General features: G+C 51.8%; 4 protein-coding genes across 10 annotated transcripts; 3 read left to right on the top strand and 1 right to left on the bottom strand.

Annotated features, from left to right (window-relative positions):
* Positions 1-5,748: 5,748 nt before the first annotated feature.
* On the bottom strand, positions 5,749-11,545 carry ZNF574 (zinc finger protein 574). 2 transcript variants are annotated; one of them, XM_066373635.1, is made up of 2 exons: positions 11,394-11,545; positions 5,749-8,715 (listed from the first exon to the last, which is right to left on the bottom strand). In XM_066373635.1, exon 2 carries the CDS (start codon positions 8,693-8,695, stop codon positions 5,996-5,998), a length of 2,700 nt encoding a protein of 899 aa, XP_066229732.1. In that variant the 5' UTR covers positions 8,696-8,715; positions 11,394-11,545; the 3' UTR covers positions 5,749-5,995. The 2 variants fall into 2 exon arrangements, with proteins under 2 accessions (XP_066229732.1, XP_066229731.1); XM_066373634.1 differs by having other exon boundaries at positions 11,276-11,545.
* Positions 11,546-11,834: 289 nt separating this feature from the next.
* GRIK5 (glutamate ionotropic receptor kainate type subunit 5) lies at positions 11,835-80,545 on the top strand. Of its 5 annotated transcripts, none has more exons than XM_066373628.1 (20): positions 11,838-12,203; positions 20,592-20,720; positions 21,010-21,174; positions 23,810-23,907; positions 23,990-24,155; positions 26,238-26,416; positions 27,885-27,938; positions 28,033-28,194; positions 29,795-29,947; positions 30,322-30,426; positions 30,561-30,668; positions 41,892-42,095; positions 61,316-61,507; positions 61,698-61,807; positions 62,288-62,461; positions 73,079-73,244; positions 74,461-74,686; positions 75,675-75,803; positions 75,893-76,014; positions 79,583-80,545. In XM_066373628.1, exons 1-20 carry the CDS (start codon positions 12,128-12,130, stop codon positions 80,009-80,011), a joined length of 3,147 nt encoding a protein of 1,048 aa, XP_066229725.1. In that variant the 5' UTR covers positions 11,838-12,127; the 3' UTR covers positions 80,012-80,545. The 5 variants fall into 5 exon arrangements, with proteins under 5 accessions (XP_066229729.1, XP_066229726.1, XP_066229725.1 ...); XM_066373630.1 differs by having other exon boundaries at positions 11,840-12,203; positions 61,394-61,507; XM_066373631.1 differs by lacking the exon at positions 11,838-12,203 and adding an exon at positions 17,149-17,232.
* A 3,971-nt stretch (positions 80,546-84,516) lies between these two features.
* On the top strand, positions 84,517-107,442 carry ATP1A3 (ATPase Na+/K+ transporting subunit alpha 3). Of its 2 annotated transcripts, none has more exons than XM_066373636.1 (23): positions 84,517-84,669; positions 88,431-88,559; positions 88,663-88,722; positions 88,838-89,041; positions 89,999-90,112; positions 90,211-90,345; positions 91,255-91,372; positions 91,867-92,135; positions 94,263-94,461; positions 94,539-94,648; positions 94,729-94,863; positions 97,498-97,690; positions 97,975-98,150; positions 98,234-98,370; positions 98,683-98,833; positions 98,946-99,114; positions 103,823-103,977; positions 104,055-104,178; positions 105,035-105,180; positions 105,727-105,857; positions 106,202-106,303; positions 106,661-106,752; positions 107,055-107,442. In XM_066373636.1, the coding sequence occupies exons 1-23, from the start codon at positions 84,664-84,666 to the stop codon at positions 107,081-107,083; spliced, it is 3,084 nt and encodes a 1,027-aa protein (XP_066229733.1). In that variant the 5' UTR covers positions 84,517-84,663; the 3' UTR covers positions 107,084-107,442. The 2 variants fall into 2 exon arrangements, with proteins under 2 accessions (XP_066229733.1, XP_066229734.1); XM_066373637.1 differs by having other exon boundaries at positions 88,470-88,559.
* Positions 107,443-111,971: 4,529 nt separating this feature from the next.
* On the top strand, positions 111,972-114,620 carry RABAC1 (Rab acceptor 1). The gene is made up of 5 exons (XM_066373638.1): positions 111,972-112,157; positions 112,442-112,654; positions 112,957-113,054; positions 114,207-114,308; positions 114,391-114,620. Exons 1-5 carry the CDS (start codon positions 112,102-112,104, stop codon positions 114,477-114,479), a joined length of 558 nt encoding a protein of 185 aa, XP_066229735.1. The 5' UTR covers positions 111,972-112,101; the 3' UTR covers positions 114,480-114,620.
* Positions 114,621-134,865: the final 20,245 nt, after the last annotated feature.

A 134,865-nucleotide genomic window follows, 5' to 3' on the forward strand; every position in this document is an offset into this window, starting at 1 on the left:
ATAAAAGAAAAAGTAATGTATATTTTTAAGTATTTGTCCTTGAGATGTTAGCTCCTTGTTAAACACGAAAAGGAGAGAAAAATCCAGAGAGAAGTGTTGCTGGGACGGAGACAACTATTTACTATGTCTGTGACCCCTCACCTCTGCCTCCCTCTTCCTCTCCCCTCCATTTTCCTCTATCCCTGCCACCCCTCCCCCAGCCTGTCCTCCAAGCCCAGGGGCTCAGTATTTATTTATTTATGTAATTGCAGGGTGACTGGGGGCCTCTCTCAACAACTTGTAGAGAAGGCCTTTAGATCATGGTGGGGAGGGGAGGAGGGAAGAGTCTTTGGGGAAAAGCAGGGGCCTGTTCTTTGATCAACTCCTTTCTGCTGGCTCCTTCCTGGCTTCTTATCCCACTGCTGCCACCATCACCTCCCAAATCCAAGGCTGCACTAGGGTAAGCTAGCTAACCCCACCCCCACCATACTATCTAAATATCTGATTGGCTTAGCCCTTGCTGGGTGGGTGTCTCTCACCTACTCATTTGAATGACCAGTTTGGAATGAGGATGGGAGAAGGTGGCAAGTAGTGGGCATGGAAGACCAGGAAGTGGCATCTGGAAACTGACTAGGCCCTGAAGACCTGCCTTTCTTCCATTCCCACCGTTAGCCCCTTTTCAGTTCTGTCTGACCTCTGTGTTGGTAGCCCCTCCCTTTCCACCCTGTACCCCCTTCCTGTCTCTTCTTGTGGTAGCGGGTTAGCGTTTCAGTGTTCTTAACTCCAATCTGCTTGTTCATTGTACAATGTGCTTCTTTTAAGGCCCCATTTTTGTAACTTGAGTGTGTCATTCATCTGAACAACATCAAAAAATAAAAAATTAAAAACTGTACAGAGAGAAATGCTGTCTGCTCCCCCTTGGTCTCTTTTTTTTTTTCCTTTGTCTCCTCTCTGTCCTGGGAAGGGTGGTGGGGGAAAATCAGGGTGTGGGGTGGGTACGTGTGTGCTGAGGAGAGAAGGCCTTTACTTGTTCTGTAAATGTTCACTCAGAAGTAAGGCCCGAGCAGTTTTTTTCACCAATCAGAAACCAAGCCTCAGAATTTAGGATGAATCCAAATTCCTGAATTCAAATCTCAGCTGTCACTTTATAGATATGTGTGACCTTTGATATGTGAGCTCAGTGACCTCATTTGTAACAGGGATAATACCTACTCTGGGGTTGTAAGAATGAAATGATTTAAGTGTTTAGGACAGATCTCCAGCACACTGTCTTCAGTAAAGGATGTCCCCACTTCCATTCCCAGAGGACTAACAAAAGCCTTTAAAAACTGAGTCTGGCCTGACCAGGCGGTGGCACAGTGGATAGAGTGTCAGACTGAGATGCAGAGGACCCAGGTTCGAGTCCCCAAGGTTGCCAGCTTGAGCGCAGGCTCATCTAGTTTGAGCAAAAGCTCACCAGCTTGGACCCAAGGTCACTGGCTTGAGCAAGGGGTTACTCGGTCTGCTGTAGCCCCATGGTCAAGGCACATATGAGAAAGCAATCAATGAACAACTAAGGTGTCACAACGAAAAACTAATGATTGATGCTTCTCATCTCTCTCCGTTCCTGTCTATCTGTCCCTATCTATCCCTCTCTCTGACTCTCTCTCTGTCTTTGTAAAAAAAACAAAAACAAAAAAACTGAGTTTGTCCTGACTGGGTAGCTCAGTTGGTTAGAGCATTGTTCCCCAGCTCAGAGATCGTCAGTTCAATCCCAGGTCAGGGTACATTCAGGAATAGGTTGATGTTCCTGTCTCTCTCTGTTCCTTCCTCTCTCTCTCTCTCAAATCAATAAATTAAAAAAATTTTAAGTTAAAATATAAAAACTGAGTTGATTTTGAAGTTGTCTGATGAAACAAGGTACACAACCTTTTTCAGTGTGACATTCATATTTTTGTGCCCATATTAATACATTTGAAACAAAAAACAACTTCACAGATGTTCACCTGGGCTGATCATCAAGACCTCACCAATCAAAACCAGAAATGGTATCACAACTGGGCTTTTTCACTGCCATCAAGTCTCCTTGTCCTTGTTCCATCCTCTGATGTAGGGCACTAAGATGTAAGATGTTGGGATTCTGCAAATCCAACAGAGGGATGGGGGGAGAGGAAAAAGAAAAAGTGGGAAGGTTTTGATCATTTAAAAAGATAAAAAATATCAGTACTGCATCATTTTGGCAAGATTGGAAGGCAAGTCAGAAGGAATAGAAGAATGGGGTGTTGGAATGCAGGGTCAGAATACCCTGAGGAAAGTCATTTGCCCAGCCCCTGCCTGCAGGGTGTTGTAGTCAGAACCAAAGCGACCCAAAAGTTCCTCATCACCCAGGCCATCCTGTGACAACCAGATGCCACACGAGAGCACTCTAGAGCTGAACTAGGCATCCACCTATATAGCCCTGTGAATGTGCCCCACCATTCCACACGCCCTTCCTGTAGTCATACTTGGGCCTTCTCTTAATATAGGGAGCCTGACCTGTGGTGGCACAGTGGATAAATCGTTGACCTGGAATGCTGAGGTCACTGGTTTCAAACTCCGGGCTTGCCCAGTCAAGGTATATACAAGAAGCAACTACTACAAGTTGATGCTTCCCGCTCCTCCCCACCCTTTCTCTAGCCTCTAAAATCAATTAAAAACAAACAAACAAAGCCCGACCACATTGGAAACCCTGGCTAGGTGGATTAGTGGATATAGTGTCATCCTGGTGTGCCAAGGTCATGGGTTTAATCCTTGGTCAGCGCACATACAAGAAGCAACCAATGAGCGCAAAACTAAATGGAACAACTAAGTGAAACAAGTTGATGCTTCTCTCTCTCCCCGTCCCCCCTCACCCTTACTTCTCTCTCAAATCAACGGGAGAAAAAAAGCACATTGGGCACTAGAGAACCACTGTTTTGTCTCCTTGACAGTTCTGCTCATGCAGCTTTTATAGCCACCTATAAACTGGCAATGCAAGGCTCTTAGGGGGTCACCTGCATCAGAATTGGTGTGCTCAAAGCATCAATTCCACGGTCTCATCCACATATACTTGCTGGATCTGAAATCTCTGGGAGAATCGCCTAACACAAATTAAAGTTTGAGAATCTTTGCCTGTCTAAACTCAAACCTCAGCATCCAATAGGGTTTGATGAGTGCCATTAAAAAAAATTTTTTTTAGAGGAAAGGGGGAGAAACTTCAATTTGTTCAACTTGGTTGTGCATTTGCTGGTTGCTTCTTGTATGTGCCCTGACCAGAAACTGAACCTGCAACCCTGGAGCATGGGATGATGTTTTAACCAACTGAGCTGGCCAGCCAGGACAGTGCCATTTTTTTACATTGGTTAAATTGAGGATGGTGGATATTTCAGTAGGGTGATGGTGAATAGTGAGTCTTGTTCATAAACTTGTTTGCACAAATAAATTTTTCTCAGGTGGGAGTCCAAAATTTCCTTTAGAAGCTCTAAAAAGGAACAACAGTAGAGGAAGGGTGGTCACCTGTCACAAAGCCTTTCTTTTCTCTCTCTTTTTTTTAAGCCTTTCTTTTCTGCTGAAAGCATCTTTATCTTGGGGTCAACCAGCACCCTGAGGTTTTGTACCCCATTCCCATCCCTTTTCTTCATTCAGCCTGATTGTTAGCTGGTTTTGCAAGTATAAACCCTCCAATTATTGTAAGTACTGATTTGATATGACTGACATGTTACACTTCCTCATGAGAGGAGGCAATTTGAGGACAAATCTATACCTGGGTTAAGGGGGGCAGGGTCTGGCATGATGGGCTCATTTGACTGGAGTCCTTTCTGCAGGGTATAAGGTTACTGAAAGATAGTGCCTGGGATCAACACAGCCTGATCAAAAACTGTTTTAACAAATAACTGCTCTTCATTAGGAACTATCAAGATACCAAATGAGTGCTTTTACTTTTTAAAAATTACTAAACTAAGCATACTGTAGCAAAATCTTTATTAAAAGTATTAGAAGACCTGGTTTTTAGCCTGTCTCCACCACTTGTGTATCCTTGCTGTCTTTTTCTTCTCTGAGCCCTCATTTTCTCACCTGAGCAACCGGCAAACCCAGTCTGTCTTAGAGCCCCACTGCTGAGGGTGACAGGACTGCTGAAGGGAGTCCAGAGTAACGTGGAGGCCTAAGTGCGCAGCAGAGGCTGAATGCGCAGATCTTGGGCCTCTCTTTCCTCTGGTTTTAGTACAAACAGCTTCCCTTTTACCCCTCATTTATTAGTGTTCCAAATAAGAATTCTAATAAAAAGACTAGAATCCTCTGGGGTGGGGGGCTTGTTTTCCTTAGGGTATACCTCTTAGGAACAAGACTGCCGTAACAACTGAGCATTCCTACTGGTCACACACTCACTACCCCCCCCCCCCAAGTATGCAGAAAGCAGTAAAGCATGAGGAAAGCAGGAATGATTAAACCAGATCAAATCAGGCTTCAATTCAAGCTCAGCTTTATTTGGGTTAAATGACCTTGGGCAAGTCACTTTACTGCTTTTGACTTCAGATTTCTTCCCTGCAAAATGTTCTTCCAGATCAGTCTGAAAATTATTCCAAAAACTGTAGCAAAGTATTTCAGACAAACTAGACATTTAAACATCAGTCAGCCATACCAACCATTCCTCTCCCACAACATCTGTTAGCTGAGCCAGAGTCCAACTCCAGGCTGGCATCAAGGCACCTCCTCTTTTGAAGCTTCCTCCCCCAGCCAACCCTTAGAATCTTGAACTCCACAGCTGGGTCTGGTCCCAGGAGCTACCTTCCTCCACTGCTGGAGAGATCATGCCTTTTCCAGACCTGTATGTGCCCTCAGGGATCCATAGCAAGAAAACCAGATGGCCTTGAAGGAGACAGCTTACATCAGGCCAGGAAGAGGCCAGGAAGTCGGGGAGAGTGACGGTGAGAAGACTGATTTCCCCAAATGTTCCCACCATCAGTAGAAACACCTTCAGGCTTTTCTACAAAACTGTGGGGACCTCTAGTGGCAAGAGAGCCATGCTGCTTCCATCTAGAACCAGAGTGAAGTCCCCGCTTCCCAGGAGCCCTAACTTTGGAATTTAGATCTTCAATTCAGCAAATACAGTGTAAAGTCATGGTGCACTTTTGACCAGTCACAGGAAAGCAACAAAAGATGATAGAAATGTAAAATCTGCACCAAATAAAAGGAAAACTCTCCCAGTTTCATACCTATTCAGTGCAGTAGCTATCCCGTATAGCCTCTACAGACTCGTCACTGACTGATGGCCTACCAGAACGGGGTTTCTCCACCAAACTGCCGGTTTCCTTCAACTGCTTATCCCTCCGAGTAATGTTATTCCTATGTGGTGGCGCTTTGTTATAAACGCGTCGATATTCACATAGCATTTTGGTCACGGATTCAAATTTAGTAAGCCACAGACCACACTGAACTTTCCTCTGTACCGTCCACATCTCGACTGACATGGCCGTGGGCTGCTCCGCCATGTACATGGTGTTATGTCATCGTCTGCGCACATACTGCCACATCATCCTACAGAAACTGGGAGGGTTTTCCTTTTATTTGGTGTAGATTTCACATTTCTATTGTCTTTTATTGCTTTCCTGTGACCGGTCAAAAGTGCACCATGACTTTATGGACACACTGTATTTACTGAGCTCCTACTACTTGCGAGGCCCTGTTCTAGACACTGAAAACACAGCCATAAAAAGTACCTGGACTCATGGCTCCCAAACTCCACCCCATACAGCCAGGCCAGTCAAAAGCACATAAATGTCCAACTTAGTCTTTATTGACGATTTTACCTTGGGGCCACCAGTGCTAACAGATGGAAGGGTGAGAGGCACCTTTATGCGTATCAGGATGCCAGAACACCCCTCAGAAATGAATAAATCCGGTTATACAACTTATATAGCGGTTGGGAGGAGTGGAGGAAGGGGTACTGTATATATAGAAATTTAACTGGAGTTTCTTCAGCAATAGGGCACGGTGCTGCTGAAGAGGACAATGTGCAGGGTCAGCCACTGATCTGGACCCCCTCCGCCTCAGTCAGAGGGTAGATCTCAATGGCCTCCACCAGGGGCAGCGTCTCCACTGCAGTCTCCATTACTGCCAGGCCAACAGCAGCCTCTGCCTCTGCCAGCTGCTGCCGCACAGCTGCCTGATGCTGCTGTTGGTGGGTCTTGCGGTGTTTCCACAGGTTGGAGAAGGAGCGGTAGCTCTTGCCACAGTCAGGGCAGGAGTAGGGCCGTTCGCCCGTGTGAATGCGGCGATGTTCTGCCAGGCGCATGGAGATGGCAAAGGCCTTGCCACACACTTCACAGGCAAAGGGCCGCTCACCCGTGTGTAGGCGCCGGTGGTCCTTCAGGTGGGTACTCTGACGGAAGGCCTTGCCACAGTCTGGACACGGGTAGGGCCGCTCGCCTGTGTGGATGCGCCGGTGCACCTGCAGTGACGTCTCTGTGCTGAAGAGCTTCTTGCACTCACTGCACTCCAGGCCCCGGCGTCGAGCAGGGGCTGCAGTGCCTGCAGGGGCTGTAGCAGCAGTGCCTGCAAGGGCCACAGGGGACGCCACTGGCGTGCGAGTGGCTCTTGGGGCCCGGGGCGCTGGGGGCTCCTTAGCTAGGACCTCTCCAGGCCCAGCAGCTGCATGGGCCGCCTCATGTGCTTGCAGCCGAGCAGCTGAGCCCACTTTTTTGCCACAGGTACCACACTCAAAGCGCCTTGGGCCCTGAGCAGCAGCAGCTGCACAGCGGTGTTCACGGAGGCGCAGTGAGGAAGGGAAGGCAGCCCCACAGGATGGGCAGCGGTGAGGCTGGCGCCCAGCATGGGCCACAAGCTGGTGCACTTCCAGCAGCCGGCGCAGCAAGAAGGAGCGGGGGCACTCGCGACACTTGTAGGGGTACTCGCCAGTGTGGTGGTAGCGGTGCATGAGCAGACGATAGGGGCGGTGAAAACGCACGCCGCACTCCTGGCAGCGGTAGGGGAAGTGCTGGGCATGCACCAGGCGATGCTGCCTCAGTGTGGAGCTTTGTGTGAAAGCCTTGCCGCAGTCCCCACACCGGTAGGGCCGTTCCCCCGTGTGTGTGAGCCGGTGGCGGGCCAGGTTGGCAGGCGAGTTGAAGGGCTTAGAGCAGTCTGGGCAGGGGAAGGGCCGTTCGCCTGTGTGTGTGCGCAAATGGTTTCGCACATGAGACTTCTTCTTGAACATCTTGCCACAAATGCCACACTTATGGCGCCGTTCTAGCCGGTGCACAAAACGCTGGTGCCGGGTGAGCTGTAATGCCTTGCCAAACTCACGGCTGCATAGTAGGCAGCGGTAGGTGCCTGGGGCAGCAGGCTCTGCTGAGCTCTCTTCAGACATGGGGGGCTCTGAAACCTCTGGCTCTCCAGTTTCTGCTGAAGCTGGCTCAGAGAAACCAGTAACAGGCTCCTCTGGTGGGACTGGTGTTGAGGGTAAAGGGACACCTCCCACCCCGTGGGTACGCCGATGATAAAGGAACTTGGTAAGGTTGACAAAGTTCTTTCCACATGGACACGAATGCAGAGGATTTGGGGTGTGGGCTCGCCGATGGGCCAGGAGGAGGGCCTCTGTCCCAAAGGCCAGACCACAGTCCACACAAAGGAAGTGAGACTCACTGCTGTGGTCTCCGAGGTGCTGGTCCAGACTGGAAGGACTAGGGAAGACACGACTGCACAGGGGGCACTTAAAGACACCCTCCCGGTGACTCCGCAGGTGCTGTTGTAGCTGGTGAGGTGAGAGAAAGAGCTGATCACAGGCTGAGCAAAAGAGCTCCTGGGTGGCTGCCCCACCTGGCTCTCCACTGTTGTTCTTCCGGGCCTTGCGTCCCCGGCGATCACGGCCAATGGCTTCACCATTGCGCAGCTCATAACTGTGGTCAGAGGATGGTAGGGGATCAGGCTGAGTCACAGGCACCTCTGCAGGTGAGGAGGTCAGGGTCTCCTGCTGCAAGGCAGGCTCCTCAGACTCTGGGGCAGGAGCAGGAAAATGAGTGGCCTGGTGCTCCAGAAAGTCAGCTGGCAGCTGGAAGAGCTGGGAGCACTCAGAGCACTTGTAGAGAAGCAGCTCCACCTCAGTCACCACCTCAGTGGTGGTGGCAGCAGCAGAAGAGACAGCTGCCCCTTCCCCTCCCTCTTCTGTTTTGCGGTATGAGTGCTCCACGGCCACACGGGCTGGACCCATGGGAGATCCTAGGACAACTGGGGGCCCCAGAATAACTGGGGCCTGAGACTTGGTGGGAGTGGCCCTGAGGTGCGTCTGGCGGTGGTTCAGCCAGAGCTCCTGGCTGGCGAAGAGAGCCTTGCAATCAACACATTCATAGTGGATGGTACTGGAGCTTAGGGCAGGCACCTTAGGTGGTGGCTCAGCTGGCACTGCCTCCTGGGGCGCCATCATTTTCAGGTGCAGTTCCTGGTGCTCCAGGAGCTGGCTGGGTGACAAGAGCAGCTGCCCACACTCTAGGCACTGGTACTGGCTCTCCTGCACTACAGTCTGATAGAGGCCTGTGCCAGAAGCTGCCTCTGTGGCCACAGTGACTCCAGGGTCGGCCACACCCACAAGCTCAAAGTGCTGCTGAGGCACGTGGGAGTTCTGGTGCATGAGCACCTCCTCCAGGGAGCCATAAAGCTGGTTGCACTCTGAGCAGACAAAGCGATGTTCAATGTACAGGACCGTCTCCTCTGATTCCTCAGTCATGGTGGCAGCAAGACCCTGGGCTGGGAAAAGGAACATTTGGAGACAAATCACAACTAAGCCACTGCTTTCTCAGTCCTTCCCAGGAACAATTCTTTCCATTTACCATCTGCCCCACCTAGACCTAGATCCCCCTCTAACTTCTTATGACCATTTTTCCACTCCTACTGCACCCCCCACCCAATTTTTCCTCTCCCAAACACACGAGAGCACCAAGCACAAAATCTTCCCAGCAGCCCCTTCCTGGTGAATCTACCCAAGTCTCACGTCCGAATCAACCGGAATCAAACTCCACCCACCAGATCCTTATAACCTCATTCTCCATTGCCCAATGCTCCACCAGTCACACAGGAACCCATGTCCTCTCCACTGAGACCTCCTTCCACTGATTCTTCTCGCTATTAACTTACTACCCCATTCTTGCTCACAGACATTCAGGGGAGTCCACAAAGCTCTAACAACCTGCTTCTTCCAGCCTCGCTCGTCCTCTGCTCCTTCCCCTTAGCCCCCAAACTTTTTACACCCAGACCACTCAAATTGTCCAATGTCCCACCCCTTTCAGCGCCCTCACATTGTGCAACTTCTCTCCTTTAATCACAACTCCTGCTACCCATCTCACTCTCTGCCTCTGGTGCCCAGGACCTTCACATCAGACTATCCCTTCTTCTATTCGACTTTTCTCACATTGGCCTCTTCAAAAAAAGGCCTAATCTCCTGTCTGAAATACCCAAACCCATCTTCACAAATACCTAACCCTTTCTTCATATCTAGACCCTTCCCCCTATTCTAACTTGTGTCCCCAGACACTCTTCACATCAATCACTTTTTCTTTACACTGAAACCTCATCTACAATTCTAATTCTCCTCTGGGATATCCAGATACACTATACATATTGGCTTAAAGCCCTTGTCTTCATTTACAATCACCCCAACCCATTCAGGAACTCCCAGATCCTCTTTTCACATTTTTTTCTTCTCTGAAAAAATGTCCCTTACCACCCTAACCCACTGTAGGGATACCCTTATCAACCCAAGCTCTTCTTTACAAAAAGACACACCCTAACCCATTCTGGGATATCCAGGACCCCGCCCCCCTTTCACATTATTAACCTAACCTTTCATTTCTTTTTTTTTTTAAAGAGCCCCTCTCGTCTGACCAGTAGGTGGCACAGTGGATAGAGCATAGGACTGGGAAGTGGAGGACCCAGGTTTGAAACCCTGAGGTGGCCAACTTGAGCGCGGGCTCATCCAGCTTGAGTGCGGTTTGCTGGCTTGAGCATGGGATCATAGACATGACCCCATGGTCGCTGGCTTGAGCCCAAAGGTCGCTGGCTTGAGCAAGGGGTCACTTGCTCCCCCCACCAAGGCACATATGAGAAAACAGTCAACGAACCAACTAAGGTGCTGCAACAAAGAACTGATGCTTCTCCTCTCCCTTCCAGTCTCTGTCCCTATCTGTCCTTCTCTCTGTCTGTCACACACACACACACACACACACACACACACACACAAAACCCCTTCTCACCCTAACCCATTCCAGGGACACTCAGCACCCTCTTGTAACTTAATTTCCCTTCTTTGCAAAAAGACCCCTCGCCCCCCCCCCCCTCCCACCTAATTCAGGGATATCCAAACTACCCTTCATAATAACTTGAATCCCTTTCACACAGAGACCGTCCCACTGCCCAAGTTCCTTTTAGGGATCCCCAGATCCTCTCTTCCTATGCAGAATCCCCCACCCACCCTAGCCCCTGACAGAGCTTAGCCAGGTCCCTCTTCCTCACATCCGGACCCTCTCACTAGCCAACCTATTACATACTCTGGGGATACCCAGGATTCCTAACTTCTTATCAAACTAACAGATCATTCTCATTTAAGTGATATTCAGACACTCTGCGCCCCTAGCACACAGATCTCTCTTACCACCCAACACCCATCCAGGAAGACCCAATTTCCACTCTTCACGACCTAATTCCCTGCACTTTTCAAAAGGACTTACCTCCACGCAACCTATTCTAGAAACACCTATGCACCCTTTTCACATAACTCTTCTTTGCACTGAGACCCCTCTCATCCCATTCCAAGGAAACCCAATCCCCCTTCAGTTTGGTTTAAGCCCTCTTCACAATAATGTGATCCCATTCTTCATACTTGGACCTTTCCCTCAGCTCTAAAACTACCCTCCGGGGAGGTCCGTTTCCCAGTATCTTTTCACATCAAGACCTCTCTCACCGGCCTAATTCTTCCCAGGTATACCTTGCTGTTCACGTCAACTCATCACCTCTTTTCTCACGCCCTAAACCTCCCGAGACAATCAAAGAACCTCGACCCGTCTACCCCCTTTCGGTCCTGGGCTGTCCGACTGCCAAGCCCTTTGCTCCAACACCCCCGGAGACGCTCTTGGGGACAGCTCTAACGCCTCCCTTCCCACCCAGGATCCTCCCAAACCTCCGCCCGAGCCCCGACCCTTCCCACTCAGCCCCATTACTCGACTCTAGCCCCCTTTCCCACACACTGCCCCAGCCCGGCCCCCGCCCTGCGGCCCGCGAGGCCCGCCGCCGGTTGGTGCTGCTTCTTACTCACCGCCGCCGCGCACCCCCTCCGGCCCTCAGTGCGCAGGCGGGGTGCCGACAGCAGGCCGCAGGGGAGGGTGAGCAGTTGGGCCGGCTCTACGCGCGCGCGCGTGCCCGTCCGCTCTCACCCGCCTCCGCTGTCTCGCACACCCCGGGCCCAGGCCCGGGGAGCCGCTCCCCTCGCGCGGCCACCCTAGCGCTGCGCCCTCTCTAGCTCCCGCCGTTGCCTCTCGCCTGCTCCAGAGCCTCGCTCTCGCCCGCAATCGCCCTCAGCAACGCCCCTCCCACCTTCTTCCTCGGCCGCCGCGCGGACGTCCAAACGTGACCAATCATCGTCCGTCTTGCCCCTGCCGTTCGGCCAATCGGCGCTAACGTCCCCGAGCCTTGGGCCAATAGTATGGAGCGTTTGGAACCCCTTCAGCGCCCAACCAATCCTCTAGCAACGTTTCCTCGCCGGCTGGTACCGTTGATAGTGCCCGCCCCCTTAAGTGCCCTGGAGGATGCTCCTCCTCGTCGACTCCGTTTGACGGCTCAGAAGGGGGAGGACAACGTGATGATGTCAGACAGCGGAGTGAGGCTGCGGGCACCATCTTGGGGACACAGAGGGAAGTTGCTGGGGGTCAAGGGGGAAAGTAGGGGTAATTGAGGCCTGCGACACCTAGAGGGCCAGGGCGGGGGCGGGGGCTTGAGGGCCCCCGATGAACGAAGGGAGGAAACTGCAGCATCAATCACAGTCAGGGCGGAAAAGGTGGAATCAAGGCTCCTGAATCATTTTGCCATGAAGAGAGGAATAAAGGCAGCGTGAAGGCAGAGGAGAAACTCTTGACACTTGGGAGGTGGGAGAAGTGTCCAGGGAAAAAGCATGAAGAGAGGGAATCTGAGGGAACGAGGAAAACCTGAAGGAGAAAATGGAAAATGGAGAAAAAGGAAAAGCGGAGGTAGGCAGTTTTCATTTGAAGAAACATAGTGTAGGGGATAAATAACCTAAAGGACAACCAGGGTGAGAACCTGAAGGAAGTGACCCTGTGGTGGATGGACACGACTCTGCTTCCTTCCAGGGTACCTTCCGGGTTGACTCCTCCAGTGTAGGGAAGATAGAATCCTCTTGTGTCTATGGGGCTTTGGCTGGCCCTACTCACCATCCCCTTATGGCCCTCAGGGCCTTGGAAATGAGTTGCCCCAATCAGAACTGTTATGTTTCTAGAGCTACTTCCTAAACCCAAGGACAAAGGAGCTGCAAGAGATTGACTTAGTGTACCTTCCCTACCCTCCATTTCTCAGATGAATAACTGAGTCTCCCAGGAATTGGTCATACACTTTCCTGAGGTAAAACTACTAGTGGAATTAAAACACAGCATAAGCCCTGGCCGGTTGGCTCAGCGGTAGAGCGTCGGCCTAGCGTGCGGAGGACCCGGGTTCGATTCCCGGCCAGGGCACACAGGAGAAGCGCCCATTTGCTTCTCCACCCCTCCGCCGCGCTTTCCTCTCTGTCTCTCTCTTCCCCTCCCACAGCCAAGGCTCCATTGGAGCAAAGATGACCTGGGCGCTGGGGATGGCTCTGTGGCCTCTGCCTCAGGCGCTAGAGTGGCTCTGGTCGCAACATGGCGACGCCCAGCATGGGCAGAGCGGTCGCCCCTGGTGGGCGTGCCGGGTGGATCCCGGTCGGGCCCATGCGGGAGTCTGTCTGACTGTCTCTCCCTGTTTCTAGCTTCAGAAAAATGAAAAAAAACAAAACAAAAACACAGCATAAGACCTAGGTGTGACATTTCAGTCACAATTTTACTGTCATTCAATTGGTTTCTACTTGGGGGGCCTAATTTTGCACTAGATTAAACTCCCTAATACCAGACCCACATAATTAAAACAGGCTGCTTGGATTGGATTGGAGTGTTGACCCTGCCTAGCTATTGCTTTGGTCTGGTCAACTCCCCTGTACCTGTTTCACTATCTGTGAAATGGAGATAATGTCCTCTGTCCCGTATGGTTGTGAGGCACAGAATAAAAGCTATATAAGACTTAGTTTTATTAGGATCTCAAGTGATTATCAGCTAGTAGGCCCTGAGTGTGTTCAGTGTTCAGTATTGTGCTCAGTGCTTTCAGTGTAGTGTTCAGGGTTTTTGTTTTGTTTTGTTTTTTTACAGAGACAGAGAGTCAGATAGAGGGATAGATAGGGACAGACAGACAGGAACGGAGAGAGATAAGAAGCATCAATCATCAGTTTTTCGTTGTGACACCTTAGTTGTTCATTGATTGCTTTCTCATATGTGCCTTGACCGCGGACCTTCAGCAGACTGAGTAACCCCTTGCTTGAGCCAGCGACCTTGGGTCCAAGCTGGTGAGCTTTTGCTCAAACCAGATGAGCCTGCGCTCAAGCTGGTGACCTCAGGTCTCGAATCTGGGTCTTCCGCATCCCAGTCCGACGCTCTATCCACTGCGCCACTGCCTGGTCAGGTGTATTGAGTTTAATCCTCTTAACAAAGGGAGGATATTCTCATTTTACAAAACAACAAAACTGAGGCCCAGATAAGTAACTTGTCCATATTAGGGGGAGACAGCCAGTATTCTGACCCAGGAGTTTTTCAAGGTTTACAGCCATGACCCCCAGGCTCTGCTTCCTGACAGATTGGACCCAGTGGCATGTTGAATGGATAAATGCTAGAAGTAGAGAAAAGAAATTAGAAGGAATCAGTGAGCTCTAAAACGGTAACCTGGGTTTTCCCTCAGGGCGAAAACACCTCGGGCCAGAGCTCGAGAACTTGGAAGTTCTCACTCCTTCTGCAGTCACCTCTCCCCACTTGAAAATGCCATCCAGCTTGGCTAGTCAGGCCCTTTTCTGCTCTGACCTGCTTTTATCTCCCAGTTTATCTGTGTTGGCTAGTTCCTTTCTCTTCAGATGATACAGGAGTAGGCTGAAGGCTGGGTCAGTCTTTCCAGAGGTGGTGACATGGGATTAGGACTTCTGGGACAGGTTCAATTTAGAGGACAGGCATTCTACGCTGGTGTCCCTGCATAAGCAAAGGCCTAGAGGCAGGCGTGAGTCTGGGCTTTCAGGCCTAGCTGAAGCTGAGGATGGGAGACCATACATGTTGCCCAGATAGGGTGAGAATGTATGTGCAACATTGGTGGTCCTTCAGGGTCAGATGTATGTTGGGGATGCTCCACATGCCAGCTGCAGAGGGCTTCCCATGCCAGGCCAGTGCGAGAATTGCCATGTGCCATATGTGTGCTTGAGGCATGCAGTCACATGTGCTGGGGTATTGCACGTGAGTTGTCAGTGTTCCTCCCCATTACAAGTGATGGGGGTGGTGGTGAGTCACAGGCTCAGCCTTCAGTACCAACTGTCATATCCTTCCCCCCAGATTTCAACCCCCCATCCAGCCGTGCACCACCTATCCCCACTCTGAGATCTGTCTGTCTCTGCTTCTCTTCCATCCCCCTGCCCTGCTCAGCTCCCTCCTGAGGGGGAGGATGTCTCCCACTTTGATTGGCTTTACCCTCTAGCTCCCTGCCCTTTCTCACTGCCTCTCTTCAGGTGACTGGAGGACCTAGGGCCTCTACTCCCCACTCACTCATCTCTATGGGTCTCAAGGATTTCTCTATGGAGAATTTCCATATTTACTATCCATCCATTTATCTCTGTGGGAGCCATTTCTATTTCTGGGGGCTTCTCTCTTATCTTTATGTCCTGGCCACTTCTGCCTCAGTGGGCCTCTTGTGTCTACATCCTTGTCTTTATGGGCTCCTTGATGTCTGTGGGCCTCCCCCTCATTTCTGTGACCTTGTTTCACTCTCCTTGCCTCCCCCATCTTTGTGATGTGCTTTTTTGTTCCAGTTTCTGTCAGCCTCTTCTACCCATGGCCTTCTCTCATTGTCATGGACCACTCTCTATCCCAGGGGTCCCCAAACTACGGCCCACGGGCCGCATGCGGCCCCCTGAGGCCATTTATCCGGCCCCCGCCACACACCCGGAAGGGGCACCTCTTTCATTGGTGGTCAGTGAGAGGAGCATAGTTCCCATTGAAATACTGGTCAGTTTGTTGATTTAAATTTACTTGTTCTCTCGCCTGACCTGTGGTGGCGCAGTGGGATGGAGCGTCGACCTGGAACACTGAGGTTGCCGGTTCGAAGCCTTGGGCTTGCCTGGTCAAGACACATATGGGAGTTGATGCTTCCTGCTCCTCCCCCTTCTCTCTCTCTCACTCCTCTCTCTCTAAAAAAAAAAAAATCAATAAATTTACTTGTTCTCTATTTTAAATATTGTATTCATTCCCATTTTGTTTTTTTACTTTAAAATAAGATATGTGTAGTGTGCATAGGGATTTGTTCATAGTTTTTTGATAGTCCGGCCCTCCAATGGTCTGAGGGACAGTGAACTGGCCCCCTGTGTAAAAAGTTTGGGGACCCCTGCTCTATCCCCAAGAAGGACTTTCTGTTCTCATAGGCCTTTCTCCAGCTTCACAGGTATTCTCTGGGTCCACAGCTGCCCTGTCTCTGAAGTCCTTTGCTTGCCACTGTGGTTTGCTTTCTTGTCTCCATGTGCATTTTTCTTTTTTCTCTGGGCTTTTCCCTGTCCTTGTCCTTGTGGGGTTTGTGGACCTTGGCCCAACTTTGTGGGTCTTGATGGCTGTCTTTCCGTGTCTTTGCATGTTTCTTCATCCCTGTAAACCCTCTCCTCTAGCGGCATGGCCTTCTCCTCAGGTATCCCTGCCTCTCATCTCCTCTGCTCCTGTGCCCAAGGTGGCATGGCATGGTGGAGAGGGTGGCCTTGGGGGTGGGCCTTCTGTCCAATGCAGGGCCTTTTCCTCATCAGCATTCTCCTCGCAGGCCCCCCAGCCTGGACCAATACGGCTGGCCTCCCCTCCCCCCACCTCAATCCCCTCCCTTTTCTCTTTCTGCCTGCCTCCCTCCCTTCCTCTAGCCCGCCTCTCTCCTGCCTCCCTCATCTCTCCGCCCCCCCCCCCCCCAGCTCCAGGACCCAGCGCGGGTGGCTGGCAGGCGGACAGGCAGGCAGCAGCCTCAGAGGGGAGAAGGAGAGGTGGCCGTGGCAGCAGCGGGCAGTGGTGACGGCCAGCAGCAGGGAGGCTGGCCCAGCTGGGGATCCGGAGCTGGAGGCTGATCCTCGAAGGGGACCAGGAATCAGTGTGGCCAGGCCTTCCCACCCAGGCCCTGCACTGGGCACCCTCAGGACACCCCACCCTGCTCTGCCATCCTCTTTTACGCTCTTCTCTTCATCTTCCCCTTCCTTGTCCCCTCCCTTCTCCCTATCTCTCCACCTTGCCTGCCCCCTTCGTGGTTCTCTGGGTCTCCCAGCATCCCAGCCTCCCCAGCCCCTCCACTCTCCAGCCTCTCCCTGCCCCCAGCATGCTTTTACCCTGGGGGCTGAGGGCTTGAGAACTCTGGGCACTTGCCTCATCCCTGGCAGGGCCAAAGCTGGGGGGAGGGGGGAAGGGGTGACCCCCTCCCCCCTATCAAGCCCTCCCTTCCCCCACTTCTCCTGATGGCTGGCTTCCTTGTCTCCACCCAGTCCTCACCCCCAGTGGCCCCCCCAGGACGGCCAGGCTAGGGGAGGGGGCGGGGGCCCTTTTCTGGGCCGGTTCCCCCTCCCCCGGCTTTGCCTGTGCCCCCTCCTTCCCGTTTTCACCTTCCTCTCCTCCCTCCTTCCCCTCCATTTGCTCCTTCGCCCTCTCCTCTCTCCCCTTCTCTCCTCCATTTTCTCCTTTCCCTTTCCTCCCCTCCCTGACCCACCCTCTCCTCTTCCACCTGTCCATCCTCCCTGCTCCTGGGGAGGCCCCCATTTTGGATTAGTTGGGGGCACTGCCAGAGGCAGGGGAGGGGGCCCTGTGGACAGCCCCCCCCCCCCCCCCCCCCCCCCCCCCCGCTAGCCACACCACCACCCAGTGCCAGAGCATCTCCCACTGTCGTTCCTCGGCCTCCAGGGAGCCCAGCCCCTCCGTCCTACCAGGATCCGTAAGTGTCTGCAGGGCAGGGGTTGGGCTGGGGCCCACCGGGTCCTGGAAGGCTGAACTCACTACTGCCTGCTGGGGGGAAGCAGGGCGGGCTCCCGCTCCCGGAACTGGCAAATACCCTCCCCCACCAGGGGCCTGCCATCTCCCCAACCTCCATTCCCCGTGGCCCTTTCTCACCCCATCTCGGTACACAGCTCACCCTTGCTCCTTAGTTTCTGTGGTCCCGAGGGGGCTGACTGGCCCTTACGGTCTCACTCTTTCTCCGGACTCTGGCACGTCTCCGCTCCTGCTGTCTCCTGCCTGAGTCCACGGAGACCAGCTCTGCTTGCTCTCACCGTTTCCATCTCCTTCTTCTTTCTTGTAAGCTTTATCCTCTCTGCCTGCCGTGGACCCGTCCCGTCCCCGTCCCCGTCCCAATCCCATCAGTCTCTATCTCCTGGAAATGTCTTTCCATTTTTGAATCTCCATTTCATGGGGTTCTTGGACCTCTCTCTGGTTCTAACTTCTCCCTTTTTTGCCATTAGTCTAATCATTTTTTGGTATGTCTCTGTTGATCTCTCTCTCCCAACTCCCCCGTCTCGTCTCTTGTCTCTTTTGGAGGCTGCCATACCAAGCTTAGCCCTCTTGCCACCTACCTCTGTCTACTCCATGCTCTGCCTGGGCCTCTGCTCACCTGGCCTCCACACTCTTTAACCCTGGCCTTGGAGGCTGTCTTCTTTCTCTCACTTTTCTGCTTTCTTCCCCAGATTCACTCTGGGTCCATCCCCTCCACTGCTCACTCCTTAGGTGCTTCCTCACTCCACGGGCCACTTTGTGACTTTGTCTTTTCTTTGCCTTGGTGGTCTTACCAACCACTCCCTCATCCTCTTTCCGCTTCTCCCCCCACACCCAAGTTCCCGCCGTGCCTGCATGCACCCTGAGTGGGTGCACCTCTGTGCAGACTTGCTCCCCTAATATGGGTGTTTGCCTTGCCCCTGCCTGTGTCCCTTCAGCTCACTCCCTCTCCCCTCTCCGTGACTCCCTGTCTGCCCTGACTCTCACTCCCTGTCTCTACTGTTTTGTGAGTTTGTCTCTGTCCCAATCTGTCTCTCTCAATCTTGTGTCTTCTTGCTTACCCCTTCTTCTGTAGATCTGCTGTGTGGCCCTGACATACTTTTTCTCTTTCTGAGGAGTCCTCTCATTCTTTTCAGAGTATTGCGATTTTTTACTTCCCACACTTCTCGTACCTGTCATCATTTTTTGGCCCTGTCTCTTACCATATTTGCCTTCTCTAAGTCAGTCTGTCCTCACATCTTTGATATGAATATCAGTATCTCCCTTGCCCACTTGTATGTCTCCCTTTCCCGGAAGGGCCCCTAACTCAGCCCCTTGTGCTTCGTTTTGGCTGCTGTGTTTCAGCCTAAGTCCTTGAGTCTTGAGGTTCAGGCCTGCTGATTTCCCTGCCTCCCCTCTCCCACCCTCTGGTCTCTGTCTCCTTTGGTGGCTTCTAGGCGATGTCTGTGTGTTCTTCTGTCTCGTTTAGTCCCAGTTACTTCCTTTTAGGTCTTGTATGTCTGTCTCTTTCTGCTCCTACCTGTGTCTGACACCTGTGGGCCCCCTCCCTTTCGGCCGCTGTCTCTTCCTCAGTCTTTCATCTGCTAGTCCCTGCTCCCTGATCTGCCCCAGAAGCCCTTGATGTCTCAGGATGACACCCTTGCTCCTGCCACTCCCCTAGCCCCAGTCTCCACTTCCCTCCCCTGTGGGTTCTCCTGGCTCTCTCAGTTTTCCTTGCTGCTCTACCCTGGACAAGCCTTCACCTTAGATCCAAATTGCAGTCTGCAGTCCCCAGTCTGTTCAGCATGTCCTTTCACATCCCAGCCTGTCTTCTCAGAAGCCCCCGAGAGAGAGACGGACAGACTGACTTGCTCAAGGTCACATGGGAGAGCAGGACTGATGGAGTCCCCTGCTGCCCTGCTTAGGTTTTCCTGGCCAGAAGAGACAGTCTGAAGTGTTGCATTATGTCTCTGCCTGCCCCTAGCAGTTTCTCTGCCATCTCACTAGCTTAAGCCCTCCTTGGGGATTAGATGGGATGCAGGGAGATCTCAAGGCTCATCTCCCAGCACTCTGGGCCTCACAGTAACCCTGTACCATGGAAACCCAGTATTCTCCCCTTGGGGCATGGCCTTTGTCCAGGGAGAGCTGCACACTTGGTCCAACTCATCCCTGCCGGTGGTTGCCTTGCAGAAGGCTGGTGTACTTGTAGGAATCTCTAACTTGCTGCAGGTGGGGGATAATTATGGGAAGCAAAGATGCACTGTCTCTTCCCAATCTTTAGCTCCCCAGAGCAGGTGGGGGCTATGGTTTGGCACCTTCTTTGGCAACAGTGCACTCCCTGTTATACTTTTACCTTCCTTCTCTCTTCAGTGGCATCTTAAGTGGGTTTGTGTCTCTCCTCAGTCTCTGCTTCCTTTTCTGTTCTGTCTCTCTGTCTTGATTTCCATCTCTTCTACCTGCCCAGCCCTGTCTCCATCTCCATGTCTCTGTGTTCCTGTCTCTTCCCTCCTTCTCTCTCCCAGTCCTCTCTTTATCTTCCTGTAACTCCTCTGTTTCTCCATTTCTAGCCTCATTTCCCTGTTTCTTATCATCTTTCTGGTCCCTTATATTTCTGCCTATTTTTCTTTTTATTTTTCTGATTATCTTCATATTTCCTCCTCTTAGCCTTTCTTTCTCTTTCTGTCTCTTCCCCCTCCCCTTTCTTTCTTTACTCTTTTTAGCCCCTAAGCTGCTTGAGTTCATCCATGTGTCTCCATATCCCCCCCACATGCTATGTTTCCTCATTCCCGGATACTCTACCCTCCAGACCCTGGATGTCTAGGCCTCTCTCCCTGTGGAATTGTGGGAACCAGGGACTTCAGGAAGGTGGCAAGTGAGGCCTGGGAGGGGTTGCCTAGCAACCACTGCATCCTCTCCAGCTGGTTTCTGTTGCCTAGTAACGGCTGCCTGCCCGGAGACAAGGGCAGGACTGGGTTGGGGGTGGCACTTCTTGATTTCCCATTGGGGTGGGGCTGGTCCCTGGAATTCTCTCTTACCTGAGATCCATATCATGTCTCCCTTCCAGTTTGGTAGCTGTGAATATTCTCCAGCAGTGGCTTTCCCACTCTGTACCTGAGTGCTGTGTGCTTTTCCCTGATAGTGTTTCTTGAGCCTGAGCTTCCTTCCTTGCGATGCTCTCAGTACTATCTTGTCGGCTTCTAATGAGAGCAGGGCCCTTCAGAACTCACTCACAATGTTCCAGGGTCTGTGGTTACCACCCTGCCCAGCAGTTGTCCAAAGGGGCTCTGAGGCCCCCATCAGCAGTCTCCCCATGGTCTGTCCCTGCAGGTGGCAAGTGGGGGCCGCGGCAGCTGCGTCCCCATGAGGAGGGGAGGAAGATGCCGGCTGAGCTGCTGCTGCTGCTGATTGTCGCCTTTGCCAGCCCCAGCTGCCAGGTGCTCTCATCACTGCGCATGGGTGAGGCCCTGCAGCCCTCCCCTGTCTCTGCAGAGACCCTCCTATCAGGCCTGTGGCTCTTGTTTAGGAACCCAGCCTGGCCATTTCCTTAGGACCCAGGGATCTGGGCTTCCGGTCTCAGCTTTCCTTGGGGACAAGGAGCAGCAGCCCCCAGCTCCTTCATTCCTGGACCCAGGAGTCCAGACCCCCAGTTCTCTTTAGCCTCAGATCCAGCAGCCTAGACCCTAGTCCCCATCCCCACTCACCTCATGATCTTGGAGTCTGGTCCCCAACCCCTGTGTCCCCTCAGCTGCAATCCTGGACGACCAGACAGTGTGTGGCCGTGGCGAGCGTCTGGCCCTAGCCCTGGCCCGGGAGCAGATCAACGGGATCATCGAGGTCCCAGCCAAGGCCCGAGTAGAAGTAGACATCTTTGAGCTGCAGCGGGACAGCCAGTACGAGACCACGGACACCAGTGAGCAGGGCCACGGGGGCGTGGGGTGAGGCTGGGCAGGCTAGTAGCCCTCAGTGCATCCCTCGGCCTCCACCTCCTCAGCTCGCCTTGTCCTCTTTTAGTTCCATCGGCCGCTTTCGTTATGTCAGCTTTGCTTTCCTCCCAGAGATGGTGCTGCTGGGTGGGCATGGGGAGGGGAGGAGCACCGGGCCCGGTCCCACCATGGAAGAGCTGAGGGCGTCATTTGAAAAATAAGCTTCATGGCCATCCAGGAGGGCACTTAGTCCTCAGAGCTGAGTAATGAGGGGCCCAGGCAGTAAGGCAGGGGCCTCGGGGGCAAGGTTAGTGAAGGCATTCTGGAAAAGGCTAAACTGAAGCTGAGTACAGAAGGGTGAGCAAGATATATAGAAACAGTGGTGTTGTTGCTCAAAGTAAGCCACATAGTAGGGGTTCGTAAGTATATGTTGAATATTGTGGACTGAGCGAATATTAACAGGTGTTTATTGAACAGATAGGGTTGTAGATCTTTGGGAGAAGTTGCCTTCAAAGGTATTTTAGACAGATTTCTTTATCTCAGGCCTTATCAGAGCCTTTATTGTGTTCATGTGTATTTTAAACCACTGAGAGGCAGAATGAGGTATAATATTTCCTGGGCTTTTTGAATGGTATAGCACAGAATACAAATTGGGAGAAGCCAGTATAGAGGGTGATGAGGCAAATGGTGTTCCAAGCATGTGCTTGTAGTCTGAAGCTGGCAAGGAGGGAAGGAGGAAGTATTCAAAACCAAGGAACAAGGTGTGGGGTTGCACCCATCCTGACCACTTGGACTAAGGACACATTTGGGGAGGATCATGAGAAATGTCTAAGCTGGAGTGTGACTGGGCAGTGGGATGAAATGTTGGGCAGATTGGCAGGCCAGCTCCAGGAGGCCTGCAGCAGTAGGCTGGAAGATGCGGCCTTCGCCTGTAGGCATTGGGGAGTCACTGATGGGTTTAGACCAGGGAGCTTGTGAAAGTGAATCTGGCTTGACCAGGCGATTGCACAGTGGATAGAGTGTTGGCTTGGGACACTGAGGACCCAGGTTCAAAACCCCAAGGTTGCTGGCTTAAGTATAGGCTCACCAGCTTGAGTGCAGGGTCACCGGCTTGAGCATGGGATTATAGACATGACCCTATGGTTGCTGACATGAGCCCAAAGGTTGCTGGCTTGAAGCCCAGTGGTCACTGGCTTGAGCAAGGAGTCACTGGCTCAGCTGGAGAACCCCTGGGCAAAGCACATATGAGAAATGAATCAATGAACAACTAAGGTGCCACAACTATGAGTTGATGCTTCTCATCTCTCTCCCTTTCTGTCTGAATGTCTCTCTTAAAAAAAAAGAAAGAAAGAGAATCTGGAAATTAGATTCAGATGATCAGTGAGTAGGCTGGTACACACCTGAGTTGAGAGCCCAGAAGTAGAGCAGGGGAGGAGGGGTTGAAGAGAATGGGACAGATATGAAAAAATTTGAGAACAAAGAGATAGGATTTGGTGTCCAATTGGCTATTGGGAGAAAAATTGAAGGCAAGGGTCATTTCCAGGTATTTGGTTTATGTAAATGGCAGGGCCCTCACCAATGTGGAAGGCGCTGAGGGAGCAAGCTTGGAGGAAGGTAAGGCATTTAATAATGATACTTTTTTTTTGAATGTGGTGGAAACCCAGCTCAGATTATCTTAAGGAAGAAAGAACTTACAGTGCACATCATCACTGAAAATATTAATTTCAGGCACAGATGGATCCAGTTACTCAAATGATGTCCTAGGATTGTTTCAGGCATGGCTAGACCCAGGCACTCAAACGATATTTCAGGAATCTCTCTGTCTTCATTTCTGGGTCCTGCTTTCCTTTCTAGGTTAACTTCATTTCCAGGAATGCCCGCCCCAACTGGTGGCAGAATAGCCCCAACAGCTCAGAATTTACACCTCACCAGTTCAGCCAACCCAGTAATAATTGTAGAAGACCTCGGGAAGGCTCTCCATGGCCTGGTTTGAGCCCATCTCAGTTTCTGCTCATCTCTGTGGCCAGGATGATAGGGTTCTGTGATCCTGGGTCGGGTGACAATCAGTCCTAGGAGCCACATGGTTCCCTGAGGAAAAGTTAGGGTTCTGCCTTGAGAATGGGCACTGGACAGGCAAAGCAGCAGCAGCTTCTACTTTCCAGTCTTGAGATGCACGCATGTTTAAAGGGAAAGGAGTAGAAGAAAGCAGAGCAAGTAAATGCTACAGAAGAATGGTGTTTTAGATGTAGAGTGTAAAGGGGACAGATTTGAGGTGGAGGGGGTGTTGAATGTGCCCTAGGTTGTAGCATGGTTAGGCTGAGGAAGATGAAGGCTGAGGAACCTGACACTGGGTTTACAGCCAGAAGGAAGCCCCTGGTACTTCCTCTTATCCCGTCCTTTGTTTTTCTCGGATTTGACCTATCCCTGTGTTGTCATTTCTCCCGGTCTTTCTCTATCTTGTGCTCCCTCCTTATGTCCAGGAAGTGGCAAGGATTTGGCCTCTGGGTCCACATGGTGGAGGAGTGTCCGTTCCATTCCTGGGCTGGGGTGGTTCCCGGGGAGGTGGGGACAGAGAGGAGAGAAAGGGTCCTTGACTCTGCCATCTCTTCCCGCTCCTCGCAGTGTGTCAGATCCTGCCCAAGGGGGTCGTGTCTGTCCTGGGGCCCTCCTCCAGCCCTGCATCTGCTTCTACCGTGAGCCATATCTGTGGGGAGAAGGAGGTGAGGTGGGGTGAGGGGTCCCTGGGAGGTGAGGGTGGGAGGGAGGGAGCAGGCTAGAAGCAAAGGCTCCTTCTCTGTCCAGATCCCCCACATCAAGGTGGGTCCCGAGGAGACACCTCGCCTTCAGTACCTCCGTTTCGCGTCTGTCAGCTTGTATCCCAGTAATGAGGACGTCAGCCTGGCGGTCTCCCGAATCCTCAAGTCCTTCAACTACCCCTCGGCCAGCCTCATCTGCGCCAAGGCCGAGTGTGAGGGAGGAAAATGAATTTTTTGTTTTCTGTTCCCCAAACTCCCTTCCCAGGTGATCTGGTCTCCCACACAGTCACTGTTGCCCCCTGGTTGGAACTCCTGGAGGACCCAGCCATAACTCTCCTAGTCCCCACTCTTCCTTCCCCTTCAGTTCCCCTTCAGTAACCCAGAACTCTGGTTCCACTGACCCCCTCCCCCCACGTTCCCAAAAGGGACCATTTAGCTTATAGATAGTGCTAAGTGCTAAGTACCTGCCGGGTACAAGGACCGCGCTAGGCCTAGGCGTGGTCCCTGACTTCATGGAGCCGCAGGGCCAGTGGAAGACACAGTTACTGAGCAGCTGTGATGTGGAGAGACGTGCTCCGTTAGGAGTTGAGCAGGGGCTGTGGAGCACAAAGGTCTGGGAGGTTCATAGCCCAGATCCCAAGGAAAGGAACATCTTAGCTGGACCTGAAGGGTGGGGAGGCAGGGAGGAGTGTGGGAGCATGTTCTGAGAGAGGGCATGGCAGGGTAGGGTTGTAAGCCAGTGTGTACGGCCCCTTTGAGAGGCTCACAGGTGCTCCCTAGAGTAGGAGTGTGAGAGTCAGGAACAGGACACGTCGGTGGCTCATGATCATGCAGGGCCTTGTGTTATGTCCTGATGACTGTAAAGGTTCCCACACAAGGTTGGCAAGGGGGCATGGCCCCATGTGTATTGCAGGAAGCAGTCTTTGGCTGCAGCGCAGTAAGGGGCAGCGGGGTGGTGCTAGTTAGGGCCCAAGTGGTAGTAGCGGGATGAAAAGAAGAGTCATGAGGGACAAGGAGAGCAGAGTCATGGACAGTGACCAGGTCCTACCTGAGGAGGAGTGGACAGTCAATCTAGGGGCACATGTTGGTTTAGAGGTATCTTTGAGACATTCGGGCAGAGCTGTTTGAGAAACTCATGGGTCTGTGGGTATGTTGCTGGAGAGAGAGGGTTGCTCAGTAACCTCCAGGAAGAATTCCTGTTTTAAAGGTTTACTGAATACCTACTCCGTGCCAGGCGTTATTTTTGGTGTTAGGGATATGGCAGCTTGCAAGTCAGGCTGGAATATCAGTTTGACAAGCTAGGTGATGAACAGTAGTGAGGATGTTGTTTAGTCAGAAGGAATAAGTCCTGTGGGCAAATATATGAGGGTGGTGGGGATTGGGCGTGCTGGAATAAGAGGGGCAGTTTGAAGTGGGGTGGTGGGTGCGGGTGATATGAGGACAGATCTGTAGGTGATAAGGGCAGGAGCTGTGTGGGGGATCTGGGAGAAGAGTGCTCCAGGCAGAGGGAACAGCCAGTGCAAAGGCCAAAGGACAGTGTGTGAGACATCAAGAAGACTTGTGTGGCTGGAAAGAATGAATGACAAAGGGAGGTGAGGTCAGGAGATACTGAGGGGGGTGAGCAGACGGAGTGGGGCCTTGCAGGCTCTGTCCTAGCAAGAAGCTGTTAGAGGGTTGAGAGCAGAGAACGGACACATACATTGGCTTTACATTGTTCTGGCGGCAGGGTAGCAAACAGAATCTCTGGGGACAAGTGTGGCTATTGTAACAGGCGAGAGATGGCATTGGCTTGGGCCAGGGTGGTGAGGGTAGCGTGGTGTGATTCAGTGGGGTCTGATGTGTTTTGAAGGTAGAGCTTGCATAGATTGGGTGTGGGTGTGATAAAGAGGAGGCCAGACTGCCGTCGAGGGTTTTGGCCTGAGAGACTGACAGGCTGGAGTTGTTCACTGACCTGGGAGACCTGCTGGTTTCGGTGAAAAGAGCAGAATTTGGCTTTGCACGTGTGAGTGTGAGAGGCCTGTCAAACGAATCAGTAGGTGCAGAAAGGTGGCAGGAGGCAATCTGTAGGTTGGGAGGAAGTATAGGTTGATATTTTAATTTGGGATGACCCAGGCATCAGGTTCCTGGGTCCAGTATCCCAAGACAGCCAGCTGCACTCTGGACGGACAGCTGCCCCCATCTCTTGAGTGCACCCTCATCCTCTCCCAGTTACCCCATGGTGGTGAGGAGGAGGGAATGTTTGCTCCATACTAGGCACACGGAGGTGCTCTAATCTGGACCGTCCTCCCCCCCAGGCCTGCTGCGATTGGAAGAGCTGGTGCGAGGCTTCCTCATCTCCAAGGAGACACTGTCAGTGAGGATGCTGGATGACAGCCGGGACCCCACGCCACTGCTTAAGGAGATCCGTGACGACAAGGTGTCCACCATTATCATCGACGCTAATGCCTCCATCTCCCACCTCATCCTCCGTAAGGTGGGTTCCCCATCTCTAATTTCCTACAGGGTCAGGGGCAGAAACTTGGGGGACAGAGCATCACCCAATGCCCACAGGCTTTGGTGGTCACATGGGGGTATGGAAGCCTGCTTCCTACGTGCAGATTATAATCATGAAGTTGTCTTTTGGCTCAGCTTCTCCCTGGTTGTACCCCTAGTTGGACCCTGGACAGTCAACTCCCCTCCCTGTGAATAGCTGATGTCTCGCTGGGTGATTGTGAGAGTTAATGAGTGAATGGTGGGAAAAGTGCATGGGGCAGTACCTGGTCCAGACTAGGGGAGCTTGCTAGTATCTTTATTAAGTGTGTGTCCTGCTCTATGTTGAGGTGCTTTGCATGTATTCTTTAGTTTGGTTCTCAGCCACCCTGTGGGCAGGTATGGTGATCATTTGTGGATGAAGAAGCTGGGGTTCCTCGGTGGGGGACGGACTGGCATCAGCACCAGAACCATCTGTCACTGCCTGGCCACATGGCATCCACCAGTGACCCACATTAATTCATCATTCATTGCTTCCCTGCTCTCAATTGTTCGTAATCTAATATGTATTATTTATTTTTCTCCAGTTAAAAAAATTAAAACCGTGTGTTACTGATGATTATAGTTTATAGGAAGAAGTATGGACAGAATCCATAGGATTCTGGAGGCGGGATGGCTAGGAGAAAAGATTTTGGGCTCAGGAGGCAGGCAGGCCTGGGCTGAGACCCTGGCCCTCCCTCCTGTGTGAGCCAAGGGACCAGTGTTCACTTTCCTCTCAAGCCTGTATGTCTGTGTTGTGGAATGGGCTGTAACACACGTGATAACAGCTCCAGACACTCAGGCAATGCAACCTGGTGCCATTCAATGTTCTGATGACCATGGGGACAGGATTGGGCACTGCTGGCCTGGAAAGGTCTTCTAGCTTTGTTCTCTTCTAGGACTGTGAGAAAGAGGGCTCAAAAACGTGAATCTTGAGAGTCAGATTGGCTGCCTTTTGCTGCAGAGTGCTTTTTAAAGATCGCAGGGAAGGTTTATGACCTGGGACTAGGTTGAGCCTTACGCATTAGCAGTCCAAACCTGGCTTTGGGGCAGCACTGGTGTTAAGGTTAATCCTACTCACCTGCCCTGACTCTGAGGTATCCCTTTGCCTGTCTCCAGAGGGCAGTCTTTTCAGTGACCTAAAGAGGGACACAGGCATTCAAGGGCACCATTCTCTCCTCCAACAAAAACTATGTCCCACCCGGGCCACCAATCAGTGCTGTTGAATGTGAAGGGTCAAGGTCTCCCTCTGCCCGCATGTGTTATCTCTTCTCTGTCTCTCTCTGTCTCTGGGTGTTTCTTACTGTATTCCCCACAGGGTGTCTTCTCACCAGGCTTATCTCTAAATATCTCCTTCCCTCTCGGCTTCTTCCCACTTCTGCTTGTGGATCTCCACTTCTCTGGTCGCTTCTTTTCCTGCCCGTGATCTCCAGGCCTCGGAGCTGGGAATGACCTCAGCGTTTTATAAGTACATCCTCACTACCATGGTGCGTACCCCCACAGCCCTGCTGCCCCATTCCCTCCCGTGGCCTTTGCACCAGGGGGACCTGGTCCCAGGCCTCACCTCTCTTCTCGGCCCAGGACTTCCCTATCCTACACCTGGATGGGATTGTGGAGGACTCCTCCAACATCCTGGGCTTCTCCATGTTCAACACCACGCACCCCTTCTACCCGGAGTTTGTGCGCAGCCTCAACATGTCCTGGAGGGAGAACTGTGAAGCCAGCACCTACCCGGGCCCTGCGGTGAGTGTGCACCCTTGCCTCTGCACGCAGACATGCTGGGGCCCCTTCATATTTCTGCCAGTTCATGCTTGGAACCTCCGGTGCTCCCACTCACTCTCTGAGTACATGCCGTGTGGCCTCACTCTGAGGTGATTCTGACCCTGGCCGTTTCCCCACCTGACATACTGCCCCAGTGTGTGGCAGGAGGTGCCTCTGCTTCCCCCGCACATGCGCACCTCAGGGCCTTTGTGCTCCCTCCCCTCGCTGCTTCACATGCACTTCCCCAGAGAGCCAACGACTCACTCCCTCATCACCAAGTCATTGCTCAAATGCCCCTCAGTTCTAAGACCTTCCTTGGTCCCCCTATTTAAAATATGGGAAACTCCCCACTATGTAGCCCCTTTCCCTGCTATATTTTTCTCCATAGCACCTGTCTTTGCTTATCTAATTACCATGTGGCTTGCTCTATATTTTGCGTAGATATAGATACAGATATATAGATTGTAAGTTCCCCGAGGGCAGGGTTTCTCTCTGATCACTATTGTATCTCCAGCACCTAAAAAAGCTTGGCTCAGCCTAGATGTCCAATAATATATGTTGAATAAATGCAGACATACAAAATATGCAGATTTATATGTGTGTTTGTTACCAAGATACCAAGATATTCTTACATGCACAGAAACTCAAACAGACAATAGTGAGCCATGCAGTCGATGTGCACATGCAGGGGCATCACACATGTACACAGACAGAGGCACATTCATATGCACATTCCTGCCTACGTGGCACAGACTCACACCTGCACATCTACCCAGCTAAGACAAACTCTCACAGACATATGCATACACAGATGCCTTGTGCCGTCAGTCACAACTCAGTGGCTGGCTTGTATTGAGTCTTCACTGTGTGCCAGGTGCTATTTTGAGTTCTTTACATGCATTATCTTGCTTGATCAGAGGCACAGATGATGATTATCCTCACTTTGCAGGGCAGGAAACTGAGGTTCAGAGGGGCCCGGAGACTTGGCCTTCAACAAGAAATAGCAGAGCTGGGCCTCCAGCTCAGAGCTGCCTGCCTCCAGTCCCAGACTCATGACCTTTATGCACTCCTGCCTCCTTATATACCACGCCCCATCCTGTGTACAGACACACAGGTCCATTTTCCCAGCCCCACCCACATAAACACTCCCAAACACACTCAGAGAGGGACTGTGGCCATAGTTCACTGCCTGCATCAGCCACACAGACACGCAGATTCCCAGGCACACCCTTAGGCCCATGAACATCCCCCTGTTGATGTGAGATAGCTAGCTGTCCAGGCAAACCCTCTCAGATGTGGCCTTCCCCAAACAGAGAGAGACATGATTACATGCATTCAGGAAGAGGTGCTTCCACAAAGGCCTGGGCAGCATGCACACATTTCCCTGTCACGTGCATTCCACAATTACATGCCTTCCCTGAGAAAGACACCAGAGACTTATCCTCACACCTGACCTGCATGGTTTCATGTTCCCAAAGAAAGAGGAGTTATCTGAGGGCTGGGGGTAGTTCCATGGGGCTTCGGGGTTTCCCTGTCTAAGCCTCTTCTTCCCTGTCTCATCTCACCTCTGCCCCCTACTCAGCTATCTGCAGCCTTGATGTTTGATGCTGTGCATGTGGTGGTGAGTGCCGTCCGGGAACTGAACCGCAGCCAGGAGATTGGTGTGAAGCCGCTGGCCTGTACATCAGCCAACATTTGGCCCCACGGGACCAGCCTCATGAACTACCTTCGCATGGTGAGCCAGGAGTGGGAGGGCTGAGGGCGCTCCGTCTGCCTCAGGTGTGGGACTCACTGTGTCTACTCTGTGGCCCCTCTGCCCCATCTCCAACTCCACTCAACACCTCTGCTCTCTCTGGGCCCTTTCCACACTACTCTTTCTGTCCCTTCTCTCCTGGCTTTCTTCTGCCCACCTGGGCTGCTATTTCCTTGTGTCTTTGTTCCATTGCCTCTCATTTGCTGCTTTGTTGTCTTGCTTGTTTAACTGTGGTCCTTCCTGGTCCCTCTTCCACTCTCTTGTCCCCTTCACCTCTATCTCTTCCCTCTGGGCTTCTCCCACCCATCTCTCTGGGCTCTGCCACCCCTCCCTCTGGCCACCTCCCACCCTGCTAGGTAGAGTATGACGGGCTGACAGGGCGGGTCGAGTTCAACAGCAAAGGGCAGAGGACCAACTACACCCTGCGCATCCTAGAGAAGTCCCGGCAGGGCCACCGTGAGGTGAGCAGGCCCAGGGTGATGCCAGGGCCCTGATCAGGTGGGGTGGAGTGGAGGTGAAATTGGGGGGAGTGGGGGTGGGGGTAGGGCAGGGCAGGACCCCACTGGTTATAGTACCACACCCCTCTTCTCCCCAGATCGGGGTGTGGTACTCTAACCGGACCCTGGCCATGAACGCCACCACCCTGGACATCAACCTGTCACAGACATTGGCCAACAAGACGCTGGTGGTCACAACCATTTTGGTGAGTGGCCCCTGTGGGGAGGCAGTAAATGAAGGGACCTTTCCTGAGCAGTCCTAGTCAGGAGGAGGAGGGATGCCTAAGCTGGTATAGCACATAGACCAGTGGGGACATGAATCATGTACCCAGCAACCCTGATTGGGACCAGGGCATTCTCCTCCTAGTCCCTGCCAGATCAGGGGATGGCTCAGACGCTGCCATAAGAGCCCAGCCCCGGGCTCTGCCAGCCTGCTATTTGTTGCATGGCAGAGATGGGAATGTCTGGCTTGCAGGAGAGCACCGTGAGCATTTCATGAGGCTTCACGGTGCTCTCCTGTAAATCCTGATTTCCCTGTCTCACGAGAGGTTGTTTTGTCACACTTGCCAACCAAGTATGTTGACACATCAACTTATTTAATGTCCATCTTGAAAGTGTAGAAGCTGAGGCTCAGAGAGGTGAAGCAACTTGTCCAAGGTCACACAGCAAGTAAATGTTGTAGGCAGGACAAACATCAAGTCTCTGAACCTCCAGTCATCTCCTCCTCTCATTGTCCTGCAGCCCCCAGGGGTGCTGCTCCTGCATTTGACCAGACCAGAGTCGGGCCTTTGTGAGTCAGTGAATATTTATTGAGCACTGTTCTACACAGGCACTGTGCTAGGCCCTTTCCAGGCGTCCCCCTTTAAACCTCTCGGCTACTCCATGAGGTTTGTCTTATTTTCCTTCTTTTGAATGTAAGGGAACAGGTCATACAGCAAGTCCCTGCTGGAGCTGTCAGTCTTCAAGGCCATGCCCTCTCTCCCCTGTGCCCTGCTGCCACCCGCCAGGCACAGTAGCCTCTGGGAGGTCAGGGAGAGGTGATGGATAGAGCCTGATGGTCAGGAAGCTGTCCAGAGCAGCTGGGCCTAGAGGCTGGTGTGCCTGACAGTCATGCTCTTTACAGAAGCCAAGTCCCTGGCCTGCTGGCATCCGCTGTTTATGGGGGCTCCCTAGTGCCTCTGTGAGCTGGGCCGACTAATGCTGTGGACGCTGAGGATTACCACTCGCCCCACAGGATGTCCAAGGTCTCCTAAAGCAACATGTCATGAGGCTATTCCCTCAGTCCCTAGGGAACTCCTGATCTAAAAGTGGACTTTAGGTCTCTGGAGAAGGGCCAGTGAGCCTGCTGGGGAGGGACAGATGGACTGCAGATGGGAAATCAAACACTTCATAACAGCCTCACTGAGGGGCTCTGAGCGCCAGGCTGGGCTGGCTGGCAGAAGTCAGCCCTCTGCATATGGGAGTGTCGTTAGTCCCAGGGCCTTCCTGGGTGGGACCCGAAGAGACAGGGTTGTTGGTGGGGAGCAGGGACAGAGGCCAGGGAGGGGATGGCAAGACAGCAGAGCCATGATCCTAAAGTCTTCAAGTTTCTTCTCACACTTCTCACACTTATCTCTCCTCCCACAGGCCCATGAATCAATGTTGTTTTCTTCCTGACATTCATTTTTCTCTTGATGGATTCATTCATTCATTCATTCATTCATTCCAGAAATATTTTCTGAAGCTGATGTGTATCAGACTTTGCATAAATTCTGGAGGTACAGGAATGAGTCACATGTGACCTCATTGTTTCCTTACCATTTTTTTCCTTTTGATTGATTTTTAGAGGCAGAGAGATGAAGGGAGGGAGAGGAAGAGAGAGAGAGAAGCATTCATTGGTTGCTTCTTGAATGTGCTTTGACCAGGGATCAAACCCTCGACCTTGGTGTTTTGGGACAATGTTCTAACCAACTGAGCTAACTGGCCATGGCTGATTTCTTTACTCTTGAGGGGAGAGGATGCCAGTCGATGGAGGAGACAGGCATGGACACAGTCATTCCTGCAAAAAAAGAGTGACTGACAGCTTTGGAAGGCCCAAGGAAGGCTTCACAGAGGAGGTGGCATTAGACCAAGCTGTACAAGCTGTGTAAGAATTGGGTGCATGAAGAAGGCAAGGGTGGGCATCTGAGTAGCAGGAGCCACAGGAGCATGGGTCTCAGGAAGTATTTGTCAGATTGGATGTGGAAGAAGTTGGGCTCGTAGTGCATAGCCGGATGTGCCTGTTGACTCACCAAAATTTTGACTTGTGTATCTGGTCAGAGCTTGTGCCGGACATTTGGAGAATCAGATCTGAGTCAATGTGAGTGCCTGGGGCAAGATGCAGTCAGTACTTCTTATTTCCTGCTCTGTCCCCAGGGCCTAGAATGGTGCCTAGCACCTTGTAAGCATGGAGGGGTGGTGAGTACTGTGACAGACGTGGAGGAACGTCTCTGAGAGACCCAGTTATGCTTACCCTGTACCTTGGAGGTGTTGAATGGGAAGGTGCAGGACCAGATTGGGATGTCAGAGTAGTTCCTGGGCCCACAAGGGAGGCTATAGGAGAGAGAGGTTCTCCAGGTGGGGGAGTAACAAGGCCTGGCTGGGCTATGGATAGGGATGGAGATCTGAGGTCAGATATTAAGAAGCAATGAAGAGGCCCTGGCTGGTTAGCTCAGTGGTAGAGCGTTGGCCTGCCATGTGGAAGTCCCGGGTTCGATTCCCAGTCAGGATATACAAGAAAAGCGACCCTCTACTTCTCCTCCTCCCCCCCCCCCGTCACCTCCTCCCGCAGCCATGGCTCGAATGGTTCAAGCAAAAAATGTTGGCCCCAGCCACTGAAGATGGCTCCATGCCTCACCTTAGGTGCTGAAATAACTCAGTTGCTGAGCAACGGAGCAACAGCCCAGGCAGGAGAGCATTGCCTGGTAGGGGGGTTGCTGGGTGGATACCAGTTAGCAGCATGCAAGAGTCTGTCTCTGTCTCCCCGCCTCTCAATTAAAAAAAAAAAAAGGCAGTGAAGATAGGATGTGGTGCCCGTGGTGCCCAGGGGCTAGGCTGAGGGAAGGAGCAGAAGGTCCTTGATGGAGTAGAGGGTGAAGGTGTCCCTGGGGTGGGGCTTACAGGTCTGAAGCTGAGAGAGGGCTGGTTGGTGCCAAGATTGAGAGAGGCCCCACAGGGAAGGTGGGGGTGTAAGAGAAGGCCCAAGCAGATGAGACTGTGAAGGAGCCTTTCCTCAGGCGCTGTTCCTCCTGGAGAATTCTCAGGGCACTCCATTGGTCCCCATGATTCACTTCATTAAGCTGTGATGTCTCGTCCTGCTTTTTGGTGATTCTGGGGTCTCACTCTCATTTCTGGCTTTGCTCCCTACCACTCAGATTGTCCATACTTTCATCTCTAAATGGGTGTATTAATCCCACTTTGAAGGGCTGTGGGGTGGTTGTATGAGATCAGAAAGTTCTCCTGATAGTGCTCAGCATGATTATACTAGGTACAAGGCCCTTCCTCTTCTCTCTCCTGATCTGGTGTCCTTGACAAAAGCAGCAATTTTCATGGCCAACGTCTTCGAGCACCGTGTTTTTCTCTTCATCTTCATGGTAGCCCTGAGGTGGATACTATTGCCCCTTATTTGTGGATGAGGGTTGATATGCCCCAGTCACCCAGCTAAAAGGTGGCAGAGACAAGTTGACTTGGCAGAGCCCACATGCCCGTCCTTTGCACTATACCACCTTTATTTTCCTCAATTTCTTCTTTTTTTTCCTGAGCCCTGAGAGCTGCGTTCTAGGCCTGGCTCTGCTGTCTGCATGCTACCTGACCTGGGTAGGTCTCTTCTCTGTCTTCAGTTCCCTTCTTTGAAATGAGAGAATTAAAGTATTCATAACAGAGTGAAGGGGTTGGACTAGATTGGGGTCATTTAAACAGCACTCCAGGAAGTCCTGGATATGGATTTGAGTCCTAGGTTCACAGAAGGGTCCAGGCAAGCAGCTTGTGAGGAGTGTTCTAGAACCCACCCTACTTTAATATCTTTTGTTTTTAGTTTTAAGAGATTTTTATGGAATTGTAACATGCATACAGAAGCTTGCACAAATCCTAAATGTACCACTCACTGAATTTCCAAAAACTGGACATACCCATGGAACCAGCCTTAACACCCCAGCCCTTCATGCCTCTTGTGCTCCCTAACCCCCAAAGTAACTACTGTCTCAACTTCTATCACCACAGATTAGCTTTTTAGCTTTCCTGCCTTCAATCTTCAAGTAAATGATATTGTGCTCTATGTTCTCTCTCTTTTGCCTGGCTTCTGCTCACACATTTGTGAGATAATCCATGTTGTGAGTAGTTTAGTCTCACTTTTACATGCTCTGTTATATAGGGTATGAGTGTACCACAATTTACTTAGCCACCAAATGTAGATCCACTTTGGAGTTGTTTTCTAGTGTTTTGTTATTATGAAGAATCCTGCATTAAACATCCTTCTACATGCCTTCTGGTGAACACACACGGCATTTCTGTCGAGTGTATACCCAGGACTGCAATTGCTGGGTCTTTTGAGCTTTAATAGGTACTTTTTGTATTGTCCATAATGATAGAACCACTTTTCACTCCCAGCAGCAGTGTATGAATGAGATTTCAGTTGCTCCTTATTTTTCCCAGTGGTCAGTATGTATAGGACCCAATCATACTGTGATTTTCACCTATAATTCCCTAATGATCAGGGAAGCTGATCACCTTTCTGTGTTTATTGGCAATTTGGAAATCTTCTTTTGGGAAATCTTTATTCAAATCTTTATTTTTTTTTAAATCAGAATATATGATTTTTTTATTGATTTGTGAGTTATTTATGTATTCTGGATATAATCCTCTTGCAATATGTATTACAAATGTCTTCTCTTTGTAGCTTGCCTTTCCACTCTCACGGGTATCTTTTTTTTCCCAACATTGTCTTTTGTGGAAAAGATTTTTAATTTACTAAAGTCCACTTTATCTGTTTATTTTTTCCTTTATGGTTAATTCTTTTAACATTTAATAATTCTCTGGACCAAGGTCATAAAGATAGTCTGTTTTCTAAAATTAATAAATTTTCCTACCTTACCTGTGGTGGCGCAGTGGGTAAAACATTTGACCTGGAATGCTAAGCCCACCTGTTCAAAACCCTGGGCTTGCCCAGTCAGGGCACATATGGGAAACAGCTACTATGAGTTGATGCTTCCTGCTCCTCCTACCCCCCTTTTTCTCTGTCTCCTCTCTCTAAAAATCAATAAATAAAATCTTTAAAACAAAATAAATTTTCCTTTTATACTTAGATCTACAATCCACCTGGAGTTGGTTTTTATGTATTGTGTGAGGTTGGGGGTCAGAATATATTTTTTTCTCCATATGAATGTTTAGTTGAATAGCACCATTTATTAAAAACATCCTCATTTACCCCTTTACCACAGTGCTACCTTTGTCATGAATGAGTATCCACTTATGTGTGGGCTTCTGACCCTCTGTTCTGTTGTCCATTTGTCCATCTTTGCTCTCATACCACATTAGCTTTAAGTGTTAATATCTGGTATCGGTTCTCTGCCCTAATGACCATTTAAGTATTAAAAAAATGATATACCGAAAGGTAGTTTATTATTTCATGCATTTAATATTTAAATAAGAAAAATAAAAGAGGTACACAGAACTAGATTATGTTATAAGAAAGAGCTTTAAAATATTAATGAAAAAATATTAAATAACACCAGACAAAAAATAATAAAACTGTTATTTAAGATCTTTCCATATTGCTTCTTAATTGGCGTCTTCACTTGCAATTTTCTTTGCTTTTATCCGAGCATCATTGGCTGTGTAACTTATCCTTAACCATGTTTTTACTATAGGAGTAGGATCCCAGTCCTTAACTTATGGACAGAATGAACAGTCCTACGGGCGCTTAGAATACACTGTTGCACAGATGAACGTTATAAAAAGAGTAAGACGCCTTGGCTGGTTGGCTCAGTGGTAGAGCGTTGGCCCGGCGTGTGGAAATCCCGGGTTCGATTCTCAGCCAGGGCACACAGGAGAAGTGCCCATCTGCTTCTCCACCCTTCCCCCTCTCCTATTTCTCTCTATCTCTCTCTTCCCCACCCCCCACCCCCCACAGTCAAAGCTCCATTGGAGCAAAGTTGGCCTGGGCGCTGAGGATGGCTTCATGGCCTCCACTTCAGGTGCTACAATGGCTCAGGCCACAATGGAGCAACACCCCAGATGGGCAGAGCATCTCCCCCTGGTGGGCTTGCTGGGTGGATCCTGGTCGGGCGCATGCGGGAGTCTGTCTTGATTGCCTCCCTGCTTCTAACTTCAGAAAAATACAAAAAAAAAAAAAAAAGAGTAAGGAATGTATACTTGTGATTCCCACATTGGGTGGCTACCTGGGCGCCTACCTTGGAGAACCCTAATTACAAGTGCCATTTTAACAACTGGTTCGCCAAACTCAAAAAATAGGTATTGGTTCTGGTGAATCCGTGAGAACTGGCTGAATCCCACGGCTGTGCTCTTCTTTTCACAAAAAGTATCATATTGTACACATTTTGTAGCTTGGTTTTTTCCTCTTAATAGATCTGAGAGAACTTATTATTTTAGTAGTTGCTTGTGATATTTTGATGACATCAATAATCTTTTAAACCTGTCCCAAATTAGGTTGCTTTAGTCTTTGTTTCTACAACAAGCAATGGTGCCGTGACTCTCTGGGACCTTCCTTACTTTTTTGTGTACAGGTGCACAGATTATTTATAGGATGAATTCTTCTTCTTGTTGTTGTTTTTTTTTTTTTTTTTTGCAAGAGAGAGAGACACAGGAAGGGTGAGAGATGAGAAGCATCAACTTGTAGTTGGTTCCCGTTAGTTGTCCATTGATTGCTTCTCATGCATGCCTTAACTGGGGGCCTCCAGCCAAGCCAGTGACCCTGCACTCAAGCTGGCAACCTCAGAGTTTCAAACCTGGGACATCAGCATCCCAGATCAACATACTATCTACTGTGCCACCAATAGTCAGGCTGTAGGATGAATTCTTTTTTTTTTTCTCCTCCTTTTCTGAGTGAAAGGATGGGAGATAGACTCCTGCATGTGCCCCAACCGGGATCCACCTGGCAACCCCTGTCAAGGTGATGCTCTGCCCATCTGGGGCCATGCTTGCAACTGAGCTATTAGCACTTAAGCAAGCACCTGGGGCTATGTGCTCTAACCAGTTGAGCCATGGCTGTGGGAGGGAAAGAGAGAGAGAGAGAAAAGGGGGAGGTAAAGGGGTGGAGAAGCAGATGGTTGCTTCTCCTGTGTGCCCTGACCAGGAATCAAACCCAGGACATCCACACACTGGGCCGATGCTCTACCACTGAGCCAATTGGCCAGGGCCTATAGAATGAATTTTTTTTCCCCATTTTTCCGAAGCTGGAAATGGGGAGGCAGTCAGACAGACTACTGCATGCGCCTGACCAGGATCCACCTGGCATGCCCACCAGGGGGCGATGCTCTGCCCCTCCGGGGCGTCGCTCTGTTGCATCCAGAGCCATTCTAGCGCCTGAGGCAGAGGCCACAGAGCCATCCTCAGCGCCTGTGCCATCTTTGCTCCAATGGAGCCTTGGCTGCAGGAGGGGAAGAGAGAGACAGAGAGGAAGGAGAGGGGGAGGGGTGGAGAAGCAGATGGGCGCTTCTCCTGTGTGCCTTGGCCAGGAATCGAACCCGCGACTCCTGCATGCCAGGCTGACACTCTACCACTGAGCCAACCGGCCAGGGCCTAGGATGAATTCTAACTCAGACTTAGCAACAGCCCACTGTTTGCAGTGCTTCCACAGAAGATTCTTTGAAGAAGCCTGAACAGCTTAGCTTAGAGGCTCCTTTAAGACCTTCGGTTCCAACAGTCTGGGGCTTAAGGTTTGAGTCCTAGATCATTATTTTCTGACCTTGAGCTCTGTTCACAGGCCCAGTCCCTGTCTCTGGCTCTATTAGCTCAGACCCTGGTCCTAACTAAGGTCTTGACCCCAAATCTGCAACCCAAGTGTCTTAATCTTGGATTTGGAGATCAGCTTAGCCTGCTGGAAGGAACAAGAGCTTTGGATCCCACAGCAACTCGGTGTTGAATCCTAACTCTTCCCAGTCTCCCCAATGTCCTGCTTCAGCTGTGTGGTTTTGGGCAAGACACTTAACCTCCCTGAGCTCTAATTTCTTCCTTTGCCTGTCAAGAGGGCTGTACTAGAGCCCTCCAGCTCTAACACTGGGTGTTTATCTGGATAATTCTTGATTTTTGATTCTCCAGCTTTGGTATCTGACCTGGGTCCCAGTCTCTGGGTCTGGTTTCTCCCATGTCACTCTCAGATTCTGTCCACTTGAGTCCAGTCTAGCACAGGGCTTCAGAGCAGAGCTTTGGAATCATACTGACTTGTCCATCTCAGCCACTTACTACTTCACTTCTCAGTACCTCAGTGTCCTCATCTCTGAGGAGAGGTAATAATACCAACCTCCCACGCTGACAGAATAGCTGTCACACAGTGATCCCACAAGAAATGCTAGCTGCTGCCGCTATTATTAGTAATACCTCACATTCCCATCCCCAGTTCTACAATTTTGAATTTGAAAAGGCAACTTGGTCGAGAGAAAAAAAAAAAAAGCACTGACTTCCCTCGATTTCATCTCCCATCAGCTGAGGGGCTTTATGGGACCCTTGGAATAGGACCTGGCCTCGAAGTACTTATCACTGTGTAACCACATCAAAACCGGGAGGCTTAAAACAATTATTATTTTTCACAATTCTATGGGTCGACTGAGCAGTTCTTCTGGTCTTGCTATGGCTGCTGTGTTCAGGGGTGGCTACGATGGCCTGGAAGTTCTGGAGTGGCTGTGGGTGCAGGCTGTAGGCAGCACACCTGTGTTCACTCTTCACTCATCCTTCAGCAGGCTGGCCTGGGCTTCCTTACATGGCAGTCCCCACAGGCTGCTCTGAAGGCCAAGGTCTTGGAATTTACACAGTGTCACTGTACTGTACTCTGTTGGCCAAAGCAAGTGTTGAGGCCAGCTCAGAGCCAAGGGGTGGGGTAAATCAGCTCTACCTCTTTTTTTTTTTTTTTTTTTTTGAGAGAGAAAGACAGGGACAGACAGGAAGGGAGAGAGATGAGAAGCATCAGTTCTTTGTTGCGGCACCTTTGTTCATTGATGGCTTTCTCTTATGTGCCTTGACTGGGGGGCTCCAGCTGACCTTAATGACCCCTTGCTCAGCAGTGACCTTAGACTCAAGCTAGTGACCTTGGGCTCAAGCCAGTGACCTTGGGCTTCAAGCCAGCGACCTTTGGGCTCAAGCTGGTGAGCCCATGCTCAAGCTGGATAAGCCAGCGCTCAAGGTGACAACCTAGGAGTTTCGAACCTGGGTCTTCTGTGTCCCAGGCCGACACTTGATCCACTGTACCACCATTTAGTCAGGCATCTTTACCTCTTGATGGGAAGAGCTGCAAAATATGTGTAGCCACGTCTGCCTCAGAGCTCAGTAGTGATGTGTTGAATAACTGAGAGGCGACAGGTCACTTGATCTCTGTGAGCCTCAGTTTTCCCATGCGTAAAGTGAGTGTAGTAAAACCTTGTGTGTAAGGTCGCTGTGAGGAATCAAAGTGATAGAATCCAGGGAACATGCGGTGCAGGGACTATACTCAGCAGGCGCTCAGCTCATGGTCACTATTGTGGCTGTTATTGCCAGAGCTCTCCTGGCTGTTCCCTAAGTCCAACGTGACAGTGCACCAACAACCGTTTAGACAATAACTATTTCTTTCTTTTTTTTTTTTTTTTGTGGCAGAGACAGAGTCAGACAGAGGGACAGATAGGGACAGACAGACAGGAACGGAGAGAGATGAAAAACCAATTCTTCGTTGCGGTTCCTTAGTTGTTCATTGATTGCTTTCTCATATTGCCTTGACGGCGGGGGGGGGCTACAGTAGACTGAGTGACCCCTTGCTCGAGCCAGTGACCTTAGGCTCAAGCTGGTAAGTCTTGCCCAAACCAGATGAGCCCACGCTCAAGCTGGCGACCTTGGGGTCTCGAACTTGGATCCTCCACATCCCAGTCCAATGCTCTATCCACTGCACCACCGCCTGGTCAGGCAGACAATAACTATTTCAAGATAAGTTTCCCTTTTGTTACGGGCATCTTCATATGCCTTGTCTTACCAGCACTTGGAGTATTCTTTTAGCTCTTGCTCTTACTTGCCACGATGAGAGCCAGTAAAAGTTGCTTGAACCCGGCCCTGGCCGGTTGGCTCAGTGGTAGAGCGTTGGCCTGGCGTGCAGAAGTCCCGGGTTCGATTCCCGGCCAGGGCACACAGGAGAAGCGCCCATCTGCTTCTCCACCCCTCTCCCTCTCCTTCCTCTCTGTCTCTCTCTTCCCCTCCTGCAGCCAAGGCTCCACTGGAGCAAAGATGGCCCGGGCGCTGGGGATAGCTCCTTGGCCTCTGCGCCAGGCGCTGGAGTGGCTCTGGTCACAACAGAGCGACACCCCGGAGGGGCAGAGCGTCGCCCCCTGGTGGGCGTGCCGGGTGGATCCCGTTCGGGCACATGCGGGAGTCTGTCTGACTGTCTCTCCCTGTTTCCAGCTTCAGAAAAATACAAAAAAAAAAAAAAAAAAAAGGTGCTTGAACCCCTTAGAAGTAAGCACCATCATCATAAACCACCTCTAGGCCAGAGATTGCAAATTCTCAGGTGTTGACAGCATTTTAAAAAGGGTATTAGACTTGAATTGTGGCTAACCTTTATAATTAGGAGATTTTACAAAACCACCTGGGTTTCCAAATTCTCTCAATGTGGGCTGTCTGGCATCTTAGGTCTATTTCCCTCATGATGACATTGGGCTGAAGCTGGATCCTGGTGGGGGTGACCCTCTTTGGTCCCTTGCTGGCTCATGAAGTCTGTTCAGTGGCTCACTACTGGTTGTGTAAAAAAATATGAACAGAACAGAAAATAGGGTATATTACCATAAGCATAAATGTAAGGACTGTTTTGTGGTGCTAAGTCTCATTATGGTGTGTGAGTACATGTGCATGTATGTGTGTGGCTTGGATTGCAAAGTGAAATGAATCTCTTACTATGGGTCATAGTCAAAAATTTAGAAGGCCCTGTTCTAGCTTGGCATGACCTTCATCCAGTCTGATTCACTCTTAGGTTACCTGCTGCCCTCATAGGCATTTGAGATTGAGACAGCTGAATGCCAGGTCAGTCGGTGGAGATTAAAATGGCACCCTGTGATCTGCTGGGGGCTGGCAGGGTCCGTGTGCTTTGCTCCTGGCTTTCAGGCCTGTTTCCCACTCCCACTCTGAGCAGATTCTGGATCTAGCTGCCTGGCTTGGGCCCCAGGATCCTGACCCAGCCTCCAGATTCCCGGTCTCTGACACCACTGACTTCTCCCCTGCCTCTCCAGGAAAATCCATACGTCATGCGCCGACCCAACTTCCAGGCCTTATCAGGAAATGAGCGCTTTGAGGGCTTCTGCGTGGACATGCTGCGGGAGCTGGCCGAGCTGCTACGCTTTCGCTACCGCCTGCGGCTGGTGGAGGATGGGCTGTACGGGGCGCCCGAGCCCAACGGCTCCTGGACAGGCATGGTCGGCGAGCTCATCAACCGGGTATGGCTGCGCTTTGCCAGGGCTGGGGAGGGGGTCACAGCCTGTGGAGCGAGGGAGGATGGGCAGGGACAGCTAGGGGAGCCTCAGAACCAGCCTGACAGAAGAGGAATAAGTCCCAGAGGGCTCTTCACACCAATAGTGTGCTGTGTACCTGTGCCTGGTGGGTGAGCTTCATTGGTGTGGACATGGTGGGAGAGAGAGGCATATGTTACTGCTATGTCCCGGATATTTTCCAAACGCTCCCTTACACCACCACGGCTTAGCTGGTGCTCAGAGATTTGCATGAATGAAAGCCGCATGGAATGGGAAGCAGGAGAGGAGTAGGAGGTCAGGAGAAGCTTCCTGTGAAAGGCAGGGTGTAGGTCAGGAGGTCAGGGACGGTGCCTCATTTGTGTGCTATGCCCAGTACCTGCCAGGAGGGCCTGGCATGTTGCAGACATTGAGCCTGCCTGCTGAGCTCAAGTCCACTCATTCAGTGTTTGTTGAGCACGTACTGTGTCTGCACCATGCTGGCAGCATAGGATGTGGGGCTGAGCACAGCGGCCCTAGACCCTGCCCCCAAGAGTTTAATGTTTCCTTAGGATGCAGAAAAGCAAATGACTACAAGGCCGAGCCATTGGGTCTTGTCCGATAGCTCAGTTGGTTAGAACACTGTCCCGAAGTGCAGAGGTTGCTTTTTCTATCCCCAGTCAAGTCAACACACAGAAACAAATCGATGTTCCTATCTCTCCCTTCCCCTCTTACTAAAAGTCAATAAATAACTTTAAAAAATATTGAATGGAAAAAGAGCCAGAGCCACTGGGGATGTGATAGGGAAATTTAGTCTTAGAGAAGCTTCTTACCTAGCCAGCCAGCCAGGGAGGATTTCCCAGAAGAGGTAGCACCCAAGCGGGTATTCAGAGGGTGTAGAGTCAGAAAGATGAAGGGGGTGTGGGAGGACAGCAGTGGTTTTGGAGCAGAAGAAATGGCATTTACAAAGGTGGGGGGATAAGATAAGAGTGGGGCACCCTGACAGTGTCTGCAGAATTTGGGAGAAGGTGAGGAGGGAGAGGCAGGGGCCTGGGAGATCAGAGGTGAGGGAGCACTGGAAAGAATATTTTGGAATCAGACCAACCTGGGTTTGAGTGTTCAGGTATGTCATTTCTCTTTTCTGAATCTCAGTTTCCCCTCCTTGGGACAGGGGTAATGATACCTGACAAGTCTATAGTGAGGGTTACAGAAAATGGACTGCACTGCACACATTCCTTGTTAGAGAGGCTTGCCCATGTCCAGTTCCTCTTTTTATCCCAGGTACTAGGAGCTGCGACTGCAAATGCCCAGAGGCAGCACTGTGCACGGGATACACATAAGCTCCAGCAAGGGTACACCCAGGCAGGTGTGCAGATTAAGGACCTGTGGCCACAAATGGTTAGGGCAGCCTTGGCCTTGGACTTGGTTAAGGGCACTAGAGATTCTCCCCCTCCTGCCTCCTCCATCCCAGAATTTATTGCATTCGAGCCCCTGAATGTCATCAGGGTAGACTTGAGAAGGCTGCTTTTGACAAGGACATTTATCCTACAGGGCACAGATTTTCAAAAATTGTTTTGACTGCAGAGCCCTTTTTCCAGTTGAAAGCACCCTCAGAACCCTGGACAAAGCAGAGCTGCTGTGGGGATTGGGATGGGGGTATCCCTGGGGTCCTGGTGGCTGGGTCTCCCCTGCCGTACCCCACGAGCAGGCCAGAGGCACTGCCCCACAGGCTGCCAGTAGTTAAAGCTCCACCTAAAGCCAGAACCTGAGGAGACAGGAGGTGAGGAGTGGAAGAGCTGGTGCCTAGCGCCCACCCAACTGGCTGGTTTCCACATGACCTACATTTTCACAGCCTGGGGCCCCAGAAGTAAGTAGATACCAGGGCAGTGGCCCCTCACTAAACTGGGTACCAGTTCATTCATCAACAAAGAAGTAGTGAAATAGTCCTATTTATGGCTGCATGACCTTGGGTAAGAGTCTTAAGCCCCTGTGCCTTGGGCCTGCCCCACAGGATTGTGGGAGAATTTGGTGCAGTGGTGCCTGGGGAAAAGCACAGCACAGTGACTGGGACCTTTTCTGATCAGTTGCCGCTATTGTGGTCCTGAATACGGTTTGAATTTTGGCTTTGCTTTGTACTAGCTGTGTGACCTTGGACAAGTTACTTAACCTCCCTTTAACATAATTTTTTCAACTGTAAAATTGGGGGGAAACCAGTGGTTAGCACACAGGAAGAGCTGTCATGAGCATGAAACAAGTTAATCCATGGTCCTTGGAATGGGGCTGGCAGGTCGTGGGTGCTGTGTGCAAGTTCCCTCTTTGGTCATGTTATTTCTATTGGCACAGCCAGCGCGTAGATATATTCACTCATTTGTCCCTTCTCCAGCCAGCTAGAATTTATTGTCTACTGTATGCAAGGCTCTGTGCTGTACCCTGGGGATACAGTGGCTAGGCCTGGCCTTGCTCTTACTGGGCAGGTTACAGTTTGGCTCTCAGAAGGAGGTCCTCGGGATGTGCCCCTCAGGGTCTGTGCTAGCTTCAGTGAGGAAACAATCAGTGGGGGGGGGGGGATCAGCAGGCCTGCCAGGGTGACTAGTGGAAACGTAAGGGAATGGCAGAGAGGGAGCATACCAGAGCTTGGTGACTGCCTGGGGCCGGGGGCATAGCAGAGAAGACGATGGTGTTCCTCCCATTTCTGGCTTGGGCAGCTGGGCAATGGCAATGACATTTAGGGAGAGAACACTGGAGGAGGAGCAGGCTGGCAGTGCAAAGGACAGGCGGGGTCTGGCCTCGCTGAGGCTCAGCTGTCTGCCGTGGGACGGCCGAGGGTGCTGTGCTTTATGCAGCTACTCCCCAGCAGCCTCGCAGCAGCAGCTGCGTTCATTGACTTTATACCATGTGCCAGGAATTTTTCAAGTGTAATTTCTTTCTCCTAACAATCCCTCATGGTCCAGTGGATGACTGCCTTCCTACAGATATGAGATCTATGTCTCAGCAGTGAAGGGACTTGTCCCCCTAAAAACACAGGGCAGCCAGGTGTGTCGGACCCAAGGCCTGTGCTCTTTCCAGACACCAAACAGGCCCATGGGAAACCTGCAGGAAGCAGGGCAGTGCTCACTCACGGCATGCCGGTCCCTGGCCAAGCTTTTTTTTTTTTAATTTTACTTATTTATTGATTTTCTAGAGAGAGAGGAAGGGAAAGAGAGAAGCAGGGTGGGAGGAGAGAGAGAGAAACATTAATTTGTTATTTCACCCATACATGCATTCATTGATTTTTTTTTTTTTTTTTTAGTGACAGAGAAAGAGACAGAGAGGGAAGACAGGGACAGACAGACAGTAAGGGAGAGAGATGTGAAGCATCAATTCTTTGTTGCGGCACCTTAGTTGTTCATTCATTGCTTTCTCATATGTGCCTTGACCAGGGGAGGAGGGCTACAGCAAAGCAAGTGACCTGTTGCTCAAGCCAGAAACTTTGTACTCAAGCCAGCGACCTTAGGCTCAAGCCAGCGACCTTGTACTCAAGCCAGTGACCTTAGGCTCAAGCCAGTGACCCCACACTCAAGTTGGTGAGCCTGTGCTCAAGGCGGATGAGCCTGTGCTCAAGCCAGTGACCTCGGGGCTTCGAACCTGGGTCCTTTGTGTGCCAAGCCAACACTCTTTCCACTGTGTCACTACCTGGTTAGGCTTATTGTTTGATTCTTGTATGTACTCTGACAGGTGATTGAACCCACAACCTTGGTATTGGGAGAAGGCTTTAACCAACTGAACTACCCAGTCAGGGCCTTGTCCAAGCTTTTTGAACTTGGATTAATTCCTTGACTCTTCATGGCTACCACAGAAGGAGGGTCTGGTATTAGCCCAGTTTTCTCTCATGGGCAGAGTGAGATGTCCAGGCCACACAGCTAATGACAGGCAGGGCCAGGCTGGCACCCCAACAGGCTGGCCCAGAGCTGACGAGTAACTTCCAGGTGGAAGACAGCCCGGAATACCGGCATCCCCTGAGTCATCCCAGGCCCGGTGTAGGTTCACTGGCCCATCTAGATTTATGGCCCATTTATTCCACCCAGTGGCCATTGTTGGAATTGGCCTCCTTGCTATCATTGCCACGGTGTGAATTCAGGCCCCAGCACCTCTCACCATCCTCCTCACTCGTCTGCTGGCCCCTTATCTCTCTCTAGTCCAGTTTGTCTTCCAGTAGAATCTTTCTACAAACCTGACCTGTAACTTGCATGCTTTAGCTGTAGTCTCCCAGGGTCTTCAGGATAAAGTCTGTGCCCTCCAGCCTGGCCCTGAAGGGCAGAGCTCTTAGGCCGGGGTCCCAGGAAATGGACTTTGACGTGGAGTTAGGTAGGCAGGAGGAATGTTGTTGTGTTCTTGAAGACCAGCCTTGTGAGGAAGTGAAGGAGCAGGCTTGGGCAGGGGGAGGAACTGAGTGGCGATGCAGTTATGACTGAGCCTCAGCTGTGCCGTGGCAGCTCTGAAGCTGGGACGGCCATCGAAGGCATCCCCCTGAGGTAAGGAAGCAAGCCTTTATACCCCCCACCTGTATGTACATTATTGCAGAAGACTGTCATCAGGGAAGGTCGAGACCTTGGGTGAGGGTTTTTTTTCACTGACAGAGTTGAGAGTGATCAGCCACTAGCACTGTGCAGCTGGGGCAGTGAGTGCCCTGTCCTGAAGGAGTGTCTGGGTGGCCACCAAGGCACTGCAGCTTGAGCTGCTTAGGAGACAGGAAGAGCCAGCTTCAGGTAGCCCGAGTTTCCACATGATCTCTGGCAAACCACTTTATCTCTCTGAACTCAATTTCCCCTCTAAAATGGAGGTGTGGGGAGTGGGTGAGAGTGCAAGGTCCCAGAGCAGAGCCCCAATCATGAGAGTCTTAGGATAAGAAGTTTGGATGTTATCTGTATCATGTTGGGAAGCCATTGAAAGCTTTTAAGCAGAGAATGTGCTATGATCTAACTTTTTTTTCTTTTATTGAGGTGAAATGCATATCACAGAATTATCTTAAAGTATATAATTCAGTGGTATTTAGTGTATTCACAATGTTGTACAACAATCAACTCTATCTACTTCCAAAACATTTGTGATGAGTCCTGAAAGAAAACCCGATCCCCATTGAAAAGTCCCCATTCCCCTTTCCCAAGCCCTTGGCAACCACCAATCTGCTCTCTGTCTCAATGGATTTATTTACTAATAATATTTCATGTAAATGGAATCATCTAATACATGGTCTTTTGTGTCTGGCTTCTTCCACTCAGCGTAATGTGTTCAAGGTTCATCCCCATTGTAGCATCTATCAGTGCTCCATTTATTTTCAGTGCTCCATTCATTTTCTTCCATTGTATGGATATGCAACCTTGATGCATTAAAATTTTTTATTGACTGATTGATTTTTCAGAGAGAGGAAGGGAGAGAGAAACATTGATTTGATGTTCCACTCATTCATGTATTCATTGCTTGATTCCAGTATGTGTCTCAACCAGGGATCAAATCCATGCCCCTGGGACATGGGGGCGATATTCTAACCAACTGAACCACCCAGCTAGGGCAATTTTTAAATCATTTAAAAATTATTACTCTCTCCTGACCGGTGGTGCCACAGTGGATACAGTGTCAACCTGGGACACTGAGGTCCCAGGTTTGAAATCCCAAGGTTGCTGGGCTGAGTGCGGGAACATCAGAATGATCCCATGGTTGCTGGCTTGAGCCCAAAGTCGCTGGCTTAAGCAAGGGGTCATTGGCTCGGCTGGAGCCCCCCAGTCAAGACATGTATGAGAAGCAATCAGTGAACAACTAAAGGGTCACAACTACGAGCTGATGCTTCTCAACTCTCTCTCTTCTCATCTCTCTCACTACCTGTCTTTTTGTCTCTATGTCTGTCTGTCTTTCTCTTAAAAAAATTATTACTCTTGCTACTCTGTTGAGAAATAACTATACTGGGTAAAGAGTAGAAACAGAATTGTCCATTTAGAAAGCCATTGATGGATTTGGAAGACAGAGAAGATGCTGGCTTGTGCTTAAGTGGTGGCTGGATCAGATATGTGCACGTGGGAGAGAGGGACCAAGGGTGATGGTAGGGTTTGGCCTAAACAGCTGGGAGAATGGTGAGGCCAGTTTCCATCATGGAAGGATGTGAGAGGAGCAGTTTGGTGGTGTTGGGGAAATAAGTTGTCTCTGGACAGGGATCCTTTGAGATGACTATTAGAAATTCAAGTGGAGGCCCTGGCGGGTTGGCTTAGCAGTAGAGTGTCGGCCCAGTGTGTGGAGGTCCCGAGTTCAATTCTCGGTCAGGACACACGGGAAGTGACCATCTGCCTCTGTACCCCTCCCCCTTCTCTCTCTCTTCCCCTCATGCAACCATGGCTCAATTAGCTCATGAGTTTGCCTCAGGCTCTGAGGATGGCTCCATGGCCTCTGCCTCAGGTGCTAAGAAATATATTATAATTCTGATCATGGCTGGTTGGCTCAGTGATAGAGTGTTGGCCTGGTGCGTGGAAGTCCTGGGTTCAATTCCCGGCCAGGGCACACAGGAGAAGCACCCATCTGTTTCTCCACCCCTCCCCCTCTCCTTTCTCTCTATCTCTCTTCCCCTCCCACAGCCAAGGCTCCATTGAAGCAAAGTTGGCCCGGGCGCTGAGGATGGCTCCATGGCCTCTGCCGCAGGCACTAGAATGGCTCCAGTTGCAAGGGAGCAATGGCCCCTGATGGGCAGAACATCGCCCACTTAGTGGGCTTGCTGGGTGGATCCTGGTCGGGGCGCATGTGGGAGTCTGTCTCTCTGTTTCCCCTCCTCTCACTAAACTTAAAAAAAAAAATTCATGTGGAGAAATATACATTTTATTGTGTGGCTGGGCATGCATTATTATTATTATTTTGCTAGAGAGAGACAGAGACAAACAGACAGGAAGGGAGACAGATGAGAAGCTTCAACTCAGTTATATTACTTTAATTGTTCATTGATTGCTTCTCATACATGCCTTGACCAGAGGGGGGGTGACTCCAGCCAAGCCAGTGACCATGAAATTATGTCTATGATCCAATGCTCAAGTCACATGAGCCATGCTCAAACCTGCAACTTCAGGGTTTTGAACCTGGGTCCTCAGCATCCTAGGTCAATGCTCTATCCACTGTGCCACCACTGGTTAGGCATGATGCATTATTATTATTATTATTATTTTAATCAAGTGAGAGGCAAGGAGGTGGAGAGAGACTCTCACATGTGCCCTGACCGGGATCCACCTGGCAAGCCCACTAGGGGGCTGATGTTCTGCCCATCTGGGACAACTGCTCCATTGCTTGGCACCCAAGCTTTTTTTAACACCTTAGGCGAGGCCATGGAGCCATCCTCAGCGTCCAGGGCCAACTTGCTCATTCGAGCCATGGCTTCATGAGAGGAAGAGAGAGGGGAGGGGAGGGGTGAAGAAGGAAGTGGTCACTTCTCCTCTGTGCCCTGACTGGGAATCGAACCTGGGACTTCATGCACTGGGTTGACGCTCTGCTGCTGAGCCAATCAGTCAGGCCCATATCATGGATTATTTAACTCATTTCTTATTGATGGATATTTGGGTGATTTCCAGTTTTCGCTAGTATAGACAATGCCACCATCAGCTAGGCCTGTGGATTTGTGGGTGTGTTCTTGAGGGATGCATTGTAAGCAGTAGAAGCACTGGGTCAAAAAGTATGAACATTTTTTAAGTTTATACTGCCAAATGGCTGTTCAGAAAGGTTCCACCAATTTATATTTTCATCAGCGTGCACTAGAATGTCAAATTTCCCACACTCTTGCCAACAATGGGTATTATCAATCTTTTTAAAAAGTTTTTGCCAATCTGAAAGGCTAAAAATGGTATCTTACTGTTTTCACCTAAACAGGATATTATATGACTGCCTATTAATCCCTGTGTGGACATACTATAACTAGTGAATTCTTTTTTTTTTTTAAGTGAGAGGAGGGAAGATAGTGAGGCAGATTCCTGCATGCACCCCAACCAGAATTCACCTGGCAATCCTGTCTGGGGCTGATGCTCAAATCAACCAAGCTTTTTTTAGCTCCTAAGGCTGATGTGCTGGGAACAACCGAGCTATCTTTAGTGCTGGGGGCCGACACTTGAACCATTCGAGTCACTGGCTGTGGGAGGGAAAGAGGGAGAGAAGAGGGAGGGGAGAGAAGCAGATGATCATTTCCCTTGTGTGCCCTGACCAGAATCAAACCTGGGACATCCATATGCTGGGCCTATGCTCTATCCAATGAACCAACTTGCCAAGGCCAAAACATTTTTTTGGGGGGAGTATTTTTCTGAAGTGAGAATCAGGGAGGCAGAGAGAGACTCCTGCATGTGCCCGACCGGGATATACCCGGCATGCCCACTAGGGGACGATGCTCTGCCCATTCAGGGCATTGCTCTGTTGCAACCAGAGCCATTCTAGCACCTGAGGCGGAGGCCATGGAGCCATCCTCAGGGCCCGGGCCAACTTTGCTCCAATGGAACCTTGACTGTGGGAGTGAAAGAGAGAGATAGAGAGAAAGGAGAGGGGGAAGGGTAGAGAAACAAATGGGCACTTCTCTTGTGTGCCCTGGCCGGGAATCGAACCTGGAATTTCCACACACCAGGCCGGTGCTCTACCGCTGAGCTAGCCGACCAGAGCAAGGCCAAATATTTTTTTTTTTTTGTATTTTTCCGAAGCTGGAAACGGGGAGAGACAGTCAGACAGACTCCCTCCCGCATGTGCCCAACTGGGATCCACCCGGCACGCCCACCAGGGGCAGAGCTCTGCCCACCAGGGGGCGATGCTCTGCCCCTCCGGGGCGACCAGAGCCACTCCAGCGCCTGGGGCAGAGGCCAAGGAGTCATCCCCAGCGCCCGGGCCATCCTCGCTCCAATGGAGCCTCGGCTGCGGGAGGGGAAGAAAGAGAGAAGAAGGAGGGGGTGGTGGAGAAGCAAATGAGCGCTTCTCCTATGTGCCCTGGCCGGGAATCGAACCCAGGTCCCCCGCATGCCAGGCCAACGCTCTACCGCTGAGCCAACCGGCCAGGGCCAGGCCAAACATTTTTTATTTTTATTTTTTTTATTTTTTTTTATTTTTTTAGTTTTTGTATTTTTGTATTTTTCTGAAGCTGGAAACGGGGAGAGACAGTCAGACAGACTTCCGCATGCACCGGACCGGGATCCACCCGGCACGCCCACCAGGGGCGACGCTCTGCCCACCAGGGGGCGATGCTCTGCCCCTCCGGGGCGTCGCTCTGCCGCGACCAGAGCCACTCTAGCGCCTGGGGCAGAGGCCAAGGAGCCATCCCCAGCGCCCGGGCCATCTTTGCTCCTATGGAGCCTTGGCTGCGGGAGGGGAAGAGAGAGACAGAGAGGAAGGAGGGGGTGGGGGTGGAGAAGCAAATGGGCGCTTCTCCTATGTGCCCTGGCCGGGAATCGAACCCGGGTCCCCCGCATGCCAGGCCGACGCTCTACCGCTGAGCCAACCGGCCAGGGCCCCAGACATTTTTTATATTTGGTTGTTTCCAAGTATTTTTTTTGTCTGTACTGTTATAAACAACCGTAAACAACCATCTTAATGCACCAGCTTTGCCTGTATTGTAGCTGATTGACTGATTCTCTGACAACATGAAAGAGGGAGACCCTCTGTGTGTCTTTGGTTAGATATTGTTAAACTGCTTCCTAGAAAGGTTATACCCATTTCTAGACAGGCTCCTTCTCAGTACTGAGGGTTTTGATTGGCTTTTAGATATTTAGACAACCCCCTGCCATTTTTATAGATGGCAGATCATTCTGATTTTCCCTGCTTTAACTGGTAGACCACAGTGTGATTTATGTGGTCAGGTAATAGATGGGGTGTGAGCCCAGGTTCAACTCAGAATAGGCCAACTAGGCCTGTGGACCCACCTTGTGTTTTGCCAGGTCCTGGTTATATAATTGGAATAGATACATGTGGCAGCTGGCAGAGCTGAGCCATGGAGTCAGGGCCATTATGGTAGCAAGAGCCAAGTGGAAATTCCCTGTCTTTACCGGATAGTAATCCAAAAGCAATTCTACATCCTGTAGGGGGAATTACACCAAGTAATGCCCCTGTGAATGGCTTGAAAGAAGCAGGGATAGTGATCTCATCTGGTTCAATTGGTCTGTTTGGTCTGTGTAGAAGGTAGATGGTTCTTAAAGAATGACTGAGTTATTATAAATGTAATCAGGTGGTGACTCCAATTCTAGTTCACCCAATGAAGTGACTTTACTAGAGCAGGTCAACACAGCCCTTGGCAGCTGGTGTGACTACTGACCTGGCAAATGCTTTTTCTCCAAGCCTCTTTCCCAGGACCACTGGAAGCCAGGAGCACAGCCATGCCTTTGGTCTTGCTTCAGGACACCTTCAGTTCTCTTGCTCCATCCATGACAGTTCACACAGTATCGGCTGGCCCACTTCATTGAGTAGGAAGGGAGTCATAGTAAACCAAACCCACTACTGACATCTGTCAGTCAATCTCCAGTTTGGAGACAAAAATACCAGCTACTTGAACAGAGAGAATTCTATGTGACAGTTGTTAACCAGGAGGTGGCGCAATGGATAGAGCATCAGCCTGGGATGCAGAAGACCCAGGTACAAATCCCTGAGGTCGCTGGCTTGAGCACAGGCTTATCCAGCTGGAGCGTGGGATCATAGACATGACCCCATGGTCGCTGGCTTGAGCCCAAGGTCGCTGGCTAGAGCAAGGGTTCACTCTCTCTGCTGTAGCCCCCTCCCCATTAAGGCACATATGAGAAAGCAATTAATGAGCAAGCAATCAATGAACAATTAAGATGCCGCAACAAAGACTTGATGCTTCTCTCTCCCTCCCTGTCTGTCTGACTCTCTCTGTCTCTGTCAAAAAAAAAAAAGGAGTTAACCAGCTGACAAAGAGTAAAAAAAAAAAGACAAAGGGGCATGGAGGTAGCGGCTTAGGAAGGCTAAGGGCTGAGGGAACAGGGGAAGACGTTGGAAAGATTAAACCTTAGGGACTCAGATTAGGGGCCCAACTGAGCTGAAAAGCAGAGCTGGGAAGTAGAGACACTGCTTGGCTGCAACATTTGGTTTTTTGGATTTGGGCAGCAACTTCTACTTGGGTCAGAGTTGAGTGTGCTACTTCAGCCCATTTGCCAAACAACCTATTTGGCTTTTCATTCTGAGGGAGACCCAGGGCAGGCTGTGTGCAAGCCAGTCTGCCACCTGGGCTGGCTGCTGACCCAGCAGATCCAGGGTTGTGAAGAAAGCTGGTGGCTAGTAGGGATGCGGCCACCCAGAGGTGACTCAGCATCAATCTAGGATTTGGGAGCAAATCATGCTCTCTCTGCAGAACCAGCTATTATCCTTTTGAGAAACTGCTCATTAGTGGGCCTTCTTAGAGACTGAACAGCTAGCTGCTCGTGGGCAGTGAGCGAGCATGTGGCCTGAGCGCTCATGCAACCTGGGTGTTGTCATTTTTGTATCGTCAGGATCCTGCCAGGAGACGAGCTGTGCCAGGTACTTGAATGAAGAGAATTATATATTAGGAATAAAGTCATTCTCTAAGTAGCTTGGAGGGACAAAGTTGAACTCCAAGGCAGGGGTCAGCAAACTTCTTCTATAAAGGGCCAGATAGTAAATATTTTTGGCTTTTGGGCCATATTGTCACAACTATTCAATTCTTCAGTTGTAAAACATTATTTATAACATTAGGCAGGTGGGTTGGACTTGCTCTTGAGTATCATGGAGGAGCAAGGTAGGGAGTGGCTATGTCCCTAGTTCTGGAGGGAAAAAAAAAACTACTGGAAATAGAGGGAAGGCACTCGCCAACTAGCTGTGGTATCCCCAAGCTCAGTAAGGCTGGCTCTTGCAAGTGTCAGGGAGCTGCGAACTGGATTCCTCTGCTGCCCCAGGGAGAACCACTGCTGTCGGTACCTAAAGGAGGCTGGGACTGGAGAGTAGACAGGAGGGAGCAGCTCTGTTTCTCCTCCAGCCTTGCAGCCTTGCTTTCGTACCCCCTCTTGGCAGAGGCTGAGGGAGCCTAGGGCAAAGCAGAAGCACAGTTCTACCAGAGCTGATGTAGAAGGCAGGTTTGGACTGTGGAATAGTCACAAGTGGTTTGGTTGGTTTTTAGGCATTTAGACAGCAATACTGGTGGCTCATCATTTGAATTCTTCCTGACTTCATTCTGGGTACTAAACTACTGTCAAGGTTCTCTTGGGAAGGGAAGTCTCCTTTAACAAATATCTATCTGTTGGAAAATGAAGGGGAAAGAGGAGGAGATGGGAAGGGGTTCTAAGGAGGAGAGGAGGCCCTGGCCAGTGGCTCAGTGGAGAGAGCATTGGTCTACTATATGGATGTCCCAGGTTCGAGTCCTGGTCAGAGCACTCAGGAGAGGCAACCATCTGATTCTCTCCCCTTTCCTCTCCCTCTTCTCTCTCCCTCTTCCCCTTCTGCAGCCAGTGGCTCGATAATTTCAAGCGTGTCCCTGGCACTGAGGATGGCTCAGTTGGTCCGAGTGTGTCAGCCTTAGTCACTAAAAATAGCTCAGTACTCGAGCATCAGCCCTAGACAGGGTTGCTGGGTGGATCCTGGTCTGAGTGCATGCTGGAGTTTGCCTCACTATCTCTCCTCCTCTCACCTAATAGGTAGGTAGGTAGGTAGGTAGATAGGAGAAGAGCCGGGAAGGAACTTGGAGCATTTACAAATCTGTCTGTCTCCACTTTGGAATGAAACCCATGTCTGATCACCTCTCTCTGCTGCCACTTAGCTCCACCCCCAGCATCTTATGGCCATTGTAATTCATCCCTCCCCCTCCCCACTTCCATTCTTGTCTCTGTGGTTTATTCTCATGGCAGTCATATCACATCACCCCCCTGCTCACATCACCCCCTTCTCACACCCCCCAATGGGATGTCCTGTAATCCAGCCCCCTTACTATGTCCTGCAAGACCCTGCCTGGCTCTGGCCCCGGCCCCACTCCACTGCATTTTTCATGCCTCTCATTCTGCCCCAGCCACCCAGGATTGCAAGTCTTTTCCCATGTCAGGGACGTCAGGGCTGTACCACAGTGGTGGGGTTCAAATAATTCAACAACTGGTCCTTTGCCCTAATGACTTTTTTTGGGGGGGGTTGTTGGGTTTTTTGTGAGAGAGATGGAGAGAGTCACAGAGAGGGACAGATAGGAAGGTAGAGAGATGAGAAACACCAATTTTTTGTTGTGGTTCCTTAGTTGTTCATTGATTGATTTCTCATATGTGCCTTGACCGGGGGGCTACAGTAGACTGAGTGACCCCTTGCTTGAGCCAGCGACCTTGGGTCTAAGCTGGTGAGCCTTGCTCAAATCAGATGAGCCCGCGCTCAAGCTGGTGAACTCGGGGTCTCGAACCTGGGTCCTCCACATCCCAGTCCGACACTCTATCCACTGCGCCTGGTCAGGCCATATTGCTTCTTGACTGGCATTCTCACTGGCGATTTTTTTTCCCTTTTATCCGAGCATCATTGGCTGTGTGTCTTATCCTTAACCATCTTTTCACTGTAGGAGTAGGATCCCAGTCCTTCACCTATGGACGGAATGAACATTCCTACAGGCGCTTAGAACATGCTCTTGCGCAGATGAATGTTAAAAAAGAGTATGGAATGTATATTTGTGATTCCCACATTGGGTGGCTGCCCAGGCACCTACCATGAACTCTGTTATAAGTGCCATTTTAACAACCGGTTTGCTGAACTCAACAAAAAATTAGGTATCTGTTCTGCCGAACCAGTGCGAACCAGCTGAATCTGACCACTGCTGTATCCATTGGCGTTCAGCCTGGAACTTTCTCCCCAGTTTTCTTATGCCTCACTCCTGTACTTCCTTCACATTTATAGCAAGACCTCCCTATGGTGGGGGTGGGTGGCAGTCTGGATCGTGCTACCCCGCTTTATTTTTCTTCATAGCATGTGTCACTACTTGACATCATATTTTTATATTTACTGCTATATTTCCAAAGCCGGAACTGAGTATGGCCAGTGGTGGATGTTCCACAAACATCTGTTGAGCAGGTGAAGGAATGAGCAGATGGAAAGGGCAGAGTGGCTGCAACATGAGAAGGCAGGGTGAGATGGCAGCTATTTCCATCTGTTCAGGCTGCTCTAACGAAATACCATAAGCTCTAGGGGCTTGTGAACAACATTTGTCAACAGTGCTAGAGGCTGGGAAGTCCAAGATCCAGGTGCTGGTTGACTCGGTGTCTGGTGAAGGCTCGTAGGTGGCTGTCTTCTCACTGTGTCCCTCTTATGTGGTGGAAGGGGCGAGGGAGCCCTCTGGAGCCTCTTTTATAAGGACAGTAATCCCATTCATGAGGGGAAAGATTTCAATATACATTTTTGGGGAACGCAAACATTTTGTCTGAAGCTGTGGGGGATAAGGGTGGGGGGCTGGAGAGCACTTTGGCTGAGAGTGTAAGAGGAATGCAGGTTATTGCAGCATGTAAGGAGGGGTGGTATGTCTAGGTTGTAGTTTCTGGGGTTCCTCAGGCTGCCTGCCGGGGGGGCCGGAGAAGCAGAGACGGCTTTCCAGTCCTGAGAGATGTGACCCAGGCAGGGGTAGTGGAAGTGGGGAGAAGCAGCCTGGTTCCAGAGGGACCCGGGGGGGGGGGGGAGTCATGAGGATTTGAGGCTAGGTGCAAGGAGGAGCGAGGAGGCTGCCAGGGATACTCTTGGGCTTCTGCTGGGAATGTCGTTAGGGAGAGGGCAGAGGCTGCCTGTTCATGGGAGGCTCAAGGGTTCGCTCTCTTTTCTAGTTACTCAGTACTCATTTCTGGGCTCCCTGGAAGTAGGGAGGGGTTGCACACCTGGACTCTGACCTCAGACCTGGACCCTGGGTATGGAAGGAGGGGCGGGAGCAGCAGACAGGTGAAGTCCCTTCAGAGGGCGAATGGTTCTGAATCCTGGGGTCCACTAGAGCAAGGTCCTTACCTTCACTGTGCCTCGGTTTCTTCCCGTGTAAAATGGCTTCCATGCTAGTCCCTCTCCATGAGGGTTGCTCGGGGGACTGAAGGAGATACTCCAGGAAGGGGAAGCCCTGGAACTCTGCCAGGGGTAAGTGCTGTGTAAATGTGGGCTTCCAGACCAGTGTGAAGTTCCTTCCACCAGGCCCAGGGAAGTAGAGGCTCCTCTGTTGGGAGACTCCTAGAGGAAGTGTGATGTTCCTGGGCTATCAGCAGAGGAGACAGGATGAGTCCTACTGGCCCTGCCTTTGAAGTTTTAGTAGCAGAGACAGAGAAGCTAACAAGATATTTTCCAAATTGAGCTAAATGCCAAGATCAGGGGGGGCTGGCATGTGTGTGGGGGTCATGGAGAAATAGCAGAGGAAGGAAGGCTTGAGGGGACCATGGAAGGGTGGATAAGGTCCGGTTTTGCAGGGTTGAGTGGGGCATCTCAGGCAAAGGGCGTGGCATGCTTAAAGGTGCAAAGATCAGAAAATAGCCGGCACAAGGGCAGCGAGAGGCCCAGGGATTTTGTGCAGAGCCAGAGCAGCCTTGGGTTTGTTCTGAGAGGCCAGACTTGTTCAAAACCAGGTAGTATTTGTTGGGAACCTATTCTGTGTGGGCTCTGAGGTGCTTCTAACCAAACAGGCACTGAGCTTGTAATTCAGTTGGGAAAATAGTCCATTAATAAGTAAATAAACTGCCTGACCATGCAGTGGCGCAGTAGATAGAGCATCGGACTGGGATGTGGAGGACCCAGGTTCGAAACCCCGAGGTCACCAGCTTGAGCGCGGGCTCATCTGGTTTGAGCAAGGCTCACCAGCTTGGACCCAAGGTCGCTGGTTTGAGCAAGGGGTCACTGGCTCAGCTGGAACCTCCCAGTCAAGGCACATGTGAGAAAGCAATCAATGAATAACTAAAGTGCTGCAGTTAAGAGTTGATGCTTCTCATCTCTCTTTCTTCCTATCTGCCTGTCCCTATCTGTCCCTCTCTCTGTCTCTGTCACACACACACACACACAAGTAAATAAGGTCATCTCCAGTAGTGCTAAGAAGGATATGAAACAGGGTAATGTGCTGCTGACAAAAATTAGGGGATATTTCAAAATGAATATGAAGTGATAAAATATCCCCTAATATTTGTGAGCAGTGTAGGTGAGGGAAATGACTGTGTGTGGGGTAAGTGAGGTGTGGAGGCTGTTGTGGGGAAGGCCAAAGGGGTGAGGTATGAGCTAAGCCTCGAAGGGTGAGGAGGAGCCGGGGAAAAGCACATGCAAAGGCCCTAAGCCTGCTGTTAAAGTTCAAAAAGTGGCCCTGGCCAGTTAGCTCAGTTGGTTAAGAGTGTCATCCCAAAACAACAGGTTGCAGGTTCTATCCCCCATCAGGGTACTCCGGAAGAAACCAAGGAATGCATGACTGAGTAGAACAACAAATGAATGCTTCCCTTCTCCCTCCCATCTCTCTCCCTTTCTTTCTCTTTCTCTCTTAAAAAAAAAATCAATAAAAATTGAGCCCTGGCCGGATACATTGTTGGTTGGAGCATCGTCCTGGAGCATGGAAGTTGCTGGCTCGATTTTCCAGTCAGGGCACATACAGGAGCAGCTTGATGTTCCTGTCTCTATGTTTCTGTTTCTGTCTCTCTCCCTGTCTCTCTCTCTCCTTGCCTCTCTCAAATAAAATACAGTAAAACAAAGTACAAAAAGTGGCCATTGTGGGCTGGAGTCTTGTGAGTGAAGGAAAAGGCCATGAAGTGAGGCCAGTGGGCAGGTGTGTCTCAGATCATGTAGAGCCTCTTGGCTGTGAAAAGGTTTGGTCCTAGATCAGTTTGGGATGGGTTTGGTAAGCCACTAATGGGTTTTAAACAAGGGACTCTCCCTTTGGATTTGCGGTTATGAGTGTTGATAGGGAGGCCAGGCAGGCTAATGCTGTTGTCAAGAGAAAGATCCTGGTTGTCTGGGTCTGGGAGTGGAGGTGGAGAGAAGTGGACAGATTGAAGGAGTGTTTTGGAAGCGGAGCTGCTGCCTTGCCACTGGAGGAGATGTGGAGAATATGGGAAAGAGAAACAGGCCCGCCCAGTGCTGGGCCCGAGGCCAGGTCTCGGAGTGGGTGAGGAAGACAGTGAGGTGGCCAGGGATGAAACAGAAAGGAGCTGGGAGCTGTGCTGGCCGTAGGGAGAAGTGTGCTGAGTAACTGGCCTGGGGACAGCCTGGGTCCTCTTGACCCTCCCTCTGAGAAGCCACTGCCTCTTGCTTTCTGAAATGGTGACTCAGGCCCCCAAGCAGGGCCTCGCCAGGACACAGCTCCCGTGGGTGCATAAAAATAACTGGATTCCTGTGTTAGCTGTGATTATTCTTGACAATGTACATGTTAGTCATAAAAGTACCAGGGCACAAGAAGGGGGGAAATTTCACTCCTTACACCCAACAACTAGGGATTCCCAAGGGTATTCTCTGAATCCAGCCGTGTCCTGGGCCCCTGCCACATGTCACCGTCTCTGAATTCTGCTTTGAGGCTGTGCCACTCTCTGCTCCCAAGTCATACTGAGGCTGGCACCATCTTTTCCTTGCCCTGTGTTAGTTGTTTGACCTGTGCCATCTCTCTCTCTTCATAGTTTATCCTTTGGGTCTGTCTTCTCTCCCTATCATCAAATTGTCCTTGAGACTTGTCTCACTCTGCCTGACTGTGGGCTTCATTCTGGGGCAATGTGCACTTTCACTGACTGTGGTTTTACTTTCAGCCTGTGCCACCCCTCTCTATCTTTTGGTTATCTTTCAGGCATGTGCCCTCTCTCCCCGCCTGGGTTCTGCTTGGGTCCATATTATCTCATGTGCTCTCAGTCTCAATCCCTTCGGGGTGAGTGCATGTCTCTTCCTTGGTCAGTGACCCGGGAATTTGACTCTTATTTCAGCCCCAGAGGGCGGTCTCTGCTTGAGTTTGGAATCAATGCTGGGGCTTACTTGAGGCCTAGGGGGTGGAGTCATTATACTTGGAAGGGACTTCCTGGCATCCGGTTCTCAACCCTCACCCCCATTTTACAGATGAGCAAGCTGCGGAAACCTCTGCCTGAGGTCACTCAGCGAGCTCAGGGCAAAGATGAGGCTCCCCATCCCCGCACCAGGCCCCTCTCAGCACCCTGCCCTGCCTGGGCCGTGATGTGTGTACACATGTGAGGGCCGTGTGTGCTAGTGTGGGCACTGTGCCTCAGGACTCCTGCTCCCCTGTGTTCCTGCGCTCCTCCCTATACTTGTGTACAGGGCACACATCTGCCTGCCTGTCTGTGTCAGTGCATCGTTGGTCAGCCTGTGTCTGGGCACTCACGTGTGGGTTTGGCACGGTGAGCACCTGGGAGAGGTGGTATAGATGTGACCATGTTCAGTGCTCACATGTGCAGTGTGTGTCTTGGGTGGGCTGGGGTGGGGTGGGGTGGGGTGAGAAGTGCCAGGTTTTTCCCTAGCCTGTGTCCTGCCTGCCCACAGCCAAAGGCCAGCTAACGGCTGCATGGGCCAGAGTGAGATGACCCTTTGGATCAGGGATTCCAGGTGTGCCAGTCAGAACCCAACCCAAACCCCTCTCTGTCTCACCCCATCTCACTCCCACCCTTTCCCACTTCAGGCTGGGACCCTAGGCACCCCTCTCTCACCAAGACCACGTGAAGCTTCCCCTGAGGCCGTGCTCTCGGCGGAGCTGGGCACTGGGCCTGTATTCTGAGGGGGCCTTCATGCACACATCTATGCTGCCAGTGCCTACCAGGGGCGGGAGAGAGAGGTCATAGCTCTTGCCTTTGCCTCTCTGAGACTCAGTTTCTCCATCCATAAAATGGGGCTAGTCATGGCCTTCAGGGAGCTGTTGGGAGGAGTACACATGCTATCTGGCATGGAGCCTGGCACAGAGTAAGCATGTGACAAATGTTACCTGTTGTTAACTAAGGCAGAAGAAACCAAGGCCCCAAGAAGGTCCTGAGTGGGTCGGTGTGCAGGCATCTCAACTCCAATCCCAGGTGGTCTCCAGGACCCTAGATTGGTGGTGGGGGGTGAAGGTTAGTGGCAGGTTTTATAAAGGAACACATTAATGATGAACTTGACTGGGGTGGGAAGGATTGGATGGTGTGGGGCAGCGGGGCTGAAACAAGCCCCAGAAGCCTCTTACAGCAGACATGAGGTAATGAGGGTCCCATTTGGGGCATTCTTGGAACTAGTTCAGGCTCCTGACCCTTCCTGTCCTCTTCTCTTTGCCCATTCGGCTTCTGATATTCTCTTAGTTGTGCTCCATGTGTTTTTCCCTAACTGCCCGTCTGTCTGCCTGGCTATCTCCCCCTCCCCCACTTCCCTTCTGGCAGAAGGCAGACCTGGCCGTGGCTGCATTCACCATCACAGCTGAGCGGGAAAAGGTCATCGACTTCTCCAAACCCTTCATGACCCTGGGCATCAGCATCCTCTACCGAGTGCACATGGTACAGTTCCCATGGAGACATGGAGGTTGGAGGTAGTGGGGTCCAGATGCCTGCATCCCCAAGAGAAGTAGAGGCTGTGGGCTGCACCTGGTGAGGGCCTGTCAGGCTCATGGCCCCTGGGGGGACGGGATAGGGGTTGGCATTTGGCTCAGGTCAGAGTGGCTTGGGGTCTCAGTCCCTCTCCCCACAGGGGCGCAAGCCTGGCTACTTCTCCTTCCTGGACCCCTTCTCCCCTGCTGTGTGGCTCTTCATGCTTCTCGCCTACCTGGCTGTCAGCTGTGTCCTGTTCCTGGCCGCCAGGTGAGCTCCCTGCCTGCTGCCTGGGGAGAGGGGGTAGGGAGGAGGCCTGAGCCGGGGCCCATGACTGACCTGTACATTCTATCATCTTTCGGACCATCCTGGGACTCCACTTGGGGCCTTGGATTCCCTGCACCCACACAGAAAATGTGTCTGCATTTTCCCCTGGGGTTCTCACCTGCTCTGTGGTTCTCCCTCAGGGCCACTTCCCTCCATACTTTCTTTCTCTCTTCCTCTATGTGTCTCTTTCTGCCTTGTCTCCATGTCTCTCTGTCTCTGGATGTCTCTTGGCCTCTCCGTCTCCATGTTTTCGCTTTCTACCTCTTCTCCCTGTGTGTGTTTCTCTGTTCATCTCTTGGTCTCTTTTTCCTCCATTTCCTGTCTCTCCCCTATCTCTCCTGGTCTCCATACTCTGTCTCTTTCCTGTTTCTTTCCCTTTTTTCTCCCCCCCCCTTCACACTCCTCCACAATGTTTCTTTGCAGGCTGAGCCCGTACGAGTGGTATAACCCACACCCGTGCCTGCGGGCGCGCCCCCACATCCTGGAGAACCAGTACACGCTGGGCAACAGCCTCTGGTTCCCCGTTGGGGGCTTCATGCAGCAGGGCTCGGAGATCATGCCCCGAGCGCTGTCCACTCGCTGTGTCAGCGGAGTCTGGTGAGAGGCTTTCTGTCTACCTGCCTGGGGCTGGGAGGGGCCATGCTGAGGCCTGGGCGGATCCCTGGTCCCCACTGCCAGCTGTGTGGCAGGGGATGGGGGGGAGGGCTGAGCCCCAGCTCTCCCACTCCCTAGACATGTGACCTTGGGTAGGCCACTTTTCCTCTGCATGCTTCAGTCTCCTCACCTGAAAAATAGGGATAAACATAGCCATGTCTCAGGTTGTAAAGATTCAGTGAGGCTAGTATGGGAAAGGGCTTCTGCCGACATTAGGGGTCATAACCAGAGCTGTGCCTGTGCTGTTGCTGTCTCAGACATTGACCTGGCAATCACAGAGGCTTACAGACCTAGAGCCAGGACATCCTTCACTGTCCTGAGGCCAAGGCCCAAACAGGGACACCTGGTCCTTCAGAGTCACCTGGGGACCCGATAGCTTGGACAGAAGTTATTTTACCGCCATGACAAGTTCCAAGAAGCTACCTGTCAGAGAGCAAACATCAACAACTCATGGGGTCTGTTTGGCTCACAGTTTAAAGTTTTAAAAAATGAGTTGGCAACATTTAAATACTGGGCAAAGTTCCTCAAAAATCCAGATTTCTCTTAAAAAATTCAGAAGATCTGGTGGCATTCGGCTGGCATTTCCACCTGGGTTGATGTCTGTTCCTTAGACCTCAGTTCCCTCTCCCCCTGCAGTCACATTCTGGCCTGGCCTTCATAAGCACTCGACTTTGCTACCTGAGTTTCAAGTAGCATCTGGATTTCATCGCAGTTCATGTAGCTCATTTCACCTCCTTTCCCTCAGTAGAACCACAGAGAACTGAGGAGCATGCTTAGGAAAGGGAATGTCTCCTGGTTTTATTAGACGGTACACCTAGAGAGAGGGAGTGATTTAGTACAGAGCATACATTCAGCTAGAGCAGCGGTTCTCAACCTGTGGGTCGCGACCCCGGCGGGGGTCGAACGACCAAAATACAGGGGTCGCCTAAAGCCATCGGAAAATACATATTTTATTCTCAACCTGTGGGTCGCGACCCACAGGTTGAGAACCGCTGAGCTAGAGGCAGGGCAGGGCCCGGCCCAGCTGGGCTCCCGCCCCGTGCCCCTCATCCCGCCAGCCCTTGGGGCTGCCTGCGCCCAGCCCTGCTCCCCAGGCCTTTGCTGGTGTCTCCAGGGCAATTCCCGGCACTGGGCCCTCTCAAGGAGCACGTCTTCCTCACCTCCTGTCAGTCAGAATTCCTGCAGCAACAGACACTCAACAGACACTGCTTGGCCCCTCCACTTGCCAGGCACTCAGGTGAAGAATCAGCTCTCAAGAGGCAGAGGAGCCAAGAATAAACAAGTAATCAGATACATAAACACAGAAATATCATATTTTATGCCAAGAATGTGTGCCAAAGATATTGTCTAATTAAAAACTTGTTTAGTTGAAGACTAACTGCAGTGGTGACAGGTTTTTATCTCTCAGCCTACAGGGGATCACTGCCATATGGCATTGTTTCTAATTCACTTGGTCCACTGGCTTCAAAACTTTTGAGTCTTGATGATTTTTTCCTAGCCTCTTGGGATTTGTATCATGTCAAGTGTTATACCTTGTATTTGTTCCTGGTGCCACTGCAACAAGTTATACAAATTTAGTGGCTTAAAACAATGTTAGTTTATTCCCTTAGTGTTCGGGAAGTCAGCAGTCTGAAAGCGATCTCACTGGGCTACCATCAAGGTGTTGGCAGGCTGGTTCTTCTGGAGGCGCTAGGGGAGGGTCCATGTCCTTGCCTGCTCTAGCGTTTAGAAGCCACCTGCATTCTTTGGCTCATGGCTCCTTCTTCCATTTTCAAAAGCTGTAGTACAGTATCATCAAATCTCTCTGTCTGACTCTGATCTTCTTCTTCCTCTTATATGTACCTTTGCGATTTCCTGGGTCTGCCTGGCTAACCCAGAGTCATCTCCTAATCTCAAGAGCCTTGACTTCCTCATTCCTCACATCAGCAAAGACCCATTTCCACTTACAAGTTGCAGGGATCGGGTGTAGACATCTCGTGAGGGGGGGCTTTCTTCTGCCTATTGTGCACCCCAAGTGAAAATTGTTAACATTACCAATGTAATGATGTCTCAGATGCACATGAACTGTGGTACTGAGAAAGCAAACAGAGCATAGTGAAAGAGAATAGAGAATGGGGTGCTCAGGGAAGGCCCCTCTGAGGTGGTGACGTCAGGCTGAGTCCTAAAGGCTAAAACAGAGGTGTCTGGCCTGACCAGGCGGTGGCGCAGTGGATAGAGCGTTGGACAGGGATGCGGAAGACCCAGGTTCGAGACCCCGAGATCGCCAACTTGAGCGTGGGCTCATCTGGTTTGAGCAAAGCTCACCAGCTTGGACCCAAGGTCGCTGGCTCAAGCAAGGGGTTCTTGGTCTGCTGAAAGCCCACAGTCTAGGCACATATGAGAAAGCAGTCAATGAGAAACTAAGGTGTCATAACGAAAAACTGATGATTGATGCTTCTCATCTCTCTTCGTTCCTGTCTGTGTGTCCCTGTCTATCCCTCACTCTGTCCCTGTAAAAAAATAAATAAATAAAATGGAGGCCTCTGCTGAGGAGAGAGAGGAGTGTTCCAGACAGGACCATGGAGGCACACGTGTGAGGAGCAGGGGGCCGGAGGAGACCTCCCATGACAAACCTGGCTAAGCTCCATGTCTAGGGGGGAGGGGGCTCCTCTTTGCAGGTCATCTCGGCTTCTCCAGCTGGGCAGTCTCTGCCCCTGCCCATCGCTGTCACCTGGAAGCCCCATCACACGCCCTCCCTCACTGGAGACTTTGACCTGGGCTCACTCTCATTTTCACCCCAAGTCCTACCATACGTTCACTTATTCAAAAGAAGTTTAAACAGGTGTTTATTAATCTTCAAAGGTGACCCTGCCTGACCTGTGGTGGTGCAGTGGATAAAGCGTTGACCTGGAAATGCTGAGGTCACCAGTTCAAAACCCTGGGCTTGCCTGGTCAAGGCACATATGGGAGTTGATGCTTCCAGCTCCTCCCCCTTCTCTCTCTCTGTCTCTCCTCTCTCTCCCTCTCTCTATCTCTCTCTCTCTCTCCTCTCTAAAAATGAATAAAAAAAAATTAAAAAAAAAAAAAGTAACCCTGGCCCAATGATTCAGCGGGCAGGGCCCGTGGTGGGGCGGTGGGTGAGGGTGTCCCCCTCAACAGCAGGAACCAGGCTGGACCCCCTGCTGGGCTCTGCATCTCCAGTGTGCAGTCCGGCCTCAGCCTCCTGGAGCCACACCCAAGGACTGAATGGTGATCAGTCCTTGGAAATCACGTTTCTGAGCTGAATCAATGCTCTGACCACAGCTCTGTTCCTCTCAGGTTCTGCCTGGGTCACTCCCATGGTGAGAGTCCTTTGAACTTCTACCTCCCTGTCCTCTGAGCCCTGCCTGTTCTCGTGTCTGTCACCTAAGCTGGTTCATAGGCTGTGTCTTCGCTGCTCCTTTGCCATTGTGCTCAACTCCTTGGACCCCTTTTTCCTTTCCTCACACAAACCTCAGATCTAGGTAGTATCCTGACTCCCCCTCCCCCTAGCTCCACTGGGGTCATTCAGGACCCCTTTATTGATATGGCCACAGTGTGTCCTGCATCTTTGGGTCCTGTTTCCTTTTACCCTTGCCATCTCTCGTGGTATTCCTCCCTCCACACCGGTGGTGCTTTGGTGCTCCCAGACCCAAGTCTCTCTTTTTATGGCAAATGTTTTGTAACACCCCCTTTTGCACTCTGATGAATTTCAAGGGTAACATATCTACCTATACATGTGATGTAAAACAAATTGGAAAAACGCCCTAATTGCAATACAAAAGGAGAAAAGGGCCTGACCTGTGGTGGCGCAGTGGATAAAGCGTTGACCTGGAAATGCTGAGGTCGCTGGTTCAAAACCCTGGGCTTGCCCGGTCAAGGCACATATGGGAGTCAAAGCTGCTTCCTGCTCCTCCCCCCTTCTCTCTCTGTCTCTCCTCTCTCTCTCTCTCTCTCCCTCTCTCTCTCCCTCTCTCTCTCTCTCTCTCTCTCTCTCTGTCTTTCCCTCTCCTCTCTAAAATGAATAATAAAAAAAAAAAAAAGGAGAAAAGGATTTATGATAAAAGAGTGGGCTAGTGATACTTAAGTGCTTGGGTGGGCCTATGCCTGAATACAGATGGTGGTGGCAGGTGTCTGCGCCTACCTGTGATGGGTGCGTTTGGAATTAAAGGAAGTAAGACCATTTACTAGAATTATGTCAATATCTATAAATCACCATGAATGTGACACCTGACTAATGCCGCTGGTCTACGTGTCTTTTTTTTTTTAAAAATTTTTTTTGTGTATGTGTGACAGAGACAGAGACAGAAAGAGGAACAGATAGGGACAGACAGACAGGAACGGAGAGAGATGAGAAGCATCAATTCTTTGTTGCAGCACCTTAGTTTCTCATTAATTGCTTTCTCATATATGCCTTGACCAGGGGCTAAAGCAGACCTCAAGCCAGCGACCTTGGCTGTAGCCGGTGAGCTTTGCCCAAACCAGATGAGCCCGCACTCAAGCTGGCAACATCAAGGTTTTGAACCTGGGTCCTCCACGTCCCAGTTGGATGCTCTATCCACTGCGCCACCACCTGGTCAGGCAGTCCACGTGTCTTGACTTGATGACTCCAATACCATGGCCAGGGTGTACTGTCACAGATAGGATTTCCCAAAATGGTGAACGGTTCTTGGCAAAGTTTCATACAAAACAACATCCATTTCTTCCTCAGTCTAAGTGATAGATATATTTCCAGAAGTTTCAGTTTCTATTATGACCATGTAAAAATACTTTTGATGCCTGACCTGTGGTGGCGCAATGGATAAAGTGTCAATCAATCTGGAATGCTGAGATTGCTGGTTCGAAACCCTGGGCTTGCCTGGTCAAGGCACATGTGGGAGTTGATGCTTCCTGCTTCTACTACCCCCCTTTCTCTCTCTCTCTCCTCTCTAAAATGAATGAATAATAACAAAAAAAATTAAAAATACTTTTGGTATTTTATACACCAAGGAGATAGGCTCAGATCATCACCTCCCAGATTTTCCCTGTGGTTGAGACAGAGCTGCATTGTCAGATGCCTGATCTCAGCCACTGACACCACCAGCCCTCCCCCAATCTCTTTGATACTAGAGTGCTCCACCCCTCAACAAGCACCTTCCACCTGGGGACCACTGCCTCGTACTTCCACAGCCATTTTATCCATCCCCAGCTTCCCTTGCTATTTGTAACTGATACTTCCCAAGTCTTCACCTCTGGACTTCTTCATGGGTGCCTGCTGGCCTCCCTAAAACTCAGCTTTTCCAAGACAGAGCTCGTGTCCTTACTCCAAAATCAAACTCCCCATCGGTGTTCCTCTGCTCTGTCTTGGTGAGTGGCTCCTTCCCACCCACCTCCATCACAACCATCAGCCAGCTACACTATGTTTTCAGGGTATAGGTGGTGCCTGGTATCTTCTGGGCACTAGATAATTTTGTCTTCAGGGAATGACAGCACTGACCCTTGGGGTGGGTTTGTAGAGACGGTTTCCAGAGAGAAGATGTCAGACTCTGAGTCTTTGTGTGTTGGGTATTGGTTTTCTTTTGCAGGAAGCTGTATTATTCATCTCTTAGCCTCCTTTCCACCCCAACCCCAGGGCCTTGCACAGTGCTGTGCATGTGTGCTCAGCGAAGGGCAGCTGCTATTTTTATTATTATCCACTGGAAGAGAGGTATGGTCGGGAGGCCCTCTCAGCATCTCCCCTGTCTCTGGGCCCCACAGATCTGTACCATCTGCAGGGAGCTGGCCTGTCTCACATGCCAGGCAGTAGGACAGAGGGCCAGGACAGGAATGATAGTGGCTGCTCTTGGATCCTATAGGTGGGTATCTCTTCTCCTGAGTCAGTTCTGAGTCAGCAGGACAATGAGAATACACACTTGCACAGCAGTTGTAACTCTTACAACAGCCTTATGAGGAGGGGCCTACAGTTGTACTTACCTAGCAGGTGGGTCCACACAGCTAGGCAGTGATTTGGGAATTTTCCAGCGATCTTTCTATTATTGATTTCTAGTATAGTTCCATTGTAGTCAGAGAATATTCTCTGTAGAATTTTAATCCTTTGAAATTTATTGAGACTTGTTTTGTGGCTCAGTGTATGGTCCGTCCTGGTAGCTGTTCCATGTACACTTGCATAGAATGTGCTTTTGGTGGGTACAGTGTTCTATAAATGGCAATTAGGGCCAGTAGGTTGATAGTGTTATTTGTCTTCTGTATCCTTACTGATTTTCTGTCTATTTGTTCTAGCAATTATTGAGAGAGGCATGTTGAAATTTCCACCTGTAATTGTGGAGAAATAGTATCTGTTTTCCTTTTCAGTTGTTTCAGTTTTTGCTTCATAATTAGATGAATAAGTGTTTAGGATTGTTATGTCCTCTTGATTAATTGATCCCTCTGTCATTATATAATGTCCCTGTTTATTCCCGGTAACAGTCCTTGTTCTGAAGCTGCCTTTAACATTAACAGAGCCATGCTTTCTTATGCTTAGTGTATCTTTTTCCCATCCTGTCACTTCCAACTTACCTATATATTATGTTTAAAATTAGTTTCTTTTAGGAAGCATATACTCAGGCCTTGGAGCAGGGGTTGGTAAGCCTCTTTATCAGGCCAGAGAGTACACACTGAGGCTTTGCTGGCCATGCAGCTCTATTGCAACTACTCAGCTCTGATTGTAGTGCAGAGGTGGCCATACACAATACACAAATGAGCGAGTGTGGCTGTGTGCCAATAAGTATTTATGGACACTGGCACTGCAAGTTGAATATCATATGTCATGAAATATTCTTCTTCTTTTGCTTTCTTTTAAATCATTTAAAAATGTGAGAACTATTCTCAGGCTGTCTACTAAAACAGATGGCAAACCAGATTTGGCCTGTGGGCCATAGCTTGCCAAGCCCTGATTGAGACCTTTATTGTAATTATTGATGTGGTCAGGTTTAAATGTGTCAGCTTGCTGTTTGTCTTCTCTGTGTCTCATCTCTTCTTTATTCCCACTCCCTTCTTTTGGATTGATTGAGATTTTTAAAAATTCTGTTTGATGCACACTCTTTACTTAATAATATATTTCTTTTATTTTTCTTAGTAGTTGCTCTGGGTTTACCATATGTACCTTTAATTATTACAGAGTACTTCAAGTAGCATTATGCCACATCACATAAGATATAAGACCCTTCCAACAGCATACTTCCCCAACTCCCATCCTTTGAGCTACTGCTGTCATATTTTTACTTCTACTTTCTTACAAACCCCACAGTACATTAGGTTTGTGTGTGTGTGTGTGTTTAGTTCAATAGTAAATGTCTTTTATTATTTTTTAAAATGTTTATTTTATTGATTTTAGAGGGAGAGGAAGGGAGAGAGAAACAGTAACATCGATTCATTCCTGTGTGTGCCCTGACCAGGGATTAAACTGGCAATTTCTGTGCTTTGGGATGATGCTCCAACCAACTGAGCTGTCCAGCCAGGGCTGAATGTTTTTTAGATAAGTTTCCAAAGTGAGGAATATATCTTTTATATTTACCCACACATCTACCATTTCTGGTGCTCTTTATATACATCCAGATTTCCGTCTAGTATTTTCTTTTTACCTGAAAAACTTCCTTTAACATTTTTTGAACTGCAGGTCTGCTAGCACTTAGTTCTCCAAGCTTTTGTTTGTATGAAAAATTCATTAGTATGTTTTCTTCGAAGGATTTTTTTTTCTGAATATGTAACTTTAGGTTGGCAGGCTATTTTTTTCTTTCAGCACATTGTTACATTGTCTTGTGGCTTGCAGACTTCTTGACAAGAAGTCTCCTGCCACTCTCTTTTTTTAAGTGAAACTGAGAGAGAAATAGACAGGGACAGACAGACAGGAAGGGAGAGATGAGAGACATCAATTCTTCTTTGCGGCTCCTTAGTTGTTCACTTACTGCTTTCACCTATGTGCCTTGACAGGCGGCTCCAGCAGAGCCAGTGACCCCCTTGCTCAAGCTAGTGACTGTGGAACCCCGCGCTCAAGCTGGATGAGCCTGTGTTCAAGCCAACAACCTTGGGGTTTCGAACCTGATCCTCAGTGTCCCAGGCCAATGCTCTATCCACCACCTGGTCAGGCTCCTGTCACTCTTTTTCTTTTCTTTTTTATTAAGTAAGAGGCGGGGAGGCAGGGAGGCAGAGAGATGGACTACTGCAAGCGCCCCGACCAGGATCTACTGGCAAGCCCCTTACAGGGCGATGCTCTGCCCAACTGGGGCAGCTGCTCCATTGCTCAGCAACCAAGCTATTTTAGCACCTGAAGTGAGGCCATGAAGCCATCCTCAGTGCCTGAGGCCAACTTGCTCAAACCATTCGAGCCATGGCTGTGGGAGGGGAAGAGAAAGAGAGAGAGAGAGAAGAGGGAAGGGGAGGAGTGGAAAAACAGATGGTCACTTCTCCTGTGTGCCCTGACTGGGAATCGAACCTGGGACATCCATACCAGTGGTCGGCAAACTCATTAGTCAACAGAGCCAAATATCACCAGTACGATTGAAATTTCTTTTGAGAGCCAAATTTTTTAAACTTAAACTATATAGGTAGGTACATTCCTTATCAAGGTAGCGCCTGCACATGGTATTTTGTGGAAGAGCCACACTCAAGGGGCCAAAGAGCCGCATGTGGCTCACGAGCCGGAGTTTGCCAATAAAGGCGCTAGGCCAACGCTCTGCCACTGTCCTGTCACTCTTTATCTTTGATTTTCTATGTGTGATATATTTCCCCACTTCTGGCTGCTTATTAGATTTTCTCTTTATCACTCGTTTTCAGGGATCGATAATAATGTGCCTTGATGTATTTTGTATGTCTCTTTATGCTACTTGGTTTTATTGAGCTTCTTGGATCTGCTCATTTATAGTTTTTATCAAATTTGAGAAATTTTTGGTCATTACTTCTTCAAATATATATTTTCCTGTTATCCCCTTTCTCTCCTTTCTGGCACTACAGCCACATATGTAAGACCACTTGATATTCCTCAGACCACTCACACTCTGTGCTCATTTTTTTTTCCTTTCTGTGCTTCATTTTAGATAGATAATTTTGCTTTCTTTTAATTCCCTGTTCTTTTCTGCTGCTGTGTCTAATTTGTGTAATCCCTACCAGTGAAAGTTTTTTCTTAGGTGTTGTATATTTCATTCCTAGAAGTTCCATTCACTTCTGCTTTATATCTTACATTTCTCTCTGCATTATATTTATGTTTTTCTTTGTGTCCTTGAGCATTCTGAACACATATTTATAATAGTTGTTTAATGTCTTTGTCATCTCTGTGTCAATTTTGGGTCTGTTTCAATTGAGTGATTTTAATCTTGGTTAGTCTTGGTTATAGTTTCCTGTGCTTTTGTATATCTGCTAATCTTTCTTTTTTTATTGGATGATATAAATTGTGAATTTTACATTATTTACATTCCTTCCCAGGCCTGTTTTTAAGTTCTTTTAGGGAAGGTCCAGTGTAGCCTTTATTCTATGGCTAAGCTAACGCTATTTCTAATGTTTTATCCTTTTGGGTCTCTACTGAATGTCTAGTGAATCCAATGAGGTTTTTTGTGTGTGTGTGCAAGTGGGAGAGAAGGAGAGAGACAGAAAGGAAGGGAGAGAAATGAGAAGCATCAACTCATAGTTGTGGCACCTTAGTTGTTCATTGATTGCTTCTCATATGTGCCTTGACCAGGGGGCTCCAGCTAAGCCAGTGACCCTTTGCTCAAGCCAGTGACCTTGGGCTTTAAGCCAGCAGCCTTTGGGCTCAAGCCAGTGACCATGAGATCATGTCAATGTTCCCACTCTCATGCTGGCGACCTCAGGGTTTCAAACCTGAGACCTCAGCATCCCGGGTTGATGCTCTATCCACTGTGCCACCACAAGTCAGGCTCCAGTGAAATCTTTCTACTTTGGCTAGAGGGAGCCCAAGATTCCCAGCCCCGGGAATTGTTTGTTCTCTCTTTAAAAGTTGTTCTTGTCTGGCTGGCTGCTGGAATTTCACCCTGTGCATACACAAGTTGATATTCAGCCAAAGAGTCAAGGGAACCCCGTACAGACTTGTGGAACCCTCTCTGTGCAGCTCTCCCCCTTGGGTACTCTGTGCCACAAATCCCAGACACCTTGGCCTTCCTGATTTCTGATCTCCCTCTCCACAGCTCAGCAAGACTGCCAGCCTGGGTTTTCCTCCCTCCTGGCACTGCAGTTTGTAAATTAAATCCAGCTGGCAGCCTCAGCAATGACAGGCTCACTTTGTTTTGTTCCCTCAGGGATCACAGTCCCGTGATGCCTTTTACTCTGTGTATATGGATAAGTTCCTATATTCTGTCTATAGTCTCCTCACTTTTCTTTGTGGGAGGATATTTCCAGACCACCTTATTCTCTTATACCTAGAAATGGAAGTCTCTAGAAGCAATATTTAAACCCAGAGCATCTAGCTCCAGAATCTATGCTCCAATCTCGCCACTAGTGAGTAGTCACTGAGCCTGCCAGGTCACTGAGGGCCACCAGTGGAGCTGTTGGCCGTGGGCAGGGTGGCTCCAACCTGTAGCTCACCCCTTCCACCCTCAGGTGGGCCTTCACCTTGATCATCATCTCCTCCTACACGGCCAACCTGGCCGCCTTCCTCACCGTGCAGCGCATGGAGGTGCCTGTGGAGTCAGCTGATGACCTGGCCGACCAGACCAACATCGAGTATGGCACCATCCACGCTGGCTCCACTATGACCTTCTTCCAGGTAGGCCCCTCAAAGCTGCCTGGCCTTGGCATCAGGATCCCTGTCATGCATAACAGCTCAGGGTGGGGCTGGCAGGGCCTTCTGGGTCAGGGGAACTGATGGTCAGGAAGGTCAGGAAGGCTGGGGAGCAGAAGACACTCCTACTTTCATGAGGAGTCTGCTGTCTGGCTGGGGAAGCGGAACTTTCACCCCGCGAATGGCAGGGTGGGAGGCAGATGTAGGATCTAATGTCACATAGGTGCTGGACAAGCCAAATGGGGTCCAGGAAGCTGCCAAGGTCAGGCATGGCAAAACGAACCAGCAGAGAAGAGCAGAAGGCCCTTCAAGGTTAAGGGAGCTTGTTTATATGCATTTTGGGGTGGTGGGAGGAAATAAGGAGGAAAGCGAACCTGGGGAGGTTTGGGTGAGAAACCACAGAGGCCTTGAGTGCCAGGATAGGGCTGAGATTGGCACCTGTAAGGCTGGATGTGGGAACAGTTGAGGGATGATGCATTTAAAAGTTGAAAGTTCCTTCTGGGACAATTGGGGGTAGATGAGTGGTCTGGAGAGGAGGCTGGAGTTGGGCAGCAGCCACTGGCTGAAGGGGTAAGCAGGAGGAGATGATTAGGGTGAGTTCCCAGATGGGAGACCATTGGAATAGGGTTGAGGTTGCCGAGACCCAGAGTGGGGCCTGTGGGGTACCTAGGGAGAGGGCAGTCTGCACCTCAGATCGAAGAGGGAGAAGAGTGCGCAGGAGCGTGGACATCAGGTGGTAGGGCAGGGGGAATCATTCCCACAGGACCTGTAGGAAGTAAGCTGTCCTATTCAGCATGGACTCAGGTCTTCCCGAGTATATTTTGGAAGCTAATTTCTCTGGTATATTTGGGGGTTGAACATCTGCTCCCAGGTTCTTTGAGTAAGGTCTGGGAGTATTGGGAAGATAGGACTGGTGTCAGGCTGAGCCAGGCACAGCAATGGAAGAGAGAAGACAGGTTGAAAAATAGACCGTGGCCCCTTCTCCCTAAGCTGTAGGTCCTTGGAGTCCTCACTGGGCTGGGAGTGTGGGATGGCGTGGACCTGGCCTTGTACAGTCTGTCCATCTGGTTCCTCCTCTGTCTGCCTCTGGTCTCCTCGCTTCCTCTTGGGTTGAGGGAGACTTGCTAGAGGAGACAGGGTACAGGGGAAGGGCTGGGAATGGAAAACCCCTCATCTCTTCCCCTTGTGCCACTCTGCCCAGAATTCGCGGTATCAGACATACCAGCGGATGTGGAACTACATGCAGTCAAAGCAGCCCAGCGTGTTTGTCAAGAGCACGGAGGAGGGCATTGCCCGCGTCCTCAACTCCCGCTATGCCTTCCTGCTCGAGTCCACCATGAACGAGTACCACCGGCGCCTCAACTGCAACCTCACCCAGATCGGGGGCCTCCTCGACACCAAGGGCTACGGCATCGGCATGCCACTGGGTATGGTGGTGGCAGGGCTGGGGACTTGGCAAGCAGGCCAGGGACAGGCTGGGTATGTTGTGGGTGGGCTCCTGACTGTGTGGCCTTGGGCAGGTGATGTCACCTTCCAGAGCCTCTGTACCCTCAACCTACAAACATAGGCCTAGGAGCAATCAGTCCCAGCCCTCAGGGCAGCTGGGGGAGTGCCGTGAGACTGTACAGGGACCGCAGGCCATGAGGCTGTGCGCCTTACAGTTGCTCCAGGTCCAGGCTGGGATAGCACGGGGGGAGCTTCTGGGTCCCTCTCCTGACCTATTCTAGGGGCACAGACAGCAAACTGACAGTGAACACAGCTTTATAATGTGATGTCAGGTGGTGACAGCTGCTCTGAAGGGGAAGATTGACAGGGAGTGCAGCGCTTGGGGTCATTTTAAATAAAGTCAGTCAGAGAAGACCCCTGAGGACGCACCATGTGAGCAGAGCCCTGAGTGAGTCGAGCGAAAGAACATTGTAGGCAGAGGCAAAGGTCCGAGGGTGGTGCTGCTCCTGGAGGATTCAAGGAGCAGCCAGGAGGCCTGTGTGGCTGGAGCTGAGGGACATGGCGGGCCATGGGCAGGTGGCTGGGCCATTGGCTGCGGGAACGTGTAGGCCAGGAAGGAACTTTGTCCTCCCAGCACCTGGGAAGCCATTGGGGGGGTTTAAGCATGAGAGAAGAGTGATATCTGATTCTGTTTTTGAAATTGTCCCTCTGGCTGCTGTGTGGAGAGGGATCTAGGTGGGAGGTGGGGGAGGCTGCAGGGAGGGGACTGTGACAGATGTGACATGGGGTGTAGTGGGGCTTGGCCCAGTGTGGTTGCAGGGGAGCAGTGATCAGATTCAGGGGTGCACAGGGCAGACCTTGGGGATATGGTGGAGACAGGAGGGGCTGGGGTGAGGGAGCATTTAGGGCTCAGAGTACAGGGCTTTGGAGCCCCGATGGCCGGTCCACCCCCTCATGTGCCCGGCCCAGGCTCCCCGTTCCGGGATGAGATCACACTGGCCATCCTGCAGCTTCAGGAGAACAATCGGCTGGAGATCCTGAAGCGCAAGTGGTGGGAGGGGGGCCGGTGCCCCAAGGAGGAGGACCACCGAGCTAAAGGTCAGCCACCCTGCATGCTGTGCCCTCCCGAAGATCCCTCATGCTCCTGTGCCCACACAGCCCGACCCCTGGCTCTCCCTGACTCCCAGGTCTGGGTATGGAGAACATCGGTGGCATTTTTGTCGTGCTCATCTGTGGCCTCATCATCGCTGTCTTTGTGGCAGTCATGGAGTTCATATGGTCCACGCGGAGGACAGCAGAGTCCGAAGAGGTGAGGAGGTTGGCAAAGGGTATGGGGGGAGCAGTGGAACCCCAGAGGTGGAGGGGCACGGAGACTGGCCCTGGGGGCCTTAGGGAAGGAAAGCAGGTGGCGAGGAGGGGCTTCCAGCCAGGTCGGTGAGGGTGTCTGAGAGACTCCAGGGGTAGAGGAGGGCGAGAAGAAGAGAGAGAAGACAGGGTGGGGGGAATCCATGGGCATGAGGTGGACAGAGGAGGAAGGGACACAGGTGGAGGCAAGGATGCCAGGGAACAGAGTGAGGGGCACAGAGAAAGATGGGAGAGGCAGAGGTGCTAAAGTAAGAAGAAATAGGAAGAGAGAGGTGATGATAATGCAGCTGAATGGAACGAGAAGAAACAAACTTGCTCACTAGTCTCATGCTATGTTCAGGGCTGCTGGTGCCACCCAGCTGTACTGCTCCATTGCGAGACCCATTTGTTTCCTGCACTCCTAGATGGTTTTGACCTTCCCCTCTCTGCCAGCTTCCAGCCCCTCCTCCCACTCCTCACTTTTGGCTGATGACCTTGCTTCTACTCCCCTGAGAAAAGCAGGAGTCAGGAGAGCATGCAGAGTCCCACATCCAGCCGCCTCTGGCTTTCTCTACTCACCCTGTAGTCAACTCACATGAAGGACCATGCTCCTAACTAAGGCACCTCCATCTTGCCCTGTCTCCTCCCCTCTCACCTTCCCAGGACATCATCAGTGTCCTCTCTTTACTAGATCAGAGCTGGCAGCATACAAATGTGCTCTCATTTCTGTCTTTTTTTTTTTTTTTTTTTTTTGTATTTTTGTATTTTTCTGAAGTGAGAAGTGGGGAGGCAAAGAGACAGACTCCCGCATGCGCCCAACCCGGATCCACCGGGCAAGCCCACTAGGGGGCGATGCTCTGCCCATCTGGGGTGTTGTTCAATTGCAGCCGGAGCCATTCTAACACCTGACGCAGAGGCCATGGAGCCATCCTCAGCGCCCAGGCCAACTTTGCTGCAATGGAGCCTTGGCTGTGGGAGGGGAAGAGAGAGACAGAGAGGAAGGAGAGGAGAAAGGGTGGAGAAGCAGATGGGTGCTTCTCTTGTGTATCCTGGCTGGGAATCTAATCCGAGACTTTTACATGCCAGGCCAACATTATACCACTGAATCAGCCAGCCAGGGCTCTCTCATCTTCAGAATCCCTCTCTCAACCCTGCTTCCCCTCCCAGCCACCACCCCATCACTCCCCTCCTTTGACAATCTTGAAATACTTGTGTCCGTGCTGTCCCCAGTTACTCTCCTCCCATTCACTCTTGGATACACCCCAATCCAGCTTCTCTTACCACCTGTCCACTGAAGCCACTCTTTGTCACCAGCAAGCTTCACGTCTGAAAACCAGTGCCCAAGTCTCAGGCCTTATCATACATAAGGTAGCAACCGGCTTCAGCCCAGCACATCTTCCTGTCCTCAAAAGCTACTCTTCCCCATGCCTACATTTTCCTTCTACCACCCTGTCTCAAAATGTCCCTGTGGGTTTTTAATTTATGGAGGTGACTGAGTGGTGACACAGAGAAGCCAATGCCATTGAAAGAACATTTTTTATGACTTAACATTTCCCAAGAGGAGGGGGCCTGCCACACCACAGAGGGCCATGTGGGAGAGCACTGGATTTGTGCAGGAGCAAGAGCATGGGGGAGGCCTAGGCTAGAGCCTTTATTGGGGTTTCCACAGGAAGGACAAGGCAAGGCAGGGGAAACAGCTTAGGGACTGGTGTGGATCATGTCAGCAGGCTCTGGGCTAGAGGACTGGTCTCTACTTGTCTGGTATCTGGTCCCAGGTGATTGAGGGCAGCTTGGTGTGTGTGAGGTAGATGAAGGGGGTGGATGGGGCTCGAACTTGGGATTGGTTGGTTTGCATGTGGATGGTGGGCCTTTAGCCCTTTGCTATCTGTAAGAATTGACATCCTCTGGGAGGGGCATTCTTTCCCTGGTCAGCAAGATTTTAAAGATGTCAAAACATCCTAAGATACAGAAAATAAAGAACATGATTATTATACTCATTCACATGGCAGCTGGCAGGAGGCCTCAGTCCCTTGCAGAGGGACTTCTCCACAGGCTGACTGTCTACGCCATGGCAGCTGACTTCCCTGAGCAAGTGATCCAAGAGAGAGTGAACATGCAGAAGCTGGCATGTCAGCTGACCTGGCATGTTCTGTTGGTCATACAGCAACCCTGATATAAAGGCAGAGGGGCTTACACAAAGGTGGGAACACTGGGAGATGGAATTTGGGGGGCTTCCTCCCATGGCCCCCAAATATGTATCTCACAGGGACCTCTCCCTGAACCCAGGGTTTATAAATGCAGCTCAATATTCAACATTGCACGGATGTCTAAGAGGCAGCACACATAATGCAGGTATCCAGCATAGGGTTTCTGCCTACCCACCAGGCAACCCCATCATTCTGGTTGCTCAGGCCAAAATATGTGGCGTTACCCTTCACTCCTTCTCTTCACACCCTCTGATTTCTTGGCAAATCCTGATGGCTCCACCTTCAAAATACGATACTCAGAATCCAACCCCTTATCACCTTTTCAGGGCCCTCAGTGCCTCCCTGTTCTTGCCCTTGTCCTCCCTATCTATTCTCAACATAGTTCCAGAGTGGTCCTGTAAGAACACAGCATCCCCCACTTCACTCTCCACTGGCTTCCATGTGATCAGAATAAAAGCCACATCCTTCCAGTGTAGCCTGGCCTCACAGGAGCTGGCCCCATTGCTCCTCTGGACTCATCTACCACACCCCCACCCCCACCCCCAGCACACCCCATTCTCATGGTTCCTGAACACACCACACCATTCTGGCTGAGCTGTCTGCCTGCTCTCCAGCCAGGCTCCACGGGGCACGGGCAGCCCTGCCTTTCACTCTCCCTTGAAGGTCCTCTTCTCAGTGAGATTTCCCTGTCCCTTGTTGAAATTCAGCATCACTCCCCACCCACACACCCAACCTCTCTGAAGAGCACTCATCACCAGCTCACATACTACCTGCACTTGCCTGTGTGTTTTATTTTTTGCCTTCGCACATGGGAACATAACCCCCACAAGGGCAGGGACTGCTGCCTGTTTGCTTCTCTGCTGTATCCTCAGGGCCCAGAACAGTGCGTGACACACAGTAGGTGCTCAACAAATACGCGTAGCAATAATGGCTGCATGAATCAGAGGCCGGAGATGGAAAGCAGGTGGGAGGGGAAGGACTAGAGACAGTCAGAATTTAGAGTGAAAAGATGAGGAGAGAGGAGGCGAAGTGCAGATAAGAATGGAAACGGGAGCGAGAAGTGGAGAGACAGGAGCTGAGGCGGAGAGGTGAGCCAGGAAACCCAGGGGAGGAGATAAAGGAACCGAGAGGGAAGAGAGGCGAAAGGGCATGGGTAGGGAGAGGGTGGGGGAGAAAGATGACGGGTGTGGGGTGGGGAGAGCAGGAGGGTCTGGAGGGGGGCAGGAGGGGCAGGAGGGAAGGGGATGAGGAGAAAAGCTGGGGGCAGCGGGGAGGGGAGACCCACGCAGAGTGCGCGGGCTGGTGACCCCCGCTCGCTACCCGCAGGTTTCCGTGTGCCAGGAGATGCTGCAGGAGCTGCGGCACGCGGTGTCCTGTCGCAAGACGTCGCGTTCCCGCCGGCGCCGGCGCCCGGGGGCCCCAAGCCGGGCCCTGTTGTCGCTGCGCGCCGTCCGTGAGATGCGCCTCAGCAATGGCAAGCTCTACTCGGCCGGCGCAGGGGGGGACGCGGGCGGCGCGCACGGGGGCCCCCAGCGCCTCCTGGACGACCCGGGGCCGCCTGGCGGGGCCCGGCCCCTGGCTTCCACCCCTTGCACCCACGTGCGCGTCTGCCAGGAATGCCGGCGCATCCAGGCACTGCGGGCTTCCGGGGCCGGCGCGCCCCCGCGTGGCCTGGGCGCCCCCGCCGAGGCCACGAGTCCGCCCCGGCCGCGACCCGGCCCTGCCGGTCCCCGCGAGCTGGCTGAGCACGAGTGACTACGGGTCGGGCCGGCCAGGCGCCCGAACTGGCCGCAGGGACGAGGCCTGCCACAGGACTTGAGCCTCGGCTGGCCGCACGCCACGATTTTGCCTTGGGTTTCCGGTGAAGTCCGAGGCCCGGCTTCAGAGCCTGCCTGCGCCCCCTAGTGGGCTTGCCAGAGGGTGTCGCGGACCCGGCACTCGGCCCCACCACTGCGGACTGGAAGAGCGCAGGAACTGAGGACTCCGGGGATCTGGGACTACGGAGCTATTCCCAGAAGCAGGAAGCAGTCCGCCGGGAGAACCCCATCCTGGGCCTGCTCAGGCTCCCAAGACTTGACACAGCTCCCCATTTCTAAAGGAGGGCCTCTGGGCAGATGAGTGTCCCCTTGGTGCGCCCCTCGCCTCTTTTCTCTCTCTTTTTTTGGGGGAGAAACTTTGGAATTTCTATGAGACCCCCCCCCCCAGGGAGGGGGCCAGATGGACCCTCATCCCTCCCCTTGCCACACCTCAGTCCCGTTGGAATAAAAAAAGAACAAAACTCCCAAACTTGGGATACCCCGATCTCATTTCCTGAGGGTGTGAGGGCATTAAAGGCTTGGACCCCCCAAAGAGTCTGCTGAGAACCACAGACTGGATGGTCACTTTTGCCCTCTCCCCCCTCGGCCCTGCCCACACCCAGCAGATCAGCCCAGTTCCCTGCAGCTGGTCCCTCTCCACTGACCTCTCAGAACAGGAGGCCCCGACAGACACCCCGAGACAGATGGAGAGAGATGCGGGGATCTGGAGAGGCAGAGACACCAGGAAGCACAGACACAGAAAGACAGAAACCAGATGGGGCTGGGGTGGGGAGGACCAGTGAGCCGTTCAGTGTGGTGGTGCCTCGGTGGCCCTGTGGTGGCACATGTGAGCCTGGGCAGGGATGATACGGCGACTTTGTAATCATGTGCATGTGTGTGTACGTACATCCATGAGGCCATCTTCCAGTGTCTATGACTGACCCTGTGTTTCTGCTGAAAATGTACCTCCCCAGCCCCCAGGAGAGGAAGCGATAAATCCTGTAGAAGGGAGAAGGGTGGGTCTGCTTTCCATCCCCGCCCTCCCCCGCCCCCGCTGGATGTTTATGTGGAAACTGCAGCTGAGAGAGGACGAGTGAAGGTCACACAGCGCGAGTCAAAACGAGGCCGGGAAGAAATGGAGAAGTGGGGAGAGAATGGGAAGAGATGGAGAGAGGTGGGGAGAGACAATGAGGGGGCCAGAGAGGAGCAGAGAAAGGGGGAGAGACAGACGTGCTGTGATGAGGTGAAATGATGAGATAGAATGGAGATAGTTAAGAGTGGGAAACAGACAAAGCAGGGAGGGTACGATTCCCAGGAGTTGGGGCTGAGGAAAGCAGGGATGGAGGTGGAGCAGAGACAAGTGAGCAGGAAAAAAACAACAATAGAAAATTAGATGGTGAGAGGAGGGGGCTGGAGCGATGAGCAAAGCCAAACTGATGGCAAAGAAGCGAGGGAGAGAGGCCTGGCCACCCCCCGTGGCCTGTGGCCCAGAACAGGGAGCTGTCCATTCAGCACCAGCCTGACCACAGCACTTCTGTCTTCCCTGCAGTCCTGCCTGCCTTGCAGTCCTTGGGCGGCGGGCCACACCCCAGGAAACGGTATACAGCACCTCCAATCTCCCTCCAGCCCCTCTGTCTCAGACACTTGCTATGTGTGTGCCTCTCAGGGACAGGTGTGGGGGAGCTTGTGTCTCTTCAGACTAATGGATGTCTCTGATCTTGGGCCATACTGTCATTGTGTCAAGGGACTAGAATATTAATTGTAGACATTTCTGGTCTCTCCTCATCTTGATCTCAGTACCACTCTGCTGATCTCTGGGGTCTCTCCCCATTTCTGAGTCTCCCCAGTCTTTATCTCTAAGTCTCTCCAGTTTGCTAACCGTGTCTCTGCCTTGCTGTCTGTCCCTGTATCTCTGTTACCTTCACTGAGTACTTCTGTTGCTGTCTCCCTTCGTCAGTTTCTCATCTTTTTTTTTTTTCTGGTCTCTGTCTTGATCCATTTGTGTCTGCCTCTATCTGGTTCTGGACTCTATGTCCATTTCTTCTCTGTCTCTCATGCTGAGTTCTGTCGCTGTCCATTCCTGTGACCTTCCTAAGTCTCCCCCCCCCCCCAACTTCCGCAGAGCCTCTCTGGGAGCACGATGCACAGTCATCAGTATCACCAGGCTGTGTCTGAGGAAGGAGTGCGTGTCTAGGGTGGGGTGTGGGGGACCAAGGGCTTCCCTAGCTCAGCTGAAGAGCAGGAAGAGAAAGCCTAGAATCTCCTGGGATCCAGACTCCCTGCCCCCAGGCTTCTCTGTTTCTCAATCCCCTTCCCCATGGTCCAGGTGCATCCCTGCAGGCCAAGGTGTCAAGAGAGGAAAAGGATATGTTGTTAAGCCCTCCCTCCCTGCCCCTGGAAGGGTGCAGAGTTGGGGAGAAGGGTGGGGAGGGGCAACTATCTGGCTTAGAAGAGGTGCTCCCCCTTTCCCAGTCTCCATGGAGACAAGCCAGGTCTGCAGACCCAGCCTGCTTTGCTGCATATTCGGCCTTCCTGTTACTATGGCAACAAGGGACAGTAGCGAGGGAAGGGGATGGGTCAGAGTACAGGATTGGGCTGAGACTTTGGGAGCTGTGGGAAGCCAAGGAGCTGATTCCCTGCCTCCTACTCTGGTCCTTTCTCCCTGTCCATGCCCATATCTCTGTGGCTCTAAATTTCTGTCTCTTTCTGTGCCTCTCACTCTGGCCTCCAGACTTTCACATGCTTCCCTTTCACATGCTTCCCTGAACAGGTCCCTAATTTTCCCCACGCACCATTCATCCACCAGACTCACACCATGCCCCTTGCCTGTGTCCCCCACAAGGCCATTACCTTAAGTAGAAGGGAGACTTACATCCCGAGAAGGTTACAGAGGCTCTCTCTTGCTCTCTGCCCCTTCTGCTCCCCCCAGGGAGAGTGTGGGGTGTTTCTCATAGAGCAAAGGGGTGGTGGGAGGCCATGACTCCTTGGCTTCCAGTGGGTGGCTGGTGGCAGGCCTGGGGTTTGCCAGCTGTGTGTCTGTGTGTGCATACACATACCAAGATGGGGTGTGGCATATGGGTGGGGGTGTGGGGGGTATGTCTGGAGGTACAACAAAGGTGCACATGACAGCACCCCAGTAGGTGATGCTCACAGTATGAGAGGTGTGTGGGATAGAGTATATGTTTCTGTGGAATTGTGCCATGTGTGAGTGGAGCATCTTTCTGTCTGTCATTAACAATTAGCAACCATAATTTGTTGCTAATCTGTCAATTTTTCACTGTGGGCCTTTGCTCATGCCCAGATATACTGTGGAAGAACATATGTGATGGTGTGTGCGTGTGTTGTATGACCATGCAACAGTATCCACAAAGGCTCCTGTGGTGTCTGGAGGCAGTGTGAGGCCTGTGGTGTGTGATGGTGCTGAGTGTGGATGTGTGTTGGTTCTTAAGTCCATGGGTTGCATGGTTTTAGGTCTCTACGTGAGATGGAACAAGATCAGGTATGGTGGAGTGTATGATGTGTGTGTCTTTGATGTAGTGTTCTGAGGGTGTGTGATTAATCTACATGACACTTTATGGCTGTGATTGTGATTCAGTTGTGGTGTGATGGGGTGTGTGAGGTATGTGCTATGTGTATCTCATTTGTGTTCATGAGTCTCACTTGGGGTTGTGTGATGGGGTAGTGTAGTGTGTGTGTGTGTGTGTGTGTGTGTGTGTGTGTGTGTGAGAGGGTACCGTGATTGTGAAACTGGTGGAGCATGATGGAGTGGTGTATGTGTGTGTCCCCAGTATCTGGGCTACCTGGGTGATGGGCATGTGTGTGATGCTGAATGCGGCCTTCTGGTTGTGATGTGTCTCCTGTGTAGCTGTGCAGTTGTGTCTTATTGGGAGGCTGTGCCATGGCTCTGGGTAGGGGGAATACATACAATGAGGGGGCCTCGGGGCTCCTTCCCCCTCCTCAGCACCCCTTCTGAGGGTCTTTCTTCCCTCTTGTGTCTTCTCCAGTTTCCCCTCCTGAGCAGTACCCTACGCACTCTTCAGGCTCCCTCTCCCGCCTCACTGCATGTAGAGGTGCTTTGGGCCCCCTGCCTCCTTGCAGAGGTTCACCGGGCTTTCCCCCACCGGTGTTCACCTCCCGCAGCGCACCTCCACAATAAGGGGAATGCTGGGCTTCTCCCTCCCTCAGTTCCCCCTCCTCGCAGGCGGCCCCCCCCCACACACACACACACATTGCAAGGGTCTCCAGGTTCCTCACCGCGAGGATCTCCGGGATCCCCCCCCCCTCCCGCAGCGTTTCCCCTTAGCGGAGGCAGGGGGCGGGAAGGACAGCTGCAGTACCGGGGGCAGGGCTGCGGGCTGTCCGTCAGGGCGGCGGCGCCCCTGATTGGCTGACGCTGGTCCCCCTGCCCCCCCGCGGGAGCGGGCTTATGAGGCGGCGGAGGCGGCAGCCGCTGCAGACCCTGTGCGGTAGGGCGGACCGCCGGACAGACGCGCGGACCGAGGCGCGGGCGTTGCAGAGGCCCCCAGCCCAAGCCCGCGCCTAAGCTCACCCCAAGGCCCCTGCCCCGACCCCCACCCCGCGCGCCTGCCCCTGACCCCCGAAGCCGCCAAGATGGGGGTAGGTGTTCGGGCTAGCGGTGCGGTGCATGTGTGCGACACAGTGGGTCCGGTGACATTGGGGGTGTGCAGGGGGTGGGGGCTCCGGGACCCCTGCGTTCTGGGGCCAGGTCTGCGGGACCCCGTGAGCCCGCCGACCCGGCCAGCGCTTGTGGTTGTGTCTCTGGTTGCATGTGTGCGCGGGCTGCCTGGGTCACGGGGGTCTGTGGCGCATGTTGGTATGTCTTTGTGTGCTGGGTCCGCGGGGCACGGACCGGCCCGTGGCATCTTTGCCTTCCCTGATGCTCAGTCGTGTGTGTGCGCTCATGTGAGTTCCTGGCTCTGTCAGGCCCTGGGAACACCGCCTGCTTGCGATTGTGTAGCCTGGGTTGTGTGTGTATGACTCTTAGCAAACATGTCTGGGTGTGTCCGCTACCTGGTGTCATGTCTGAGGGTGTTAAAGCCCCTCTGCTTCACTGGCCGGGTGGGGACCAGATGACCTCTCTTTCTCCTTCCAGGCCTGGGAGGGGAGTGCTCTGCAGTGCAATGCAGTGCGGCCTGGGGCTGTGGTTTGTGCTTAGCCCCTAATCTGGGGGAGCAGACACTGGGGGCTGGGAGAAGCGGAACCATGGCAGGGAGACTGAGTGCCTTGCTAAGGGCGAACATTTGCAAATGTGTGGTAGTGGGGGGTATGGTGCATGCCAGGCTGTGCCCTTGTCTCAGTGTCCGTGTGTCCTTGTCTGTCTGCAAGTCTCTCCAGCAGATGCTGCCTCCTTTCCTGGCTGACCACCTGACCCCCACCGCAGCCCTGGATTCCTCCCTGTGTGTCTGGGGAGGGGCCAAGGGGAAGGAGGCGGGTGGGTTGGGCTGGATAGGATGAAGAGAGAGGATCTGGATGGGAGATGCTAATGGAAAGGGAATATGAGGGATGGAGAGAAAGATGGCGGATGAAGGCTAAGGGCCGATAGGCCCAGGGAGGGAGGTGGGGGATGGGGCTACAGATCTGTACACTGGGGTGGTTGAAGGGGGGATGAGGAAAAGAGGGAGGGGGAAATAGGAGTCATTGATGCTTCCAGGTAATTGGGATGGAGGGAGGGGAAGCCATGGGCAGATGGAGGACAGGACTGACGCCAAAGGCCTTAAAGAAGGAACTGGAGGTGGGGGGATGTAGGAAAAAAAGGAACAAGAAGAGAAGTGAGGCACTCAGACCCAGGAAGCAAACACAGAGAGGCAGAGGCATGGAAAAATAGAGAAAAATGCAGAGGCAGAGAGATGCTCTAAAAGAGTCAGGGAGAAAGAGATAAATACAGAGACAAAGAGACAGACACATGGCAGAGAGACATGGATGAGACAGAGAGAGACAAAGAGAAACTGAGGCCAAAATGAGGCTATCCAAGGACAGACATTTACTATCCAGACACAACCTGAGGCAGCCTGAATGATGGAAGAGGAGGCAGAGGGCTACAGGGGGGTCGAGGGAGAGATGCTCAGTGGTGAGGCCCCAGACACCCTAAGAAGGGAAGAGACAGGCTGGCCAAGGTCCAGAGGCTGTGCGAGCCGGGGGGGGGACAGACGCTCTGGAGAGAAAAATCACAAGGAGCCGCATAGGCGGGCTGCAGCAAGACAGGTGTGTCCCCTACCTTTGGAGGCGCTCCTGCCCCACAGCGCACCCACCTGGGCCTCCTGCCTTCATTGGGAAAGCCTTGGCTCCCCCTCCAGCAGATGGAAGCCTGTCCTCAAGGGAGTCTGGTCATGGCATAGACAAACAAAAGCCAAGGTGTCACAGCCCCCTTTTCCCTCAGACCCAGGAGCCCACGGCTCACTCCTCAGCCTTAGAGGAACCCAGCTGCCAGCTCCGTAGGCTTCCAGAAGGCTTCAGGGCTGAGTAGCCGGTGTCCTTCCCCACTCGTGCCAGGCCCTCATCTCTCCCCCTTGCCTTCCCTTCATATCTCTACCTTGACCTCATGAACTTATATCTCCATATCTCCCCATCCATGGGTCTGAGTCTCCTCCCGGGACAGGGGATGGAGGAGTGTCCTTACTGTCCCCAAGCCTCTGCTTCTGTGTCAGACGCAGTGCTGCTGCAGGGTTGGCCCGTGGCCAAGCCTCCCTCCCACCCCCTGCTACTCTCCTAGAGGCTCCTGGGCTGCAGCCGCTCCCAGTAGCCCCTTAGCTCAGCCTCTGGTCTGGGAGCAGACAGCAGGCAGCTCAGCCCTCTCCAAGGTCACGAGGAGATTATCGCTGAGCCTCACTGAGCCTGGGATTCCGGCCTGGCCTTGGGCCCGTGGGATCTGTCAGCAGCCCTCTACTGGCACCTGGCCTCTTCCCACCCCTCCTGTCACCATCTCAGGACACTGCTTTCCCCATCTACTGCTAGACTGGCACTTCAGTCATACCCCATCTACTCAAGCCAGGCCTACGGCTTCTGCCTCTTGCTCGTCTGTACCCCAAATCCCAGCCAGCTCCCACTTTGTCCTCCAGAGGCCTCCTGTTTCAGCCTGTCCTTGGCTCCCACCATCCCTCAGGAGAGAGGCCAGACTCCATAGCTTGTCAGTCAAGGCACTCAGGAATGACTGGCTCACAAGATTTGATGGGTTCTCGGAGAGACAGAGACTGAGACATCCACGGGCTAGGGAGTGAGGCCCAGTGGAAGAGACAGGCGGAGAAGACAGGGAGAGCAACGTGCTGCAGAGCTGGGGCTAGATGGACACAGAGGTGCTGAGATGGACACAGAGACAGGGACAGGGACAGAGAGAAAGATTGTAGAGTGAGACAGTGAGAGACAGACAGGGAGAGACACAGCATCATAGAGATTGCTTGAGAGATGAAGACAGAGACTCAAGACAGAGAGGCAGAGATTGGATGGTGAAGGATGCAGAGACAGAAAATACTGCCCCACAGAGACAATCTAAAGTCCCAACACACCAACTTGGAGGATCCCAGGGAGACAAACTCAGCTGGACTCAGCAGAGATAGTTCAAGAGATGGAGATAGACATTGTACGAGAGACAGAGAGACAGAAAGAGCCAAAGAGCAGAGGGAAAGAAAAATCATAGACACAGGCAGAGAGACTCAGAGGCACACAGACAGAAAGACACATTAAGTGATGAGGGAGAGAGATCAGGCATAGAAACAGCCACAGAGATACAGAGATGAAGAGATAAAGAAATAGGACAGGGAGACAAAACAGAACAAGACAGGCAGAAACAGAGGCCCACACAGATTGAGAGAGACAGACAGACATAGCAAGAGACAGACACTTGGAAGGTTGGACAGGCCCAGGGAGGGGGAGAAAGAGACAGAAGGAGACACACAGAGATATAAAGACCCATAGAGCCCTGGCCAGATAGCTTGGTTGGTTAGAGCATCATTCCAAAGCATAGAGGTTGCCAGTTCAATTCTCAGTCAGGGCATATAGGGGAACAGATTGATGTCCCTGTCTCTCTCTCTCCCTTCGTCTCACTCTAAAATAAATAAAATCAGTATTTTTAAAAAACCCCATAGAGACAGAAGGGGAGCAACCCACAGATATAGGCAGAGAGGGAGAGAGAAGTGCCAACTGACTCAGATGGAGACCCCCAGGGACAGTGATACATGGAGCCAGAAACAGTAAGGCCAGTTGGCAGAGACAAGACACAGGTTTGAGAGACACCCAGAGCCAGAGGGAAACCCACCCAGAAACAGACCAAGACCCCTGAGCCAAGCCCCTGCCCACAGGCCCAGGACAGGGTGAGATTAGGTTCGGAGGGCCGGTGTCCCCCTGTAATCCCTTCTCGCCCGCAGTCTGGTGGCTCTGACAGCTATCGTGTCGCCACCTCGCAGGACAAGAAAGATGACAAGGGCTCGCCCAAGAAGAGCAAGGGCACTAAGGATCGCCGGGACTTGGATGACCTCAAGAAGGAGGTGGCTATGGTAAGCCCCTCCCTCAGCACCTCACAGTGTCCCCGAGCAGGCCCTGCCCCACCCCTGGGAGCCTCGACATTCACCTGCCTCCCCCCAAACTCCTGTTCCTCAGACAGAGCACAAGATGTCAGTGGAAGAGGTCTGCCGGAAATACAACACGGACTGTGTGCAGGTGCGGGGGCCCGAAAGGAAAGGCTGGGGCTGGGCCTATGGCCCAAGATGCTCGTGAAGTGTGGGGGTTCCAGGGCTGGTCAGGGAGGGTTCTGTGTGAGTCCTGTGTCCCCCAGGGTCTGACCCACAGCAAAGCCCAGGAGATCCTGGCCCGGGACGGGCCCAATGCACTCACGCCGCCGCCTACCACTCCAGAGTGGGTCAAGTTCTGCCGCCAGCTCTTTGGGGGCTTCTCCATCCTGCTGTGGATCGGGGCCATTCTCTGCTTCCTGGCCTACGGCATTCAGGCGGGCACCGAGGACGATCCCTCTGGGGACAACGTGAGTGCCCTCCACCTTGCTCTGCACAGAGGCACTTTTCCCCATCCTTTTTTACTTTTTGAAGCCCACTCCCCTCTTTTCTCATCTAACTTTCACAGTCATCCCATGAAAGAACTAGAGAAGGTACAAGGAAAACTGAGGCTCAGACAGGCCAAGTAACTTACCCAAGATCACACAGCAGGACCTGTAAGCTGGGGCTCCATCCCAAGACTGTGTGATCTCAACGTCCTTGGAGACAAACACTACCAGGTGGTCATGGGCTGAAAAATACCCACAGAGAGAGTACGAGCCTATAGAGTCCCAGGCATACCCACCTACAGATCTCTCAGGGCCCATCCGCCCAACACAGTGGACACACGGGGACGTGGGCTCACAGACAACACGCCCATAAACACAGACCCAGACATTAATTACATATGGACCCTTGCATGCATACACATGCACTTGTACACACACATGCAGAGTCATTGTAGTCACGTTTGGACACAGCCATGCGACCACCTAGTTCAGGCATACAGGTACAGACAGCTGGATCGACTGATGGAAAGACAGACACAGGAACTCAAACACATGCAGAGTTGCAAGCAGACAGACATGAGGATCAAGCACAGGTAGACAATATTCTCAGAAATTAAAACCTAAACAGGAAGACAGACAGACAGAAATTCACATACAGAGACTCAGACAGATGATAGCACACCCCCAGATTCTCTAACATAGGCAGACAGACAGACAGGCACACAAGATAGAGAGATGGACAGACCCTGACACCTAAACACACCCATACTAGAAAGAGGAACTCAAACACAGATAGGCAGGCAGACACACAGACTAGAGAGACTCAGGCACACAGTTATAGACCCCCACTGGCACAAAGCTCCCTTCCCATATTCCACAAACTCAGGGTGGGGCTGGGGGCTGGCTCCTGGGCAGCTGTGAGCCTGCATCTCCCTGCAGCTGTACCTGGGCATTGTGCTGGCAGCCGTGGTCATCATCACCGGCTGCTTCTCCTACTACCAGGAAGCCAAGAGCTCCAAGATCATGGAGTCCTTCAAGAACATGGTTCCCCAGGTGAGTGGTGCCCGGAAAGGGGCCAGGAGGGTGGGGGCCATGCCAAGTGACCCCAGACAGAGAGAGTCCTGGAGGTGACTCTTTTCTGTCCCACCCAGCAAGCCCTGGTGATCCGGGAAGGTGAGAAGATGCAGGTGAATGCTGAGGAGGTGGTGGTCGGGGACCTGGTGGAGATCAAGGGTGGAGACCGAGTCCCAGCAGACCTACGGATTATCTCAGCCCACGGCTGCAAGGTGGGCCTGGAGCCTGGGGCCCAGCTCTGCCTCCTCCCTCAGACCCAGGAGTCCAATCCCCCCACCCCCTCCTCCCTCACACCCGGGAGTCCAGCCCCCCACCCCCTCCTCCCTCACACCCGGGAGTCCAGCCCCCCACCCCCCTCCTCCCTCACACCCGGGAGTCCAGCCCCCCACCCCCTCCTCCCTCACACCCGGGAGTCCAGCCCCCCACCCCCTCCTCCCTCACACCCGGGAGTCCAGCCCCCCACCCCCTCCTCCCTCACACCCGGGAGTCCAGCCCCCCATCCCTCCTCCCTCACACCCAGGAGTCCAGCCCCCCACCCCCTCCTCCCTCACACCCGGGAGTCCAGCCCCCCATCCCTCCTCCCTCAGACCTGGTAGTCCAGCCCCCCACCCCCTCTCCCCTCAGACCAAGAGTCAAGCTCCCACCCCTCCCCCCTCAGACTTGGGAGTCCGGGCCCCCAGCCCCTCCTCCCTCAGACCCGGGAGTCCAGCCCCCCATCCCTCCTCCTTCAGACCCAGGAGTCCAATCCCCCCCCCCCCTCCTCCCTCACACCCGGGAGTCCAGCCCCCCATCCCTCCTCCTTCAGACCTGGTAGTCCAGCCCCCCACCCCCTCTCCCCTCAGACCAAGAGTCAAGCTCCCACCCCTCCCCCCTCAGACCCGGGAGTCCGTGCCCCCAGCCCCTCCTCACTCAGACCTGTAAGTTGTTAGACCTTAGCAGGAAGCCCTCTACCCTCCTCATCTACAGGAGCCCAACCTCTGGCCTTTCAAACACTACTCACCCACCCAGGCTTCTAGTTGTGATCTCAAGGGACACAGGCTTCAGCCCCAGTCTCCTCTAGATAAATGGCTCCTGATTCCAGGCCCAGGACTAAGCCCTCTCCCCTCTGCGCCCACCCCCAGGTGGACAATTCCTCCCTGACGGGTGAATCAGAACCCCAGACCCGCTCTCCCGACTGCACACATGACAACCCCTTGGAAACTCGGAACATCACCTTCTTTTCCACCAACTGTGTGGAAGGTGAGGTGGGGCACAGTGGGGACACCCGGTTTGGGCAGGGTTGGTCTAGACCAGGGGTAGTCAACCTTTTTATACCTACCACCCACTTTTGTATCTCTGTTAGTAGTAAAAATTTCTAACTGCCCACTGGTTCCACAGTAATGGTGATTTATAAAGTAGGGAAGTAACTTTACTTTATAAAATTTATAAAGCAGAGTTACAGTAAGTTAAAGCATATAATAATAATTAGTTACCAAGTACTTTATGTCGGATTTTCGCTAAGTTTGGCAGAATAAATCTTTATTAAACAACTTACTATAGTTAAATCTATCTTTTTATTTATACTTTGGTTGCTCAGCTACCGCCCACCATGAAAGCTGGAACGCCCACTAGTGGGCGGTAGGGACCAGGTTGATTACCACTGGTAGACAGAGGGTCATGCTTCAAGGATTCAGGTCCCTCTGAACCTCACTGAGCTCCCCCCCCACTCAGCCTAATCCCTTCTGGCCCCACAGGCACAGCTCGGGGCGTGGTGGTGGCCACAGGGGATCGTACTGTCATGGGCCGCATCGCCACCCTGGCTTCAGGGCTGGAGGTGGGCAAGACACCTATTGCCATCGAGATTGAACACTTCATCCAGCTCATCACTGGTGTGGCTGTCTTCCTGGGTGTCTCCTTCTTCGTTCTCTCCCTCATTCTCGGATATACCTGGCTTGAGGCTGTCATCTTCCTCATCGGCATTATCGTGGCCAATGTCCCAGAGGGTCTGCTGGCCACTGTCACTGTAAGGCTCAGACCCTTACAGTGGGTCTGGGGAGGAAGGCGTGGGGGTCCAGACCCCTGGGGTCTGAGGGAGAAGGACCCCATACTACTGGGTCTGAGGGAGGAGAGCACTGGGGACAGACCCCTGAGTCCTGGGAGAGAGGGTTCAGACTCTCATGTCTGAGGGAGGAGGGTCTGGGTGTGGATGGACTCCTGAGTGTGAGGGAGGTGGTTTTTTTTTTTTAATTTAATTATATTTATTTGGTTTTAGATTTTATTTATTCACTTTAGAGAGAGGGGACAGAGAGAGAGAGAGAGAGAGGCAGAGAGAGGGAAGGGGGGGAGGAGCAGAAAGCATCAATATGTGCTTTCATCAGGCAAGCCTGGGGTTTCAAACTGGCGACCTCAGCATTGCGACCTCAGTGTTCCAGGTCGACGCTTTACCCACTGCACTACCACAGGTCAGGCTGATGATCTTATTTATTTGTTTATTTTAATGAGACAGATAGTATCAGAGAGACAGGAAGGGAAAGAGACAAGAAGCATCAATTCTTTGTTATGGCACCTTAGTTCATTGATTGCTTTCTCATATGTGCCTTGACTGGGGGTATCTCAGCCAAGCCAGTGACCCCTTGCTTAAGCCAGTGACCTTGGGCTTCAAGCCAGAGACCTCTAGGCTCAAGCCAGCAACCATGGGGTCATGTCTGTGATCCCATGCTCAAGCTGGATGAGCCTGTGCTCAAGCCAGGGTGCTCAGGGATTTGCACCTGAGTCTTCTGCATCCTAGGCTGATGCTCTATCTCCACTGTGCCACCGACTGGTCAGGTAAGTCTCCTAGATCTTAAATGAGGAGTGTTCTGGGACTCAGAGATCCTCATTAACAAAACAAACAAACAAAAATCTTGAGAAACACTACAAGGCATAAAAGGCTTACAGTCCTATCACTTTTTTGTGTGTGTATGTGACAGAAACAGAGAGAGAAACAGATAGGGACAGACAGGAAGGGAGAGAGATGAGAAGCATTCATTCTTCACTGTGGCTCCTTAGTCTCCTTAGTTGTTCATTGATTGCTTTCTCATATGTGCCTTGACTGGGGGTCTACAGTGACCCCTTGCTTAAGCCAGTGACCTTGGGCTCAAGCTGGTGAGCCTTGCTCAAACCAGATGAGTCCGTTCTCAAGCCGGTGACCTCAGGGTTTGAACATGAGCTCTCTGTATCCCAGTCCAATGCTCTATCCACTGCGCCACCAGCTGGTTAGGCCCTATCACTTTTTAAAGTTAACTTACAAATTTAAGTACACCCCAGTGGTAGAAAATTTAAACAATACATTAAAATAGTTTTAAAATAAAACAACAGTCCCCTTTCCACTGCCCAGCTGTCAGCCCAATCGCTAAAGTCCGCTCTCTGCTCTCCTCCCGACAGGTGGGGGCATATTGCAGCATTACTAAGAGCTTTTAACAGATGTAGAAGGGACCACCCTAGGAATACCAGTCTGCCCCTTGGTTCTTTTACATAATATATCAGCAGGCAGAGTTTCCCATTTAGCATATTCAGAGTTACTCTAGGTCTAGGACAAAGGCTTTCATTGACATGCAATATACACACAGCTCTGCACATATGAACGTACAGCCTGACAGTATGGGCAGATGCAACGCACCCACATCAGCTGCACCAGGCTCAAGTTCCCCCAGAAACTCCCAAGACCTTATCTAGCCCCTCCCCCAACCCCTCAGGTCATTTGGAATAATTCAGTGTGAACTTGTTTCTGGCTCCTGCTAAACTTCGGTTTTGAACTTCATCCTGCCGTTGTCTGCAGCAGTCGCTTGCTCTGTCGCGTTGCCATGCGGCGCTCCATCTTTACAGTATTCCACAACTGATTTGTCCCTTTTACTATTAGTGAACATTTGGGTTGTTTGTATTTCGGAACTACTATAAATGCTGCTGCTTTGAACATTTCAGGACGTATCTTTGAGACACATGTTTCTGTTGGTTTGTACCTTGGAGTAGACTCGCTGGGTGACAGCATTCTCTTTTCAGGCCCCCCAGGATTCTCCCTGGGCTGGGCAGTTGGGTTGTTGTCACTCATGTTGCTGGTCCAACCCTGCCACCTGGCTCTCACTGTATCTTGCCGGTCCTTGTGCGCCCGCAGGTGTGTCTGACACTGACTGCCAAGCGCATGGCACGGAAGAACTGCCTTGTGAAAAACCTGGAGGCTGTAGAGACCCTGGGTTCCACGTCCACCATCTGCTCAGACAAGACAGGGACCCTCACCCAGAACCGCATGACGGTTGCCCACATGTGGTTTGACAACCAGATTCATGAGGCTGACACCACTGAGGACCAGTCAGGTGAGGGTGGGGCCCAGACAGGGACCAAGGGAGCCTGGCCCCAAGATGTCCCCAGCTGTGACACGTGCCTCCTTCAGGGACCTCGTTCGACAAGAGCTCGCACACCTGGGTAGCTCTGTCCCACATTGCCGGACTCTGCAATCGGGCCGTCTTCAAGGGTGGTCAGGATAACATTCCTGTGCTCAAGGTGGGTCCGTCTGCCCACCTGGCCTTCGCCCTGCCCGTGCCCACCCCTGCTGCTCTGCCCTGACAGCCCTCTCTCCCCAGAGGGATGTGGCCGGTGATGCCTCCGAGTCGGCCCTGTTGAAGTGCATCGAGTTGTCCTCTGGCTCCGTGAAGCTGATGCGGGAACGTAACAAGAAAGTTGCTGAGATCCCTTTTAACTCCACTAACAAATACCAGGTACTGGGGGCTCTCGTGAGAACAGCCTGGACCTCGCTTCCTCTGTGATGCCCTAGCGGTCAGCTCCACCTCACTGCCTTCCTGCTTTCGTGGAGTTACTGATCTTGACACAGCTTTGGGTTTCCCATTTGTAAAATGGGAATAATAATATCCACCTGCTGGGGAGAGGAACACAGCCGAGTGAGGGTGAGGTCTCTGCCAGAGCAGAAGCGGAGGAGTAAAGATCTTCCTGCAGCAGAGAGGAAGCCAGCTGGGGATCTCTCTCATTTATTCAAAGTGGCATTTGAGCAACCAGCACATGTCAGGCAGTGAGTGAAGTCCCTCTCAATGAACTTAAGCTACAGTGCTAGAAAACAGTGACAAAGGCCCAAGGAAATACGAACTATATCTGCAGGTCATTGTGCTGAGAGTGGGAACCAGGGGGAGTGTTCCAGGCAGTGGGCACACTATGTACAAAGGCCTTGAGGCAGTGTGTGTTGCTGTGTTTGAAAAAAGCCAGGCAGCCAGTGTGTCAGGGCAGTAAACCAGGGAGTGTGGTGTGAGCTGATGGCGGTGAATGATGGGCCGGGTCCTGTCAGGCCTTGTGGGCCGAGGACAGAACTTGGATGAGACTCTGAGGGCGGCATGCGCTACAGGAGAGCTCTGAGCAGAGGGCTCACATTTTTTTTTTTCATTTTTCCGAAGCTGGAAATGGAGAGGCAGTCAGACAGACTACCACATGCGCCCGACCGGGATCCACCCGGCATGCCCACCAGGGGGCGATACTCTGCCTCTCTGGGGTGTCGCTTTGTTGCAACCAGAGCCATTCTAGAGCCTGAGGCAGAGGCCACAGAGCCATCCTCAGTGCCCGGGCCATCTTTGCTCCAGTGGAGCCTCGGCTGCAGGAGGGGAAGAGAGAGACAGAGAGGAAGGAGAGGGGGAGGGGTGGAGAAGCAGATGGGCGCTTCTCCTGTGTGCCCTGGCCGGGAATCGAACCCGGGATTCCTGCACATTTTTTTAAAAATTGATTTTAGCAGGAGAGGAAAGAAGAGAGAGAAACAGGAATATCAATCTGTTCCTGTATGTACCCACACTGGGGATCGAACTGGCAACCTTTGCATTTCCAGAAGATGCTCTAATTAGTTGAGCTATCCAGCCAGAAAGGAGGCTCACATTTTTAAAGAGCTTTAGAGGGATATAATTTACATACCATAGATAATCTATTTAAAATGCATAATGTCGGCCCTGGCCGGTTGGCTCAGCGGTAGAGCGTCGGCCTGGCATGCGGGGGACCCGGGTTCGATTCCTGGCCAGGGTACATAGGAGAAGCGCCCATTTGCTTCTCCACCCCCACCCCCTCCTTCCTCTCTGTCTCTCTCTTCCCCTCCCGCAGCCAAGGCTCCATTGGAGCAAAGATGGCCCGGGCGCTGGGGATGGCTCCTTGGCCTATGCCCCAGGCGCTAGAGTGGCTCTGGTCGCGGCAGAGCGATGCCCCAGAGGGGCAAAGCGTTGCCCCTGGTGGGCGTGCCGGGTGGATCCCGGTTGGGCGCATGCGGGAGTCTGTCTGACTGTCTCTCCCCGTTTCCAGCTTCAGAAAAATACAAAAAAAAAAATGCATAATGTCAATTAGTGCAATTTTACCACATCAAAAAGAAACCCCACATTCCTCTGCTACTGTCCACAACCTCCCGTCCCTCCCCAAGCCCTAGACAACCACCAATCTACTTTCTGTCTCTATGGATTTGCCTATTCTGAACTTTTCACATAAGTGGGATCCTCCAGTATATGGCTTCTCTCCCTCAGCATAATGTTTCTTTTCTTTTCTTTTTTAAAAGGTTGTATTTATTGATTTTTAGAGAGAGGAGAGAGAGAGAGAAAGGGGGGGGAGGAGCAGGAAGCATCGTCTCATAGTTGCTTCTCGTATGTGCCTTAACCAGGCAATAGTGGCTGCTATGAACAACACTGCTGCAAACATTCACATTACAAGCTTTTGTGTGGACATAGTTTTCATGTCTCTTGGGGGTACCCAGGGATTACTGGGTCATATGATGACTCTACATATAACCTTTTGGGGAGCTGCCAGACTGTTTTCCAAAGTGGCTGCACCATTTTCCATGAACTCACATTGTTTAAAGTATCCTCTTGGCTGCTGTGAGGAGGAAATACATTGGGGTGGGGAAGGCTGAAATGGGCGGTGAGTGTGGAGGTGGCTGTGATATTCCATATAAGAGATGGTGGTGGCTAGACTGAGGCCTGGAGGTGGGAGGTGGGGTCAGAATCTGAGTGTATTTCACAGGTGAGCCGACCAGATTCGGTGATGGGTCAGATGTGGGATGAGAAGGCATTGGGGAAGCACAGGGCAGGGAAAGAGGCACAAGTTCTATAGACAGCCAGTATTTCTGTAAGAAACACAGAGGAGCAGCAGTATCTGTGAGACAGAGTGGGAGAAACAAGCAGGGGTGAGCAGAGATCTCTGCGACAGTCTCAGAAACAGATGATCTCTCAGGTAAAGATTTAGACAGCGCCCTCTGAGGGAGCTGTCTGTCTTGGCACCCGTGGGGTCTGGGCGGGCCTGGGGGTCCTGTCTCTGCTGAGTGCCGGCTGTTTCTAGGTCTTGTGAAGCTCACACACACTCACCCTCTGCTCTGTCCACAGCTCTCCATCCATGAGACCGAGGACCCCAATGACAACCGGTACCTGCTGGTGATGAAGGGTGCCCCTGAGCGCATCTTGGACCGCTGCTCCACCATCCTGCTGCAGGGCAAGGAGCAGCCACTGGATGAGGAGATGAAGGAAGCCTTCCAGAACGCCTACCTGGAGCTCGGTGGCCTGGGCGAGCGTGTGCTGGGTGTGTACCACGGGTGGGGCTGAGTTGTGGTTAGGGCTGGGTCATCTCTGGGAGTAAGGTAGAGCATAATGCTGCCCAGAGGCAGCTCAGAATAGGGCCCCCAGAATGCACTGTGAATGAGTGAATGAATGAAGGAATGAGAGGGGATGGCATTTTTAGGAAATGAATGTTGGCTGTCTGGCTAACTGGGAGGCGACTGCTGGGACTGGATGGCCAGGAGCTGTGGGCCCGAGGCACGAGGCCTGAGGCGGGAGCCCTCATGCCCACACTGACTCTGCCCCCAGGTTTCTGCCATTACTACCTGCCCGAGGAGCAGTTCCCCAAGGGCTTTGCCTTCGACTGCGATGATGTGAACTTCACCACAGACAACCTCTGCTTTGTGGGCCTCATGTCCATGATCGACCCTCCCCGGGCAGCGGTCCCCGATGCAGTGGGCAAGTGCCGCAGCGCTGGCATCAAGGTGTGGCCTGGGGCAGACGGGGGCGGGGCCAGTGCCTCACGGGCCAGTGCAGGGGCCAGACCTTTCCCAAACAATGCCCACAGGTCATCATGGTCACGGGTGATCACCCCATCACGGCAAAGGCCATTGCCAAGGGTGTGGGCATCATCTCCGAGGGCAACGAGACTGTGGAGGACATTGCTGCGCGGCTCAACATTCCAGTCAGCCAGGTCAACCCCCGGTGAGTGCCACCGGCCAGCTCAGCTTTCTCCCCCCGACAGCAGCGGGTCCCCTCCTTCTGGGCCTCTGTTGACTCAGCACCTGGGTCCTGTTCCTCCTCCGCACATGAGGACTGGCAGGCTGGTGTCATTTCACATTTTGCTTTGCTACTCATGTGCTCTGTGACCTTGAATGAGGATTGAGCCTCCCTAAGCCTCAGCTTTGGAGCCTGGTCTGCTGCTTCTCCTGTCTGTTGGTCTGGTCTGCCTGGCTCTCTGTCCATCAGGTGCTGCACTACTCCCCATACATCCTGACTACTCTTCGCTCTTCCCAGGGATGCTAAGGCCTGTGTGATCCACGGTACTGACCTCAAGGACTTCACCTCCGAGCAAATCGATGAGATCCTGCAGAACCACACGGAGATCGTCTTTGCCCGCACATCCCCCCAGCAGAAGCTCATCATCGTGGAAGGCTGTCAGAGACAGGTGGGCCGGGGCAAGGTCCCGCACAGGAGGGGTCAGGGCTGGACTCCTGGTCCATGAGGAAACGCACTGGGGCCGGGCCTCTGGGCTTCCTCCTCACTTTCTGTCCCTGCAGGGAGCCATCGTGGCTGTGACTGGGGATGGCGTGAATGACTCCCCTGCTCTGAAGAAAGCTGACATTGGGGTGGCCATGGGCATTGCCGGCTCTGACGTCTCCAAGCAGGCAGCGGACATGATTCTGCTGGATGACAACTTTGCCTCCATTGTCACAGGTGTGGAGGAAGGTGAGTAGCCAGGTGGCCTGGAGACTGGAGTCCCTGTATGAGGCCAGAAAGGGAGAGGGGAATAGGCCAGTGTTGCAGCGGGTTGTGCGGAGAGGAGACCCCAGATCCCACTGGGCTCCTGCAGCCTGAGCTTGTTCCCTTCAGTCTTCCACCAGGGGTCAGGGGCTTTCTGGGGGTGGACAGAACTGATGCCCTCCTGGGTCCCAGGGTTGTCTGGCACAGGGCCAGTGGGGTGGGCAGATTCAGAAGCATTTTTAAGACATAAGTATAGCTATGAGAACAAAGGGTTCTTCAGGAAGCCCCTCACCCAGCACAGGGTCAGGGTGTGGACGGGGATCCCGGGTAAGTCCCCAGGAACACATTGGCGTTTTCATGTCGAGGAAGCTGAGTGTGCCAAGGTGAGGCTGGGTGAGGGAGCTGTGAGTGCAATGGGGGTGCTGGGAGCCCAGACCACACAGCCCAGGTGCCGCCTCCTAACGGGCCTTGTTCCCATTTTATTCACAATTTACTAAATTGTAATGAAGCTTGTTCACATTTAACTTTATTCTAGTCATCAAAATAATTCATGATGATTATAGAAAATGTAGAAAAGTATGAAGAAGAAAATTGGAATCACCCGAACCTTGCCATTCAGAAATAGTCACTGTTCACCCTGCGGTGCATTTCTTTTCAGTTTCTCTCTCCCCCATTTACAGTGTCCCCAGTATAAAAAATAATGCAGAAGAGAGCGTTCAAACAGGAAAGCTGAGCCCAAAATGACAAATTAAGTGCCTTTTCCTTTGTCTTATACTTCCAGAGGATACCATGGTTAACCTTCTATTACATGCCCAGATATCTATGCATATGCAATGCACACGTGGATACATGTGTTCACACTTTCTAGACATTTACTGGGATCCTACCCTGTGCATCATGTGGGGTGCTAGAGATATAGCTGTGTGCAGAGCACACATGCTCTGCCCTGAGCAGACATGCTCCCTGCCCTCAGGGAGCTGGGAGAGACAGCCTTAAGCTCACAAACAAAAAAATACATAATTATAAATTGCAACAAGTGCTAAGAAAGCAAGCATGGCCCTATGTCAGATAGTAATGGGGATCTTTCCTACCTAGAGAAGGTGGACAAGGAAGGCCTCCTGGAGTGACAAAAACAGTTTAACTTCCAGGAGGGGAAAATTCCAGGTATACCCCAAGGCAGAGTGAATGACATAGTGAACCCTGCTGTCACCATCACCTAGCTCTGACCACTACCAGCTCATGAGGATCTTGTTTCAACTCTCCTCCCCTACTACACACTCTGGGTCATGTTAAAGTACATTTAAGTCATCCTTGTTTCATCCATAAATATTTGAAGATGAGACCCTGACCAGTTGACTCAGTGGTAGAGCATCGGCCTGGCATGTGGATGTCTCAGGTTCGATTCCTGGTCAGGGCACACAGTAAAAGAGACCATCTACTTCACCCCTTCGCCTCCCCCTTTTCTCTCTCTCTCTCTTCCCTTCCTGCAGCAATGGCTCGATTGATCTGAGCATGTTGGCCCAGGCACTGAGGATGGCTCTTGTTGAGCCTCTGCTTCAGACATTAAAAATAGCTTGGTTGTGAGCATGGCCCCAGATGGGCAGAGCATTAGCCCAAGACAGAGGTTGCTGAGTGATCCTGGTCAGGGCGCATGTGGTAGTCTAACTATCTCCCCTACTCTCACTTTAAAAAAAAAAAAAAAAAAAATATATATATATATATATATATTAGGATGAAATATTTCCACACTAGTTTGTGGAAAGCAGTGCATGTATTAGAGGAAAGGGAATAGCAGGTGTGAACACCTAAGCCCCTATTTTTACACAAAGGTCATCGAACCATCCATACCTGTGTATGGCCTGCCTTTCTGTTCCTTCTTAACGACATATCCTGTTGCTCATGTCTCTCAGCACTTGAGAGAAAGTGGAGGGAGGGGCTGGCTGGAGTCATCTTTAGTTTCTTTATACTTTGTCCACACTGTACAGATTGAATTTCTATATTTATAGTAAGGTGGGCAGCTCAATTATTATTATTTTTCTTTTCTAGCTCAGTGATTTTTACACATGTACACATCTATGCACCCACCAGACTCTGACTGAGGAGCATTTCCAGTTCTCCATTAAGGATTTGTCAGGTGCCCTCCAGTCTGTGTACTCTCTCCCAGAAATAACCACTACCTTGACTTTTGGCACCATAGATCAGTTTTGGGTTTTCTTTAGGTGAGAGGAAGGGAGATAGTGAGGCAGACTCCCACATCCGCCCTGACCAGGATCCAGCCGGCACCCTGTCTGGAACCAATGCTTGAGTACCGAGCTATTTTTAACATCTGAGGCTGATGTGCTTAGACCTCTGGTTGACAAACTACGGCTCGTGAGCCACACGTGGCTCTTTGAAACCTTGAGTGTGGCTCTTCCACAAAATACCACATGTGGGCGCTACCTCAATAAGTGAATGTACCTACCTATATAGTTTAAGTTTAAAAAACTTGGCTCTCAAAAGAAATTTCAATCGTTGTACTATTGATATTTGGCTGATATTTGTACTGTTGACTAATGAGTTTGCCAACCACTGGCTTAGACCAACCAAGTTATCCTCTGTGCCTGGGGCTGACACTCAAACCAGTTGAGTCACTGGCTGCAGGAAAGGAAGATAGAGAAGGGGGAAAGGGAGAGGGAGGGGAGAGAACCAGATGGTCACTTCTCCTGTGTGCCCTGACCGGGAATCAAACCTGGGATGCCCATGCACTGGGCTGATGCTGTATTCACTGAGTCACTGGCTTGGGCCATAGACCACTTTCAAATCCTCTAAATGGAATCATGGCTTTTTTCACTCAACGTAATAGCTGTGAGATTCATCCGAAGTTGGGTGTGACATAGCTTGTTCCATTTCCTTGCTGAGTAGTATTCCATTATGTCAGGGGTCGGGAACCTATAGCTCGTGAGCCAGGTGTGGCTCTTTTGATGGCTCGCAGACAAATCTTTAATAAAAATAATAATAATGTTAAAAATATAAAACCTCATGTATTACAATCCATTCATTTCCTACTGCTCATGTTCATGGTTGCGGGTGGCTGGAGCTAATCACAGCTGTCCTCTGGGACAACACCAAATTTTTACTGGATAATGCGTAAGGTACATGGGTTGTTGTATGGCTCTCACGGAATTACATTTTAAAATATGTGGTGTTCATGGCTCTCTCAGCCAAAAAGTTTCCCAACTCCTGCATTATGTGGATGGACCAGTTTATTTACCCACTCCCCTGTTGACAGACATTGGGGTTGGTTTTGGTTTCTGCTATTGTGACTAATGCTATATAGTAAGTGAAAAGCAAAAACCACTGGCCAGCCTGACCTGTGGTGGCGCAGTGGATAAAGCGTCGACCTGGAAATGCTGAGGTTGCCGGTTCGAAACCCTGGGCTTGCCTGGTCAAGGCACATATGGGAGTTGATGCTTCCAGCTCCCCCCTTCTCTCTTTCTGTCTCTCCTCTCTCTCTCTCTCTCTCTCTTTGTCTCTCCCTCTCCTCTCTAAAAATGAATAAAAATAAATTTTAAAAAAAGCACCTCTTACCTAAGAGTGTGCCTTAAAAAAACAAACAAACAACAAAAAAAAACCACTGGCCAAACCAAAAACACTAGGCTGATGTGTTCATAAAGGAAAATTAATTTGAAAAACACTTGGGTGCAAGTGGGCTGAGACCAGCAAAGGGTGTCAGCACCTAGAGAAGGGCAGGGGTTACATAGGCCTGTCAAAGGGCCTTGGGCAAAAGCAGCTGGTGTTGCTGCCTCCACTGGTGCAAGACAGTTTTCCTTTGTGGACTGGAGCAGCACTACAGTTCCTCAAAATTGTTTGCACTTTGACTCAACTGTCCCTTATCAGCATCTGGCTGTAAGGGAGGTCTGGGCTTGGTTTCTAAGTAAGCAAGTCCTCCCTCCTTTGGGTTTGGATTGTTCTCAAGATGGCAGCTGAGTAGCCATTTTATCTTTCAGTGAGCACTTCCACTTGCTTTTTGGTGAACATAGCACTAATATCTCTTGGGTGTAAACCTAGGAGCAAGATTACTGGGTCAATAGGGAAGGGAATGCTTAATTTTAATAGAAACTGCCAAACAGTCTTCCAGAGAGGTTGTATTTTTTATTTTTATTTTTTGTATTCATTTTAAAGAGGAGAGAGAGAGAGAAAAGGAGAGGCGGAGAGCAGGAAACATCAGCTCCCATATGTGCCTTGACCAGGCAAGCCCAGGGTTTCGAAACGGTGACCTCAGCATTCTAGGTCAATGCTTTATCCACTGTGCCACCACAGGTCAGGCTAGGTTGTATTTCAAGAACAGTTGCAAAAAGCAATGTGGCTGGACATTTGTGGAGACAGGTAGATGGGGATGAACTAGAAAGGACGTGTGGCCTGACCTGTGGTGGCACAGTGGATAGAGCATCGGCCTGGAATGCTGAGGTCACTCACCAGTTTGAAATCCCAGGCTTGCCTGGTCAGGGCATGTATGGGGAGCAACTACTATGAGTTGATGCTTCCTGCTCCTCCCCCTTTTCTCTCTGTCTATGCTCTAAGTCAATAAACAAAATCTTAAAAAATAAAATAATAACGGAAAAGAAAAAGGACACATGAACTGGGCAGGGAGGGGGCAGAGGGAATAGGGTGCCGTGGTGTGGACACCTGAGGTCTGAACCTGTCCCTGCCACAGGCCGCCTGATCTTTGACAACCTGAAGAAGTCCATCGCCTACACCCTTACCAGCAACATCCCTGAGATCACACCCTTCCTGCTGTTCATCATGGCCAACATCCCGCTGCCTCTGGGCACCATTACCATCCTCTGCATTGATCTGGGCACTGACATGGTGAGCCCCCAGCCACTCCCAGGGCCCTGGAGAGCAAGGTCCCTCACTCCCTGGCTCACCTGGCCTCTCCTGCTCAGGTTCCGGCCATCTCATTGGCGTATGAGGCTGCTGAGAGTGACATCATGAAGAGACAGCCCAGGAATCCACGCACTGACAAGCTGGTTAACGAGAGGCTCATCAGCATGGCCTATGGGCAGATTGGTGAGGACCTGGGGACCCTGCCTTGACTATGGCAAGATGCCCAGGACCTAGAACAGTGCCTGGCTCATTGTGGGCACCCAAAACCTCATAGGTCTTGGTGCAGGAGGTTTGGAAGGAGTGACTTACCGATGAGGGTGGTCACCAACGTGGTGCTGGCACAGGTGGAGGACAGGCCTGGAGAGGGCGCATCTGGAGAGCACATAGCACACTGAGTGGCAGGTCGGGATTGGCCCCAGGATGGCCACTCCAGCGCCTACTGCTCTCCCCACCTCTGGTGGCGCAGTGGATAAAGCGTCGACCTGGAAATGCTGAGGTCGCTGGTTCTCCCCACCTCCATGATGGGAAGGTTAAGATCAGCCTGTGAAGCTTTATGAGGCAGAAGTGAACCCCTTTGCATTTCTCTCTGCCTCCTCTTCAACCTGCCGCTGGAAGTGATGTGTGCAGAGCACTAGAAGCGCTGAGTTCCCCATCACTGGGAGAGTCCCAGTAAGCAGAGGCTTCACTCTGGTGGTCAGAAGTCTGGGGAGGTCATTCCTGCATACAGGGGCCTATAAGACTCAATCCTAACTGTCCTCAGGACTTCCTGATGTTCAGGTGTTCTGGGTCAGGTGGGAGAGAGCCACCAAGTTATCCGTCTGGGGGAGCCCTCTGCCTAAGGCTTCTGTTCCAGATGACCCATCACAGGCACTCACCACCAGACTGCCCACTGGGAGCCTGGCCCTGGATGATGTTTAGGCAAGAGGACTAAGATGGCCCATTCTTCTCCTGGTCGGGGTTTTAAGGGATTCCAGAAGTGCAGGGGGCTGGCTGTCAGTCCCCACCTGAGCCACTCATCTTCCTTCTCTCCTCCTCCCAGGAATGATCCAGGCTCTCGGTGGCTTCTTCTCCTACTTTGTGATCCTGGCAGAAAATGGTTTCTTGCCTGGCAACCTGGTGGGCATCCGGTTGAACTGGGATGACCGCACTGTCAATGACCTTGAGGACAGCTATGGGCAGCAGTGGGTGAGTGGGGCTGGGCCCCACAGCGTGGCGAGGACTCCCAATCAGCATCCCCTAGGCAAGCTCTTCTGCTTCCTACAATGGCCCCTCTAGTCCTGGGTCCATGTCAGGACCCTCACTGGGCATGCAGAGCCTCTCGGTGCTCTACGCCCAGCTTGTCATGGGCCTAGTGTCCTCTGGCCACACTGCCGCACCAGGTGAGACACCTTCACTTCCTTCTTTCCTGTTTCTGTCTGTCCCTTCTAAGTTCACTGGTGTCTATCCCCTCAGGGGCCCACAGGGTCTTCGACCTCCCACTTCCCTCCATGCCAGACATGGTCCTTGGTCCCTGATTGACGACTGAGGTCGCCATTAACCTCTTCTTACTAGTACATCCCTGGCTCTTCCCATGGGGCTGTGAGCCTAAGAGGGGAGACATTTCTGAGGTCCTGGGGGACCCCTTTGGGGTGGAGTCCCTGCTTAGCCTGGGGTTCAGACAGACAAGGAGCCTGGAGGCCAGGCCACGGCCACGCTGACTGCCATCCTGCATACTGGTCCCGGCTTTTGCAGACATACGAGCAGAGGAAAGTGGTGGAGTTCACGTGCCACACGGCCTTCTTTGTGAGCATCGTGGTCGTCCAGTGGGCTGACCTGATCATCTGCAAGACCCGCAGGAACTCGGTCTTTCAGCAGGGCATGAAGTGAGGGCTGCGCTGCGAGTCTGTCCTCCCCTGGGGCTCTGTTTCTGTGTTTTGCCTGGGATTGTCTCTCGTGTGTGTGTGTGTGTGTGTGTGTGTGTGTGTGTGTGGTATGTTGCCGGGTCCCTCTCCAGACCTGCTTCACCTTTTCATGTCCCTTCCTGTGTGTTGCTGTCTCCGTCTTTCTGTATTTGTCTTCATGTCACCATGTCCCTGAATCTGTCTCTGCCTCTCTTTTTGTCTTTATCCCCATGTCTCCGCGTCTGTCTCTCCGTCTGCCTTTGAGTGTGCTCTGTCGCTGGGGGTTGGTTAGGGTTGCCTGGGTCGAGCCCTGTCTGTGCCTCCAGGAACAAGATCCTGATCTTCGGGTTGTTTGAAGAGACGGCCCTGGCTGCTTTCCTGTCCTACTGCCCTGGCATGGACGTGGCCCTTCGCATGTACCCTCTCAAGTGAGTGCCCCGCACCGCTCTAGGACCCCTCCGTGGGCTTTGGGGAGCCTTCCCAGTGGGACCTCCTCGCAGGCCACACTTCTCTTGGTGTCTCTTGGAACCCCCTTCTCTGTGTCCCCGACTGTAGTCTCCATTCTGATCCACTAATCCTCCCCCCTCCCCGCCCCTGTGGGACGTCCTCACAGTGGGTGCTCGGGCGACCCTAGCCTGCAGCCATGGTCCAGGTACCCCTCACTGGTGGACAGGAGGGATCAAGGGAGAATGCCCCCTCAGCATGGCCCTTCGTGTCTTCCGCGACTGTCTGTTGTCTCCGTTTCGGCCCCACACTGACGCCCTGCTGTTGTCTGGTCTCTGCAGGCCCAGCTGGTGGTTCTGTGCCTTCCCCTACAGCTTCCTCATCTTCGTCTATGACGAAATCCGCAAGCTCATCCTGCGCAGGAACCCCGGGGGTGAGGGGCTGACTGGGCCGAGGGTGGGGGGCAGAGGGGGGTACCGAGGGCGGACAGGGCCGGGGGCGGGGCGGGGCAGCACCGTGGTGACTGGCCCGACGCTAACCTCACTCTCTGTCTCCTCGCCTCCTTCTCTGTTGTCTCTCCCTTCCCTTCCCAACTCCCCTCCTTGTCTCTCCGGGCTGCCTCTCTGTCCTGCTGTGTGTCACTGTCCTTTTTGGTTTCTGTGTCGCTCGCTCTCTTTTTCTATGTGCTTCTCTCCAATTCCTGTCTCTCTGTGTGTCTGTTTCTTTCCTCTCCAGGTTGGGTGGAGAAGGAAACCTACTACTGACCTCAACCCCACCACCTCATTCATCTCTTCCCTGACCCCGAAGCCCAGGACAGCCCCCTCCAGTCCCTCCCATTTTGTATTCTTGGGGGGAGGGGCCTTCTCTCCCTTTGGCTCCCACCTTGGCCCCACCCCCTCAAAGTATCTCTCGACTCCTCCCTCTCTCCCCGACTCTGGCTAGCTTCTCTCCCCTGCCCCTGCCTCTCTCTTTTCTGTGTCTCTATTCCTCTTTTTCTCCTCACCCCTACTTCCCAGCTCCCTCCCTGGGCTCTTTTTTACTCCCCCGCAATGTCCCCCCAACCCCGGCTGATGCCATCTCTGGTTCTGGAAAATGATCAAATATATCAGTGGGGAGAAGGGTGTGTGCGTTGTACTTGCTTTCTGGACCAGAGGTGTGGTGGGATGGAGTCCCCCGTGCTGGCACACCTGGCTGGGGTTCACACAACACCAGGAACATAGACTGGCACCAGCTTGGGGGTCACAGAATCTCAGGGTCATCGAATCGTGGAGTTTTAGACCAAACTAAAGTTAGAGTAAAAGCAGCTTGAATTCACCAGGAGATGGGATTATGGGATTGGAACAGGTCGGGGAGAGAATCAGACTGGATCCTCTCATCTTGGAGTAGGACCCCAGGGAGGGGATGATAGTGACAACCATGACAATGATGACGGTAGCGATTCATTGAGCATCCACTCTGTGTTCGGCCCTTTTCTAAGCACTCTATGTGTATAAGCTCATTTAATCTTCATAGGCATGAGGCATAGAAAGGGAAAGTGACTTGCTCAAGGTCACACAGCTGAGAGGTGACAAATCTGGGATGTGTAGAAGCTGTCCGAGCTCTAAGTCACTGTGCTATTTTCTCTCTTTTTATTGAAATAAACTTTAATACAGTGAAGTGCACAAATCTTAAAGACACAGCTCAACAATTTTTAAAAATTGCATCCACCCAGATCAAGGTACAGAACATTTCTGTCCCCCTGGAAAGTTCCCTTATGCCCCTCAGGTCAGCCCCCTTCCAGAGGCAACCACTGATCTGTTTCTGTCACCATCCATTAGTTGTGCCTGTTTTTAGACTTTGTATAAATGAAATCTTACTGCATGTGTCTGTGTGTCTGACTTCCTGTTCCCAGCATCATGTCTATGAGTCACCCACATTGTCATATGTATTGGTAGCTCACTCTTTTTATTGTTGTGTAGTATGCTACTGTGTGGCTATAACATAATTTATCTGTTCAGTTGATGGACATTTGGGTCATTTCCACTTTGGGGGCTATTACAGTTGGTGCAATTGGTGCTGCTAGGAACAGGAACATTCTAGTAATGACACATGTATATATCTGTTGGGCACATGCCTAGCAGTGGGACTGCTGGTCATGGGATGAACTGTGTTTAGCTTTAATTGAAACAGTCAGACCTTTTCCAAAGCTCTTGAGTCATTCTGCATTCCAGCAGTGCATGAAAGTTCCAGTTATTGTCAGTCCTTTGAGTTTTAGCCATTCTGTTTAGGCAGCCATACCACTTCCCTCGAGGCAGCCTTCTTGGCCCAGCTCAGAGACGTGAGTTAGAGGGGACGCTGGGGCAGGATGCTGAGAGTTCACAGCTGTGAGTGTGCACATGCCCAATGCACGAGACAAAAGCTGAAGGAGTGCGTGAATCGGAGGGGTAGGGGTTGTATGAGCCTGGACCACTCCGAGGGAGGCTGTAGAAACTACTTTATTCACTGGCACAGGGTAAGAAATGCTCCCATAGACAAGTGGACAATTAGAAGCCCAGACAGGGCAGGGGCTTTCTTGAAGTCACACAGCAGGGATATAACCCAGGTTTCTGGTTGTCTATGTTAAGGCCTTCTTACCCTCTCAGCTCTTCTTCCTTTGGGGATCAAGAGGCAAGAAGGAGATCTCAGACTAAAGGGACCATGCAGCAAGGCCCGTCTCCCACAGTCTGCTCAGGTGCCCCCATCATCTCCCCCCATGCCCCTAATACAAGGCTCACCTGCCATAGGCCCCCTTTCTCAAGGACCTGATCTCCTACTATCCTCTTGTCTCAGGGATCCTTCTGTATTTCACAGCATGTCTCTCTGCCTTAGGGCCCTATCTCCCACAATACCTGTTGTAACTCTCCATCTCCCATACTGCCTCTGGGACAAGGCCCCATCTTCTCCCCAAACTCCTTATTCAAAGTTGCTCCCATGCCTTGATCAGAGGGTCCAACAGTGTTCTTGCCTCTGGACGTCCATGGCCCAAGCTATTCGATATTTCCAGGCCTTTGCCCATTATGTCCTCTGCTCAGAACAAGTACTGGTGGGTTATGGAGTAAAATCACATTCACTGAGTTCCTACAAGGAAACCAGTAACTCTCATAACAAAAGTCAAACACAAATGTCCCAAGGTTGCCAAGGGAGGAGGCAGCTGCTGGACCTCTGCCTCCAGCTCTCTCCTCCCCTGTGTTTATTTTCCTCTTGGGGCTCTTTCACTGGTGACCCCTGCTGCTTGCATCACTTTGCACTCAGGTACAGCTCCCCCTTTAACACTCTGGGCTAAGTATGCTCAATGAAAGTGATTTTACTCCATAACCAACCAGTACTTGTTCTGAGCAGAAGACAATGGGCAAAGGCCTGGAAATGTTGAACAGCATGGGTCCTGGATGGTGGGGACCAAAGGCAAGAACACTGTTGGAGGGACCCTCTGGTCAAGGCATGGGAGGAACTTTGAATAAGGAGTTTTGGGAGAAGACCCGGGCCTTGTCCCAGAGGCAATGTGGGAGATGGAGCCCTAAGGCAGAGAGGGAGCCCTAAGGCAGAGAGAGATACCTCCTTTGGTTTCCTGAAGCCAAGTGGGAAACCTGAACCAGACTCTTCTAAAAGCCTGGGGCTGAAAAACAGTAACGGAGCCGATCTGATAAAGTGTGGCTCATTCAGCTTCAGTTTAGGACACCCCCCCCTCAGGGTACCTACCTACCTATTGCTCAACTAGCCCCTTTGACAGAGGCAGCTCCCCCACCTCTTGGGAGTGCCCTACAGCACCCTCCTCCCAGTTCCCGCTGGGTGATGTTGCGGTGCAACTCGTGAGAAACTGAGGCAGAGCCCAAATTGAGGAAAAATTTAGAGCCTTTATTCAATGGCCAGTGGGACCGTCCATCTGCAATCTACACAGAGAATTAGAGAGAGGCAGGCCAGAGCCATGGGGAGGGGAGTATTTAAAGACAAAAACCACAAAGTTACAGTTGGTTCAGCATATTTGCACAATATTTTGTACAGATATAAGATTCCAAGAATATGAAACCGTTATCTTACAGTTCCTGCAAAAAGCTAAAGTATGAGAACCGCATCCTGCTTAAGCTAGCAAAGCAAACCTCAACCTTACACAAGCTTGCTAAAAATTTTTCTCTTTCAGTTGCGGCTATAGCTGTTAAGCCTCAGTTCCACTTATGAACCAGTCCCTCTGGTTTCTAATTTAATTAATTTGACTTGGGTCAGGGGTCCTAAGCATGGGCAGGTGGCACACCAGCACAGGTGAGAGCACGGACAGAGACGAGGGTGCAACAGCTTTCTGCTTCCCCAGTTCATCCTGCATGCTAGGTTAATCATGCTAAAGTTTGTATTTTATTTCCTAGCTGACTGGCTCTTTGCCACCTCAAAGCCCAACTCCAAAAGGGATGTGGACCTTGGAAGACAAGAGTTGGTTTAAAAGTCACCTGAATATCTCATGTGGGAATTCTCCTTCAGCCCCATCCAGCTTTGAAAATATTAGGCCCTCAGTTCACTGAAGGGAACCCAGGCTTCCTGACACTTCCACACACATTCTTGAGGCTGTTCTGTGCACCTTTTTAAAATGCCGGCCTTTTCCCCACAATTCAGAGGTAGGGTAGGGGCAAAGACTGAAAGGAACATGGTTGTGGGAAACTAGGAAAAAGAGAGGCCCAGGTCTCAGACACCAGCCACTCTGGGAGATCCAACAGGCCAGCAGCCCTTTATGCATTACTGTTAGTGTCAAGAAGACTTAACTCTAGAAATAATCATAACATTCATGTTAGTAAAGTAGCAATAACCAATGTTACAATTTATTAAGCAGTTACAAAGTATCAATACTCAAGCACTTTCCATGGACCATGTAACTGAATTATCATAACCCCTTGAGTGCGGCACTATCAGGATCCCCACTGTCCAGATGAAGACACTGAGGTTCAGGGAGGCGATGAGGTCAACATAGCCTGGATTTCCACCACTGACTCCAAAACCCCAGCTCTTTTGGTTGCAACAATTCTGTCTTTTAAAAATTCTCAATCTTTTCCCTTTCCCAATGTACCTCCTTCCTATTCAAGGTGGTGGTGGTGGTGGGGTGTGTCTCTAGTGTTCTAGTCTAACCCATTCATCCCTGGGAGCCCAGGGGTTGTGGGGGACCTTTGCTTCCCATCCCAGACACCCTTTCCAGCAACCATGGCCTTCTCTCTAGTCTAGTCTTTGCCTCTTGAGGACAGAAGGAATAGATTACCAAGAATTCTCTAGTCTGGCTATTCAAAATGTGGTTCATGCGCTAGTAGTACTGTATCAGCATCACCTAGGAACTTGTTAAAAATGCAGATGAACGGGCCCCATCCCAGATCTGCTGAATCAGTGTTTTATGAAGCCTCCAGGTGTTTTTTATGCCTCTGGAGTCAGAACGACAGCTCTACAGGGTCCCCATTGTACTCTCCACAGCAACTCGTGACAATCAACCTTCCTGACGCCACACCCCCTGCTTCTGGAATTACAATCCCCACAATGCCCAGAGGCGCTCTTCGTCACTTGACTAGACTTCATTTCCCAAGATGTTTTGCGAACCAGACCACTACCACGGCGTCCACCCTCCCCGACATCATCAGAACTACGACTCCCACAATGCTCAGCGGCAGAACTCTCGTACCCCGCGGCTCCCAAACGGCGCCACGTCGGCTCCGCTGGGTGGGGCCCGGCTCCAACGGGGCCAGCAGGGTCCGCAGGACCCAGGGCTTGTTACAGCGGTTCTACCCCTCACGACGCAGACATGGCAGCCGAGAAGGACCAACAGAATGATGCTGAGGCGGAAGGGCTGAGCGCCACGTGAGCAGACTGGGTGTAGACCCCTGACCGAGACCCGGGAGTCCTAGCCCTCCGTCCCTCCTCCCTAGGGTCCCAGGAATCCAGGCCCCCCGACACTAGAGTCTAGGCCCCTGGTCTCCTCTTCGAGGACTCTGGAGTCGAGGCCCTCAGCGCCCTATTCCCCTAGGACCCAGGAGTCTTGCACCCTTACCCCTCAGAACCCGGAGTCTGGCCCCCCGCAGCCTTCTCTGACTGGGGATCCGGCCTCCATCCGCGTCTACCACTGACCTGGCCCCGCCCCCCAGGACTCTGCTGCCGAAACTGATCCCATCCGGCGCGGGCCGCGAATGGCTGGAGCGGCGCCGCGCAACCATCCGGCCCTGGGCCGCCTTCGCGGACCAGCGGCGCTTCTCGCGGCCCCGCAACCTGGGCGAGCTGTGCCAGCGCCTCGTACGAAACGTGGAGTACTATCAGAGCAACTATGTGTTCGTGTTCCTGGGTCTCATCCTGTACTGCGTGTGAGTGCCTCTCCGGCCGCCCGCCCCCGCCGCCACGTCCCGCCCCCGCCGGGTCGCACTGGCCGGCCCTGGCCCGCCCTGCCCTCTTCTTACTGGCCAGGCCCCGCCCCCTGGGGATACTTTTGCCATTTTTTCACCAAAGGTTTGGTCCCTACTTCCCTGTCAGTCTCGCATTGTGACCAAATGTAACAACTTGCCTGGCCTCAAGAACAAAGCCTGCCATCAGCCGGTATTGAAGGTCAGGGTCCCCCTGGCTGGGCCAGCCCCAGCTGCCTGACGGATGCCTCCCTTCCCTCCTCCAGGATGACGTCTCCCATGTTGCTGGTGGCCCTGGCTGTCTTCTTTGGTGCCTGTTACATCCTCTATCTGCGCGCGTTGCAGTCCAAGTTTGTGCTCTTTGGTAAGAAGTCCGCTGTGCAGGTGGATCCCTGACGGCTCAAATCCTGGTCTCTTGGACCTCAAACCCAAGTCTGCCCAAGCCTACATCTATGCTTTATCCCCCAATCCCTATTCCTTAAAATACCAGACACACCAGATGTTACCACCCAGTCTTAGCCCTCCAAATTGCTATTCCGCAAACCTAGAATCAGATACTCTACAACCCACTCCCCACCTAGCTTCTGTCCATTAAACCTTCTCCACTAACCCCCTTCCCTAATCTCCCTGGGAAAGCATCAGTTGCAGAAACCCATACTGGACACCAGGTGGCGACCTTATACTGGCCTAGATCTGTCCCCATCCCTGTCCTGCTTCCTGGGGTGGCATCAGAAAGATCCCGGGATTTCTCAAACAGGAAACCTGAGGCCTGTGGCTCATGTGGTCCCAGACCGGCACCAGGCTCTCTTGGGAAGAAAGAAGGACCTGCACCTCCCCACCCAGGGGTGCTCAAAGTTTGGAGTAGAGACAGGAAGGAGTGGGATCAGTTAGGCGGGTAGTTCCCAGACAATCCTTTAGGGGTCTACAAGTTATGCACATGACAAAGGTGGGCTGGTGGAGAGGTATGGCAGGCAAGCAGGGCATGGATGGGGCTCCTAGAGCACAACCACGACCTGGTTTCAGCTGCTGCCGCCCCAGGGGCCTGCACACCTGCTCTTTCAGTCTGCCACAGAAGCCAGAAATCTGTATTGTTATGTGAAATCATTTGGTTTCTCTGTCAGCCTGAAATCACATTCTTGGGGAACTTAGTGGCCAACTCAAAAGACAGGTTTTTCAGGTCAGCCTTGGCCTATGGGCCACCCATTTGAGGTTCCTGGTCTAGTTGGGAGCAGGCTGGAGCAGGAAAGCCCTAGTCTGGGGGAGTGGGGGCTGGCGGCTTCCCTTTGGAGGTTAGGGTGAAGGCAGGGGAGGGACTGGATGGTGTGTGTACTTTAGTGGACAGCAGGGACATTGGAGAAATGGACCTGGACTTGGAGGACCTTGGCATGAGGAGTTTGGGTGATTCTGAGGCTCCTGAGGCTTATGGCACCAGACTTCTGAGGGGCATCGGGAATTACTCTGGAAGTGGGCACGTGTGTCTATCTGAACAGCCTTCCCAATGCTCTCTGTCCCCCAGGCCGAGAGGTGACCCCTGCCCATCAGTATGGTCTGGCTGGGGCTGTCTCCTTTCCCTTCTTCTGGTTGGCTGGTGCAGGCTCAGCAGTCTTCTGGGTCCTGGGTGAGTACAGGGTCTGGGCAGGGGGGTAGGCGGTGGGGGCTAGGTGAAGGAGCAAGGCCCTCAACTGTCCATTTTCCTGCAGGAGCCACCCTCGTGGTCATTGGCTCCCACGCTGCCTTCCACCAGATTGAGGCCCTGGACAGCGAAGAGCTACAAATGGAGCTGGTGTGAGGTGTTTGCCAGCCTCCCTAGCCGGCCGCCTAGCCTTGTTAACTCCTGCACTGCTCTGCTGCTCCCGCCGAAAGCCCCCTTCCCGTCACAAGCCCAGGGAACCAGCTTTGGAAATAAAGCTGTTGTAGTTGTCGTTCAGCACATACTCTCCCAGGATCTTCTGTGGGTCTGTGCGGGGTGATGATGGGATACTGTAGAGACAGAGGCAGAGGGGGACCCACAGTGGGGGGAAGAAAATAAATTAAGATAAATAATTTTTAAGTATGAGAGAATAACCAATGGGAGTAAGTGCAAGGAAAAGAGTTGGGAAGGGAAACCATGCTTGATTTACTAGGAGGACTTGGCACACAGCTGGGAGTCCAGCTGTCATTTATTATGAAAGAATACAAAGCCAAATCAGCAAAGGACAAAGGCACATGGGGTGAAGTTGAGAGGAAACCAGACACAAGTGTCCCAGAGTCTTCCCAGCAGTCACACAGGACATGCTTGCTTCCTCCATCAGTGATTGTGACAACACACGTGAAATGTCTGCGAGGGACGCTCCTTAGTCTCAGTGCCCAGGCTTTTTATTGGGGACTGGCCACATAAGCACCCTCTGTCTGACATGCACCAAAATTCCAGACTCCAAAAAGGAAAGTGAGTGTTCCACATAACAATGCCATTTGCACAACTAGTTTAGCCATGTGAGCCACCCTTGCCAGGGAATGGTGGGACTGTCCTGAAATCCAGTTTCCCAGATGCCGGCCAGGGGCCAACCACACAAGCAGTCCTCTCTAAGGACAGTAGTTGGGCTGATTATGTTATCTGCACAGACATAAATGAGTCACAGGTTAAAGAAGGCCTCCCTGAAGTGACACTGAGTGAAGGCCTAAGTTGAGGGAACAGCTGTGGATCCTTGGGAGGAAGAATGTGCTGGGCAGAGGAAGCAGTGAGTGGGTGTATACAGGGCCCTGAGATGAGAGCGTGTCTGGAGGTCTGAGGAATGGCGAGGAGGCCGAAGAGGCCAGTGTAGCCAGAGCAGACGAGTCGAGAGGGAGCGGGAGACTTGAGGATTCAGTGTGGGCTTCACTTTTACTCTGAGTGTAGTGAGAGGGACGTGATCTGCTTTTCATTGTAATGTGAAGACTCCTGTAGAAATGCTGACAAAAGAAACACCTGGTGGGAAAAGCGTTTGGTAGACATGACAAAGTGAAGTGGGGGACAGCCTGAAAAGCTACTTCAAGTGGAGCTGACCTTGGAGGGCTGTCTGAGGAGGTGAGGTTTTGATGACCCCTGAGGGACACGAGCCAGCCACTGGAAGAGCTGCAGAGGAAGTATCCCCAGCAGAGGCACAGCCTCTTCAACCTAGTATCTTGTCACCAAAACTCACTGTTAGTCGTTCATTCAGCAAGTGTTTATCTAAAGTGCCCACTGAGTGCCCAGTGTCATTCTGGAGTCCTGTTATATATGGTGTGTGTGGGCTACAGCAGAGCTAGTGACCCCTTGCTCAAGCCCGCAACCTTGGGCTTCAAGCCAGCGCCCTTTGGGCTCAAGCTGCGACCATGGGGTCATGTCTATGATCCCCCACTTAAGCCAGTGACCCCGCTTTCAAGCCAATGAGCCCACGCTTCTTAAGCTGGCGACCTCAGGGTTTCGAACCTGGGTCCTCCATGTCCTAGTCCGACATTTGATCCACTGCACCACTCTGATCAGGTGATAATTTTTTTATATTGCTTATGTTGGAAGGATAATATATTAAGTATACTGGTTTAAGTTTTCTCCTTTTTTTAAAAATTTTTTACAGGGACAGAGAGTCAGAGAGAGGGATAGATAGGGACAGACAGACGGGAACGGAGAGAGATGAGAAGCATCAATCATCAGTTTTTCGTTGTGACACTAGTTGTTCATTGATTGCTTTCTCATATGTGCCATGACCGCGGGCCTTCAGCAGACTAAGTAACCCCCCGCTCGAGCCAGTGACCTTGGGTCCATGCTAGTGAGCTTTTTGCTCAAGCCAGATGAGCCCGCGCTCAAGCTGGCAACCTCGGGGTCTCGAACCTGGGTCCTTCTGCATCCCAATCCGACGCTCTATCCACTGCGCCACCGCCTGGTCAGGCATGTTTTCTCCTTTTTAATTTACTTTATATGATTGATTAAGTAGCATATGTAAATGTAAAGTTACACTTCTGCCTTGTATTCTGTTTCTACTGGACATGCTGGCTAAGGAGCTAGGGAAGGTTAGGGCTGCAAACAAACCAGGCCCTGCCCCCTCAGGGCTCCCATTTAGTGAAAGTCACAAAATACAAGCCAAACAACCAACAACAGGAAACTCAGCTATAAGCACTCTGAAGCCAATAAAATAGGATTGGGCAAGGCTAGAGAGTAGCTGAGTTTAGAGCGGTGAGGTGGGGCCTTGCTGGACAATGAGGAGGAGATTGCCCCTTGGAGGTCTGGGAATATTTTAGCCAGAAGGATCAGCAAGTGCAAATGCCCTGAGATTGGACCTGATCAATGATAAGACCATGATTAAGAGTGAGGGGGACAGCCTTAGGAGACAATGATGGGGAGGATGTTGGAGGCCCTCGCGCAGGACCTGCATGCCATGTAAGGACTTCGAATGTTAGCTTAAGGTAATGTGGAATTATGAAAGGGTTTTGAGCAAGGGAGGGACAGGGTCGAGTGTGAACATTAGAAATATCCCTATGGGGTGGTATGGGGATGGGCTGGAAGGATGAGTCAAGTTAGGAAAAATGAGACAAGAACATGGAATGGAGAGAGAAGGGAAGGCAGATTCAGGAGGAAGAGGGTCAGGGCTGGATCACTGAGCTGTGTGGGAACTGAGTGGGAGGGAGCAGGCAAAGATGACCCCCATGTTTCAAGCTTCAGGCAAGATGCAAACACCAGGCAGCATGGATGTCTGGGTTCACACTCACGGGTCTTAGATAGTCACAAGGGACACACTTCCAGTGGCAGCCACCAGAGGGCGGGAATGTGCTTCCTCCAGACCTTCTCCAGGAAGGGCACCAGACATGGACTTCTGGAAAATGAGACCAGGGGTGCCTGAAGCTGAGTCAGGCACCTGGGTTATTCCGATAGTGTCCCAACCCTATTTTGGGGGTAGCAGAGAATGTTTTGTTTGTTAATCCAGATATCACTGATATCCAGATATCACCCCGGGGGGTAACCGAGACTTCATATTCACAGGTGGTCACTACATCTAGTTTAAGCTGTTGTGCCTGGAGTGAATATGATCAAGTGCCTTGTTGGAGGTGACTGAGGCTGGGGGCTCAGGAACCTGGAGCAGATCACTGAGTAAGCTGTCAACAGCCTGGGGTTAGGGGGCAGTGGAGGTTGAGACTCAGTCTGGAGAGGCCTAATCTGGGTGTGACTGAGTACAGGTCCCTAATTCTGATGTTGAGTTATTGAGATGCTGAGACCAGAAGATTCCATTTAGGGTTGTCAAGATTCAGGGTCCAGGCCCTGGCTGGTGGCTCAGTGGATAGAGTGTTGATGTGGTGTGCAGACGTCCCAGGTTCGACTATCTGCTTTTCTTCCCTTCCCCCTCTCCCTTCTCTCTCTCTTCCTCTCCCACAGCCAGCAGCTCAATTGATTTCAAGCATCGTCGTCGTCCCCCCCCCCCCCCCAGCGCTGAGGATAGCTCAGTTGATTCAAGCATCAGCCCCAGATGGGGCTTACTGGGTAGATCCCAGTCAGGGTGCATGCAGGAGTCTGTCTCTCTATCTCCCTTCCTCTCACATAAAAGAAACAAAAAGACTCAGGGTCCATTTTTTCATGCATCAAATAACACTGGGGTTGAGAGGTTTGTTTATGGTGTCTCATCGAGGAGACAGGGACCTAAAGTCTGGTTGTCAATTTTGGTGACAGAGGCTGGGGTATCCAGCTGACTAATTGGAGAGTGACAAATTACGGATCTGGTTGTTGATTTTAGGACTGAAGAGCCTGGGTGCCCAGGTTTGGGGAAACAGGGACAAAGGATCCAGTTGTCCAGTGTGGAGAGACAGAGCCAGGGAGTGGCTGCACCTCATTTTGGGCATCAGATTGGGCATCTGGTTGTCTTATTTGGGCTGAGACTCCAGTTTCAGGTTCAGGGTAATAGAAATTGGGGATCTATGACCAACTCTGAGGTGACAGAGACTGGTGGTCATTTATCTAGCTTGAGGTGACAAGGGGATTTTTTTTTTTTTTTTTTGGTATTTTTCTGAAGTTGGAAACAGGGAGGGAGGCAGACAGACTTCCTCATGTGCCCGAACGGGATCCACCCAGCATGCCCACCAGGGGGCGATGCTCTGCCCATCTGGGGCATTGCTCTGTTGCAACCAGAGCCATTCTAGCGCTTGAGGCAGAGGCCATAGAGCCATCTCAGCGCCTGGGCCAACTTTGCTACAATGGAGCCTTGGCTGCGGGAGGGGAAGAGAGAGACAGAGAGGAAGGAGAGGGGGAGGGGTGGAGAAGCAAATGGGCGCTTCTCCTGTGTGCCCTGGCTGGGAATCGAACCCGGGACTCCTGCACGCCAGGCCGACGCTCTACCACTGAGCCGACCAGCCAGGGCAAGGGGATTTTTTTATTGATTGATTTTTTTAGAGGGAGGAAGGGAGAGAAACAGAGAGAGAACAGAGAGAGATTGAGAAAGAAAGAGAGAGAAACAAATTTGTTTTTCTACTTATTCATGCTGTTATTAGTTGACTCTTGTATGTGCCCTGACCGGGGATTGAACCTACAACCTCAGCATGTCAGAACTACACTCTAACCAACAGAGCTACCTGGCCAGGGCCTGAATGGGATTTTTGAAGCCTGGGTGTCTAGGTGGCAATTTGGAATGGTGATGACTCGGAGTCTAGGGCCCTGGTTTGGGATGACTTGGTAGGGTGACCCTTTGGCTGGAGACAACCTGATTATGGTCTGGTTGTTTCCTTTTGGCACCATTGCTGTTTATTTGGTGGTGACAGAGCCTGGGGGTCCTGTTGCATAATTTGGGGCAACAGAGATTGGGGAGGTCTCATTGCCTAGTGTGAAGTGACAATGACTGGGGGAATTGTGTTGTTTAGTTGGGGGGATGTCCGCTTGTCTAGTTTGGTCTTAAAAACAGTGGGTCTAGTTCTCAAAGTTGAAGTGATAGATTAGGGCAGGGGTCAGGAACCTATGGCTCACAAGCCAGATGTGGCTCTTTTGATGGTTGGGAGTGATAGAGACTGAGTTGTTCGAGGTATCAGAGACTAGGATTCTTGTCAAGGTTAGAACAGGGGAGTTGAGATTCTAAGGTCTAGTTTGGGTGACAGACAGGGCGTCTGATTGTCTAGTTTTGGGTGACCAAGACTGGTATTCCTGTAGTTCTTTAAGGGTATCAGTTGGGGTCGGTCTAGTGTCTTTTGGGGAGACAGAATGGTAGTCTAGTTGCTGGGTGAGACACCAAAATTTTAAGACTTGAGATGTCAGACTGAACATTCAATTACTAGTTTTTTTTTTCTTTTTTGAAAGACAGATGGAGAGACAGAGAGAGAGGAAAGGCGAGGAGGAGAGAGATGAGAACATCAACTCGTAGTTGCTTCAGTTTAGTTGTTTATTGATTGCTTTTAGTATGTGCCTTGACGGGGCGGGGGGGCGATTGGAGCATTCAAGCCAGCAACTTTGGGCTTCAATCCCACGACCTTTGTGCTCAAGCCAGCGACCATGGGTCATGTTGATGATCCCATACTCAAGCTGTTGACCTCGCGTTCACACTGGCAAGCCTAAGGCGGCAAGTCTGTGCTCTAGCCAGCAACCTTGGCATCCCTGGTCAATGCTCTGGCCACTGTGCCACTACCAGTCAGGCTCAATTGTTAGTTTGGAGTGACAGGAATTAGGGGTCTGGTAGACTCTATGTGGGGTTGTGTGTGTCTAAGACTTGTGGTTTTGTTTTGGATGCTAGAGACACAACGCCAATTGTCTTATTTGGACTTACAAAGACCCAGGGACTGGTTATCTACTTTGGTGACACTGGAGTTCAGAGCTTTGGTTTGGTATTAGAGACACTTGGTGGCCACTAGGCTAGGTTGAGGCAACAGACATTACTGCTCTGTTTCCTGGTTTGGGTGACAGAAGGACTGGGTCCTATTGTTTGGCTTGGAAGCAGAAATTACCGATGTGGTTGTCATGACTGAGATCTCAGAGGATGATGGGGTTTCTTTGTCTAATGTGGAGTGCCAGAAGCTAGGTGTCCAGATATCTAATTTGGGATGTCAGAAGTGAGGGGTTATTTATCTAGATTGGGGTGGCATAGATGAGGGGTTCTGGGATCCTAGGACCTAGCTTGGGATGTCAAAGACTAGGAAATTGAGTTTGGAGTAACAGATACAAGAAGATTAGTTGTCTAAGTTGTGATGACAGAGGTTAAGAATCAGTTGTTCTGTTTGGGGTAAAATGACTGGGCTCCAGGGTCCAGTTTTGGGGGATTTAGAATGGGAGTTTGTTTGCCTGGTTTGATGTGAATGGGACCAGAAGATGAAGGTTAACGGGACTGTGGGTCCAAGTCTGTAGTTTGAGGTGATATGTTATGCATCAGTTGTTCAGTGTGAGGTCACAGAGCCCAAAGGTACCACCGTCTTGTTTGTGGTAGCAGAGTTTGGTAGTTGGCTATTTAGTATTAGGGACAGAGACTGGGTGCCAGGCATATTTGAGGTGACAGGGACTGAGGGTTTGGTTGTATCCTTTCGTGGGGAAGAATGTGAGGTCCCATGGACCATTTGGGTTGATAGGCTCTGGAAGTCTGGTTGTCTAGTTTTATGGGACAGAGACTAGGGTCTCTGTGTATATTTGGAGTGACAGATTGGCATCTGGTTGTAGAGTGTTGAGTGACAAACTACAAGTACCAAGGAGTATTTGGGATAAAGAGATGGGAGGTTTGACTGTCTAGTTTTATAGAACAATGACTGGGGTGACATCTGGCTATTTAGTTTATGGGGACAGAAGCTGGGGCCCCAGGACTTATTTGAGATGTCAGAGAATGTAGGTCTAGTGGTCTAGTTTACTAGGATGACTGAGATCTTAGAGTGTGTTTGGGGTAGTGGAGAGTGAGATCTAATTGTCTAGTTTTGTAGGATAGAGACTGGCATCCCAGGACATTTGGGGGGTGACAGCTGGTTAAGACTGGAGGTTTGGTTGTATAGTCTGGGTGAGGGACAGGGTGCTCAGCTTGCTAACTGTGGTTTGAGTTCTGGTTGTCTAATCTGATGTGGCAGCGTTTACTCATCCATTGTCATGTTTGGGGCGGCAGACTATAGGGTCTAGTTGTCTAGCTCAGTGGTATGGTAGTCAGCCTGGTCCCTACGGCCCACTAGTGGGCATTCCAGCTTTCATGGTGGGCAGTAGCGAAGCAACCAAAGTATAAATAAAAAGATAGATTTAACTATAGTAAGTTGTTTTATAAAGATTTATTCTGCCTGACCAGGCGGTGGCGCAGTGGATAGAGCGTCGGACTGGGATGCAGAGGACCCAGGTTCGAGACCCAGAGGTCGCCAGCTTGAGCGTGGGCTCATCTGGTTTGAGCAAAAAGCCCACCAGCTTGAACCCAAGGTCGCTGGCTCCAGCAACGGTTAGTCAGTCTGCTGAAGGCCCACGGTCAAGGCACATATGAGAAAGCAACCAATGAACAGCTAAGGTGTTGCGACGCGCAATGAAAAATTAATGATTGATGCTTCTCATCTCTCTCCGTTCCTGTCTGTCTGTCCCTGTCTGTCCCTCTCTCTGACTCATTCTCTGTCTCGGTAAAAAATATAAATAAATAAATAAAAATTTTAAAAAAAGATTTATTCTGCCAAACTTAGCGAAAATCTGACATAAAGTACTTGGTAAGTAATTATATGCTTTAACTTGCTGTAACTCTGCTTTATAAATTTTATAAAGTAAAGCTACTTCCCTACTATATAAATCACCATTACTGTGGAACCGGTGGGCGATTAGAAAATTTTACTACTAACAGATACAAAAGTGGGCGGTAGGTATAAAAAGGTTGACTACCCCTGGTTTAGATGGTGTGACAGAAACTGTTGGTCTTGTTTTCTAGTTTGGGTGACAATCACTGGGGGCCCTTTTGCCCCATCTGAAGAGACTGAGACTGGGATCAGGTGATGAGACCAGATGTCAAAGGCCCTACTTTGAAGTAATATAGTGGGGAATATGGTCTCCAAGTTCCAGATGACATTGGCTTGTCTCTGGGTCTTGGGCCAATTTGTTTGAATAATAATTCAGTTTAGGTTCAGAAACTGTGGGGCAAGTCATCTTTGGATGATAGAGTTGGAATTCTCATCTTTTGAGGGATAATGGGGTAACAAAGGTTGGAGATTCTGGAGGGTTTGAAGGAATTGTCTCTTGTAGGTGACAGAAAATATGGGTCCCTTATTGGAGGTCTCAGAGACTGGGATCCTGGTAGTCCACTTTGGGATGACAGATTAGCTCAGTTGTCTAGTTTGGGGAGGCACAAACTGGGGTCTAGGGCTTGATTCGAGATAACACATGATGTGTGGAAACTGCTTATGTTTTCATAGTTCATGGTGATCTGTTTGGGGTGGTAAGACTGGGGGTGTGGGGCCTAGCTTCATATTATAGAGATTAGGGTCCAAGGTCTAGTTTGGGGCATGAGGCCAGGAATCTGACTGTGTAGTGTGTGGCAACACGGTGGCCAGTTGTTTAGCACAGGTTACAGAGACCAGGGTGTGGCTGTGCAGAAACAGCTGACACTGAGTGTTCCTGTGCTCACTGAATCCGGGGTATCTGCATTCAGTTATGGGGTCCCTGAGTAAGTGTGGCCTGGGTTGGGAGGCCCTGCTGGGGGTTACTGAAGTTGGGAGTCTGGGCATTCAGAAGCAGAGTCAGGAGGTCGGGAACCCAGGGCCTAGGATCCACTTGAGGAGTTTGAGGATGCCTGTGGCATGAAGGCCAATGGCTATGAAGGCTGGGCATCTCCTCATATGAGTGTGGAAGTGACAGACGTTGTGGTAGAGATACCTGATGTGGGCATGATTGAGTCTGGAGTCTGAATGCCAAGGTAGGGGGTCTCTGAGGCTGGGCCACAACGAACAAGTGGGGCTTTCTGGCCCCACGGGGGAGCTCAGCTGCCTCGATCAGACACAACAGGATCCCAAAAGTCAAAGTCTGGTTCAGGGGCAAATGGTTATGGTGGCAGAGCTGCACTGTTGCACGTGATGAAAACTGGGGACCTAGATGCCTTCTTTGGGGAGATGGGCTAGATTTCAAATCATGAATTTGGGGCAACCGAAGTCCCTCCTGCTAAATTCTGGGCATTTTTGAGCCCATGATCCTGATTTTCCGTGTCTAAAGCCAGGTTCTAGATCTGTGGTTTTGCAGACTTAGGTTGGGGCTTAAGGAAGGCTGCTGATGCCCAGAGGGGAAGGAACCTGTCATATTTGGTATGAGTCTGGGGACTCAACTATCTAGTTGAGAGGTTTGGGTTTAATGGTGAACACATTTGGCAGACCATATGTTCATTTTGGAGTCTTACTTATTACTAGTTTGGGGGTCACTGAATCCCCACCACCCTGGTTTGTGGGGTATCTGAGACAGGGAAGCCAGATGCTGAGACTGTGGGTGACCAGCTGTGGGGTTCACATGTCTATTTTGGGAGTGACTCACTATGGCTTTAACTGACTGTAGGGACTTGAAGATAAATTTATGGATGAGTGACACTGTGGCCTGCATTCTAATTTGGGGACCAAGGCTACTTTGGTCCCTAATTTGGGGACCTACATGCCAAATTAGATGTGACTTACTCTGGTATCTAGATGGAGATCCTGAGGCTCAGGTCCTAGAACCCTAGATTGGGGTAGCAAACCACTCAGATCTCTGGTTTAGGGGTACCTCCTGTCAGCTGCCCAGATGTTGAGGTTGGGATGACCAACTGAGAGTCCAAATGCCAGTTGGGGATGGCAGTGACCCCCTTGGTCACCGGTGGTCATCAGATGCCTGCTGGGGGGTTGTCATTCTTAGGTATCAGAAGCCTAGTTTGGGGGGCATTTGAGAGGGGAGAACTAGCTGCTTATTTTGGGGGTTACTAATTAAGAGTTCCTTATATACTTATATAAGGTTTGAGGTGACTGTCAATGGAGTTCCTTGTACCTGGCTTGGGTGATAGAGTTTGGGGTGTTGCCTAGTATGGGGGTATCTGAGGCTAGTCACCCAGGGGTGACTGATATGAAGGCTAAGACCTTGGGGAGCCTAGATGATGGCACTAAGGGTGGGTTAGTTTGGGGGTCTGATATGTAGTTTAGGGTGGACTAACTTTGGGGCTCAGATGCTGAGTTTAGGGTTTACTAACTAGTAAGGCTCTGGTGCTCATTTTATTTTAGGGAGGCTGAGACCAAGGGCCCCGGTGCCTTGTTTGAGATGTCTCAGTGTCAGCTGTCAGTTGAAGTTGTGGCCATGAAGAAGGTAAAGGTTACTGCCTGTGGGAGATCCCAAGGCTCATCTAATGGTGATAGTGGCTGTGATTTCGCATACATGCTGGGGGCTGACTGAGCCTTGGGACCTAGTTGACAAATCTGCGGGTGACTGTGGGTCCCTGCTATTGCAATGGTGGGTAACTGCGCTGAGGTCCAGAAGCTTGGTCAGGGGATAAGAGGCTGACTGTGGGGGTCCACATCCCTAGTTTTGGGAGTTATGGAGTCTGGGGACACAGAGGCTTGGTTTGGGAGGTATATCAGTTTCCTGTAGCTGGTGACAAACTGGGTTGCTTAAAAGCGCAGAAATTTAATCTTCAGAGTTCTGGAGGTCATAAGTCCAAAATCAAGGTGAAAACAAGGCCATGCTCCCTCTGAAGGCTCTAAGGGAGCCTGCTTCCTGGCATCTTCCAGCTCCTGTGGCTCCACACCCTGCCTCTACACATGGCCTTTTTGCTCTCTCTTCTCTTCTGTCTCTTGTAAGGACATTAATCTTCAAATTTAGGGTGACCCAGGTAATCCATAGTGATCTCATCTTGAGATCCTTCACTTAATTACATCTGCAAGACCCTTTCCAATAAAGTCCAGGGTTAGAATATGGACTTTTGGGGGTTACCATCAACACACTACAGGGGTATTTGAGGCAGGGACCCTAAATCCTGAGTTTGAATCTGACCGTGGGGTTCCCAGAGTTTGGCTTAGGATGACAGACCTTGGGAGTCAGCTCCTGGTGCCTGATTTGGGGATTCTTCACTTTATTTGCCCACTTTGGGGAGGCAACAGCTTATGAAGTCCTAATGGTTGGTGTGTGAGTAACAGAAGCTTGGGAACCAGAGGGCATCATTAAGCTTCAGTGTCACTTATGGAGGAGTTTGTGACTCATGAATGGAGGTGACTGAGGGAGGAAGATCAGATGTGTTTTAAGGGCAGCAGATGCTGGGATTCCAGATGCAATATTTGAGAGTGACGGTAGAGACCTAGATGTGTAATGTGACTTGTTGGGAGTCCTGATGTTGGTTTAGTGGAAACTGAGTCTGGGGAGCCAGATGTCTAGTTTGGAGGAGTCTTAAGCTGGTGGGGATCCTAAGTTTGGATTGAGTTTGGGGATCAAGAATGGGGTTACTTAGTTTAAAGGTGATGAGTTTCAGTTCCATTTCTTAGTTTATTTTGACAATGGAGGGTTACATGCTGAGTAGGATTAGAGCAGCTGAGGGCTCATTTGACTAGATCATGAGTGATTTAACTCAGGGTCCTGATGCTTGGTTAGGTTCAGTGAGGAAGGTCTGGTTTAGGTACCTAATTCTGGGGTGACTAAGTCTGGAGTGCCTATGTTGGGGAGACTTGTGGAATTACTGGCATTTATTTTGTGATGACTGAGTTTATCCTTATCCTATCAATGTGTTGGGCTGGAGATTTGAGGTAAATGGTGCTGGGGCCCAGAATATTCATTTTGGGGTATCCAGGGCTGGGTTGGGGGTACAGCCCTGGTGTTTCTGAATCTGGGTTACTATTCTTGTAGCCTGGGATAACCAGCTCAAGGTTAAGGTCAGATCCTTGGGAACTCCTGTCTGTTTGGGAGTAGCTAAGGAAGGGCGGGGTTCATGTGCTTAATTTGTGGGTATCTAGACGTCTTCTTTAGGGGAATCTGAGACTGGGGCCCAGAAGTGCTAAACCAGACCTCAGTAATGCTCCCAGGTTGGGCCCCTGTCCCTCCTGGGAGACGGATTTGGGGAGGGGGGCGTCAAACGCCTGAACACATGATTCTGGTGGGGACTTAGGGGGCCGGGACAGGGTGAGAGGGGGGTCGCTGCGGTGCAGAGCCCGGCTGCCCCCCGGGGCCGGCTGTAGCGGGGGTTCCTGCGGGAAGCAGAGCGCAGCGGGGCCGCGGCAGCGGGCGGGCGAGCGCCGGAGTGACAGGAGAGGAAGAAAAATGGGCCGAGAAATCAGACTGGACGCGCGGGGGGCGCGAGTCCGAGAGCGGGCGGTGGCAGGCGGGCGGGGGCCCCGCCTCTGCCTCGGGGGACACCGCCCGTGCGCCTCCCGCGGCCCCCGCCGGGCAGCCGGGCCGCTGAGGCGACCCTCTCCCCTCATTCCAATATGCGCCCCCACAACCCGCGCGCCGTGTTCCAGTCCACACCCCTCCCGCATCCCCGGTACCCCTCACGGTCTACATGCCCCCGCCCGAGTTCTTTCTTCCTCCCGGGAGTTCTATTGACTTTCTCCAGGATCTGGTCCCTCCCCACTGCGTTCTTCTCCCCCTCCGCCCGCTTTCTATCTACGTCGCCCACGTTCTAAGCTCTGCCTCGGCCGCCTAACTCCTTCCCCTCCGCGACCCCTCCTTTTCTAACTCGGACCCTACATTCCAACTCTTTCTTTTACCAGTCCCCCACCCCACCCAGGACCCCCCATCCCCTTCAAAGGTTTGAAGCGGAAATGGGGCACTGCGACGGCGGCGGGGGAGGGGCGGGGCGGGGCGGGGGCGGCGGCCAATGGAGCGGGAAGCAGGACAAATGAGGCCCGGCCCGCGCGGCCGACAGGCCCCTCCATCTTCCCATTAGCGCCTAATGGCCCCCCCGCCGCCTTCTGATGAAGATTTATCGGCCCCGGAACTCCCGCCCTCCCCTCTTCCCCTCCTCCCTTCCTCCCCCTCCTCTCCCCCCTCCCCCTCCTCCTTCTCCATTCTCTCCGCCCCTGGGCCTCCCCCTCGGCGGCCCGGCCGCCCCTCCCCGCCGCCGGACACCTGATGAAGCCGTCACCGGGGCTGGAGGGGCAGCGAGAGAGCCCGACCCAGGACGGCAGGGACCGACCGAGACTACCAGACAGAGACGCTGCGACGGCCTAGAGAAAGTTCCGGAACGCAGAGTCAGAGACCTGGGAGGGAGTCGAGGGAGGGGTGTGACCAGCGGCCAGGGGGCTCCGGCCACCGCTAGAGCCCAGCACGGCCTTCTAGGGTCTGCTCGGCCTTCCAGGGTCTGCTCGGGTCCAGAGACGGGTCTGAGAAAACAGTGGACTCGGGGCCGGAAATCTGGGTCCTGAGAGAGGTGAAGGTTGGGGGTCTGGACTCCTGGGCCCTGGGCAGTGAGGGGGCTGGGAGCCTGGCATGGGGGTGGGCTGGGTTGGGAGCCCCCTGATTGATTTCTGTTTACGGCTGTCCCCGCGGGCGGAAGAGCGAATCGCGCCCCATCCATCAACAGGCTCGCAGCCTCCCTAATAAAAACATTTTACTCCTAAATGATCTCGAACTAATTAACTCAAAGTGTTAATTAAAGTTTGCGCAGACAGCATTGTCATCAAGGAGGGCGGTGGATCCATCTTCTTGAGAGAGAGAAAGGGTTTGGGGGGGCATTTGAAGAAGAAAGGCGCTCCCCCTCCCCCTCCCACGCGGATCCCTCCTCATTGCTGGGCCCAACACCCCTGCAGCCTTCCTGGCTTCTCTCTTCCGTCTCTGTCTCTGAGTTTTTCTGTTCTCTTTACCTGCCTGTCTTTCTCCCATCTCTGTCACTTGGTTGGTCTCTGTCTCAGTTTCTGTCGTTCCATCTCTGCCTCTTACTATATTTTGCAGGAACACTGTCTCCCCAAGTTGTTCCCATCTCCCCTAAACGTGGAGTCTACCCCTATGTCTGTGTGCCCTGGGGTTATGTGTGTGGTCACGTGTGTGAGAGTATACATGTGTGTCAGTTCATGTGTTTGAGTCTAAGGGCCTGTATGTGGACAAGTGTCAGGGTTTGTGCACACACAGGTATGAGTGAGCATGGGTATGTGTGTGGGCACATGTGTCTGGATGTGTGTGACCAGTGCCAACAGACAGGCTGTGGGACTCTAGCAGTGTGTCTAGCAGAAGACCTCTGAGGGTCCCTGTGGACAGCGCCTGGCTCCCCTTCCTGTCTCCCTCTGGCACTGGCAGTCAGGAATAGACCTGCAGGTACACTAGGTAAGTGAATGACCAAGCGTGAACTCAACTGTGAACTCAGACGAACTCGTTCACAGGTGCACGTGCAACCCCTCCTCCTCCCAGCCCCACTCAGTTCTTCCCCCTTCCCCCTCTTCCAAAGCCTGCAGCCTGCAGTGGCAGCAGGGCAAGGGAGCTGGGGCCAGGACAGGCCACCAGGCCATGGGCATCTGTGGGGTGGCTGGCTGGGCGGCCTCTGTGTGAGCTCATACATCAGGGCTGACAGGCTCCGAAAGCCCCGGAATTAAAACCTAAATCGAATATTGATCACCTGCTCTGGCTCAGGCCATGGCGCCCACTGCTGCCCCCCCCCCCAGCTCCTGCTCACACTCCCTGCTCCCCTGCTCTCAGGCGTCACCACTGTCCTGTCTTTCTCTTTTTTGCCACCTCTCTCTCCTGCTTCTCCTCACCCTGACCCCACTTCTGGTAACTTGTCACTGGTCCCAGCATGTGCCCTCTCAGAGATGGACAAACACCCAGAGACAGAGAAACAACAGACACAGCCACAGAGATGCGGCTGCACAAAACAGACCCAGACATGAAACAGTTAAAGGCAGACCAGCAGTCAGATCCAGAGCAAGCAACACGGGGACACAAACTCAGGCAGACAGACAGACGGAGCACATAGGCACCCACACCCACAGATGAACACATAGGAAGTCACACACAGTCACAGCCTGAAAGTCACACAAATACTACCCACAGAATGTACATAGAGAAAGTTACACTCAGACGTACGAGTAGAGAGACAGACATCCACAGGCCGATGAAGTTACAGCCACACGGACAGATCACAGGCATGGCGTTAGTGACACAGGCAGGCACAGTCAAGTGACAAAACAGGCAGAGTGAGATGAGAGAACGTACTAGTCATCCATGCATGACACAGACACACTGAGCTGTACCCCCATTTCCACTCATCCTGCCACAACAGCTCATGCCTCTCTGTGACTCACCCCCCAGATGCAACCCCCACTGCTGGGTCCAGAAACCAGGAAGACCCCCTTCACAGGGAAGATGCTCTCAGACCTCATTGTCCCCATCCCAAACCCACTGAGCAGTACTCTCCATTCCCCAAGGTCTTAAACTCAAGTAAGGGAGCTGGAGAAGTGGACCCCAGAGGAGGCTAAAAGGAATCCCCATCACAGAGGGGCAGGGCCAGGGCCAAGGTCATGCTACCCAGGCTGGTTCAGGGATCCTGGGTCCCAGTTTCTGAGACCACCTCCACAGGTGGAATGGAGGCCAGACAGCAGGAAGAACTTCCTTGGGCCATGCAGGCTGGGGCCCCACAGAGTGGGCAAGGACCCTGCCCCGCCCCACCCCCACCCCATGGCTTCCAGGCTGGAGTGGGTGGCGGTGGAGGCAGGCGGTGGCGGCTGCCGGGGAGAAGATGAATCTTTCATGAGTGATTTGCGGCCGCCTCTTCTCGTCCCGTGTTGTTTAATGTTTCAATTTGGGCGAAAGCAAAACATTCAATCAGGCGGATTAAGTGCGTAATGCGTCTCATCGCTCAATCTGTCGCCTCCGCCGGGCAGCCCGCCGGGTGGGGGGATTAGGAGGGGGTGGCGGGTAGAGACCCCAGCTAGGGGAGCCCCTGTCCCCAGCTCCACTCCTCCACTCCTAAGCTGTGCCTCTGGAAAACCCTAAGCCTGGAACCCCAGCCAGGCCTGGGTCCAGCGTCACCCCACATACCACTTCCTGCTCCGTCACTGGGCATCCACTTGCCTTTTGGGCCCTGGCTTCTCTGTACTCTGTGCACCTGCCTCACTCTGCCTGCCTGTCTTTCCGTATGTGTTCACCTGTCTTTCTCTGTCCATCTCTTTCTTGTCTTCCTGGGTGTATTGTCTGTTTTTTTTATCTCTATGTCTGTCTGTCCACGAGTGTCTGCCCATCTCTTTCTCTGACCTTCTTTCTCTCTGTCTGCCTGTACCTCCTGCATCTCTCTGTCCACCCCTCTTCTCCCTTCTTTAGATCTCTCTGACACACTCTCCTCTCATACTATCTGTACCCAAGTCTTCTCACCAGCCCAGACTTTGTCCAGAAAGTCTCCCTGTCACCCTTACTCTCTCCCCCCTGTCTGCAGGGACCCCCTTCTCTGTCCCCCATTTTTCTCTATCCCTCTCTGATTTGGTCCATCTCCATTACTCTCCCTTTCTCTCCCACTTTCTCTTTCAACAAGGGTCTCAATCCTCTGTATGCCTACTTCTCTGTCCTTTATTCATCTCTGTCCTTGTATGTGTCTGCCTCTCTGTCCATATCTCTCTCTCTCTGCTTCCACTTGGGTCTGTCCCTTGTCCTTCCTTTCCCTGGGTTCCTTGACTTGTCAGCTCCCGATCCCTTGGCTGGCCCAATCTCCATGTCCACTAGGGGGCAGCAGGTACAGGTTTTTCAGGTGGGAAGGCTGACTGCATGGCTGAAGAGCTTCCCAGTCGGCCCTATTGCTGGTCTGCAGACCTTCCGTGCCAACCAGCCCCTTCCTCCCTCAGCTCCCAGAGTCCAGGCCCCCATCCTCCTCCTCCATCAGACTAGGAGGCCAGCCCCCCAACCTCCTCTTCGCTCCGCCCCAGGAGTCAGGGTCCCTAGCCACCTCCTCTATTAGACTCCAGGAGTGCTATCCCCCAGCACCCTCTTTCCTTTTCCAGGATGCCTGTGACCTGCTTAGGCATAAATAGAGATTTCAGCTGGGGACCTGACAGGCACTAACCAGAAATGTTGTCACCACTGCCTGCTGCTGAGACCCATGGGGCTACAAGGCCAGGGACCCACAGTGGTACAGACAGAGGAATGGGGCACACAGAGATGGACTCCAGGAGTCACAATATGCAAGGACCCAGCAGTAACCACAGGCATGCCCCTACCCTAAACACAACCCATCACACTGCGTCAGACCCCTTGCTCCCCAGAGAAGCTCAAAGACACACAACACACACACTCACACCAGCCTTGCAGTTTCGACCTGGATACACACACTCACACTCTCCCCCCATTCAGAGACTTTGCGGGACAGCACAGGCAGGGCAGGGGGTTCTCCCCAGAGCCCCATCTCTGTGTGTGCCCTTAGCTCAGGACCGCTCTGCCTGTGCCCTTGCGGGCAAAGCCTCCCCCCTCCCTCGGCCTCCATTTCATCTCTCCTTTCCCTATCTTCTCCTCCGTGTTGCGAGATTCCCCCAGTGTCTCTCTCCCCAGCTCCCTAAGTTTCTCTTTCTCCGTCTCCCACTTCAGTGTCTCTTCCATCTGTCTGTAAGTTTCTCCTGCCTATTTCTCTGAATTTGTCTTTGTCCATTTCTTTGCACCCTCTGGCAAGCCGCTGCCATCTGGGTTTCTCTGTGAGACATGCTCAATTTGTCTCTCTGTCGCGCTTTCTTGGCTCCCCCACCCTGCCTCTCTATCTCTGAGTCTCTCTCGGAATGTCTCTGTCTCATCTCCCTCCCCCTCTAACTCTAGGCTTTAGTGTGTCTAAGTTTCTCTTTCTGTGTCTCCAGGTCTCTGCATATCTCTGTCTCCCCTTGCCCCCATCTCTCTGGGCCTCTCTCACACTGACTGTCCCTCTCCCTGTCTCTGTCTCTCTGTCCATCCGTCTCTCTTTCCTCTCAGCCCCTCTCTCCCTCCCCCTCTCTCCCTCTCTGTCTCACTCTTCGCCTCTCTCTTTTCTCTCTCAAGTGTTTTCAATTTTATTCTGAGTGGAATTAACTACCCCTGATGTCAAATTGCCGCCGAAATCGATAATAATATCTTTACAAAAGAGGATATTCTTCTCTCGGAGAACGGCCTCTGAAAAATGGAAAATTTAGTCGAAATTGATTCATTACTTGACACTTTATAGAACGGCTGCGTATTGATCGCACCTGTCATGTCCCATCTCCCCTAATCGAAGCTGAAGGCCGGCTCCGATGCCTGCTATTTTTCATAATTCCACCGCAGCCGACAGCTCCACAAACACCGCGCTCGCCCGGCCTCCGCCTCCCGCTCTGGCCGCCGCGCCGCGCTCCCTCGGCCTGGCCCCGGCCTCTCGGGCCGCGCCTGCCCCGCCGTGCCTCCGGCGTCCATCTGTCCTCCAATTCCCTAACGTCCTCTGTCTGTGCTCCCTTACTCGCGGCCGCCACTCCCGCAGTCGGTCTGTCCTCTCCGCCCAAACCCTAGTCTGTCCATCCTGTTCACGGGACCACCCGCGTCTGTCCCGCAGTCCCAGCACCCCCGCCCCGCCCTCGCCCCCCTGTCTGACTCCCACCCCCACGCACGCGTGTGCCATGGCTGGCTGCCTCACCCTGATGTGCGTCTGTGGGGCTGTCTTACCTCCCCGCCAGGGGCCAAGCCGTCCCCCGTCTTCACCTTTCCCCCACCTTCCTAGGGGTAGGGGTGGTGGGGTGGGGGAGGGATGGGAATGCTGTGTCCTTCCCTTCTGCAGACCTGAGTCCCCCTTGCTCCGGGTTCCCTCAGCGCGCCCCAATACCCTGGGCATAGCCTGGCCTAGCTCCAGCCCCGCACTGCTGCCCTCTTTCTGCCACCTCTCAAGAAGCTTCTCTCTCCCTGAAACCCCTTCCCCCCACCCTCCCTGCTCTCTTCACCGCCCTCCTCCTCCCTCCCGTCCTATTCCTCCCCAGGCCCCCCAGAGCCCAGCTTTGCCCTCAGTGAAGACCCCAAGACAAGTACGACACAGGCCCTGTCCTCAGACATGGAGCCAGGGACCACGTCTGACCACCCTCCCACCCACTCTGGGGATGGGGATGTCACATTGTGCCAGGGGAGGGGCAGAGAGCCTGGGGGCGGGTGGGTGGACTCTGCTTGGTGTGTGCGCGGGGGATTCAGTCAGAGGTGTTGACCAGAGTCCACTATGAGGGTGGTTGTGGGTGTGTATAGAGCAGGGCAGTATGCTGGGCAGTTAGGAACACAGCCCTGCCCCTAGGGCCACGCTGCCTTGGCTTGGGGTTTATTTCCAACACTATCTAGCTGTGTATCAGTGGACACGTGACTTGTGAGCCTCAGTTTCTTCATCAGTAAAATGGGGATAACAGTAATAGCACATACCTCATAGGGTTGATGTCTTGAGATTGAATTGAGTTCATCTATGTGTAGAGTTTGGGCCAGTGCCCTGTCCAGCACAAATATCGTAGAAATGTTCATTGTCCTGGTTATTCTAATCTTACCCTGAAACTGGTCAGCCCCTACCTCCACCTCTGTGACCCTGTGGTTGAGGGAGGGCCATCTGGGGAGTGTGTTAGGGAAATGGATTCTTGTGTTAGGAAGGGGGTTACTTCACACCCATCCTGATTTCACTCTCCGGTGTTAAAAGCAATCTGAAGGAAGGCTTTAGCCCTCACGGAGGGATCCTGTTACTGGTTGGAGGTTTATAAAGAGCCTAACGGATGTTATAAACCCCAGAAGTGTCCTCTCTCCTTTGTGGCTAATAAATATAGTCCCTTGGGTGTTAAAGGCTATTCACTTTTTTTTAAGGTGTCTTTTCCTAACTTCTCTTTCTCTCTCTCTCTCTCTCTCTCTCTCTCTCTCTCTTCCAGGGGGAATTAAACATCCTGAGGGTATTCTCTCCCATGGGGGTCTTAACTGCAGTCATCTGCTATTACAGCCTCCCTGGGGATATTAACTACAGCTTAATGGCCCACCTACTGTGAGATGCTTCCTTCAGTCAAGTAGGCCTTGGCAATATTGCTAATGAGTGGATACACAGGCTCGGTGGGGGGTAGACCCCTCTGCAGGAAATGCTGTACAGCAAGAACGCTCCCTTTTATTGAGCACCTTCTATGTGTGTACAGGGCATGTCACACTCTGATGTTCACCTTCTCTTGAGTCCTCGCAACCATCTGGGTCTCAGAGAGGGAATGTAGATGGCCCCAAAATGCACGGCCCAAAAGGTGTTACAGAAATCAGGAAGGTGTCTTCTTTGGGGAAGGTGCATTCTGAGCAGTCTTATGGATGTTTTCATAAGTCCACTGTCAAGTCATCTAGCTTATCAGATCCTGGTCACTGAAGCTATCAGAGCTGTCCCTGGGGGGCC

The sequence above is a fragment of the Saccopteryx leptura genome, chromosome 3 (genome assembly GCF_036850995.1).
Source record: "Saccopteryx leptura isolate mSacLep1 chromosome 3, mSacLep1_pri_phased_curated, whole genome shotgun sequence".
In the NCBI taxonomy this organism is placed as follows: Eukaryota; Metazoa; Chordata; class Mammalia; order Chiroptera; family Emballonuridae; genus Saccopteryx; species Saccopteryx leptura.

Coding starts and splice junctions, on each gene's coding strand:
- ZNF574 (XM_066373635.1), bottom strand. CDS start 8,695: ATGACTGAGGAATCAGAGGAGACGGTCCTGTACATTGAACATCGCTTT.
- GRIK5 (XM_066373628.1), top strand. CDS start 12,128: ATGAAGAGAGGGAATCTGAGGGAACGAGGAAAACCTGAAGGAGAAAAT. Junction 26,417..27,884: donor CCCACCTCATCCTCCGTAAG/GTGGGTTCCCCA, acceptor CGTGATCTCCAG/GCCTCGGAGCTGGGAATGAC. Junction 27,939..28,032: donor AGTACATCCTCACTACCATG/GTGCGTACCCCC, acceptor TTCTCGGCCCAG/GACTTCCCTATCCTACACCT.
- ATP1A3 (XM_066373636.1), top strand. Junction 92,136..94,262: donor GTCTGCTGGCCACTGTCACT/GTAAGGCTCAGA, acceptor GTGCGCCCGCAG/GTGTGTCTGACACTGACTGC. Junction 94,649..94,728: donor ATAACATTCCTGTGCTCAAG/GTGGGTCCGTCT, acceptor CTCTCTCCCCAG/AGGGATGTGGCCGGTGATGC.
- RABAC1 (XM_066373638.1), top strand. CDS start 112,102: ATGGCAGCCGAGAAGGACCAACAGAATGATGCTGAGGCGGAAGGGCTG. Junction 112,655..112,956: donor GGTCTCATCCTGTACTGCGT/GTGAGTGCCTCT, acceptor TCCCTCCTCCAG/GATGACGTCTCCCATGTTGC. Junction 114,309..114,390: donor AGCAGTCTTCTGGGTCCTGG/GTGAGTACAGGG, acceptor ATTTTCCTGCAG/GAGCCACCCTCGTGGTCATT.